Genomic DNA, 117619 nt, shown 5'->3' with positions numbered 1-117619 from the left:
GAATAACATATTTATTCAAAGATGAATTATTTGGTCACTTCACAGAGAAACCAAACACGTATTTAGTAACTCCAACAGGATCCAAACAAACTAAAGTGTGAGCTGAGAGTGTAACTACTACAATTGATCAGCCCCTCGACTGTCCCTGTTTCAGTTTTCACTTGATCTTTACAGTCATCAGATGATCTCTATGGATTCCTTCGCTCTTCTGTAGCTTCGGAGTCAGGTCTCAGCACCTGTGCATTCACAGCCAAGCTGATGCCATCAGTTGAGCCTCCTACTGCTATCCTGGTTCCACCGATGTTGTCCTTCTCTCAGTTTCCAGCAACTCCTCTGGGCTCCTGGGTCCTGTCAGAAAAGCTTTGCTTCACAGGGCCCCACAGGTGCCAGCCAATGATGGCATGGGAAGACAACACCACGTGGTGATGTTCAGCCAATGTCTGACACCCACAGTTGCACTCTTCCTGGAGGGAAAGTACATTCAGAGATCATAAATGTTTCTATTTTTAATCTCTCTGGCAGAAAAAGAGGAGCAAAGCCACCACTTTTGAAACAATGCCTTTAAATAACACACAACATGTGTGTGGTTGCACGAGCACAAAGCAAAAAAAGAGATTCATCATCGCTGGCTTTGAATGCTTAATGGCATAGACAGAAGATACAGATGTACACACGTATACAGCCCAACATATGTAATGTGCATATGTACTCAGGCATGCTGACATATGAACATGAGTACACTTGCACACAAATTATTCTCACATTCATATATATATATATATATATATGTACATATATTGCACACACAAAAATGTTGGTGCTTCTCTTTAATACCAGTCGTTCCTTCAGGCTTGAGCCTTTTCCACTCTGCTCTTATCACTCCATTTCCTTAAAACATTCTGCAGTCACCATGATGACATGGTGCTTGCCCTTCTATCAGAATGCTGTCTGTCACTCAAAGGTCCCACCCATTGACAGTGCATGATACAAAAGCATGGCATTTGTGATTGAATTATCAACAGAGCGCTCAGTCATTCAAATGCTCAGGACAGGATTTGGTGACCACCCTGTGAGTGCAGGTCTGGGTTGGGTTGAGATTATACATGCTAAAAAACAAAGTGGAAATCAAAGAGATGTCAAAGTATATTCATATCACATTGGTGCTATAGTTTATTGAGACAGCTGAAGCAAATAGTATTCAGTGAGCAATTTAAAGAAATATAAAGGTTTGAGTGAAGAGCTTTAGCTAAGCAGACAAAGTGGATGAAGAAAAACAACAAAGAGGGACGAAGATTCATAGAGGAGAGTGTGTGAGCAGGGGTTAAGGCTGAGCGTGTGTTGTGGGCTCAGCAGCGAATTTGACGATGCACTGGGAGAACAGCTGCGCTGCAGGGCTTTCAGGCTCCATCACTACTGCTCTCCTTCAAGCAGCTCCACCAACACACTCCCTCTCTTACACACAAATGTACACACAGCGCTCATAAACATCACAAAAGCACTGATTGTTGCATCAGTGCACATGAACGTGCTGTAGCAATCGTCAGGTTTTCAGACGTATGTGGTGAAATTTAAAATACTTTCAAAATTCCCAAATTTTCTTTTTACTGGGAATTTTTACTGCGGCCAGGATTAAACTGGAATAGAAAGAAAATACCAGTGAGGCAGCTTATGAGCACTAGCAAAGGCCACCTTAAGGTATATATGGTATAACTAATTTAACTAATTCAATGCGAGACATAAAAGACATAGAGTAAAAGCTAAGTGCATTAAAATTTAAATAGAAAAATAAGAGCTTTTACACCATGAATTGCAATTGAAAAACTACCTTCAGAGATCGCCCATACACTACATATTCAGTCCAGCAACAATGAGAACATGAGGCATGTTCTGCAGGTAATTTTATTTTGCTGCTTTTCCTGTACATGGATGAAACACTAAAGACAAAACATCTCAGCAGGGACCTGTTGAAAAAATATCAACAGGGAGATTAAAACGTAACTGTCCCTTTGTCTGGCAGTGTAATAAAAAATGGTTGAAGTTAAACTAATTTTCTCGTGTGACGCATGGAAAGTATTAAAGGCGTAAAATTTTTTAAAAGTTCATTTTGGTTGGGAAAGTTTGGTGGTGCAGAGGAGCAGATGAAATTAAGGGGGGGGGGGGGCAGATTGAGCCATATAGCAACTGTGGTCCATGGGGGCCACTGCACTGAGACAAATTTGAACACAGTCTCACTAAAAACATGGACGTGCTGTTATATGCTCAGTGCTTTTCCAGGTGAGTGAACCCTACAACATTTAACTATTATTTCCACTATCTTCACTACCATACGGTCGTCTCTGCAGGGATTTCATCAGTACAGCGAAGCCAGGTTCTGGACATGAGGCGAAAAAGAAGAAGAATGCTTTGTATGGGTAGAGTTTGGTTAGTACTAAATCATTACACAAGTAAAGTAAAATAAAGCCCCCACTGCCAGCTGTTAACATACAATATTGTAAACCACTGATTGTTATTTTTGTTAAAACATGGGAAGCAGTTAGTGTCATGATTCGGCTGTATGCAGGCAGGAATTGGACCCAAATGCAAACTCACTGGAAACAGGACTGAACTCAAAATGGCAGCTTTTATTGCTGAACACAAAACTCCACAAAACCTAAACTGGGAAGAATTTAACAAAACACACACAGCATGAGGGAGATCACGACACTGACACAGAGAAACACAGGGCTTAAATACACTGGGAAATAACGAGGGGACTGACAGAGCTGGGAGAAATCGGACATAACGAGATCCAAGGGAAGCGAAACTCAATACATTCACGTAGGACACAGAGCTTCAAAGTAAAACAGGAAATGTAACATAGACGCAGACTTGACTAGGGGAGACAGAGCAACTAAGAAACACAGAGAACAATAACAAGGAGACGCAGAGGGCAGCTACTAAATACTCAGAAAACTAAAGTGAATACAAGAAAGCCAAACTAAGACACTAGACTAAAGAATAAACTGGGGCAACAAAGAGAACTAAGATCATAATACAAAAACTTAGAGACACAAGAAACTCAAAACACTGGGTCAGCGACCCACGACCGTGACAGTTAGTCTGTGTGAGCTTTGCACACAGACTAATTTCTCACAAATGAAAAACTTAACTTGTGAGAAACAAATACAACCCCACTTTTTTAATCAGTACAAAAAAGCAGAATATAAATATGACACATTGTTTTACAGATTGCTATTTCTTGGCTGGATGCAGCGATTTCTTGAAGTCTTTTCACTATACTTCACAATGATACATGTATGTAATAAACAAACAAGATATAATGTTGATTAGTCAGCATTTCAAATAGAGGTTGGCTTCTATCCAAGCAATTCCCCTACCAGTCTCTGTTTTTTATGCTAAGGTAAGCTGTTCTTTCCAACTTCTTTTTTAAAGTATAGATAAGAGAAAGGTATAAATATTATTATCTAACTCACAGCAAGAAGAAAAAAAGGATAGTATTATTATATTTTCCAAATTTTCACATGCCTAAATAACAGTTAATGATCTTTTTGTCTATAAATTGGAGTAAACCAACTGTATCATCCCCTTTGTCCTTTCTATGGAACTTTTTTCCTTTAATGTGTCACATATTTGTCCATACTATGATTACATTATCAAGAATGTATGATGAATAAAGTGACTTTTAAACAAACATTTGTCCTCAGAACAGTTTTGGATTTAATTACCAACACACTCACTCACACACACACACACACACACACACACACACACACACACACACACACACACACACACACATACACACTACTCTTCTATATGTAAATAATTCAAGATGATTCTAGAAGGAACCATTATCCTTAGCAGACAGGTAAGCTGATACAGTACCCCGTCCCTGCCTCCTCACCCAGGTGTATTTTCCCCCTCACCAACTGCTGCTGCAGTTAACTCACTGACTACTCCAGCGGGGACGAAGAGGGGCTTTTTCTGCTCTTTGTTGTCCACTGGAACATGTAGGTGAGACGGAGGCCTCCCTCAGCTGTTAGCAGGTAGGACTTTGTAATACCATACTGAGCTGTTTGTGCAAATAACAACAAGGGAATGTAGGAATTATTTCAGACTCCATTTTCATGTTGTCTGTGGGATGTTACTGAAGGAAATTTGGTGAACAGTGAATGTGGTTGAACTGAGATACCTACACTTTTATATTACATTACCACTACCATGTCTCATTTTACTTATTCATAGCTACTGCAAAGGAACCTGTATATAGTCTCTGAAATTAAAATTAAGACAAAAGTTGTTCAATGGTCTTCTATGTATAACAGATACAAGTGTTTTGTGATACTGTTGTGTATGCCAGATGGAGTCTTTATTTAACGATTTTAATGATGATAGTACACCTGTATAGGAGGTATATATCTTTTTTTACAAAACAACAGAAGGTAGTGAATTGGACTCATAATGCATAATGGTAAGAATCTTGCTAATGTCAGTAACAATATTTTTAAGTAAAGCATTTGCTCAAATGTTTCTGATAACGATTTTTAATCTCACTCAGAGAAAAAAATCTGTAGCAAAGCAAAATAAGGTATGACTCATCCCCTTGTTACATAGCACACATGGCTGAAAGGAAAATGTTTTGTATGTTTGCATACATCTGGAACATTCGGTTATTTGCTCAACAGCTGCAATGGGAGAGAGGTAGGTGTTACAACTAGATCAGGCTAGGTGGTGTTGACTTACTTTCTCATCATGAAAACATGCAACATACTGTCAGTGAAAAGGAATCACACTCGCTGACTTCGGCAGGAGGTCTGTGAAAACAAATAACAGCAATAATTTATATTTGTATAGACGGTATACACAGAAAATATTTTTAAATCTCAAATAGTGAGCATCACTTTGAATGATTACCTTATATAAGTAGATGCAGTTCATTAAATTTAATTGGCACCCTCCATAACAAACCCCCTATGGTTGCCAGAGTAAACATTCCCTTTGAGATATTATATAGCAGCACGTTAACAGTGCAGTATGTATTTATATATGCAACTAAGGTACATTTGTTATAAGGCTATTCCGTGTGAACTATATCACATTCATCACATCTGTGAAGTGATAAATGCAAACCTTTTGGTTTTGAGAGATGAAGGGATCACAGATTTTATCAAAGAATGTAAATCATTGAGATCCTGCTTTATGTCCCACTGCTATGCTTTTAGTGCTGGATTGTTTTAGAAGCCACGATAGGGTGCTTTATGGTTACAAAGCAAGCAGGTTAATTAGTTCTGTGCTTAAATAACTATGGAAACAAATCACAGAGGATGGTTAAAGACCTGAATGTTTATGATAATGAATAGTTATTATAATTTAAGTGATGATGGAAAAAATGAATTATTGCAACATTATACAAAAAAGTTATTTTCCACTGTTTTACTTCACTTCTTCTTTTAATAAGATGCTATAAGCATCAGCTTCAGTCACCAGTAACTGTTATTTTTATATATATGTTTAATTTTTTTATTCTGAAACACACACACATAATTAAAACACCCAAAATCTGATGCCAGCAACTTGTTTCCCAAAAAAGGGGGGATGTTGTGTTGCATTAGCTGTTCTTTCACACTGTGAGCTGTTGGAACAGCTGCTTTAGTTTTAAAAGCAAAATGTTTTGCTGTTCTTGATTAATATAGGATTTTTGCTTCTTATCATTTCAGACCCCCCTTTGTCATATCTTAATGAACTGATGGACTAGAGATTTCACTCTCAACCTATGTATGGAATCACACTGTTCTAATACAGTGGCTTGCAAAAGTATTTGGCCCCCTTGAACTTTCCCACATTTTGTCACATTACAGCCACAAACATGAATCAATTTCATTGGAATTCCACGTGAAAGACCAATACAAAGTGGTGTACACGTGAGAAGTGGAACGAAAATCATACATGATTCCAAACATTTTTTTTTACAAATAAATAACTGCAAAGTAGGGTGTGCGTAATTATTCAGCCCCCTTTGGTCTGAGTGCAGCCAGTTGCCCATAGACATTGCCTGATGAGTGCTAATGACTAAACAGAGTGCACCTGTGTGTAATCTACTGTCAGTACAAATACAGCTGCTCTGTGACGGCCTCAGAGGTTGTCAAAGAGAATATTGGGAGCAACAACACCATGAAGTCCAAAGAACACACCAGACAGGTCAGGGATAAAGTTATTGAGAAATTTAAAGCAGGCTTAGGCTACAAAAAGATTTCCCAAGCCTTCAACATCCCACAGAGCACTGTTCAAGCGATCATTCAGAAATGGAAGGAGTATGGCACAACTGTAAACCTACCAAGACAAGGCCGTCCACCTAAACTCACAGGCCGAACAAGGAGAGCGCTGCTCAGAAATGTAGCCAAGAGGCCCATGGTGACTCTGGACGAGCTGCAGAGATCTACAGCTCAGGTGGGGGAATCTGTCCATAGGACAACTATAAATGGTAAATGGTAAATGGCCTGTATTTATATAGCGCTTTACTAGTCCCTAAGGACCCCAAAGCGCTTTACATGTCCAGTCATCCACCCATTCACACACACATTCACACACTGGTGATGGCAAGCTACATTGTAGCCACAGCCACCCTGGGGCGCACTGACATTGTGCACAACTATTAGTCGTGCACTGCACAAAGTTGGCCTTTATGGAAGAGTGGCAAGAAGAAAGCCATTGTTAACAGAAAACCATAAGAAGTCCCGTTTGCAGTTTGCCACAAGCCATGTGGGGGACACAGCAAACATGTGGAAGAAGGTGCTCTGGTCAGATGAGACCAAAATGGAACTTTTTGGCCAAAATGCAAAACGCTATGTGTGGTGGAAAACTAACACTGCACATCACTCTGAACACACCATCCCCACTGTCAAATATGGTGGTGGCAGCATCATGCTCTGGGGGTGCTTCTCTTCAGCAGGGACAGGGAAGCTGGTCAGGGAAGTTGATGGATGGAGCCAAATACAGGGCAATCTTGGAAGAAAACCTCTTGGAGTCTGCAAAAGACTTGAGACTGGGGCGGAGGTTCACCTTCCAGCAGGACAACGACCCTAAACATAAAGCCAGGGCAACAATGGAATGGTTTAAAACAAAACATACCCATGTGTTAGAATGGCCCAGTCAAAGTCCAGATCTAAATCCAATTGAGAATCTGTGGCAAGATCTGAAAACTGCTGTTCACAAACGCTGTCCATCTAATCTGACTGAGCTGGAGCTGTTTTGCAAAGAAGAATGGGCAAGAATTTCAGTCTCTAGATGTGCAAAGCTGGTAGAGACACACCCTAAAAGACTGGCAGCTGTAATTGCAGCAAAAGGTGGTTCTACAAAGTATTGACTCAGGGGGCTGAATAATTACGCACACCACACTTTTCAGTTATTTATTTGTAAAAAATGTTTGGAATCATGTATGATTTTCGTTCCACTTCTCACCTGTACACCACTTTGTATTGGTCTTTCACGTGGAGTTCCAATAAAATTGATTCATGTTTGTGGCTGTAATGTGACAAAATGTGGGAAAGTTCAAGGGGGCCGAATACTTTTGCAAGCCACTGTATGTGCAGAATCTAGTTCGGCATTGCTTTGCTGATATAGGCAAGACCTTTCCTGCTAAAAATGGCAGCATAAACTTGTATAAGTAGTTCAGCATTGATAGAGTCATTAAGCACATGCACGTTTTCTCTGCCATGTACACTAACACAGCCATGTATCTGCTTAAATTCTGGCTTATAGAAACTCCAGTGAGACTTGTTTTCAAAAAGGAATTTCACATTTTTGGTTTGTCAGCTCAGAGGAAAGTTTTCCCGCCTCGCCTCAGTCCATCTTAAATGTAAAGGTGGTAGAATTTATGGATCTTGTTTACATTTGCCACTTTTTTTTTTTTTTTTTTTTTTTTTTTTTTTTTTTTTTTTAGCATGGTAGAGTTTAAACTTCCATTGTTGATGGAACAGTAAGCTATGTTTCTGGCAGTGGTTTTCAAATTTCCTGAGCCCATGCACTGCTTTTCACTGCAGAATCTTGTCTATACAAAGCTGACTTTCCGATTTGATTATAATATATTTTAAGGACGGCATTTTAAAGTTTCAGGTTTAATATGCTTTTTTTTTTTTATATGAGCGTAGCGCTTAAATATTCGGAAGTCAAGTCATTTTTCAATTGGGTCTCAACTCTTGAAAGGGGAGTATACATACATGGGGTGGGAGTTTATTGAGCACCAGCAAGTTCTAATCGAGTAAATTATATGACTGACCCAGTTTATGAGTGATGTCCTGCTATTTATTTATTTATTTTAATTTTCGGGGTTTCAAATGGATTTCAGATATTTGGTGGTACATTCTCATAAGACAGCCTTCCGAGGGCGATAATAGGTTGTAATTAGTTTAAAGATAAGTTTATGTTCTGCAACAATATCCGGAAGGAAAACTGAAAGGTGTCGCTTTGTTATTTATTTATTAAAGAGGCGCTATCACTGGATAGCCCGCTTGACCCAGCAACGATCTGAAGTGTGCAGAACCATGAGTCGGAGGCAGGAGGAGGAGAGCTCGCTCTCAGCTGGACACTGGTTTCACTGTTGACTAGCTCCGTGACGATAAGCAGGCAGCAGACGAGGATGCTCTGTTGTCTGGTGCGCACTCTCCTGTCTCCAGCTCTCCACAATCACCATGGAAGAGCCTAATTAATGCACAGCCTCTCCGTGTCTCTCCCACTCCCGGAGCTGATGAATTTTAGAGCGCCGTTAGAGACGGGACCTGCGTTTTTCGCCCTCCGAAGCTCCGGACTCGGCTATCCATCGGAGAGGACCGCGACTGAATTATAAAGTCTTCAGAAAAGGTAGCTCACAGCGTGGTGCGGGTTCTGCTCCACAAACTGAAGTTAGCCTCTTAGCATAGCCGCGTTTTCCTGCATGCAGGCAACGATGTTTTTTTTTAATGTATATTTTATTATTGTCAGAGGACAGCAGATATTAAAGGCCACTTTCCTCTCGATGTTGTCCTGTTCTGTAGATTCATAGATCTGTCGCCTTGTCATAAACAATAGCCGCCACTGGTAAATTGACATGAATAGAGCTCTCCAGGGCTGATACCAGGCTGATACCTTTTCTGGTCATGTGGACCGTCCACTGTATTAGCCCCGAGTGTAAGAGCACCGCTGATTGAGGTTTGTTGTAATAACGTTGCCAGCTGTTTCTGATGGGCAGCGGGGACCATCTGACGGCTGAGCGCTGCTCAATTTTCACTATGAGTGCCCGGAGTCCAGCCTGTCATTTCACATCGCTGTGTTTCTTTTTTTTTTTGGGGGGGGGGTGACAATGTCTTACCTTGGTGGTGTCCAAGGAGAAACACGAGGACGCTCGATGATGGTTATTTTGTCACGAATTGCTCATGGAAATGTCAGTATCTGTTTCCATCACGGTCGCACGGTCGACGACGTCGATGCAGCAGTGAAATTAATATCTAGAAAAATTATGCATTTAATACGCATTGTTCTCATTTTGAGCTTGCACACTAGCCTTGGCTACATGAAGGCAGGAGCGTAGTGCAAAAAGAGATGTAAAGCAGCCAGTCTCGCTGCAGCGAGGTGTAGAGCCATGCATTACAATAATACACATATCACATTTTGTGTGTGTGTGTGCAATAAGAAGATTAGTTCTTCTTGGAGCATCACTGCAGTGTGACCTTTTTGTGTTTCTTCCTCTGCGGGCCTGCTCGCAGTTCAAGGACTTACACAGCTGATGTGACCAAGTGATGCCTGAGAGTGGCAGCTCTGAATTGTGGCATGTTGCTTTTATTTTTTCCCCCTTGTGAAATATGGTTATTTTTAGACAATTTGGGGCAATTTACTAATCCCAGACTTTGATCGTTACATCAAAGCCAATCAAAGCCTGCTATATTTGTGGTGATCAGGTAATTTCTCTGTTTGAGTTACTCACAGGACTGTGGAACCAGGATTGCTTATCAGAGAGGAAAATAAAAAATGGGTTAGAGTTTCACTGAGAATGTGCTTTGGTATCTCTGTTAGATTAATTACCATTCCTATCATAAATTATAAGACCTTATAATGTTGCAAACATTAATTATAGGCATGTATCGATATGGTTAATGCTCTTTTGTTTTTACATCATTAAACTCCAATTGTTTGCAATTCCATTGGGAGCCCCTCCTGTGTTGTATATAGGTTTAGTACACAGCAGATGACAGGGAAAAACTGTATGCTGATTTAGCACTATTATTAGTTGGAAAGATTAGAGGTTTTTCCTAACTGTCAGTACTGAATATAAACAAAGTTAAGGCATGGCAAAGCCAGCTTTATTTACACAGCAGGGAAAATTAGAGAAATGAAGACGAGAACAACATAAAAATAGTAGAATTAATGGAAATGCTATCGATCAATAATGTTTTAAAACAATAGCAACAAAAAAAATAATTCACAACATTCAGAAATAAATCATTCACTTTGTTCGGGGTGTATTCAAGCATCTAGGGTCCAATGTAATGGAGCTTTGAATGTATGTTGAACAGACTGTCAGAACTCCAGGTCCCAGGGTAACATGGATATGAGGAAAGCCATTCACAGTTTTGTATCCAGAAAAAGAACCTTAAAATCTTTACTTGTTCATACTGGATGCCTTTGCAGCAATTGAGGTAGGTTCAGTGTAATGAGCTTTGTGTTGTTACAAAAAACAAACTGTCTTTCTCACATTTTTTTCAGAGGCAAATTATGCCAGCAGTATCAGAGTCGGACACCCTGGTGACTTGCCACCTCATTGGTCAGACTACTCTGCCGTCCTATAGTCTCCCGGTCTACCCTGGCAGATCCATGCTGCTGGATGCTCCTCACAGAGCCACGCCCGCACCATGAGCGCCAACGGGCCTGCCCCAGACCCAGCCCCTACCGCCCCAGAAGCCCCTCCCACCTCAACGACCGCCCCTGCTCCGGGTCCAGCCCCGGCCTCAGCCCCAGCACCGGCTCCCACGGCACCACCTGCTCCACCTGCCCCAACATCCTCTACCATCCCGGTAGGTGCGTTGGCACAGAAGAAGCGGCAGCAGTATGCCAAAAGCAAGAAACAGGGCAGTAATGCCAACAGTAGGCCACCGAGGGCTCTGTTCTGTCTCAACCTCAACAACCCTATACGCAGGGCTTGCATCAGCCTGGTGGAGTGGAAGTATCCTTTAAAATGGTGCATGTGCATGCTTGTGTTTAGATTGGACAAAAGATCAAGGCTGATAAAAGAGTAGATATGGGCAAAGGAGGAAACTGTGAAATTTTGGTGTTTAGAGCTTTATGTAACACATGTAATTACGTATTACATCGAGTTATCTAATAGCCATTAATAATTGATTGTATCATCCAGAACTCTAAGTAATTTGATGATCATTGAAATTGTAAAATAACATCTCAGATAGAAGCAGTATGGCTGCAAAGTAGCAAAGTCTTTGTTTCTCTTCATATGAACGGGATAGTGCAGGATTTTGGGTCACTGTAACACAGAAACACAAAAATGTTTGAAAATATGTTTGTATGTGTGAGAAACTGCAACAGGCAGCTTTAAATTTTTTATGACCCTTGATAGGGAAACAAATTTCTGCTGATCTTTTTCCTGATCAATGAAAACAGTGATCATTTTTGGTGTCTACAACTCTTGGATCTTAGCTACGATAATTAAGTAATGATTATTGATGACTGCCACTAAATGTAGACTTAGGTTAACTAAATGGTAAACAGATTAAATTTCTTATGGTTTACATATTGTCTGCTTATTTTGGAGCATTTTTGTGTTTAGTAAAGCTTTGAATTCAGTTTTTCTAGTTTATTGATTCTGATGGAAAGTGAATACACTTAAAGTCACAGGAAAATAAGTTTTTATATTATCTTAAATGCTGATATATATATATATATATATATATATAATAGGCGCTACATTGCGCCTATTTTAGGTAGGCGCAATGTAGCTAATGTGCTACTTGAAGCATGTCTCTCCAATAAAGACAGAGTGAACATTACCATGTCATTACGGGTGAGCTTTGTAGACGAAGCAACTGAACCCTGGCACAGCACAGCTGTGGTGGTGTTTTTGCTGGAACAGATGCTTCTATCACAAAAGCCGTCAGATGTTATAAAGTAGATTGCTCAACATGAATCACAGAGATATATTCATAAGCCCTCTTTTCATGTTTGTTGAAAAAAAAGTCTCTGGGGATTGACTACCAGTACACTTTAGGAAATGCAGCTGTAGCCATATCAGGTGTTCCAAATTGCTCTGCATGGACTACGTGCAACAGCACGGCACAAGTGGCATTTCTTTCTCAAATGTTGTTGGAATAGGGTCGTTTTTTTTTCTTTTTTATTACATTTTTGAATGACAAAAAGCTTAAATTTAACCTTTCAGGATTTGAAAATGAAAATGGAAAGCTAGAGTAAAATATGTCAGTGCTTACTGTAATGGAGGACATAATGGAGGTGAATGCTTTTCCCACTGTTTTAAAAATTTTAGTCATAAAAATCTGCCACGGTTCAGCATTTCATTAAATCAGTGTAGCTTGTCATAAACCCTCTGTTGGGATGGCAGTTGTTTTTTAGATGCAAGCGTTTTTCTTTCTTTTCCATTATTTTCCATCATAGTTATTTTATTTCCAGTTTTTTTCAACTTTTTTTGCCTTTTTCAGTCACGTTATATGCATGTGTACACATGTGTGGCCTCATCAGTGCAAATTATATAAACTTGAAAAAGGGGGCAAAATTAGCATTATTATAAAAACCAAATAAAAACATTAAATGACAAATACATAAAAACAAATGAAAATAAATGACAGTTAAGATTCATGAAACAAAGCTCTGTATTCTACTGTATAAGTGAAGTATTTCATTAAGTATTTTGTTAGATACACGATTTAAAAAAAAATACAGAAGTTCAAATGTGCAGTTTTTATCCATATAATTTATTGCTTCATCTCTCTGTCATCATTTTCCTTAACTTCCTCTCTCAGGCCATTTGATATCTTTATATTAATTGCTATTTTTGCCAACTGTATGGCCTTAGCTGTTTATATCCCTTTCCCTGAAGACGATTCCAACTCCACTAACCATGACCTGGTGAGTAGTTTGTGTAACCAGTTTATGTGTTTGTATTTGGTGTCTGTTGGTGTCTGCTACATACACATTGCTCCACATAGTAACAATATCAACTAATAATGTCAACTTCTTACTGTCTTCTTAATGATTGGATAATTAGTAAGGAATATAAAAAATATGATTTTTGCTGTATTTGTGATGAAACTGAAGGAAAATTGTCGAGTGCAGTGTATGCTGTACTCTTCTTGTCTGGTTAGCTTTCATCAGATTATATTATCATTAAGCTGTTTCACGACACATTATCAAACGTGTTGTTGCTTTATAATCCTCTTTAAGTATATATATTGATAATATCATTCTTCTGAGATGAAGATACCAGAGGTTTTGCAGTAACAGCAGGACACTGCATACAGACAGTGTTTTCTGTGTGTACAGTAGCTTTATTATTTAGCATCTGCCGTGCTTAGGAGAGAAATACTTAGACACCCATTCTCACGGTGCTTTATCATGTCATCGTTTTCAGGTTTTATTCAGCGTTCTATTTTTAGAATTTTATCGTCATTGCACCACTCTTTGCACCTTGTGCATTTATGTCTGTATGATGAATTATGGGGGGCGTAGTTGTTGTAAGCATTGTTCCACAGCTGAGGATAAGTGGATTCTTCAAAGGCCAAACAGATGCATAGAATCTGCGATGCTCGCATGAACAGAGTTTGATAGTGTTTAGTGTGTTTTGAGTAGCGTGTCAAGTGAGTATGAAGACATGAAAGGATTTGAAAGCTCTATTTATGAGCAGAAACATGTGAGTGAAAGGTTATTGGCTTGCTCTAAATGACTGGCTAGAGTGTTCCTCTGACTGTTATGTTGCTGAACGTGCTGTGAAAGATAAGCTACAGCTCTGGTTAAAAGTGAGTTGGTCTACTTTAGAAAGGTGTGCTGCGTCCCAGTTTGACCTCCTGGAGGGTGACCTCGGGGTGTTTGTTTACACAGCACTGCTACATCAGAGAAAAGTGGGCCATCTGGGATGTTACAGTGCCTGATACAGTATTATCTACCATATGCTGTCAAGTTCAGCTTGGAGTGAAATCCAAAAGTGGTCTATTAGAATCGTAATGGTGACAACTAGAAGAAACTGTTGTAAAAGAAAATACAGAAAAAGAGTCTAGAAATAAGTAGCACTTAGTTCCTCTTCTCTGAATATGAAAACATATTTTATTTGAAAACTATTGTCATTCTTTTGCATTGTGAATAATGATACAAAAAGGCTTTTTGTGAGTTAATTTGTGTGTGTTTGTCTGCCTTTATATCATAGAATATCTGTAATAGGAAAATGCTTTAATGACAGACCATACATTTGAGTTTTATTTGAGCATTGAGATAAACTACATGCAAATGAATGAGAGCTTCATTGTGCATTAGATGGCTGTTGAACCAAACAGCTTTCAGGGACAGATGCCACTTACTAATATGTGTCTAGCTTCAAACTGTTAATGGACTGTGTGGCTGCTTGCTTATTTTGTACCAGTAACTTTGTATAGTGTCTATAGCTTAGATCTTTTTACAAATGCACCTTAATGCACTGTGAGCATCATGGTGGCATTTAAGTCAGTTGAAAGTGTCTGAATTTACATATATGTGTGTTCAGATATGAATTAGTTTGGCAGCAAAGTCTGGGAACCTTTTAAATGTTGAGTTAAATGGTTACCAAATACCTTCACTTATTAGGAGGGATACTGTTTGCCACATAGCAGTTATTGTATGTGTCTTACTTCTTTATGTTTGTTGTCTGAACCTGCTCACCGTCTTCTAGTGGTTTAGATAGGAGTGTCAAATTGGATTTATGAATGCACCCATTAAGAATTAACGAAAAACCTCAGTGCCTGTCAGGATCCAGGACTGAATAGTACATTTATGTGGCTCTCATGCTTCATGAACAAGGCCATTAAGCAGAGATGAGACGATGGGCTGATGAGTAGATATGAATAGATTTATCATGTATTGGTGTGCTTTCAGTAATTTTTACAGTTAGGGCTTTAACTTTTTAGACGTATAACTCTAACCTACTCTGTATTGAATTTATACAGAGGCTTTTTTAGTACACTATATAGTTTTTTTTTTTTTTTGCTTACAGTGGTTACACTGATTATTGCCCAGTGCTACACACAGCTTCCTCTTGCTTGCACAGGCTTTTGGTTTAATTCTGCAGAGGCAGCATATAATCAAATACTAGAGGGCAAATAATGCAATCTTTTCCTTTTCAGCATCGCTCGAACAATAGAAATCTTTATAGGGCAGGTGTGCCAGCTTGGCCTTGGTTGTTCTACAGAACTCACGCTGTAGTCACAGGAGGAGCACTAGAGAGAAAAACGCTGAGCTGGTTTTGTTGTAGCAGCCAGCAGGTAAGGCTGGAGTGAAGATTGCCATTTCACACTACTCTGCTCTGCAGCCTCACAGGTGGACTGATATGAAACCTGAGTTGCTGTGCTCAGAGGCTGATGTGTAAAGCACGGAACAAATGATATCCGAAAGCTGCGATAGCATGCAGGTTTTAATTCACTTACAAAGCACAGAGACACTAAAACCAGCATGCAATACGCTGCTGTGTAGATGTGTGGATGTGTAAACTATATTCAGGACAGTCCCTGCATGTTCTGTTGAAATCACAAGATAAAATACTCAGTCTGTGCATTTTACACTGTGTGCACAGTATGTAGGTGCTGCAGAGCTGCTTGACTTGGAACATTACATTGCTGCAAAGTCACAGAGGCCTTTATAGCCCGAGTCTGCCCATCTTGTTAGTAAGGCTTGGTTAAATGCAGCAGCTCATTATAAATAGAAAGCAATTTTCTCCTCAGGCGGAACAGAGGGCATAAGATTGGGGTCTAGCTACCACCAGGAGGCACAAGTGAGTAACAGGATGTAGCCAGCACACAAATACACACATGCACCGTGAGACCACAAACCCTTGTCAGGACCTTATAGTCATATTTTCATTAATCTCTTGCTTAGTTTGCTCTCTGACTGCTCTTCTTTGTTTAGTCATTTCACTTCAGTAATAAGAAATGTACACGTAACCCACCCTACACGTGACTGCGTCTCCTCGACACACACCTTGTCCAAGGGACAGACAAATAGTCTGTGACCCTCCTGCCTTTGCTTTAAGGTCATTTCTGACTTATCTATATGAGTCTCAACACCACAGGCAGCTCCTGCTGAAGGTAGCTGAGCAAAACAATGACCTTTTCACGGTGAATATGATTCATACATCTTATCCTTTGTCAGGCAACATGCAGTGAATTGCGTCTGGTATCAGGTAGTGTCTGTGCCCATATCCCTGTAATTGCGTAACTCTGGAGCTGCAGAGCTATTTATTTTACTGGGGACAAAAGGACACAAACATGTAAAGAGTCAGTCTTCAACCAACAACGAGGTCATTTGGATGCCAGCAGAGAATGATCAATTCGGACCAGTTTCCCTTTGGATGCTGTTACAATTTACTGTGCCACAATTTTTAAAATACAAATAAATGGTATAAGTTTGATATGGTGTAATGGTAATGGTATAAACTGATGCCACATATGGCTTCAAATATACTACAGAATAACTAATCACGCAAATCCACCACCATGTATCCCCCTAAGCTTACATTCAGTCAGCTACAACACAATGCAATGCCAACTCTACTAAAATCACATAGATATGTCACACAATGAGCAACATGTTTACAGGAACTAAAAGAAGAGAGGCTATTACATGTGAAGTTAACATGTCCTAGGCACAAAATGTGCCTATTGTGTACTAGAAAATGAGCAACTATCAGCGTCATCATCAGTTCTGATGTAAATACGTACCAACAACTATCAAGGTGCCAAACTTGTGACCCAAAGCCAAATGCCTGCTGACTGATCACAATCATCAAGTTTTTCTGAGTGACAACGAGCCACTGAGAGGCATTCAGTGCTTCCTGTCAAATCTGAGGCACAGTACAGCAAAGTTTTCACAACTAATTATAATTTGAACATGTCTGGATTATTGTCAGTCTCACTTTTAAAAATCTTTTTACACGGCTGGAGATTTTAGAGATAATGTTTTGAATATTTTACACCAACACTTTCATTAGTGTGTTGAACATAATCATTGCACTTAGGTTCAAACTCCACTCCACTCCAATAGTACTGGTGGTTTATGATGTATACAGCTTGCCTTTGTTATTATCAGCAAAAAGGCACTCTTAAAGACAGCCAATGATAGACAAACAAGGTAACTAAAATTATATTATCATCAAGCATGATAATAAAAACAACTAAATATGAATAATATACACTATTTCCGCTTTATATACGCAGTGGTCTTTATGGTATGTCTCAGCAAAAGAATGAAGTGGCCAATTTAAAAAAAGTTATGGTCACCATGTGTCTTTATAGACCATATGCTGTTCACAATTATAATTTAACACAAAAAGTGCCAACGTGGGCTTGGAGGTGTAAAAGGTCCCACTATCCCTAAGCTTTTGGAGGGAGCTGAGGGAGCAGATGACAAGTATTGTATAGGAAGTGCTGCCAAGGTTCACATGTCAGTGTTTTAGTGGCATGTTGTGTTATAGAAGAGTGTAAATGTAAATGAAGCAGTTGGCTCTCTCTCTTTGTGTGCCTATGTGTGTGTGTAATGGCTGGCACAAGCAGTAACGCCTGGACCGTGGACTCCCATAGAGATGATTGTAGAAGTATGTGTTTAGTCACTTAACGTAGCTGCTCATTTGTGGCTCACACTAGCTCTGTCCCTGCTTGTTATCTTGAATGTGTAGTTTTGCACATGTGCCTAAGTGCGAGAGTGTGTTTGTCTGTGTGTGTGTTTGTGTGTGTGTAATTGAGGTAGAGATGGAGAGAGGCAGAGCTATGCTAGCTTTGTGCAAATGCTGTGTGACTGTGCAGCCATGATAATGTACAACAGCCGAGCATGTGCAAAGGCTGTGCGTCAAACAGGCCTTCTTAAAGGGGAAAACTGTTTTAGGATGAAATTCTTTTTTTTTTTTCTATAGACGCGGAATCATTTCTTATAAAAATATTTTCATCAAGATTGCATGAGGAAAAAGAGAAGTTGCCATTTTTTGTTTGCTGTCCTAAGTGTTTGTTGATTTGCTGTTGATGATAGATGATGATTAGAAATATAATGTGATGTATTTAAATTTCTATTTGCATGTTACACTGACAAACTTTATACCAACCCTTCATAAGATTCATGAGATCCAAGAAAACCTTCATGACCTCTCTGTTGAAAATGAGTGTTTGTGGTTTTATTTCAGTTAAAACAACATTTTCATATAAAATATGTTGTCGTCCCTGGATTTTGTCGTAAAAATTTTACATGTATGTTTGTCAGTTTTGGACTCTTTATATTTGGTTGTTCTCATATATGAAGTTTAGATTTTGGTGATGATTTTTGTGAATGTTGGATTCCTGTTTTGGGGCCTTGTCTATAGTATAATGTAAGTCTTAGTTCTGGTTTCCATTTGCATTATCCTTTGTCTTATTTCCTTGTTCATGTCTTGGTTTCTCTGTGTTCACTTGCTATGTGTCAGTAGTTTATGTGCCATGTCTTTTGGCATTTTTTCTGTTTTATTTTGAAAGATAGTTTTCCTTCCTCTAATGTGTTAGTTTTGCTTCCTGTCTGACCTCTCCTGATTGTGTCCACCTGTTGTTGATTACTTTGACCTGGGTCTCATTCAGTGAGTGCTATAGTTCTGGCAGTGTATATACTGTATATGCATCTGTGTACCTCTTTGTCAAGTTTGCATCTCCCATGTTTTCCTAGGTTGTTTTGTGTTGTTTCCTGTCAGAAGCATTGTTGCTCTGTACAGGTCATGTGGTATTGTAGATAACTGCTGTAGTGTAAAAACTCAATCCTGTTTTTTTCCCTCCACTGAGCTGTAACTGTGGCGAGACAAACTACCTGATCTCTGACAACAGCAGCATTTTCAAATGAGGAAATGACAACAGTTTTATTCAGCAGCTACATCGCTGCTCAGCTGTGTGTCGACTGTGTAGCTTTAGGGAAAAGCTATCACTTATCTCTTATGCAACAAATATGTGTATATATTATTATGTTTCCTTTTTTTCTTTGTTGAGACATTCATTTTAGCAGTGTGGGTAAGATGACCTGTACAGTAGTGTTTTCCTTGGCTGAGTGACATCCACATCTCACACGCAACTCCTGCCCGCCCCCACAGTACTTCAGATACGCACACATAAGCTACACAAAAAGACACATTTATGTGCTGTACATACAAACACATGAACAAATACAAAAGAGAGCACAGGGCAGATGCGCAGTGCATTATGGTATTTCTTAGAGTAGTTGCCAGATTTAAATTTGTTGCATTCCTGCTTTTGTTATTCTTGTATTTGTAATCAGTAGTTAAGAATTACTGAAAACGCTACAATATCTGAGAAAAGTATATGAATACCATATTACAAATATTCCAGTTTACTAAACATATGACTAACCGGTAATCTGATTACTGTCTTATTAAAAGATGTACCTGATAAACACTTGAACAGCCATCCCAATATAGACTGCACACTCAAGCACAGATATTTACTGTGAAAACCTGCAGGAGTAGGCGGTGAAAAAGCACTAAATATTGGCTGCCCTCACCCCCCTGGCTTGGCTGGATGGCACTGACTGATCTATACAGACAGGGGAAGGAAAGAGAGATGTAGAGGGCGTGGGGGAGGGCGATAGCGGGAGAGTGAGAGTGTATGTCTACTCAGTGCAGAATCAGATCCGTAATGACACTGTAATGTTTCTTTAAGATTCGAGAGATATCTGCTCTCAAACTGTCCCATAGCTGGTAACTGTGGAGTTTATATTTGGACGGAGTGTGTATACCCTATATTGTTCTACATATGACATACACTCAAACATGGACTCAAACATGCATATTTATACTCTGATTTCCATCTGTGGGCTTGCTGTCTCATACTCAGATATTCCTACAGGTACGTATACAGTAGAGACAATCAGGTACTTATGAAAACAGAGCAAACAGCAAATTAAATGTGCACTGCACATGTTATGTCAGAGGAACCTGCACATATTTTCAGTCTAATTGTGACCATTTTCAACACATCTAGAGGTTTAAAGTTTAATGCAATAAAAAAGTTTAACCCTGGTTTATGTGATCATCTTTGTGGAGATTCCTGATTTATTTTTGATATATTTTTATTCCAGTCTTATGTTCCTGACTCCTAACTTATTAGCCTTCGTCTTGATGATGTGGTTTGTGTGTTCCTCCTCAGCGGTCTTGACTCTCCTGCCGAGCGCTGCAGTATGAAGCCAATGGGGTGGTGTTGGCAAACATTTTAGAAGAAAAGTAAAACTGTAACATTACAACAATATGAAGCAATTAAACACATAATACAGTCTAACACCAATGAGGTTGAAGAATATCAGTGCGTTAGAATAAAGGTATTAAAAGCTCTGTATAAATGTGTGAGCACTTTAAGTGCTTTGGTCAGTAAGACTGTAAAAGACTATATTAAAAAAGTCTAGTCTATTTAAAGTTGGGACAGAAAACTGGCAAAAATGCTGACTGTGTAAGTGGGCAGACTTCTTAGTATAACAGCTCTATGATTAAGACATAGGGGAATCTGATGAATTGCGATTCTTATTTTATTTAGTTAATATTTAGATGCGGGTAAAACATTTTCAGCTTTTATTTTTCAGCTTAAGAATTTGAATAACTGATCAGTTAGTAGGCTGAGATTTTGTGCCTGTTCATCTCTAACCTGCTCCAGAGTAGGTTAGGTCTGCACCAGAAGTTGCTGTGGTCATGTAGTGCATTAAGAAATTAACTGTCTTCTGGTCAAACCCAAGATTAACCATGAAGTTGCCTTGATAACCCCAAATCCTGCTTCGTAGTAAAGGTCTCAGGTTGTGACAATAGGTACTTAAGTATTTTCCATAATGTTTATAATGTCACCAGATAACAGGACAATAACTGTTTTCTGTGTTTCGGTCATCTCCGTAATTTTTCCTTTAATTGTTTTGATCTGTTGCTCATACCAAGGCTCATACTGAGGCTGCTGGCCCGTGCCTGGCTAGCTCTGAACTCTGGATCACTTTAGCTGCTTGTCCTTTGTTAGCTTCTATAAAATGTTCATGTTAAGCTAGGTAGGTGAAGTGTAACAGTCTGATCTGATTTGTTGTTATGAATATTTTTGTGGTGGTCTCTGTGTACTTTAGTGAAGTTTGTGTTGTTACTCACGGTGAAGGGTTCCAAGCTCAAAACATGTTACTGTGTGGCTGCGCGTGAGTCAGCGTGCAATTTTTTTTTTGTCTGTGCTGCTGCGCTGTGTTGTGTTGTGGACAGAGATGGGCAGTAACGCGTTTCGCGTTACTGTAATCTGATTACTTTTTTCAAGTAATGAGTAATGTAAGGGATTACTATTGCAAAAATGGTAATTAGATTACCGTTACTTTCACGCAAGCACACTACTGCGTTACTAAAACCGTGATTTTTTTGCGAGAATGTCTCATGACAGTGACGTAAGCGAGTGCGACGTTCGTGACAACAGCTGTGTGCAGATCAACAATGGATAATATATCGAGTGCGGAGAGAGTATGAGCGTGCAGCGTGGAAGTACTGACCTTACTTTGAGTTTGATTCCATAAAAAGTGACAAAAATATTAGTGTCCGTTGTGCGTGGGAAGAAAACTTCTTTTTACAGCAAAAAACCCCCCCCTAAACTTCCAAGCAAGCACTGAGTGCGCTACCACGTAACGGGAAATTCACAGAGAAACTCACGGATTCTTCAACTGACCGCTGCGGCACACCTGCACCAGGGTAAACCTCCGCCCACCCCACTCCTGCTTTATAGGTGAAAATAGAGCAACAGGACCGCTAGTCTTTGATTTTATTTATTTTCTGCTGTGTTTTACTTGCATCTATTTGAAAGAGTGTAAACACAAAAAAATATTTTATTTTATGTGCTGGAATGCGCAGAAAATAGGTTTAAATGTTAAACAAATTTCTTCCAGTCAGAGAATGTTGCATATAATTAAGTTTTTGCTTGATGCATAAAGTTAAAAGATTTAAAGTTTAAAGTTTTAAAAAGAGACTTTTCCATTTGATTACATTTTGTATGATGGATTATGTAGAAAAAGTAGAATTAGGCTGAAAGATCAATCGCTTTATCACCTATTCAGGCTGTAAATCGTGCTTTTAAAAAGTAACCATGTAACTAAGTAACTAATTACTTTTGAAAATAAGTAATCAGTAAAGTAACGGGATTACTTTTTGGGGGAAGTAATCAGTAATTAGTTACTGATTACTTTTTTCAAGTAACTTGACCAACACTGGTTGTGGATGCATGAAACGGACCAGCTCATAATGAGACTTATGTGAGATCGACCAGTTGAACGGACACGCTGAAAAAGGGCTGAGCGATTGGTGTATCTTTTAGCTTGACATTCTGTAATTACCTTTTTTGTGGTGGTTATACCTATTTTTGAAGGAACATCAGGAAACATCAACAACAGGAAAGATTTTGTGGACGAGACAGTTTATATTTTTAATGAGAGTAAGAGATTGGTACTTATCTGCATATTAGAGATAAATTAAAACATTTCTGAACTGCTCGCATGGCATGATATGTAAGTTGAAAATCGATAAGCTAACAAACTTGGCTTTTATTTATCACGCTATAGATTTGAAAATTTGCGATAACGATATAACTGACGATATAATTGACACTAGACAAAATACTCTACAACTCCACAATTTTATTAGTGCAAAAAAAAAAAAACCATCAATGTATTTTCACTTAAACAAGCAGCTGTTTTTTACATTAAAGTTGTATAAAAACGTAACAGTGCAAATGCAAATTCCTTGCTGACAGTTTAACCAAAAGGCATTTCCAGTGGAAATTGGCCGACATATCCTCAGCATAACCATGTATAATATCCACAAAACTTAAAAAGAGCTTATACACACACAGTATGGTAATATTACGTTGAAGCACCGTACGTATCACTCCGCGAGGCTCCTCCCTACGGTAGCCGTAATGCTCCGACAATCCATCAAGCGGTGCGGCTTCATAGCTTAGCAAAGTCATACTAAAACATTTGACAGATTTTTGAGCGCCGTGTACATAAAATCGTTTCGAGGTCAGTAAACACAACCAGAATCCAAACATAAGGCACACGGGATTATAAGGGGCACTGTCGATTTTCAGAAAAATCAAAGGTTTGATTTTAAGTGTGCCGTATTTACCAAAAAACACGGTAATAACGACGGTCCGCTGGCATGCTCTACCAAAAATAGTGCTTTGTTGTGTATCTGACGGACGAAAGCTAAACCAGTTCCACACCACTGAAGTTGCAGCATTTTTACAAACCAATTCTGGTTCATCCGTTTCATTCAACGATCCGCTTTCGCCCTTGTCATTCTCCGTCACCGCCGTGCCTTTTTCGCCATGTGCGTATGAAAACAAAGCCACTGGGCATGCGCGTTTTACCCATATTCTATCGCGATATTTCATTTTCTTGTCGTTGCCCAACATTATACCGGTATTACCGTGAACGGTATGATATGGCCCAGCCCTACTTTTAGGGGTAGTATGGCAGGTTTCTAGGGTATATAAAGATTACTGTTATTAATATTTCACCTTCTGTGCAGTCTCGAAACCAAGCTAATGGTCTATAAGCTCTGTCTGTTTAAACCAGAGACAGAAGTTAGAGGGGTGTTTCTATCTATCTTCTTGCAAATGTTCATGTTGATTGGTTGCTAGGCTGCTTTGTTAAAACTATGTATTCATTCAAGAGCAATTTCAGATTTAAATATTAAGCCACAGTGTTTTAACAGCATAGACAAAATTACACAAAAAGCTTTATGTCTTTAATTTTGTAAATCTAGATTTTTGTCATTTCTGTGTGAAGTCTAGAGAAAGCTAAATTGCAGCTCATGAGCATTGCGGACAGGCCAGTCTGAACTGTTAATAGGTTCACATTACTGCTGTCCGCCTGGCTCAGTCATATGGCGTGTTATGTAGAAGAATGCATGGTTCAGTGGGTTAGCATCATATGTCATATGGTGAAGTGAGCTCTGTGAGATGAAGTGAGCTGTGCCTGTAGACACGAACACTCACCCTGTGGCAGAGAAAGGCCAGTTGGGGTTGTTGCTGTGGGGCTTGAGGAGGAACTTGTGTTATATCGTGTAGTATCCTACTCTAAGTTTATTGCTTTTGCCGTTACGGTGCATTTTTGAGTCTAAATATGCAAAGTAAGCATGTGTAAGCACATGTGCTTTATGTGTCGTGATATACCTAAGAGGATGGCAGTGATGTAAACTATTAACTACATATATCGTTCATAAACTGTATTAGACGAGGAAACATGCTACAGTAAGTGTCTTTACAGCACAATAAGATGAGTCAGAGATATTTATGGTCATCCCCAAAGGCCTCTTTCCTTGCTCTCTTTCTCTTATTGTCTCTCTCCCTCTTTCTATTTCTGCCACCGTTGCTGATGAATGAATAAATTGCTGGTTAATTGAAAGGGAACGGTTATCATTTGCTATTATATTTAACATGCTTTCACAAACCAGGAAGTGGTAATTTTCACACACTTACTGTGGCCCTGAAAGCTTAAATTATTCTGATAATGTTAATAATGGGTGTTTTTAATATACAGTCATTGCTAAATTGCTAGTGATGACCACAGAGGAGAATCTATCTATCTATCTATAGATATATCTATATCTATATATATCTATATCTATCTCTATCTCTCTCTCTCTCTCTCTCTCTCTCTCTCTCTCTCTCTCTCTCTCTCTATATATATATATATATATATATATATATATATATATATATATATATATATATATATATATATACATACACACACACACACACACACACACACACATATATATATATATATATATATATCTATATATATATATATATATATATATATATATATATATATATATATATATATATATATATATATATATATATATATATATATATATCTATATATATATCTCTATATATATATCTCTATATATATATATATATCTCTATATATATATCTCTATATATATATCTCTATATATATATATATCTCTATATATATATATATCTCTATATATATATATATATATATATATATATATGTTTATATCTAAGTGTGTTGGCTGCTTTAAAGCATATGATTTGAGTTTTATTTATATGTTTTTGCTAACCAACAACAGAAAAATGCAAGAGACCGCCTCTCTGTTTGCTGCCTCTAAAATTGTTCAGTTGTCTCTCTGTCACTTTCCTTCCATCCTCACATGAATCGTTCTGTTCTCTCTGCTCCCTGTGGCCTCAGCGTGCTCTGTCATAGAGGCAGCGGCCGTAAGCTTAACTCAACCTTTTACTTCAGTAACAAAGACACCCATGTCTCTTATTCTGGGCTAAGTGCTTCTCACAATCTGCAGTAAACTGTTGGGAAAACGAGCCCTGCAGCCCACAGTACCCCTGCATTTATCGTGACCACAGAAAAGGGATTAAAGACTCCCTCAGGCAGACGAGGTTATTATGTATATTACAGTATGTGTGCATGCATGCATTTTTCTGCAGTGTGTTTAAAGTTAAATTCCTGCCTGTGATACATTTAGTGCAGTGCTGTACTGATTGGCAGATATTTTGAATGCCAGCCTTTGTGCAGTTTATGCTGACCTGCCAAGCTTAAAAAATGCAAAGAGCTTCTTTCTGATTTCACATCTTAGCAAAAGGTGCAAGGACTCTTTTAAATGGTGCTATGTCACCTTTTAGTGTGTTCACCCCCATTTTCACAAACATCTCACTGTCTTAAATGCACATACTACCTTTGCCCGCCTCTGTTGTCAGATCCACTCCCAGTTGACCTCAACCTGATGGCTTAATGTTCCTGTGTTCTCTCTGCCTTTGAAACAACCGGAGAAAGGCGCACTGCTGAGTTACATCACTCGTTCTAATCTGTATATACCCTCTAAAAACACAGATTTTGTTCAGAGTGTGTTTGTCCCTTTTTTTAACCTCTATAGCTCTCTGATACATTCATGCCTTTCATTCCAAACTAGTCAATTGGTTTTAACCATTTTAGCATGGCTCTTACTGGCTCTTTTGTAGATTTGCCCTTTTTTAGTGGCACACAGTGGTCACAATTTTATTTTAATTTTGCATATTCAAAAATACATTCCAGGCACTGAAATGTTTTCAGGATTATAGGTGAAGCTTACACAGGAGATGCCATTTCCATGGGATTTATGTTGATTCCACATACAAAAGTTGTCCAAGTTGTTACAAGAAAAGTTAATCACTGTGTTTGGTCACTGAATGGCTGTGAACAGGCAGCCACACAATGTCCACTTCATACACTGAATAGTATTACCAACACTTAGAAGCTGTGAAACTTGATGTCTGCATATCTATGTTGCAGGCAAATCAGGAGTTTCAGTTTCCCTTTGGAGGTCACTTTTTCTTAGCTTTCTGACTCTTCTCTCTCTGATATTTTTCTAATAGCTGTTGTTGTACACAGAGTTCCCTTTAATAGGAAGTCCATCAAAGACATTCAGGCAGTGTTGAGGAAGGTTGTCCTGCAGGCAATGACACACTCTGTCATCGAGCGTTGAAATGTTTGCAAACCAGTAATCAAAATTTAGAAGATACATCTAAAAAGAAAAAAGACAATTTACACTAACATTGATGTCCTTATCTTTCGTTTCTGTCTTTTCTTGTGCACTGTGTCAGTATTTCTGATCTTAGGGTGGAACATCATTGTTCAGTGCTTTGGAAGTACTCTATGAATGAGTGTTTACCTTTTTTGGCCTTTTGTTTTTTAAATGTCAGTAAAATCAATGTGGGGTGGTGACAAACTGCACAGCAATCTGGTCTGTTTGTATATTGTTTCCTATAGTGTAACTGTATTGTGTATTGTAATTTCTGCAAACCTGGGTTATTTTTGTGTCCTGACGTATCAGTTCAGTGCCTACTGATCAATGAAAGTTGACGAGAATATTGCTTTGGAGGCATATTGTTCTTGTAAATTATAGATTTACTGTATTTTTAAGTAGTTAAAACAACTAAATTTTTTACATTTAATTTTAAAATATTTATAAATATTTTTGCTTCGACAAAAAGTCATTTCCTTGTTGCTCACCAGTAAAATAGAGCTTAATTTATCCTTTCATAGGCACTGTGTCTTTTGCACCTATTCCTGTACCTGTGTGTGTTAAATATCCAAAACACTGTCTGTATTAATACCTTGCTCATGTTTTCGTTTTTTTTTTTTTTTTTTTTTTTTGCCTTTTTGTGTATCTGCAGGAAACAGTTGAGTATGCCTTCCTCATCATTTTCACAATTGAGACCTTTCTGAAGATTATCGCTTATGGCTTGGTGATGCACCAGAATGCGTATGTGAGAAACGGTTGGAACATGCTGGATTTCGTCATTGTGGTGATTGGGTAAGTTTTCAAGTTAAATGATAAATGCTCTGTATGTAAATGGTAAAAGGACAATGGTGGATTCTTTGCTAAACCTTGACAGAATGCTGGCACTACCATAATGAGATCCTCTGCAAGCGATGTAGTTGATGCAGTCCATCAGGATATCACGGCAAAGCGTGTAATAGGCATGCTGGTCCACCGTGTCCATGGGTGGACTGGGAGCCAGCTAGTTTAATCAGTTCCGGAAATTAAAAACCCTTGAATATACTTTATGTTTTTTACTCACTACCGACTTTTAACTTTAAATATATTATCTGCCCGTGCTGGTACTGCAATTTCTGCATGCAGTAATGCAGCTTCTGCATGTGTGTCTATTTCACGTTTGGTATGACTATTGGTTGTTATGAAAATATTTCAGTTTGTAAGCCATTGATTGAAAGGGAAATGATCATAACCAAAATTCACACCAGGAGAATTGGTTGGCTGACAGTTTTTAACAGAAATGTTACCACTTAGTTTTTGTTAACCACATACCAAAACTGTTATTTATGTTAGTTCTAGTTTACTATAATTATTATTTTGCAACCCACTACCTGAACTTTGGCCAGCTGGTGGGGTTTGAAATCTAAAATCTTAGGTTCAGTTTTTTTTTGTTATTTCATTTATTGACACAACTAGTTGTGATTGTTAAATTTGTTAATATTTATGTATTATATTTGCTCGTTCTATGTGCTGGTTTGCAGGCCAGGTCACAAGGTTTAGCTATTTTTAGTCTCCTTTTAGGATTTTTTTTGACTTGTGACATTTGCAGTTTACAGTGTTTGTAAGAGGAGAAGTCAGTATTAAAGCTAAAGTTGCTTAAGCCTCTGCTCCAAGTGGCTAACAGAGACCCTCATACACCCACAGTATATGACCCAGAAAAGACAGAGAGAATAAATCAGAGCTTTACCACCACTGGAGTGAGTCACCATCTCTCCATACTTCATCTCTTCTCCAACACTCCCTCCCATCTTTCCCTCTCCTCTCACTGACTGTCTTTCTCTCACGCTGCTCTCCTTTGTCTCTGCAGCTTGTTCTTATTACTGCCCCCTTCCATTTTCATATCTCAAATGGTTCATGCTTTACACCTCCCCACCTCTCTCTGCCCTCATTCTTATCTCTTGCACACTCTCCCCGTGTTATCTTCATCCTTATCTCAGCCTTATCTCTTTTTTTCCCCTCTCTCCTCCCTCTTTCTCTCCTCTAATACACACAGTCCAGTGGGTAGCTGGGTCAGATCGCTGTCTGTATGCTGCATGCAGGGTTGATCTGCCATCCACTCAAATGCAAAGACGGCTGTCCCAACTATTAAATGTGACTGCAGCTTCTAAAATTTGAAATGACACATTTGAAATAATTTTGCGAGGATCTGATGAAAATCGTCACAGTTCAGTCATCAGGATGTTTGTGTGTCCACTATTTATTCTATAGTAGTGTGTAGGGACTTCATGAAAGGCAAACACACTCCCCATAGAGAAAAAAATAATCCAAAAATAGTGTTTTGTTTTAACTTGAAGAACTATATTGTTGGGTTTAAACCTACATTTTAACATTTATTTTGCCAGGAAGTCAGACTTTTTTGCAAGAGTACTATGGTACACAAGCTTGAACCCAGGACTTGCTTGCTGAGGGAACAATGCAAACCACTGAGCCATTGTACTGTCTTGAAATCTACAAAATGGATTTCTAAAGATGCACTGATCAGAATTTTAGATTACATTGGATAAAGTCTTGGATGGGAAGGAATCATTAATGGTAACTAAGCTGTAGAAAATGATCACATGACAGTTTTTAATCGCTAATTAATGTCTTTCTTTTACTTTTCCATTTTGGTTTCATGTACCACAGCTTTTTTTTTACACATACTAAACCAAGGTTTGTCTTATGAACATACTGGCTCAGATAAGGTAAATATTTCTTACACTATATGCAGTTAATCTTAAATAATACGTTAATATAAATACATTTTTTGTGCAGTTTAAAAGCCAAAGAGAAAACTCAGAAAGTTGCATAAGCTACAGAAGTCCTTGTGATTTATTATGCATTAAAGCAAAGTTTTTACTATGTTGCAAAGAGTGAACACATTTTTGGCAACATATTTAATATACTACACTGATATTCCTGCTGTAAAATATCTACTGCAGTGTTGGGATGTGCATTATTAAACATTTTTATAGATATTTCTCTTCACTGGCTGTACTTGGATAAGGTTTTGAAAAGATTGTGGTCTGGTTTATTAAAAGGTCCGCCGTGCCTGAAGCTTTGAGCCAACTCTGACCGAGTTCATAAGTGTTTCAGTGAATTTGTTAAAAACATTTTTATAATCTAGCCAGTGATTGTGCTGGACTTAAACATAACTGGAAAACTATTTTGCAAAGGAACACGTTTCTAGGAGGAAGAGTTAAACTGTGATTTGGTGCAAATAGGCTTAAACCTGTAAACCTATTGGAGTGACCCTTTGAATAATGACTGAAGACACTGGGAAAACACCTGCTTCAAATAATCTGATGTTCAAAATCCTTCTGATTTACTTTATGAAATATGTTTAGCAAAAAGGTGTCAATATATGAAGGAGGGTTTTCTTTTAAGCATGACTGGATGACTAATAAAACCCCCAGTGGCAGGCGGTCAGTCTTACAGCTGTGACTCAGTATAACATAAGCCGGAGCAGACTGTGCTTAAAGGCCATCAGAACTCCTTCCAGCGCCTATCGGCAGCTCTATTCCCTGCTTTTAGTCCGCAGCTTTGATGTAATGTGTTGAGATGATTTTCCCTCTTGGCTAGGTGAGGAATGTCTATCTGAGTGTAATGAAGGGTCCTCTTTCTTGGGGAGGGATTTGTTCACTGCTGATTTTACTTTACGACCACGGAAGGAGGCACTTCCTATGGTACAGTTATCTCTTGTATACAGACCCACCGTGCACCAGATGTCAGTGGATGTTATATTCTGGGCTTAATCTGGCTGGCCAGACATGACCTTTAAAAAAAATGTCCCTTTATGCCTAAATTTGGGAAAAGTGAAAGTTCAGACATTAATATTTGATTGTGAAATGGAGTAGGGACCACAGCAACTTAGCCACAAGGTGTGAGACCACATAAAGCATGGTAGAGAGCATGTGAAGGCATATGTGTAAAGGTCACCAATGATCTGCTGACTCAGGAACTGCAGAGCTCCAAACCTCCTCTGGCATTAACATCAGCACAAAAACTGTGTACTGGGATCTTCATGCCATGGGTTTTGATGTCCCAGGAAGTGTCATATACAGATGGCCCAGTACTTTTGTCCATAAAGTGTATTTTCACAATATAAATATCCATCTTTCAATCTAGTGATATCTGATCTATTTAGTAAAACAAAATACCTCTGCATGTAAATAATATTGCACATTTTTCTATAAGTCTTAGTATTTGTGAAAGTTACAGAACTTTGTTCATATATTTATTTGGTTCTGTTGCACAACAAAGACAGAAAAACTTTTGTTTCTCTGAAAATCTGTAATTTGATCTTTGGTGGCGGGTAGATTAAAAAATAATACGTTAAATACATTTTTTTGTATGCTGGCTTTTTAGCTTGCAGGCGTTGTGGATATGTGTTTGTGTAATGTTTGCTGTTTGCAAGGTGCGAGCATTTCTGCCCAGACCACACATACAGTAAGGAGGGGCCAAATCTTTTGGAGATCCACATTTGTTCCATGGACCTTGACTGTGACACATGCTGGGAACATATGTAAATAGACGACTTTCACTTTTTAACAAAATCCAAATTAGTATGACGAAGTCGTCTTTTCACCAAATTTTTGCTGGGTGGGTAGGTTTTGTTGGTACACTCAAATTGGGCACTGACAAGTTACAATGCTGTCATATTATCCTGCTCTTTCAACATATCCACTGGCTTTTCTTTTTTTTTCTTTTGAAGCGCTGCATGTAGGGCAAGAAATATCTGGGATTTTTTTTTCTAGTCTTAAAATTTTTTTTGATTGGATCATTATCAGTACGGTGTTTACTAACCATTTAGATGCAGTCTAAAATGATATTTAGAGCGGATTGTGGTTAATAAAGGTTTCAGACTGCTTTTTATCAAATTGTATCCTGGAGATTTCAGTATGGCTTGTGGGTGGCTGTAAAGTAAACTGATGCCACTACATAATAGTTTCACAGCTAAATGATACTTTGAGGGAATAACGGCAAAGTGAAAAGCTTTCAGCCAGGCAAAATTTTTAATGTCAAAAGTGTTTGTTGGAGACCTTAAATTGACTTAGTGACATTACTGATGTGAATAGGAGCTTATGAACTATGAGAAAGTAAGACTTTTAATATATTCTCACATTTTGTCAGAATCTGAAGGTTTATTAACCCCATTTTAGCACCTCGTAGATTCAACAACATACTTGTTACATCTTAGTTTTACTCATGCTCATGAAGGTTTGTTTCTTAATTACAATAAATTATTGACGAGTGAAAATAGTAGAATTGAATGAAAACTAGCTACTCTGTGCTCAAGTAGAAAAATGCTGTATAAGAATCAGTACATCTAATGCTGCTTAATCTGTTCTTTATTTCCTACATTAATTATTGAACTGTCAAAGGTTTGCCATGCTTCTTCTCGAAAATGATCTTTAATCTTTATCTACTATTTGTTAAAGATTGTCAGCACTGTTCATTATGTACCTCAAAGGTGACTAATGTAAGGATTTTTCTTTGTTTTCCAACAGACTCTTTAGTGTTGCATTGGAGCTTTTGACCAAAGAAGAAAAGGGAGAAGTTGAAGGAGATAACCATGCATCAATGCATGGGCACGGGGGTAAGCCAGGTGGATTTGATGTTAAAGCCCTTCGAGCCTTCCGTGTGCTGCGCCCCCTGCGGCTGGTCTCAGGAGTACCCAGTAAGAGAACTTTTAAGCTCCACACGTTGGCAACCCATATTTATTAAATGTACATAATTTTTGCATCTGTCGTACAATAAAATTAGTCTTTTTTTTATAGAAAAATGCAGGGCTAAGGGTTAAACACGGCAAGTCCAGATGGTCCATGTGCAGTCCCTGAGGACTATTTTCTTTAAGCATCTACATCAGCAACCAAGGGCCATGTGCTCTCAGTTCCATAATAATAAACAAACTTACAGAAAAAAACACGACATGCTTATGAAATATACGAGGCAAAGATGTTCTGAAATATATACTGAAAGCAGTATCTACATTCTTTCTACATTGTTATTTATATTTATATACTTGAAAACCATAAATACTTCCGTTTGTTTATGTTAGCAGTCTGTGAAATGATTATACAGTTGTGATTACATTTTATGTATTTATGCAATTTAAAGGTAAGCTAAGTAAGATCAAGAGCAAACAGAATTAGCCACTTCACCATCTGGAGCCAGGAATCTAATTTTTGTGTTAAGAACAGGTACAAAGACTGGTAGAATTTGTAGTTTGTGTTTTCCATTTGGTACTACAAAGTACAGCCGGGCTTTGTGTAAAGTGTTTGTTTTTCTTTGCTTAGGTTTACAGGTGGTGTTGAACTCCATCATTAAAGCCATGGTCCCTCTCCTGCACATTGCCCTCCTGGTCTTGTTTGTCATTATCATCTATGCTATTATCGGCCTGGAGCTGTTCATTGGTAAAATGCATGCAACCTGCTATTTCCCCAGTACAGGTGAGCACTTTGACTTTTATATATAAAATCAAATTGTTTTTTTTTTTAAATAAAGTAACAAGGAGTTGAGGTTATTGTATGTCAGCTGTGATTTTCCATTAACGACAACAGATTAAAGGTATAATCAGGATAATGCTTAGTCTGGTGATTTGCTTACCCAGACAAATGAGTACAAGGGATTTTTATCAGGACAGGTAATAGCTTTATCAGATACAGTAATAGTTTCTGTGCTTTAATTACTTATTGGGTGTGGTCATAATCTTCTTTGCCTCTGTCAGTGACTATCAAAAACCATACCTGACCTCCCTTTCATGCTGAAGAGAGCAGGGTCTGTTGCTATGATGCAGACATCACGCAGCAGTTTTCAGTAAAACAGTCTACAGTGTCCAAGCCTCAAGGCGGCACATTGGTCAGGAACGTGTGCACCATTTTTTCGTCATTCACGGGGTTGTGCACTGTCAATTTGTCCCCCCTGGGCCAGACTGCCAACCCAGAGTTCTACTGTAGCATCCTGAGGTGTCTCAGAGCGAGGCAGCCGAAACGACCTGAACTGTGGTGCACGTCATTGTGTGCCAGCGCACAGCTTGTTAAAAGACTTTTTTAGTCACTTCAACAAAATCAGCAACTGTGCTTTCCACATTTAGCTCAGCGCTGCTTCATACTGTTCGAGTTTAAAGTTCAGGATTTTGACACACTGGAGAAAATTCAGCATTCATTGCAGACGCAAAGTACAAGTAGTTATAATGGATCTTAGGTAGCAATCGACCTATAGAAGCATTCCTCAAACAGTTCCTGCGCTGGTCAGGGAAGACTGGCCAAGATTAAAGGTGATATAGTAAGCTAGTTTGATTGTTTTTATGGGTATCGTTAGAGAAGTTTATGATTATGCCTCATATTTGACAAAATGAAGCAGACAAAGATGAGTCCCAGACAAGCTTTTTCCAGTTAGAACTCAAATTATATTATTTATTTCATATAACCTCTAATGGCAAACAAAACAATATGTAGTGCTCTATGAACACTGACACAGTTAGCTCTGAGAGGGATGATGAATTTTCATAAATTAATGTGGCAAGTCAAATCAAATCAGGCATGCCAAACTCAATCTCGACTGGCTTGTTTTCTCCTTAAACTGAAATATAACTCTTAACTTAGACAAAAACATAAAAGTATGTACTGCATGACTGATATATTGGATTACGTGACAGAAGTTATTCTCTAAGTAGTTTACTTCAAACATAGACGTCAGGAATTTCCCAAGGGGAACAAGTCCATGTGAGGGGTTGTGAGATGGAGCAATATTTCACAGAAATATAATCATTTTAATAGTTTGTGAACTAAATCTTCAGAGATGGAAATACCTCTTTGATGGAACTCACTGAAACATAAAACCTAACCACAAATGTTAGTTAATCGTTCCAATAATGTTTTGTATAATATGTTTGTATATTGTGAAACTGTAAATTGAAAAGTGGTTCGTCTCTAAGATATACAGATATGTTATTGTCAAAGTTATTTAAAAGTCTAAAGTAGACGTTTCTACTGCTGAACAACTGTAAATGAGAAGAATAAGATAGCTGCTAAAGAGATGGTATTTGGTATAAGATGCAGTGAATCAGAGTGCTCTTAGTCATAACATTTACACTGTTTATAGTAGGAAATCCTACAGTTAAGACTAGGCAGTCTAAAAAGCAACTTTATTTGCAGCACTTATGTTAAGTGTCAGATTATTTAAAACTCTCTTTCTGTAGATATGATAGCAGAAGAGGAGCCAGCTCCATGTGCGATCTCAGGGCATGGGCGCCAGTGCCCCATCAACGGCACGGAGTGCAGGGAAGGCTGGCAAGGTCCCAACGGTGGCATCACCAACTTTGACAACTTTCTGTTTGCCATGCTGACGGTGTTTCAGTGTATCACCATGGAGGGCTGGACTGACGTGCTGTACTGGGTGAGTCTCTCGCTCTGTGCACCCAGTTCAATAACCTGTGACTGTCACATTCTTTCAGCTTTAATGTCTACTCAAATCAAACACACAACACCAATGCGACTGACAGTCTGATGATGAAGCTGCTGATAATTTCCTGGGGCGGCTCTTACCACTCTGATATGATTGATTGGCTAAATGATTGAATTCAATCAACAACTCATCAAATAAAACGATACTGTCCTGACAGTCATCAGCACTCCTAAGACTCTCTTCCTCTTTTCTAACAGTTTAACACCCTTTTTCTGTCTGTGCATCCTTCCTTCCTTTTCCCCCTGCTCTCCTTTCTCTGCGGTGACTGATCCACTCCTGCAGATGAACGATGCCATGGGCTTTGAACTTCCATGGGTGTACTTTGTCAGTCTTGTGATCTTCGGCTCCTTTTTCGTTCTTAACCTGGTTTTGGGTGTGTTGAGCGGGTAAGCACCATCTTCTCTTTCAAAACAGAGACTTTCTGCTTCTTTGAGGCAGAAGGTTTCTGTCTTTGTATGTGTCCATGTTTGTTGACGGGCTACTTTTGGCTTCTGTAGGTCAATGACGCCATTGGATGGGAAACACCGTGGATTTATTTTGTCAGTCTGATTATACTGGGATCCTTTTTCGTGTTAAACCTTGTATTAGGTGTGCTAAGTGGGTAAGAGGCAACTTTTGCGGTGGGTTTGGTCTGTAGTGTGCAAAGTGCATGCACTTTGGGTTTGCTGTGCTCCTTGACACTCACAACATCATCCCCAGGTGATTGCAGCAGATGGCTGCTCCTCCCTGAGCCTGGAGGTTTCTTCCTGTTAAGTGGAAGTTTTTCTTTCCCACTGTCACCTAGTGCTTGCTCAAAGAGGGCCGTTGATTATTGGGGTTTTCACTCTATTACTCTTTACCTATAAACATATAAGGCACCTTGACGCAACTGGTGCTGTGATTTGGCGCTACGTAAATAAAATAGAGTTGACTTGAAATTGAATTAGTATGTGTGTTTGGGAAATTGTGCACCAGAAATGCAAAAATCATTACAAGTAATAAAGCAGTAAGTGGCCAGTCTACATTAGAGTCTATTTTGTTTCTTAAGCGCTCCTCTCTGACCTCTGTTGATGTCAAACTATAACATCCTTTCCACGGCAACTGCAAAGTGAGCGTTTCTTCCCCCACCCCCTCGACAGCCCACCCAACCTCCTGTGAAAGAAATTAATCTTATTCCTCGCCCTTCACTCCCTCTGCACGCCTAAGCTCTCTCAAACCCCAGTTTGCTTTCCCTGCTCTGTGGAGTGGGGGGTGGGGTATTACAGTACAACTAACTCTGGATGGTTGACCAGCGAAGAAAACCTGTGTTTTTTTTAAAGAAAACAAGATTAACATGACAATCGAGTCAAGCATTCCTACAGCGCATGTTGGCGTCTTTAGACTGGCATGACCTGTCAGCACCAATTACCTTGATACAGCTTTACCTGTGTTACATTGCTGGCTTCTTGACATTGGATGTCTTCACTTTTTTGTCACACATGTGACTTTTTCATTCATCTTAATTTTTTAGTATAGCAGCTTAAATACAGGTTATTCTAATAAGACTATCTCACAATGCACTGTGGGTGGATACAGTCGAATCTCGTTGTTTTCAAGTTCATTGTCTTATATAAACTATAAGTTTGGATACTGTGCAAATGCTGCAGTTCTCTTGAAACAATCTGTCTACCTGAATTGCCTTTTCTGTAAGATTAAGATGCCCGCCTGACGGATACACTACTGTACTGCCGGGCTCTAAATATAGCTCTGTGTCGTCTCTTAAAGGCGTACATCTCCCTCCAGTGGCTACATTACTGAAAAACACACAAGAAATTAAAAGGCTGTGACTAAAGAATGTAGAAAAGAGGATATACAGAAACTCATACACAGAATGTCTTTATTCTGTCGGGAAAAATGATCTAGAACAGAACGACATGTTTGTTGCTTTCCATTTTGTGTGAAACAATTTGTTTCTTGTTTGCTGTGAAACGTCCCATGTTTGTGTTTAATTCGTGCATTACTGTGTATTTGTTGGTGTTTCTGTTTGTTTGTTTTTTTTGTTTGTTTTGTTTTTTTTGTTTTGGGGGTTCTTTCTCCAAATACAGAGAGTTCTCCAAGGAGAGGGAAAAGGCCAAAGCTCGCGGAGACTTCCAGAAGCTGCGTGAAAAGCAACAGCTGGAGGAGGATCTGAAGGGTTACCTGGACTGGATCACTCAGGCTGAGGACATTGACCCTGACAATGAGGACGAGGCAGATGAGGAGAGCAAGCGTAACCGTAAGCGCCGTCTGACCCGCTTCCTTTTTCCGGCCGTTAACGCTACGCTGCCATCACAAGAGCGCTTCAATGCAAATAACTGGTTGAAGCTACTCTTGCCATGTCAAGGATAAATATCAAGTAGTGTACATCATTACTGGTTTGAGAGAGTTTCTTTTTTCTTGGTTAAAAGCAGTATCTTCAAACCAAAAATCACTCTGGAGAAAGAACGTGACATTGCTTAAATCAGAATTGGTGCTGTGTCCCGACTTATTGGGTCTAAAGTGCTCTATTTTTCATATTGCCCCAGATAACTGGTCAATTACGCTGAGACATATTGAGAACAGATAGAGGGGGTATTAATTAGAAAAAAATCTTAATAATCTAACACATCATTTAAGTCCTCTCTGCTTTTAGCCCAATGATTCTGCTTGAATCAAGCAGGAAGAAAGCCACCAGAGATTTGAAACCAGCATCATGGAAATCTTAATTAGGTCTGATTGAGCCCTGAAATATTCAGTTTTCTCATGCAAATTTGCAAAAATGGATGCTATAATGGAGCTAGACAAGGCAAGTTGATCAATTGTGCCAGCTGATCACCACAGTTAAAGAAAAAAAACAAAACAGGACTATAGTGATTTCAGAAGGACTCCTGGGATTTAGTGATGACCCACAGTAATGCCTGTGCCTCTACCTTTTGGTTATAGAGAAGCAGAGTACACATACTGACAAATGCGTAGATGCACAAATATCGACACAGAGGCCAGTGAGACATCCATATGTGGATATGTGGAAGGTGTTTGAAACTAAATGATCAGACTAGTTTTGTCTCCAGCCTCCATGTATGTCGGTGATGGAAGTGGAGCACTAGTGAAAGGAAGGAAAGGAAAGGGAAAAAAAAGAAACATGTTACTCAAGCAGTAGAAAAAAAGTAATCCAAATCCTCTTTATATAAGCGGCACACATGATACAGAAAAGAAAACCTGCAACTGCTTCATCCTAGAGTTTGAGCTTGGGTTTTCTATTTTTTGCCTTTTGTCAACTCATTATGATTTCCCCACGTCTGTTATGTACTCCTTGTGTATATTCCTGCCTCTTCCACCAGTCTATTGCTCCAATTTTTATGAACAGCGGTGCTCTGTAGAAAGCAGGAAAATCGCCGTTAATTGTGCCGTGTTAGAAGGAGGGAGTCCATACTGCTTTTCTAAAACATCCATGCTGGCTTTATAGTGTCTGTCCACGAAACATGAACCCCTACTAACATGTTCAAAGGTAAATGCTTTAATTTGCATGGTCACATGTTAGTACAGGGCGCTGCCACCTCCAGACGTTTCCTTTGACTAACAGCTCTCTGTGTCGTTCTTCTGCCCTCCTCAGTGTCTGCGGTGTGGCTCCTGCTGCTCTTGTCGTGGTTGAATATTGATATTTTGAAAACTGTTGTTGTCCTGTGGTGCTTGTCTGCTCTGACCCATTTTGATAGCAGCCCATTCTCGCCCCCCTCCCCTCCATGTCCCTCTGCTGTGCCGTTGTGTCTGAATGCATTGGCTTGCATGCATTACATATGAAGGGGTGACTCTGGCTGACCTTACTGAGAAGAAGAAAGGAAGGTTTGGGTGGTTCAGCCAGTCGTCCGACACTCATGGTAAATCCTGTGGTTTCCCTCCAGTGTTCTTTAGCTTTTATGTGTGTGTGTGTGTGTGTGTGTGTGTGTGTGTGTGTGTGTGTGTGTGTGTGTGTGTGTGTGTGTGTGTGTTAGTGTTTTAAGATCAAACTGATCTGATACAGAAAATTTAGCTCATATTTTCTCAGACTATTAAGACTAGACTGAAATGTACATTGTCATTATTGCAATATTACCAGTCAGTGTCATATTACTGACCAGGATAGATTAATAAGTCTGTTGCTTTGTGGGTGTGTGTGTGAAACCTGACAAAATATACCATCACATTGTGCTTTACAATTGTTTTTTACCTGTTGTGTCCAAACATCACAGCCTTCTTACGTTTCTCCTTATGTCCTCGTCCTGAATAAAAACCCCTTGTCTCTTACCTATTAAACTAGTCCGATATGGAAGAGCCGTACAGCTGTGCTTGATAGCAACCACACCCTGTTTCCCTCCCATGTTCCACTTCAAATGCAGGAGCTCTGTATGAATGTAGGAAACAGGGTTAAACCCAGATGACTACTCCAGCAGTCAGCACTATTTTCAGAGCTGAGAGCTGTCCGACCACTTAGGAATCAAAGCCGGCACGTCTGCGTAAGCTAAGCAGGAGAGCACACCACGCTCGCTCACATGAGTTAAAGCACCGAGACATTTCACACAGTTAATCATCATCAGTCTGCACACACACAGTCTTTCCAAAGTGCTGGCAGTAGTTTGAGTGTAGCATTTCAGAGACAGTTTAAAGAGCTCTGTCTTCCTCTCTCGGCTCCCATCTTCTCTCCGCTCCTCGTTGTCTGCATCAGTCAGCTCTCACGTAGCAGCTGTCCACTCGCCTGACCCACGTCAGCTCACTCTCAGCACTTGGTAAATGATACTGATGATGACAGTGATGCAGAGCTGTGGAACTTAGCACGTTCCTTTCATTGAGGTAGCTTTGTGATTGCGCTGTGGCTTTGGAGATTAAAATCACTGTCATACAGTTCTCGTTCACCTGAAAAGAGTTTCTGAATTCTCTTTGTTTCTATGTTTCTTGTGCATCTACGTTCTTGTTGATACAATGGGCACATTCTTTACACTTGCTCCTGATGGGAAGCATGCGTTGTGCCTTTCTGAAGAATCTTCTACCATTGCAAAGTGCATAGATTTTGTTTATATATATTTTTTAAATATGCTCCCTTATTTGATGCCACAGCAAGCGTTCCAGCCAGTGAAACAGAGTCTGTGAACACCGAGAATCAGAACGGGGAGGATGAAAAGACGCCATGCTGCGGACCTCTGTGGTGAGAACTTTGCACTATGAACCTGTACACAGGATTTTCTTTCGGTGTTCTTTTCAGTCAGCACAGCCATTTTGCCGTGTCAGTGCCTGCTTTATCTCGTCATATGTGTTTAGAAAAACTGGTAAACTTCATGCTGCAAACATTGCAGCTGCACTTTTTTGGGGTTGATGTCAGTTAACTACATGCTAACAACTCATTTCGGCTACAAGATGCATTCATCAACTTTCACTTGTTCTTCTTTTCAGTCAAAAGATTTCAAAGTCAAAGTTCAGGTCAGTATATTTGTAGGTAGGCGTGTCTACATAGTGCATGTAGCTGTTAATATATGGTTTTTGCCTGCATTCAATTATACTGATTTTTATTTTGCTTGGCTTCTTTTTTACTGTATTTTAATGAGATGTTACAGGGAATGATAAATCAACAACTTTCATATAGTCAGCATGTGCTATAAGGTATTTTTAGAGAATAGGCTTACACAGTACTTTTCAGCTCATTTACTGTACTGTATGACTTGCAGAAACGCATTGATGCAGTCCCCTGTGGGCATTCACCCATACTTCACTGCGTTCTTCTTATTACACACACTTTCGAGGCACACACTTTCGAGATTTTCTTAAAAACACTGCAGTGATGAGTTTGTTCCATTGTTTTGACTTCATAATCTGTGTGACTGCGTCTTGTGTTCTTTATGTGCAAACTGAGCCTCTATGTGCTGAAAGTGTCCTTTGCCATTGTAGTCGGCGCTGGCGCCGATGGAACAGATTCTGCCGCAGGAAGTGCCGTTTGGCTGTCAAGTCAGTGCCTTTCTATTGGCTGGTCATCATCCTTGTGTTCCTCAACACCCTGACCATATCATCAGAACATTACAACCAGCCTTTGTGGCTGACACAGGTGCAAGGTACGAATTACAAACGTCTCATTTTTAAATAAAATGAATGAATTTGTTTAAATGGGTTATCTTCTATTAATTAGTGTTTTTTAAAGGATTACTTAATGTAACATGTTGTCATGATGTTCTCATGAAATATCAGAATATTTTTACTAATTTGATTTTTTTCCCATCTTCTCTATTACTGTATGTATTTTGTGGATGACTAAGGCTAAATTGTTTTAAATGTCATGATTTTTATGCAAATAATGTGTTTAATTAATGTGAATTGTGTAGATTCATAGCAAGATTTTGTCTAACTGTGATAAAAAATAAAGAAATAGAAATAAAAAATAGAAATGAGGTTGAAGTAAAAAAAGAGTAATAATTAAATGAAGTGTACACAAAGAAAAAGCTCCAAGAAGCTCCAAGAAGGTGTAATATAAAATATTTGTGCAACCAGAGGTTTGATCTACTATATGTTACATTAAAAGACAGAAAAACCCTCCAATACATAATGCATCACTCTCTTTCACTATTTATTCATCTGATTTAATATCTTTTCCTCTGCTTTTCAGATGTGGCCAACAAGGTGCTGCTGGCCCTGTTCACATGTGAAATGTTGGTAAAGATGTACAGTCTTGGGCTGCAGGCTTATTTTGTGTCACTCTTCAACCGCTTTGACTGCTTTGTTGTGTGCGGAGGAATCACTGAAACCATTCTGGTGGAGCTGGAAATCATGTCTCCACTCGGTATCTCTGTGTTCCGCTGCGTGCGCCTGCTGAGGATTTTCAAGGTCACACGGTAAGACTGTCAACATGCTGTGCGTTCGTGCTCGTGTGTTCACAGTCTCGTGCCTGTGGAGTTCGATTAAAATCCCGTCCGTCCTCCTCTCTCTTGGTCGACCTTCTGTTTAGACACTGGCAGTCTCTGAGTAACCTGGTGGCATCGCTGCTCAACTCCATGAAGTCCATTGCTTCCTTGCTTCTGCTGCTCTTCCTCTTCATCATCATCTTCTCCCTGCTCGGCATGCAGGTGTTTGGTGGAAAATTCAACTTTGACGAAACCCAGACAAAAAGGAGCACCTTCGACAACTTTCCCCAGGCCCTCCTCACTGTGTTTCAGGTATTAACAGAGTTCAGATAATGTCATACAGTAAAATCTGACTGTTAAATACAAATATGCAGCAAGTAAAATAGGCTGAAAATGTAAATAAAATTGGTGAAGGGTGTGTTTCATACAGATGTAGAAGAATTTGTGGCAGACTAAACAGATTCTGTGAACAAGCCATTAAATGAGTCAGTATTTGCCCATTTTAGAGATTTTGGTGTATATGTCAGTTCATAAGTAACAAGAAGTTGTAGAACAGATTTATAAAAACAACTAAACATTTAAGGACCGTGAGTGTGCCTGAAGGCTGAACTCTATTGAAAACCCAAATGTGAATTGTTGAGAGAAGTTTTTCAAAAGAACATTTTGATCTCTTTATATGGCATGGTTTGTGAGCGGCAGGCTGAAAGGTTGTGGCAGATTGGGCACAGCAGACTAAAGTGAGACACTGTAGATGGGAGAATTGTACCACAGATGAATGAGCAGACAGGCACCACACATGAGGAGACACAGGTTAGCAAAAACACAGAATTGAAGTGCTGCTAGTAAACCTCTGGAGAGAGGTGATGTACAACCAGGGCATACATGCAGGAGGGGCTGGACTGGAGACTGGATTTTAGTCAGGAAAAGCACAGCCTGAAATATTACTACTATTACTACTTTTAGGTAGCCACTATTAGGAATACATGTTCAACTGCTGGTTAATACAAATATGTAATCATGTGGCAACAACTCAGGACATTAGGGTATGTAGGCGTGATCAAGACAACCTGCTGAAACTCAAACTGAACCATCAGAATGGAGAAGAAAGGTGATTTAAGTGACTTTGAATGTGGCATAGGGGTTGGTTCCAGATAGGATGCTCTGAGTATTTCAGAAAGTGCTGATCTGCTGGGATTTTACAACACAACCATCTTTATTATTTACAGAGAATGGTCTGAACAGAAGAAGTTATCCAGTCACCAGCAGTTCTCTGGCAAAAATGCCTTGTTGATATCAAAGGTCAAAGGAGAAGCAGATGAGCTACAGCAGCTAAGAATAGGAAACTGAGGCAGTTCACACTGGGTCACCAAAATTGGATAATAGAAGACTAGGAAAATGTTGCCTGGTCTGATGAGTCTTGAATTCTGCTGTGAAATTCAGATGATGGGGTCTGAATTTGGCATTTGGCAGATCTGAATCCAGTTTAACACCTGGGATGTGGTGGAATGGGAGATTTACATCATGCAGCCGATCAATCAGCAGCAACGCTGTGATGCTGTCATGTCAGTATGGCACCAAATCTCTGAGGACTATTTGTGGCACCGTGTTGAATCTGTGTCATGAAGAATTAAAGCAGTTCTGAAGGCTAAGGGAAATAGCAAGGAGTACCTAAAAAAGTGGCCGTGAGTGTCAATTCCTAAAACAATTTGGCATAAGACCACAGCGTCAAAATGCATGTGAATGCCAGTAAACTTGTTTCAACATCCACATCATACCCACAATCACTGCAAATTTACTGCAGCTCTAACATGTTCATTGTAGCCACCCTGCATCGTATAAAGAAGCTGGCACTTATTATGCTTGATGTTTTTCAGTTGTGTTTCTCACATAATAAATATTGTGAACTATTCAGATTCTGACTGGAGAAGACTGGAATGCTGTAATGTATGATGGGATCATGGCGTATGGTGGCCCGTCCTCCTCTGGAATGATTGTGTGCTTTTACTTCATCATCCTATTCATCTGTGGAAACTGTATCCTTGCTCACACTGACAAAGGTGTAGCTGTTACAAAAAAACAATAATTCTTTGTATCCACTGCAGACATGTGTTATTGATTAGTCACTAGAATTTTACTTTATTCGTAGTGGGAGAGTTGTTCTCGACTTAACACTTTACTCAGATATCCTCTTGAATGTCTTCTTGGCTATCGCTGTGGACAACTTGGCAGATGCAGAATCTCTCAACACAGATGAAGGAGACAAAAAAGGGTGACCGTCCAATATGTCTCTCTGTGACAACGAATTACTTCAAATATTTGCTTGGATAATTGCTCAAACTCCAGTCTGCATTTATAAAAATATCTGTGTTCATTACAGGGACAAAAAAGATGATGATAAAGATGACAAGGTATTCTTTTTTTAATTTTATTAAGTCATAAAACATGTTTACAGTTTGAAAAGTTACGCGTGTTACACATTACATATTTCCTGCTTTCGTTTAAGGAGGAGGAGGAGGACAATGACGACACTGCAGCGGAGGAGGAGGATCCTGAAGTCCCATCGGGGCCTCGGCCGGTCATCTCCGACCTGGTAAAGAAGGAGAAGATCACTCCTATCCCAGAGGGAAGTGCCTTCTTCATCTTCAGCAACACAAACCCGTAAGATGAAATTACGTTTGTGCAGACACAAACAGGTCGCTATTCATATCACACTGATGTCTGCTGTGTTTTTGTTGTTGTTTTTCTTCAGGGTTCGTGTGTTTTGCCACAGACTCATTAATCATCACATTTTCACCAACCTCATCCTGGTGTTCATCATGCTCAGCTCCGTCTCCCTCGCTGCTGAGGATCCAATCCGAAACTTCTCAGCTCGCAATATTGTAAGTTTATAAACCCTGTCATAAAATTTCTGAACTTCAAATGAACAGATTAGTAAAGTCACATAAATGAAGTAAAATAATTAAAAAATAACTTTTCTCATGTTTGCCTTTGCGTAACAATTTGTGATGCTTCTATAAATGACCGTGCTCTTGGTTTTGCATGTTTTAGCCCATTTATTGTAATTACTACACCCTTTAAATCAGGGATATCAGACTCTTTTTACATTGTGGGCCACATAGGAAGTCTGTCAGCACAACTCTTTGGGCTTAAATTAGTCAAAATTGACATGTACAGATAAAGTTCTGGGAGCTCATCGCCTGTTTTGCAATCATGAACAAAAGTTTTTGGTCATTCCCAGAAAATGTAATTTTTTCCAATTTGTTAAGACTGTTGAACCCACTATAAAAAATGCACAATTCTATAGTAGATAGTGAAAAACAAGAATTTTTCTGTTTATCTATTACTTAATTGACGTAAGTGCAGTATGAATGGCGGTAGGTGAGCTTTTTATCAGTAGAAAAAGCTGTAAAATCTTTGAAAATACAGTTAGAAATTCGAAATTTGTGTCCCCCAGTGAGCTGGATTGGAGTCTTTGTCACCTGAGCCTTATGTTTGGCATCCCTGCTATAGCTGATCTTTGTACTTTATATGGATGATTTTGCAAAGCATACTCTACACGAGTTTATACACTTTTGTAAAAACATAAAAAAGTAACAAAACAAAGGATGCATTTTACTTTTAATATAAATCACTTATTTTCCATAGTAATCAGTAATAGGATGACATTCAATACTCTTTTTACTGCAGTGAAAGTGGTATGTATTAAATTCATGTCTGTTATTTCTGCACTTCACAATTTCTTTATCTTGAGCCATGTGATTTATTCTCTCTTTAACCTAGACAAGAAAGCATTAGATACAGTTTATTTTCTAAAACATATATTCAGTGTAATTGTCCTGTCAGGACACCGGGATAAGTACTTGAAAATCTAGTGTCTATATTGAAAGCGGACATCTGATCGCTCTGTTCCTTCTGGTCCTTTCCAAGATATAGATATCAAGTCTTTAATGGCAGCCTTTTAAATCTAAGATACTTCAAGTTCACATTGTCCTTTTATAGTATTGTTTGTCTTTTTATTGTTTTGCATGTGATTGCAGTACATTTAGTAGAGCTTTTGATTAATTAGTTGGGCATGCATGTGCTTTACAAGAAAATAAGAAACACATCAGACTAGTTCCTGGTTTCTGTTCCGCGATTTGCACTTCCATTTAAAAGCAGATTGAAGCTCCTTGTCTGCTTCAAGGTGCAGACTCATATTTTATGAGCTAAAACAGGCAAAAACAGCTGTAAGGTCAGTAAGTAACTTTGCTGTGAGTTCTTCACTCTAACAAATCCTTTCCAGAAAATGCTTTCATTTTTTTTCCCTTTCATCTTGTTAACATGTAATGTATGACGCTGCACAATGAACTGTCTTTGTTAAACATCTACGTTGCTTCTTGCAGATACTTGGTTACTTTGACTATGCTTTCACGGCTATCTTTACTGTTGAGATCGTTTTGAAGGTAAATTCCCTGTGTCCCCTGTGCGTGCTGTAACTAACCACACCCCAATAACATTCCAAACGTCTCGTTGCCTTCCAGGTCCTAGGCTATGCAGATTATGTCTTCACTAGTATGTTTACATTTGAGATCGTATTGAAGGTAACCCCTTAAATGACAACGAGAGCCTTGCTGCATTCTCTCCTTGTGTGTCACCCGCCACTCAGTACAACCTGGCTTGTTTGTTTCCTTTCTCTTATTTACTTTTTTCTTCATGGCACCTCTTTTAAAAAGCAAAAAAAAACCAGCAAAAAAAAAAAAAGAAGAAGATGAAGCGAATTTTGGAATTGTTAGTTACTATTTTGCACACACGAACACAAACACAAGATTTGCTCAAATTGCACTGATGAAAGAACTGTTAGGGGAAGGAAACATCATGAACATTTACATTATACTCACATGGGTGTCACTTCATTCGGGCAGTCATTGCTGAAATGATTTTGATGATGCAGATATGCAATAAGTAATGCAACCCCCTCCCGTGCGATGCAACACAATTTTTTAACGGGCTGCTCAGACATATCAGAGCATTGGCTGAAGTTGAGTTTGAGGTCATCTTCAGAGTGGCGGTGATTGAAAGTCGAAAATCAACTCCAGTCAAAGCTAACTCCATGCCTCTCGTACTGACTGCTCCTCAGATTACCCATAAAAGAGGGGGCAAAATCAACCATGCTCCTGCCGAGCATGGTTCAGTCTGCTTTCCCCGACTGAGTGCATAGAAATGTGGAGTTTGCTCTGCAGCTTTTTTCTTTCTTTTTTCAGTGGGAGTGGGCAAACACTTGCCAACCCAGTGCTGTTTGACTCTAAATCGTCCACTGCTCTTAGTGAGCAACCTCATCCAGTCCTTGTCTGCAGGTCTCCACATTTACATGCACTCTTGGAAGGAATCCTTTACTTTTATTATTTGAAGAAGAGTTATTTTGGCTGGTTTTTCTTCTCTGCCTGCTGATCTCTGGAGTTTTAATTGGGAGCTGCTTCCCCTTACGCTGAACTATTAAAGAACATAATGGAATGTGCTTTAAGCTGACGGTCCACATGAATGTGACAGTAAGGCCATTTCTATTTTCCAATCTCTATAACTAGAGCTCTTGCAGGTAGTAAATATCCCCGACGTCATGGCAACAAAATGCATGTTTTATTGCCTCCCATAGTAGATTGCGAAATGAATGACTTACTACTACATTCATGTAGCTAAGGGCCGTGGGGGTGGCGATGGTAGATTTTAGCCTCCTGTTTCACTGCTCTGAACTCGCCACCCCGAATCAGAGTGATCTATAAGAGTGTGGAGACGTGTGCGGGCGTGTGTGTTTGACTGTGAGATAATGGGAATGAGTGCTGAGAATGAGTTTTTCCTATTTAAAATGTTAGCTCAGTGTGTTGGTTTGTTTCTGCTGGAGTGTGAGGAGTGCAACACTGTATTTGTTTCTGGATGCTACATGTTTTTTTTGTTTTTTTTGGTCATTTGCTCTTTTAACTTCCTCTGTCCTCTCCTTAGATGACGACATATGGAGCTTTTCTTCATAAAGGAGCATTCTGCAGGAATTACTTCAACCTTTTGGACCTGCTGGTGGTGGGAGTCTCCCTCGTTTCCTTTGGCATTCAGTGAGTACAGAAAAACCAGAACATATTTGCATTAAGCTTTTTGCACAAACAAAAAGGTTTCATTCATAAGAAAAATAGTTAAAGGAAGAAAGTTAGGAAATAAACTAAAATCCACTTTGAGAAATAATATAGAGGTGAAAAGAAGTTCAATCATCTGAGCACTTTATGTAATTTTTTATCTTTTGGTTGAAGCAGGCCATACAAGCAGAGTGCAGCAGTTACTCCACCTGAAGTGGTTCTTGACCCCTAAAAAAGCTCATATTTCTCTGATTCTTCTTTTTTATAAACTGTTATTATTATTTGTTTACACTCAGGTCTTCTGCCATCTCTGTGGTGAAGATTCTCAGGGTCCTTCGAGTACTTCGACCCCTGAGGGCCATCAATAGAGCCAAAGGCCTGAAGGTGGGTGCTACTCGAGACCTTTTCTAGCATGTCTACAATAGCCACTATCTGAAACCTTAGCTTTAAACATTTTTATCTGTGTCTTACAGCACGTTGTGCAGTGTGTGTTTGTGGCCATCAGAACTATCGGTAACATCATGATCGTCACCACGCTGCTTCAGTTCATGTTTGCCTGTATAGGCGTGCAGCTGTTCAAGGTGAGCATCTCTGAGTTTGAAAACATCAATAATACACATCAATCCAAAGAAGTTCAAAATGTGTAATAACAGCAAAAACGTTTCCTTTTCCTTTGTGCAGGGAAAATTCTATCGCTGCACAGATGAAGCTAAGTCCAGCCCAGAAGAGTGCAAGTGAGTTTCATCCCGTCTTGCTCCTGAACTGCAGATTTCCTGGTTTAACATCACAGGTTGGACTTAAACCTCCATGCAACATGTTTTGTCACAGGGGCACCTACATCCTGTACAAAGATGGAGACGTGAACCAGCCAACTGTCCACAAACGGGTGTGGCACAACAGTGACTTTAACTTTGACAACGTCCTCATGGCCATGATGGCTCTGTTCACTGTGTCCACCTTTGAAGGCTGGCCTGCGTAAGATTGAAAGATATCATCACTGAGCTGATTACGTTTTAGATAATGTATGGAGAAAGCCTGAATTTGTGAATCTGAATCACGTGTTGGCTTGTTCTCATCTTTCTTTAGGTTATTGTACAAGGCCATTGACTCCAACAGGGAAAACCTTGGTCCCATTTACAACTACCGCGTGGAGATTTCCATCTTCTTCATCATCTACATCATCATCATCGCCTTTTTCATGATGAACATCTTTGTAGGTTTTGTGATCGTCACATTTCAGGAACAGGGAGAGAAGGAGTATAAAAACTGTGAACTCGACAAGAACCAGGTCAGAGTCATTAGAAGCACAAAACATTATGTGTAAAGTATAACGATTAATTTTGAAGGCTTTTCTCTATTTTTTTTAGTGTATTACACTAAAAATCTGGGGTTCCTCTCACTTTGTGTCAAGAAAAACAAAACATCAACAAAGTAGCAAGACAGATGACGTTCTAATGCTGATTACCTCCTTTACATTTTTAATATTGTGTCTCATTTAAAAGGGAACGTTGAGATTGTTCTTAAATGATGATGTTAAATATTTTGTGTATTTGTGTGCAGCGTCAGTGCGTGGAATACGCTCTTAAAGCCCGTCCTCTGAGGAGATACATCCCAAAGAACCCATACCAGTACAAGTTCTGGTATGTGGTGAACTCCACTGGGTTTGAGTACATCATGTTTGTGCTCATCATGCTCAACACACTCTGCCTGGCTGTACAGGTAAGAAGTCAAGTATTTACCTGCCAGACAACCAGCCATCAAAGAGTCTTTGAAGTTATGGATTTTTCTACTTAGAGAAACTTTTGTTGAAGCATACACTTGTGCCACATGAGTGACCTCGGTTTGAATTTTCTGGGACGTCTGTTAAAGATTGTGGCATTGTGTTAACACACACCTGAATGCTTCAAACCGGCAAACTGCCAAAGCTTCTGTTATTTCATAGAGGTACTTGCTGATAATCAGTTAACCAACCCCAGAACATGGCTGCTCCTTACCCTCTGAATGCTAATGGAACCAATAAAGGTGTTTTTAGTTTTTTCCCAGTACTGCATGGAGTCCACGAGACTGTAAATATGCAGACTTAAATCATTAGAGTATCTCGTAAGTTGCTGTAAGTCTTTTCATTAGTATGGATGCGTCAGCCTGTAAAATGTCATTTTCAGTTGCTCAGGCTTTGCTATTTTTTCTTGGCACTGCCAGAATTATAAGAAGCAATGTGGTGAACATAAGTGCATGCAAAAGTACTAGAGTCACAGAAAAACATAAAAAATGCAAACAGACTAATGTTTGTTCAGACACATCGCATTACTTTCCCATTGTATATTGAATACATTGAATCTTTATGTTAACCGACCATCTCCATCTCTGTCTGCAGCACTACGGCCAGTCTGCACTCTTTAACTACGTAATGGATATTCTCAATATGGTCTTCACTGCTGTATTCACTGTGGAAATGGTTCTCAAACTCATCGCTTTCAAACCCAGGGTGAGCTGACATGAAGCATCAAATTAAGTCCAGCTATTAAACGGATGCATTTGCTGTGAAATGCTTTTGCTTATTAGAGTAACTTTTCAACATTATGAGAAGAGTTAGAAGGACAATACCGCTCAGATGTCTATACACTAACTAGTAGTCAGTTAGCTAATCATAAAAAATATGAACGGGGCAAAATGTGTCATACACAACTGGCAACTCCAAGAGCTGACTTTGAATGGTAGGTCAGTCCCCTTAGACACCTCAGTTCACATGTCCAGCCTTACAGCAGAAATAAACATGTTTGCAGCCTGCTATAGAAAGAGATTTGGTGGTAGCATCCAGAATACTAAACCACTACTTTACAGAACATCACAAACCCGTTCATAATGATGGTTATCCAGCTTTCATGTACAGTCTATGGTTATATTCAGTTTCTTTATACACTCAAAAAAATCTGTTGTTGGATGAACACAATTTAACCATGGCACCTTTTTCCACGTGATTTAACCAAGTACAATAACCCATTTTTGACCATGTCAAACCAACACATTTGGCATTTGGTGGTTTAATGTAATCTGATTACTCTGGATCAACGTAGTATACTTACATTGACTTGAAGTGATTCATTTAAGTATGTAAAGTGAAATTTGTTTTAATTCATTCTACACAAGTTAAAAACTTTAGGAAAACATAATGAAATCTTGTTGTTTAAACAACTACTTTGTTAATCAAGGCAATTACTGCTAGTCTTTCTTAATGAACCAATATGCAGGTTAATGATTTCATAGAGACAAACAACCATTTGCACTTACATTCATGGGTAATCTAGAATCACCAATTAACTTAACCCCAATTACACACTGCAAACCAGCCAGATTGTGGATTTGAACCCAGGCCCTTCTTGCTGTGAGGTAACAGCACTAACCATCACACTCTGCTGTCAATCCAGGCTTAACAAAACTAGGAAAGCTATGATTACAAGGCTTGATGCAGAATTTTCCATATGTTTTTGTCCTTGACAGGTTAAACCACAATAAATAGCTATAGCATACACGTGGTGTGGGTGTAGTTGTCTGCCTCCAGCGATTTCCCTGCAGTTTGACATCTAATGCGATCTTGTGAATTTCGTGAGTCCAGGCAACTAACCACTCTTACTAGATTGTATCATGTCATCTCAACAAGAACAAATTAAGTTGCTGAATTTCATGCAGATGCTACATGATTTAATTACGTTCACCATAGAAACATGAAATTATTTAGTGCAAATTGCAAGTTTGAATCTTGTACATGTAACAACCACCCAATTTCATTTTTTTGAGTGTACAAGCTTGCAGAAAATAACATTTCAGTATGTCTGTTAAGTAAAGCAACAAGTGGTATCCATCTCTTCAGCATATTTCTAAAACTGCGATTTGTAAAATGTTTACAATTATGTTTATTAAAGAAGCAGCATGTGGACATGTAAATATTTGTTTCCATTTCCCCTTTGGCGTGCCTGCCTGCTGACAGCTCTGTGTTGAGAAGAAGGACAGGATGCTAGTAAGAGAAACACGTGTGGGGTGCCGTGCTTCCATTTTTAAGCTAAAAATAATCTTTTTTTTTTTTTTTTTAACCAATTTTTTAGTCACAGAGTGTTCATGTGTAATTTTATTGTTAGCATGGAATTTGTGCAAATTTAGTGTTCTGCAATCAGTCACAGTCTGTATAATCACGAGCCCTTCAGGTGAAGTAGCTAGCAGGGGTTTCCGTGTGTCCTTAAATAAGCAGTTCGTTGATTTAAATTTCAGTGTGAGAGTAAAGCCTTCTTGTTTTTGTGCTGATATCACATTTGACTCGCCCCACCACACGCTCAACCTCACTCAGGGATATTTTGGGGATGCCTGGAATGTGTTCGACGCCCTGGTTGTGATTGGCAGCATAGTAGACATTGTTCTCAGTGAGATTGATGTAAGTAAGCTCAGCTTGAAGCACCCCGCTGCTCTTTGACTTCTTTCCTTTCAGACCACCTCCACAGCAGGTTTCAGGGGCAGGACTCTGATTTCTGCTGCTTTGTCTAACTTTTCCCTCCTTTCTTTCTCTCTCCAACCCTTCCATTTCATTACAACAACTTCCTTTAAATTTCCACTCTTGTCTGATTCTCTTCCCCTATCCCTTCCCCGTCTTCTTGGTCTCTCACTTTCATCCCCATCATTTCCCCTTACATGTACCTTCGTGCACTAACAGCACTATTTTGCTGATGCTTGGAACACATTTGATGCCTTAATTGTTGTCGGTAGTGTCGTCGATATCGCTATCACAGAAGTTAACGTAAGTACTTCTTCTTTTCTGATTTGTAAGTTGAACTGAAGCCTTATAAGAAAGCCACCTGGCAAGTTTTAGTGTTATTAGCTTAAATTTACTGTGAATCTTATCTAGCTTCCGCTATAAAATATAATAGAAATGTTGAAAATGCATCCCTAATAAAAGAATTTAAAAAGTATGATTTAAAGCTGGCTGTTGGCTTTGTATGTAAAACTTCAGTTTGATTTTCATGAAGCTTTTCTTTCATGCTAAATTGACCTAACTCAGATCTCTCCTGTTGGAGTTCTGCTTCTGTCTGTGCTGCTGTAACTTTTGTTGCAGTTTTTGACAGGACATCGCGACAAACTTGTTGATGAACGTGTTGATTATTCTGTTTATTCTTGGACATAGCAATGTCAAAACCTCACATTTCTTTGTGAACTGTGGCCAGAATTTGGTCCAGAGCAGGATGGTTTCTGATGTAGTTGTCTAACTCTTACTCTTGTTTATTTTGTTTCCATAGAAACTTGTAGAGGCAAGTATGGCAATGAAAAAATGTTGTTTGTGTGTAACTTTTTGTTGATGACAACTTTATCTTTGGGACCCCTTTGCTATGGACTAACAACAAAGACAAAGAGATTTTTGTAATTTCGCAGTACTTTAAAAAATTAATATCGAAGCTCATTAAAATAGTAGATGATTGCTTCTCTTTATAGCTTTCCTTTGCTAAAAGAAACGTCTAAAAACAAAGACTGGACGTCTGCTTTTGTGCTTTTTTTGCTTTGAGCTTAGCTAGGACAAAAATAGTAAAAGAAAGTTCCAACAAACACCCAAATGTTGCATTTCCAGATAATAACTATGGTGAATATGGTGCTTACTATAGGGGTAGCATACCAAAGGCTTATCACCCAAACTGACCCTCCTCCCCCCTCCTGAGTGCTCTCATGTCTGAGCTGCAGTGCTGTTTTTCTGGAGTAATTTTTCATGTCTTCTTAGTTTGTGTTCCAAAATGTGTGTCTGCATGAGTGCACAACAAAACATTAACTTTGTTTGAAGCATAAGACACAGTGGTGTGTTTTCAGGTTTTTTATTGTTATGCATGTGTGTTTAATGTGTGTTCAGCGTGTGCTTTAGGTTGTATGTGCGAGTGTATGCAGAGGAGTGTGTTAGTGTGTGTGTGTTGGAGACATGATGTTTATTTCACATTGTGGTTCTATGACATGCTTTTTCATGGCATTTCTTTCTTATTTGCACTGCATGTAAATGTTCAGATATTCTAGTTTTGCATTTATTCATAACAGGAGATCTGTTATGAGGATGTGTTTTGAGTCAGTAATATTCTTTTTTCTACTTGCTTGCTGTGTCAGTCATGACTCGTGTCATTGCTCAGATTCTTACCAGACTACCGTGACCTCTCCAAATGCATGCTGGTGTGTCAGACACTCACCTCATCCCCCTAACATCCTTTCCATGTCCCGCCTCTCGCAGATGGCGCTTGGCCACCCGCTCCATTCCCCTCCGGTCAGTTTTTTCCATAGAGCCTTGTGCAGTTTGTCCTTGTTCGCTTGCTGCACTCCTCTTTACTTCCAGACAGAATGGCCCTGGTGCTCAGAGCTTGGAAATTCTACACAACATTAAGGGCAATAATGTTGGGAATTAAACCGATGAACCTATGAAGCTCAGTGTGTTTGGGAATTCCTAACAAAGGTTTACTTGTGTTTCCTAATGTCACCATTTAATGTCCTTAAAGTTGTGTAGAGGCCACTGTGGCTTCACGTGTAGCTGGTGTAATGCATCAATCAGGGAACAGATCAAGTCACAGAGTGACCTAAAAGGAAACGATACTAAAAGTTAGGCCTCAGTTGTAGTGTTCACATCAAAGTAAAAATTCAGGTAAGGTCTGAAAATTTTCCAGGAGTTCAGTAGGCACGAATTTAGTGTGATTTTGTACACTTACAATGATGGTGGTTTAATGCAGCTGAGTCTGAGGTTCTTTGATGATCTTGTGTTTGTGTCTCTGTGAGTGATTGTCTCTGTGTTTTGTTCTGTCTTCCTGTAGTGAGCTCTTAAAGCTCAGAATGGAGCTCATATGTAGCGCAGGTGTGTAGACTCCAGTCAGGTGCATGAACACTCCCACAGCAACTCTCTACTTTTTCCTTCTTTCTACCTTTCTGCCTTTCTTCTTCTTCTCCCTGTTTCAGTATGGCTCAGTCTCTCTGGTTTTCTTTTCTGTCCCAGTCTTGGTCTCTATTGCTGTTTCCCTCCTCCTCCTGCCTCTTTGTCTGCCTCTCTCTCTCTCTCTCTTTACCCTCTCTGATGTTTATTCATATCCTTCTGCACCGGACTGTGAGAGCGCCCTGCTATGGCAGTTTTGTTGCAGGGCACTACTGACATGCATGAGTTGCTGCATTGCTATGAGTTCACATCATTCAAAGGTCTTGCGTGTGCGTGCAGTGCTTCCCCAGCAACGTGGCAATGCTGAACGCATGCTCCATCGGCGCTGTGGCCAGGATTACCTAAAGAACCTCCTCAGGCTAATTCTATTTTTTTTAATCATTTCTGCTCATGCTGCACCTCATAACGACAGTTTGCAAAATATTGACTCAAGCCATATCTGTCTGATTATCTTATGTTGTCAGTGCTGAGCCTTTCTGATATTTTCCACATGGAGCTAAATGCTTTTTTTTGCTGTAAAATCACATTATCATGATACAGGCTCAGCCTAACCACCATCACTATGACTGATGTTTCTTTTCTTTTTTAAAAAGTTTTGCATCTGGATTTTGTTTGGGGATAAATGCTCGCTGATTACAGCTGATGATATCGAATGATTTATTTGTCAATTGACATGAATTGCAAACAAAAGTTGTGTATGGGTATGAATCTGTGCGAGCGACTGTGTACATAATTGATCATACTCGAGCTCTTTTGGTCAGCAAATTTTCAGTCACTTAAAATGACAAACTATTGGATTGTGAACATCCTACTTGTACTCTCTTGTGTCTATTTGTGCCATAGATAATGCTTCAAGCACACAATATATGATTTTTGTGCAGTCATATGTTGATGTGTACCTGTCTGAATCTGAAGCCTGCAGGGTATATGTCGAGATACAGCAGGACTCTGTAAGAACAGCACATGATGCTTTTATAGCAACATCGATTCATTGCATTTGTCAGTTAGACGTAACAACTCATTAACATCGTCTAAGAGGATCTCATCATCATTTAGTCCCATCAATAAAAACCATTACACCGGGGGAGTGATAAAGTTGTGTGTCAGTCTTAAATGTTGATTCGTATTTAAGTAATTTTATGTTGTATGTCAGTCAACCCCACATAGAAATGTTAAGTAATGTGAACTTGTTGTTTGGCAGTCTTTTAAAGTGTTAAGATAAGATTTAATGGTAAATACATGTGTGTCTTTGTCACAGTGAAACTATAAGACAGTTTGTCCTGTCAGTGAGAAGAGTAGTGACTGTGTTCTGTCTGCGTCTTTGCTGACGTGTGCTGGTGTCGTGTGATTTTAAAAACAAAACAAAACAAAAACTATCAAATGTGTTGTTCCACGTTTTTGGCCCACTGTGTGTTAGACCTGCGGCCTCTGTACAAGTCATTAATACAGGTCTTTGATTTTAAAGCCAACGGAGACTCCTCAGTTGGATGAGATGGGGGTAAGATGCTCCACCCTCCACCCCTTTAACTCTGTCAGGGCCATGCCATGTTTGGATTTGCATTTCTCTGTTTGGTCTTCTGTTGTCAGTTACACTTTCTATGATCTGTTGCTTATTTCAAGTCCATGTTATGTACTATTACGTTTTCACGTTCAGGTTTCCTTTCTCGTTATATTTCTTTTCTTTTTTTCCTCATGTTGCTTTTGTTAGCTCCTTCGCATAAATCCTCAAAACATTTGCTTTTAATTTTTCCTTTTGTTTGGAGTTATTTCGAAGGAGAGTGTGTCTCTCAAACGTGACGTTTGTATCCTGTTAGGTGGGAGCGGTTTTTAAGCCGCTCTTCACGTTTGTATTGTTGACACTGCTACATGGTCTCTGCCACCATTCTTGGGTGGGGTAGTGACCCATGGATGACCCCTGGGATCAGGTCACCCAGCTCTGACCTGTGAACCTCCTGGCCGACCCGTTCGGGTTGGTCCCACTGTGACTCCGCATGCAGTGACTCTGGACTGAGGGTGCCATGCTTGTGCAGATGTGTCCTGTCAAGTATGGCAAGGTTTTCTCCAGCATGCTTGCCTCCTTGCTTCCTTCCCTGTAGGTCTTTACAGTGACAGGGAACCTGACAGTGCTTTATACACAAGCAGAAACAGACACATATCAGCTGCCGCAGACTGCCTAACAGACTTCTCTAGATTGTGTTTTTTGAAGTCTTTACATTTGTTTTTGAGAGCTGCAATCATATCTGAAAGGCATAGCGGTCAAACCAGAAAATCTCTGCTCAAATAAAAGCAAAACTCAGCTTTGATTTAAAGATAGTTTCAGTTTTTCACTATGAAAAGATTCAGTGCTGCTTTCTCAGCCCATATGTAGCTGGTACAGACGTCTTGGATAAGACTTCATCATCCCATAAAGCACAGCCGGGTGCTCTGTGTTCACTATAAACGTGCTCTGTTGCTCTTCTGCTGCATAACACTGAACGTTTCCTCCACAGAACACAGAGGACAGCGCTCGAATCTCCATCACTTTTTTTCGTCTGTTTCGAGTCATGCGGCTGGTCAAACTTCTCAGCAGAGGAGAGGGTATTCGCACCCTGCTTTGGACTTTTATTAAATCCTTTCAGGTGAGATGCAGCACAAATGTTTAATCAATGTCTAAGGGAAAAATGGAAGTTGCTCATATTAATCTTTTTCTACTTTTCCCCTGTTTTTTTCCTTAAGGCTCTGCCATATGTTGCTCTTCTGATAGCCATGCTGTTCTTCATCTACGCTGTCATTGGCATGCAGGTTGGTAAATAAACTGGACAGAAAATACTTTTTCCACTGATTTTTAACCACAACAGTAAGAGTGCAGTTGTATTCATTTGGCAATGTTTCTCTAACAGGTGTTTGGAAAGATTGCAATGGTTGATGGCACTCACATTAACAGAAACAACAACTTCCAGACCTTCCCACAGGCCGTGCTGCTTCTCTTCAGGTCTGTGGATAACTGATGTCAGGCCATCAGGAAAATCAAATTTGTTTTCTAGGTGATTAATTTGTGTGCGCCATGCCTGCGTTTTCTCCAGGTGTGCCACAGGTGAAGCATGGCAAGAGATCATGTTGGCCTGTATGCCAGGGAAACTGTGCGACCCAGAGTCTGACTACAACCCCGGGGAGGAGATGACGTGTGGCAGTGGATTTGCAATAGTTTACTTCATCACTTTCTACATGCTCTGTGCTTTCTTGGTACACAAAAATGAAACTGTGTTTATCTTAGGATTAATTTCTTATCAGTTATACTTGCGTGGTGTGTATTGCACTACCTTATCATTTGCAGTATCGGAGTTCTGTTTCCTAAAGATATCAGTTTTCACATCGCAGGTTTAATATGTGTAACATATTACTATACATATAACATTTGATCATTCTTACACCTAGAGCTAATATGAAATGGGGCAAAAATGAATCATCTTTAAAATCATCATAACATAAAACAACAGGTCCAAGTTATGTGCATCATAGCACAATAGTGTCATAATAAAAATGTCCTTTCTATAAAATACCATGTGTTCCTAGAACCCTATGTATACTGTATGTCTGTTATTTTGAAAAAATACTTTACTACTTTACTATACTGTAAATATATTAAGACCTTTTTCTTTTATTTTCGAAGATTATTAATTTGTTTGTGGCCGTCATTATGGACAACTTTGACTATCTGACACGTGATTGGTCCATTCTTGGTCCTCACCACCTTGATGAATTCAAAAGAATTTGGTCAGAGTATGACCCTGAGGCAAAGTATGTGCTTTATTCCTCATCTGAATATTCATGTTCATGTTCATTTTTTGACTATGTCCATTAATTTCTATGTATTTTTCTCATATAGAGGCAGAATTAAACATCTAGATGTTGTAACCCTCCTTCGTCGCATCCAGCCTCCTCTGGGTTTCGGCAAGCTGTGTCCTCACAGAGTGGCTTGCAAGGTCTCCTCTCCTCTCCTCTCCTCTCCTCTCCTCTCCTCTCCTCTCCTCTCCTCTCCTCTCCTGTCATTTTGATTAATAATTTCAGGTAGAAATGATGATTATTTTACAACAATATTAAAGGCTTGTTCTCTTCTTTCAGAGGCTGGTAGCCATGAACATGCCTCTGAACAGTGATGGTACTGTTATGTTTAATGCCACTTTGTTTGCACTGGTGCGGACAGCCCTAAAGATAAAAACAGAAGGTATAAATCAAACATGAATGACATTTCATTAAATTGCTGCTAAGAGAACAAAGAAAAATATTCCCCCAAAATTCAGCTCATGCACACACTGCGTTAATTGTTCTCAACTTCAGTTTAAATGGCTGTAAAGTGGAGGGCTGGGTTCTCATGGATGCTTGTTTCCCTGTGGTGCAGGTAATCTAGAGCAGGCCAACGAAGAGCTGCGAGCTGTCATCAAGAAAATTTGGAAGAGAACCAGCATGAAGCTGCTGGATCAAGTGGTGCCTCCTGCTGGTGGTTAGTGGAATTAACATCACAGACACCTTCATGTCCTTCTGTTTGACACACAAATCAGCCTAAAGTAGCCTGCAGAAAACACACACACACAAACCATATGCTTCCATGCTGTTCACATATAATTACTCCAAACAGGTATTTTGTAACCAAGTCCTTAAATAAAACCTAACACTCACGCTCACACTGAGACAGTGTCACATATAAATAAGGCTATATTGTGCTGTTTCTGCTTTGTTCATCTTCTCCCTGTTGTCCCCTCAGCAGTATGTCTTTTTTAGTCTGTGTGTATTCAGTACACACTGCTCCCTCCCGCCTGCCCTGGATGCTGATGGAGGCCACTGACTATCTGCTGGGCTTTGGGCTTGCATGGCCTTATAGACCACTGTGCAAGAGCATGCTTCGTCTTTCTCTCTAACATCTCTGTCCTTCCTTCTTTATCTGTTTCTTCTCTCTACTCTCTCCCTTCTGTCTTTTTTTTTTACTGCCTGAGCTTTTTTCTTCTCATACTTTTGTATCTCTGTGTCCAAAACTTTGAAAACACTTCAGAATATTCTGAAGCAGTTCTGTTTTAGGGTGGTGGCATGGAACTAGTGTTGCCTCTCTCTCTGATCTCTGTCCCCAGCGTGCTTGTTCAAAGTGATTCAGACCCCTGCTTCAGAATGATTCTCACACACTCGTACATGCTTTTTAAATTCAAAAAATGGCAGAATATACATGCAAGAACACAAGCTTTGAGTACAGTATTTAGAAAAAAAAAAGCATACATAATATTATGTAGGGGCATACATGAGCACAAGCATATGAAATTACACACCGACATGTATGATGCATACTGTAGTTTTGCTTGTTTGCATGTGCTAAAGCAGTTAAAAACATTCAGTAGCATCCTTTGACATTTAAGAAAGATTTAGAAAAAAAAATTAAAGAAAAATTTGAACAAATTAATCAAGTGGCCTAAATGGAAAAATAGTTTTTGATACACATTTAAAAATTGAAAAGCCTTTCTGTTTTCCTGTCATGATTAACTGAACAGAATTAAAATTGTTCATTAATTTCCAATGAGCTCTGTCACACCTCCATCTGCTCAGATGCTCTTGTTGATCTTCTCTTGAAGACGAAAAGACTTTCTGCAGAGCAATAGTAATCATTTAAAGTTTTATGAGTCCTTTTAATGTTGCAGGTGTTTGAACACGAATTCCTCCAATTGAATCATCCACAAGTCAGACATACTTACATACATGTAATCTCACAGAAATACACACATGAAGACGTGTTGGGATATGTTCATTCTCTGTCCTTTCTGATACACAGCAAATGATCCTATTTGGTACATAATGAGGTAAAGTATATACACCATCAAAATGGATTTATAACATTTGGTTAGAAATCATTTGGTTGGTGGAGGTTAAAAAGTGCCTCGCTATTCTTAAGTTCTAAGGTGGTGAACCCCCGCCACCCATAGACGAGGGAAGAGAAGAGTCTTTCCCTCTCTCTCCCAGGGTACTGTGTGTTGCTGACATAGGAAGCATTTGTGTGGTCTGTTCACTCAGATGATGAGGTAACCGTGGGGAAGTTCTATGCCACCTTCCTGATACAGGACTACTTTAGGAAATTCAAGAAACGTAAAGAGGAAGGCCTGGTGGGTGCACACCCTTCCCAGAACAACACAGCCATTGCTTTACAGGTGAGTCTTACGACACTCAAGTGTGTTTCTGACAACGTGAGACAGGCTGTCGAGACCTTTGTTAAAATGGATGAATGAATGAACTTTGTTAAATCTGATATACATCTCTGTGCATTTCATTCAAAACTCATCAAGAGTGCTGATGTTATGGTTTGTGATCCAGCAGGACGTTCATGATCTTGGTGTACAGTATGATTCTGTGATTTATGTTTCTCTTGTGTGAATTTAGTACTTGTGTCTTCTGTGTCTTAAAAAATAGCTAGATGTTGATGTTAAGTGCACATCACTGTCTTCAGCCACCATTGCATGTATTTTCTGTGCATCACAGTCCACGACTCATGAATTTCACATGCAAAGCTTGTTGCAGTTTCTGTTACCTTATATCGTATGATATATGGCGTCAGTATAGTCCCATATATCACTGTCAGACAAAAACATGACCAACTAGTTTCTTTATATTTAACTTTTTCTATGTATTCTGCTATTATATAGATCTACAAAGAAAAGAGTGAGAAGAAAATTATATTTTTACATTATTTACATTTTGTTATTTTTTTCATCCAAGTACTTTCCAACTAGTGGAAAATATTTCAGAGGGAAAAAAAGGGACTGAAAGGGCTACAAAACAACATCAGCAAAAGTAAAAGCGAAATATACGAATAAATACTTTTTTTGGAGTAATATTAAGTAATTTGAAAGTGTAAAAGTAAAGTAGCGCAGTAATGAGTACATACAAAAATGATTTAATTTAAAGAAAAAACTTAAAAATGGGAAGGTAAGTTAATAGCAGAATAAATATGAAGATAAATAAATATTAAAGTAAAACGAATCAATTATATAATTACATGCAATGCTTTCACCTGAAATGTAAATTGCTCTCTTTTTCCAAATTAATAAGATGTTTAAGAAATTGGAATCCAGTCATTTTAGGCACCACACAGTCAACATAATCTCCCGTTCTTGGTGATAGGAAGGCAACTGCAGCAATCAAATTCTTTGAGTTGTTGATTTCTCTTTCTGTCAAGTTTTATTTGACAAATTGCAATCATTGCAATGAAAATTGAATACTAAACACAACATATGGGTGATTGAACATACATTTTTCTATAATTAACTCAAGAAATAGCCATGAATCACATTTTTTTTATTCATATTAAATTACTTTCTGCAGTACTCAAAGTATTCCCAGTATGTGACAGAAGCATATCTGGAATCTACCGAAGGCTACATTCAGGAGAGCACATCTGCCTGTCTCTGTGTTCTCATCTCTCACAGTCTGAAAGTACTGTAAGTGTCAGGTGTTGTACAGCACAGGTGCGTGTATGTTCAGTATGTGTGGTGGTTGTGCCTGTATGATGTCAGAGTTCGCACTGTGAGTTTTAAGATGAAGGTCACAACCATAGCTCTTAGCCTTGTTGTTGTCATGGTTCCAGGCTGGCCTTCGTACGCTGCATGATATTGGGCCTGAAATTCGCCGGGCGATATCATGTGATCTGCAGGATGACGAACTAATAGACTTTATTCCAGAGGAAGACGAGGAAATTTATAGGGTAACTGATTCAAATTTACACAAAGGGAAATGTTTGTGCTTGTAAATATTAATTCTTGTTCATGGAAAAGTACATATGAAAAAGCTAGCTGTAGATGGAAATGGAGTAGGAAGCATTTAGCAGCTAAATCTGTAGCAGAAGCATTAGCTTCAGATTTTATATCTGCAATATGTAAGTTTTTTTTTTCTTCTAATGAGTTCATTTTGCTTTATTATGTTTCTTCTCCATTTCAGTTCCAACAATCTAAACAGTGTTTTGTTTTGCTCGCACATCATGCCATGTACCAGCTTCCTAACTTACTTTTGCACATATATTTTTCTTAAACAATATCAGCCCTCAGACTTAACATCAATAGCATTTGTCTTGTAAGAAGGAGAAATGCTGGTGGTTTTACTGTGAGTGTTCCTTCACAGCGTAATGGTGGACTCTTTGGTAACCATCTCATGAATGGTGGTCATCGGCGATCCAATGGGCATCAAACCAATGCCACTCAGCGCCCTCTGCAAGTGCAGCCTCCACCTCACTATGCCCACATGGAGCAGCCAGTAGGACGCCTGTCTAGAGCCAATGCAATGTCCCATCCCAACCACCATCATCACCACCACCACCATCATCACCACCGCCACCACAACTCCTACGGAAAGTCTCCCAAATCTACCAACATAAACCTCAACAATGCCAACGTGTCCAGTCTGCCCAACGGAGGACACCATCGCTACTACGAACACGCACCCCCAAATGGCTATCCAGGTCTACGCAGCTCCTATTATGATTACGACAAGCCACGGACACCCCAGGGTCAAAGGTATCCACACAGTGATCATTATGTCATGTTGCAGAATTAGATCAAACAATATAGAGTGAAAGTGGATTTATATAAATTTATATAAACCTGAAGCTCCATTCACACCCTGTTGTTGTACCCTCTGTCTCTGGCACATTTTATTTGGTGGTGTGTACTTACTCCCATTACGCGTCAAATGTTGCAATTACATGTGGACTAAACATGTAAAATATTACGTCACATCAAGACGTGCTCAACATGGACTGTTGCAGCAGGAATTTCAATACTGTCTGAACTATTCTCATCTGTAAGAAAATCTTTGCAGAAAAGTCAGATACCACCTTTGTATGAATGTAATTATAAGTGTATGTTACAATGAATTTGATAATTATGGAAGAACATATAGCACTAACACATATTAAGAGGTGCCCTTGTCTTCATTTCTGCCCAGTGATAGTCACGAAGAGACTTCTTATGGTGTATAACAACACATAAGAGGATTTATTTTTAAAAACATCACTGTGGTTATTCACTGTGTGAGTGCTTGCTGTTGTCAGACATCGGTGGACAATACTGCTACAAAAGTGTTTTTCCACAGGCAGATTCTTATCAGACTTTTCCATTACATTAGCCTCTACTGGAAAATTCATTCCACCATGCATCATAAGCCTACTCTTGTACTGACACTTAATTTGTGACCAGTAGCACATTTTTCTTCTGATTTCCCATCTTCTGTTTAAACTACATTCTCCAGTATTGGGCCTGTTTTTCCTTGGTGCCCAAGAAGTTTGGGGGACAATTTCATTGCTTCCTCTTTATGAAAAAGAAATGATTCTCAGATTGTTTCTTATCTTAAAGATAGATAATGGAATTGTCAACCGACAGTGGAGTCATCGCCGTCACTCTCTGTTCTCCTCGTACATATATATGAGAATGCTGTATATGCTTCATATACTGTATGATATATATGTCACACTTTCTTCACCCAGTTTCCTGTGTTCTCTCCTTCTCCCTTTCTCCTTCCTAACTAAATTCTTTCTCTTGACCATCCCTGTGCTTTCTTGGACAGAAGGCGCTACTATGAGACCTATGTTAGGTATGTTGTTTTTCTAGGTTTGGTTCCAGCAATGTGTCTCAACAGCAAAAGAAGGACTTTTGTTTCATTTTGACTTGGTTTTGGAAATTGTTGCATCCTTGCTAAGTCAGTGTTTCACATTACATGCTGGCCAGTCATTTTGCTTTCCTAGTTGTTATGGCACAGTTGTGTTTATGCATTGTTGGATAAATAATAGAGAAATGAATGTGAGTGGCCAGCATTGTGCTGAGAGCAGCCCTGCTTAATGCATGTGTAAAAGTGATGCGCTTGCTTTAAAGGACTACCCAGATGCTTGAAGACAGGGGAGTGTATGAGAATGTTTGAAATGAAGTGATTGAAAATCACTACTTGTGTCCACTTCTTCTGTTTAGTGCACATTTCCCGCAACACTGCACATAGTTAACGTCATGACTTACTAGAAAGAGATGTTTTAATTAAAGTTGTGAATGTCAAAGTGGATGGGGTGTTTACATGGCAGAGATAACCCACGACTTCTGTTTGTCTTGGTTTGGCTGTAAAAGGGTGGTCTCTTGAATTGCTGCCCCCTGTAGGCTTGTGTCTGCATGGCAGTGCATGGCAGTATACCAGTAACACCCATAACGACAGTAACAGTGTGCACGCTCTAACCCCTCTGCCCTGGCTCTTTCACAGGTCCCACAGAGGGGATGGTCGCCATCCCACCATCCGAAGGGAGGAGGAGTTTGATGAAGACCATTTCTCCGGGGAGTATTACAGCGGGGAGGAGTTTTATGAAGATGACAGTATGCTGTCAGGGGACAGGTAACAGTCTTTTCACAGTTTTGCAGTTTGCAGTTGCAATTTCATTCTGACTTGGCTAGAAATTTATTCCAAAGGTGTTTTGGATAATGGATCCCATAATGTAATGTTCACCAGGTATCAGAACAGCGACACGGAGTATGAGACTCCCAAAGGCTACCATCATCCTGACAATTACTACGATGATGATGAGCAGCCTCTCTACCGCGACTCACGGAGGTCACCAAAGAGAAGATTGCTTCCTGCAACACCTCAAGGTATATTATGACCATCATTTATATATAAAAGATAGACGTGGCTTTCTTCTCTGAAAGTGGAGGCTGATATTTGAATGCATTCTTTCTAATGGCCAGTAGGGGGCAAAAATGAGTCAATTAGAAAAATAAGCATTATGCTCAAAAAAATCTTTCTCAATCAGTCTACACTCTCAGTAATGACTTTATTTAACACAGCCTGATGTTCATTTAGTCAGTTATGGTTTGATATAGAGTAAGCAGACAGGAAAGAAGGGTATGCTTTAGGGTATTTTTATTGTGTGATTGTCGCTACAGTAATAGTGTCCTTGATTTTTGGTCAGATCCTTCCCTTTCATGTGGGCTCTGGTTCCAAAAAAGTAAGGTGGCTAAAATATTAAAATTGTTCATCCTATAAAAACAGCCTGTGATTGTCGTCCTCCTTGACCTGGTGCCATGTGTCAATGTTAAATATTGTAGAAAGCTTTTACGTGTGGCACACCCCTCTTTGCTTTTCATTTCTTCATAGCTTGTTATTACATTGTACATTAGTACATTGATCAGAGCACAGATTTTCTGAATATCTGAAATTATTAAAGTGGCAAATGTTAATCATCTATCCAGTTAAGGTGATTTTAATAGATGAGCAACATAAAATAGCTGTGTGGGGTTTTTTTTGTGTGCTTGTGGACAAACCTCACAAAGCTATAGTTTTCTTTTAAAGGTTGTACATGTACACAAACTTTGCTTTTTGTTTGTTTTATTGTATTGTATTGCTCGTATGTTTGAATTTCTCTCATTGTTTCTAAGTTAATGCTCACTGCTCTACTCGGGATTAATTCAGGTAATAGAAGGCCATCCTTCAACTTTGAGTGTCTGCGCAGACAAAGTAGCCATGATGAGCTTCCACATCAGCGTACTGCTCTACCACTGCACCTTATGCAGCACCAGGTAACACAGACATTCTTTAAGTTACATTTTTGGCCTTGGGTGGAGTGACATTTGTTAGTAAGTTGCAGATTGCATCAGCTTTCTTAAATTAATTGCTAAATATCACAGAAAACTGTTGAATCGAGATACTACACAGCTATGAAATAGCAGCAAACAGAACTGCTTCCCAAGTGGGTGGCACAGTTTAATTATACTTCAAGTCACTTTTGTGTTCCACCGTCAAAATCCTCCTTCTTCACCCATCAGGTTATGGCCGTAGCAGGGCTGGACTCTAGCAGAGCCCATCGCCTATCCCCAACCCGCTCCACCCGTTCTTGGGCCACACCCCCTGCCACACCGGCCAGTAAAGACCAGTCACCATACTACACCCCTCTCATACGTGTGGAACACCCACACAGGGAGAGTGTTGTTGGTAGCCAAGTGTCTGTGCGCAAGAGCTCCTGGTACACAGACGATCCCGAGTTCTCCCAGAGAACGTACTCACCTGTGCACCTGCAGGTTCCTCCGGAGTACCATAACCAGTACCACCAGAAAAGAGGCAGCGCAACAAGCCTTGTGGAAGCGGTGAGTTTAAGGCTGTTTGGTGGAATAGTTACTGGAAATTTTGCATGACCTGGGCTTTGATCTCACAAGCACATTTTCAGATTTATTGTGGCATCTGAACAAAACACAAAACACAGTCCTAAAAAAATCCACACTGAGATATTTTTCTTCAAATTCTTCCGAACAGGTTTTGATATCAGAAGGACTTGGGAGATATGCCAAGGATCCCAAGTTTGTCGCTGCCACAAAGCACGAGATAGCAGATGCATGTGAGATGACGATAGATGAGATGGAGAGTGCAGCCAGCCACCTGCTGAATGGAGGAATGTCCCCGGGTATCAATGGGGTAAATGTGTTTCCCCTTCTGACTCCAAGGGATTATGAACTGCCGGACACTGCAGCCAGCTACAGCGATGAAGAGCCAGAGACAGAACCCAGAGGTCCTTACGAGGAGGACCTGGCAGACGAGATGATCTGCATCACAACTTTATAGCAGAGGCTGGAGGATTCTGCACATTAGGACCCTTATAGATTTGCGAAAATTTAAAAGAAATGCATCTGTTGGCTCTGACCCAAAGAAGTGCCTTTAACATGAAGAGAAAAGGCATAGGGATGAGAGACACACAAGTCTTGTTCGTTTAATTGTTCTCCACCTGCCAGCCGTGGAGGTCACAGCACAGAGCCAGTTACCATTCCTGTTGAGCACAGAGGGACAGACTGGATCTTCCTTCCAAAGGCTTTGACCTGATGGTAATATACAGGTTCTGCCTGCAGCCAGTCAAAGACAATAACGCTGATGCCAGTGAAAGAGATGGACCAACTGGCAAAGGTGTGAGATGCTCTAGAGGGTGGGTCTCTAAGGGTGATGACAATCAGATGTTCGATGTCATTACCTCAGTCACTTTTTTAAGGTTTGGCATATCATGCAAGTTTTCAATGCAAGCATAGAAAGGCATATCTCCTCACATAGTTTTTAGAATAACTCGACCCCTTCGTCGTTAGCGCAGATCGTTTAAAGATTGCTAGAGCTGAGTGAAATAGTGAGATAGAGAGCTGAGTTGCACCAGATTATGCAGGAACTAACAGTCCTACTTATAGCATCATTCAACTTGAGATATGTACTTTTCAAGCAACTAAAGCATTTGTGATAAATGCACTAGCAGGCAGGTTATTTTAACACTTTAGAATAGCCTGATTAATATTTCATAGTTGATATGCTGTAAATTGTATTATATAACAAAAGAAACTTTGTAAAGAGATATTCTATATTTTGTAATTATGTATCATTTAAAAGATCAGCAATATGGACCCTTGTGACTCATGTTAAACTATAAAAGCAGACTTGCATTATTTTATTAGGTAAACTGTTCGGATATTTATTTGCTTCTTCTTTTTTTTTTTTTTTGCCAATATGCACCTTTTATTTTGCCTATAACGACAGCATTCTTTAGAGGTTCTGCTTATGTGGCGACACTACCGCACAAGATATGCTTTGTTTTCTTAGCATAGGAGTACACTTGTTACTTCATCAAACCGACAATGGAGCATTTTTAGAAGGCAAGCCTCAAGGATCCAGTGCTGAAATTTCTCACAGATGTGACGAACACATTTGTTTGCATATTTTGTGCACAGTATTTTAAAATGCATAGTGCATTAACAATGCTGCTTCTTTTAGTTGGCTTCGGAGTCAAACCTAGGTTTTTGTCAGCCCCTACTGAAATGCCTTTTTGCTGCTGAAAGAACGAAAACTGATAGATGGTAATAACAGGGATAAATTAACACTTTCAAAGCTCATGCTGGGAATTTCACTCTTTGTTGGTCATGGCAGGGTTTCGTTAGACCTTTGTACCGAATCTTAGCTATCACATCTTAGCCTTCATGCTGTATGTGGAGAGGGCTTAGGTGGCAGAAGACACATGCACACATCCAAGGGCCGGAAACAGCCCCAACATGTGTTCTAGGTGAAAGTACTGAGGGTGTCCTGGTGTCAGGATGCTGCAGAGAGGCAAAGCAATACTAACCCCCACACCCCCAACCTTTCTTTCTCAGCCTCCCTGGTTCCTGCGTATAGTATACCTCGTTAGGCATTGGTGAAGACATATCATTGTCACAGCTTATCTGTTTGTCCCAGTATCCCACAGTGGATTCATTGAGATTAACTAGGGCTGAACGTGGATTTTAGTGTGACTGTATGAAAATGAATGGCAAACCCCACGCTGGGTATGTTAAAATAAAGGAGTAGCTGGAGCCCACAAGTTTAAAAACACAAGGCAACAAAATATCTTTTAATCATTCATCATCCGTTTTTCTCTCGCATAAAGATACTGGACTAAATAAATTGAGGTGGGCTATTTCAGGCGTTACCATAGAGCGTTTAAGGGTTAATGTGACCTGTTGTTGTAGGCGAGTGCATACTGTACTCTAATTCAACCGAATACTGTCATGAAAATGTAGGTTTTCCATTTTGTGTGCACATTGAAAGGGCTCTTTGAATTGTTTGTGAGTAAAAAAAAAAAAATGTGTTGTAGTCCTTTTGTTGATAACTGTCATAAAAAGGACCAATGCACATAAAAGGCACATTGTACTATTCGTAGCAATTACAGTACTGATGAACTGAAGATATGCATTATTTTGTAAACACTTTTAAAAGTTGTGTTAAACTAAAGATTAAAAGAACTTACTTTTACCTCATGTCAGGGATTCCTGAAAAAAGAAAAAAAGAATATAATGATTTGGTTCAGTCTACCAATGGTATTTAAATATTAGCACATAGCTGTTTGTCTTTGCACAAGTAACTGTATAGTGCTTTTTGTTTCTCCTTTTTCTAAACAGATTTGTGTATTAAGGTGAGACAATTTTGTACTTTTTGTGACTGTGTGTATGGTTTAGTGGAATCTATATTTGTCATTTACACCTCACCTCATAATGCTGGGAATGAAAGAGTATTAAAAACATTTTTCAAGGTGCACTGTTCCTCTGTTTTGCAGGTAGGAGAAAAAATAAAATAAAATGATCAAGTACCAGTTTACAGAGAAACACATGTTGATTTGAACGTTTCTATTAGTTTTCTTCATCTTGTTATGATTATAATTACTATTACTACTATTAATGTTCAGAAAGCTGTATTAAAATAGAAGATAATGTAATATATGTACAATATGGAAAGACCCATGGTAATGTTCTCTACTTGAAAGTCTTGATATCTGCTCCTTAATGTTTTTATTGAGTAAACATCTTTTCTCTTAGTAGCAAATGCTTTACTATAACCCTCTAGGTTTTGTATCAATACATTTTTTGTATTTTTTTTTTTATTTTATTTTGGCCTTGATTTTCTTTGAATCGATACTGATATTTTATTTTCTATTGATCATCATTGAATAAACTTATGCTGAAATGCTGTTCTAATCTCTTTGCATTCTACACTTTTTAGCAGACAGACAGTTGCTGTGAGTGTCGCCTCGCAAATAAAAACAAATAATTCAAACGCATAACTTCGCTGACGTTTGTGTAATGTGACAGAAGACGTCTGCAAAATGAATTTTTACAAGCATGTTTCAGGGTAGCTGTTGCATTTGCACATTTCAGGAAGGAGACACTTTGTTTATCTCCACAGTTGTTGTCGCCTCCGATGCATCATCATCCTCCCGTGGCTCTTTCCCGCACATCAGGAAGGGTACAGCGTATTTACGGAACTAAAGGAAACATATATCACAGTCTATTATTGTAAGTCAATGATAACATTTCTGATTTATCAGCATATACAGCAGAAACTACGTACATTAAATAAGCTTCTAGATTATAGGTTATATCATATACAACAAAACAAACGCTCTAACAGTGATATTCAAGTGTGACCAAATAAAAATAACTTTCAAAATGTAACTCATTGCCAACCCTACACATATGCTTTGAAAAGAGAGTATAAACATGTCATAAGGCTTTTGTAAGCAGATAAATATGCATTTAAGAAAAACATACATGTCTGTAACCACAACCCCTCCTGTGTGTCTATTAACTAAAATATATTTTACTGGCTTTATGGGAGAATTGATCATATGTGAAGGTAACTATAAAATTAAAAACAAACAAAATAGACTCTAAACCCTTTGCTCGTTTTAAACTGAGATGAAATGGTTTATTTACTGTAGACAAATTTAAAATTTTCTCATTAAAACTGGAATATTCAAGTAAAATATATCTAATCTGTAAGTTATATAATACCAACAGAAACAGTGTATTTATTCCTGTATTTCCTGAATAGCTGTGTAATACATTTTATCCCCACTGGGTGGTGCTGATGTGACGAAAAAAGGAGTTGATTCACTAGTTCCCCTCAATGTGTTTACCATATTTGGCTGAATACAATTATTACCTGCTTATTGAGGTAGATATAGATGATGGGATTGTACACAGTGCTGCTCTTGGCCAGATAAACAGGCACTGTGCCCACCAGAGGATGAATCTTCACATCTGGGTTGTACACCACAAGCATGGCCAGGGTGGCATACGGCATCCAGCTGATCAGAAATGTCAGGACCATCAGGATCACCATAGACGCCACCTTCATCTCCCCTTTAGCCACTGCGCCACCTTCCACACAAGCCATCTTTGATACCTGTAAAATGGTGTGTTACTGATAGAGAGGAAACATCTCTGCAGTAAGATTCAAGACTGAACTGGAAAGTGACAAGAAGCCCCAGTTGGACACTAAACACTTTACTGAACAGGATTAGAATTTTAAAAAAGCTGGTAAGAACTGATTTAACCTTTAAAAAGCAGAAAAATAAAACACTGTATCATAAAGTTTACACACTTCTTATAGTATATTGTCTTTATTGTGAATAGTATGTGTAGCCTAAAGCTGTCAGTTAAATATGATAAATTTAAAAATAAGAGATTTTACTAGTGATCAGAGCTATAATGTAAATTCAAACACATACTTCCATTTCGCTACAAATCCCGCAGATGACTTTAACACCATAACTTAAAAGTATGCGTGTTATTTTTTCAACGCTGATCTATAATAGCTCACCTGGTGTAATGTCCACATTAGCTTGGTGTAGGATACCAGGATGATGGCAAAAGGAACAGCAAAGCACACCGCAAAGTAAGCCACGATGTAGGAGACATTTTGAGGGTCTCTGTTGTGCCAGTCTGGCGCACAGGATGTCCCAACACCCTCCAACTCATACCTTCCCCATCCAAACAACGGAGGCAGGTTCCATGTCAGGGACCACAGCCAAGATAATATAATACCTCCAACTGCATGCTTCTTTTGGAAGGTAATTTGTCCCAGTGGCTTACACACCACAAACATCCTCTCCACTGCGATCAGAGCAACGGTGCACAGAGATGTGATACCTAAAATAAATGAATAAGTAAATAAAATAAAATTTGAATTTTCACAGACACTAGTGGAGGTGAAAGTACTTTTAATGACACTGTACTCCATGTGGTATTCTTTGAACTTACCAAACAAGGACACAGCAAAACCTTCCATCACACAGCCTGTTCTGCCCAGGGAAAAGTACCCTTGGGCGTTGTTGACCACAGAAAGCACTCCTCCGGTCATGGCTGTGCCCAGATCAGCCACAGCCATGTTCATTAGAGCATAGTTGAGCGGCTGCCTCAGCTGCTTGTACATGAGGGACACAATAATCACTGTAGTGTTGAGGATGATGGCTGGACCAGTAAAAATGGCCATAATGATGGACAGAATGATGAAGCCAGCCCGTGGAAGAGAGGGTTCCCCCTGCGGACCCAGGTAAAAAGAAGCATTTTGCAAAGATCCAGAGTGCTGCATGGATGCAAAACTATATTTAAAAAAGTGGTATGGTCGTCTTTTCTTCCCTGGAGGTGCTCAGAGTTCAATATCTCACTACTCGAGTGTGACAGTGGAGATTAGACGACTCGAGTCTAAGAATAAATCCTCCAGATCTGGACTTACCAAAGAGTAATACCTCCAAAATGATGGTCCTTGATCCCCCACCCTTTTCTTAATTGTAAAAGGATTTAAACAGGCAGTGCTTGTTGCTGGGCTCAACCCACTGAGCAAGTACAGAAGAAAAACAAGACAATACAACAAAAATAACAATAATTTTTATGATATATAAAATTATTTGTGACTGCTCCCTCTCACAGAGGACAACTAAATCAGACTGCTGATTTAGTTGTCTGTGAAATGCTTAGAGAGAGGTGTTTCACAACATGTGCTAACTACTGTAATTAAGACTGCGTGCCCCAAAAAGTTGATTCTGTTCATCTAGACATTGCGTTTTCTGTGGGAGAAACATTTTCTCACTCATCCTAGTGACTTCTTTTGTCTCAGCTGACTGCAGGTTTCCCCACCCTCATAAACAGAACATTTGCTGAGTTTAAACTGCAAGTGAGACATTGATTAGTGATTGACATAAATCCAGAATTATGATCATTATGACACAATGAGATGAGGACATATATTAAAAAAAAAATCAAACTGTAACTTTTTCAAATATGCATCTTTTAGTGGTACTGCTCTGTATAGAAAAAGCATAGGCATAATTAAACTCTCTAAGTTGCTAATTTTGAATACAGCAGCGTAAGAAACATGATCATCTTTCTTGGAAATTATTTTTCAGATCAATAAAATGACAATAATAGTGTAACAAATTAGTTCAAATGTGATTCAATTATCCTTTTTTTCTTCAGGAGTAGTTTTACCTTTAGGATTTGAGTGAGTTGGGGAAGGAAGGGTTATACAAAATGGTCCGAGGATTTAAAATATTTTTCTCTTGAATGTGGGCATACAAATGTCTTCAACAAACTTAATTTTGAAACTATATTACTAATAACAGATTTCTGTCAGAAAGCAAAACATATATATTGAGTATTTTTATAGTCTATATGAATAAAATATTTACTTCAGGGTGACAAAGCCATGAAGTGCTTGTTGTGTAGGATAATGACAATGGTAAATATATCATTGCATTAATTATATTATGTGGAATTAGTTTGATGTGAACAATTTTGTCTCTCTGTGTGCAACAAAGTTTATTCTGAAGGCTGGCTTAAGACTAGTTCTTAAAGAGAGATTCGATTAAACAAGCGATGAAGTAACCGGTTACGTTTTAGCTACAAACTCATGTAACGGGCTGTTTGGACTCAGGATTACAGTGATGTGCTATTAATAACTCTGTATTAAAGTTCCACCTAAAACCAGAACTCAGACAAACAACAACAAGATGAAAACACTTTAACAGGTGCAAAGGTTCGGATTGAACCTAATCATCAAGTAAAAATAAATATTTTTATTTGATCTATATTTATTTATAACAACATGTTACAAGTGTAATATTACCATTATATTACTATTTCACTGCTAGCTGGATTACTAATTAATGTGTTACACAAATTCACAGCAGTGATTAAAAAGTAAAGAAAAAACATAACCGATTCTTGATGATAAAATGTGATCCGTATTTATATATTAGACTTAATAACATATGGCACAGCCAGCCAGAACAGTTCACTCAGTCATGGCCTTTACTGAATACATAAGACTGAATGACCATTGGAAGTGGCCTGAATTAAGTTATCTGCAGCTGCTGGGGTTGCAAGGTAAGGTTAATCCTCAAGATTATCAAGAGAACATGCTAAGAGGTGTCCGATGTTTAACCTTTTAAGAGGCTTATTTTCAATCAAGTCAAGACACAGATTACAACTGTTTGGGTCGTGGGTTCCAGAGCACTGATGAAAAGATTTTTTTTTCTTTTTTTAATTCAGATGATAGACTTCTCTTTCATTTTGAAACAAAATCTTACCTAAATGGTAAAAAAAGAAGTCCATCCCACTATCAGAGGCCTTACTGTCGTCGGTTAACATTTACTTGAATTCTTGGAAATTGTCTCATCCAGGAAGACTTTACTTTTCATACCTTTATGAGAATGTTAAAACTGTTTTCAGATCACTGAAAGCACTTTGATATTGAAATGTTGTTGTTCCAAATTACTTCCCCAAAATATTTTTGACAGATTTGAACACATCCAGAACATCTCCTGGGTAAAACGATCTGCTCATAAAGACTGTGACGTTGTTGACAGCTCTTAGGAAAGCTATTGTACTAATCTTACTTATGTAACTAGAGAGCACTTTGTGCAACTGTGTGTTACTGTGTCACTACTCCTCACTCCATGTTCCTTCAGTGCCCTTGTTTGACTTTTCTGACTTTTCTGTTTTTACCTTGATGCTATTGTTACCCTGCTAATAAAGTATGCACACAGTAAAATTAACAGCTGTTATTTAGCTTGCATGTAATATTGTATTTATGCATGGTATAACATGACTTTGGTGGGTAGATCTGTGTTTAACAAAACAATGTACAATATATAATATATATCATAAATTCTGCGAAATAAATTTGGAAATATTTACTTTTAGTTGAGGACAGTAAATACAGATACTCACACTGCTTTCAGTTAACCATTTACTGTATGTTCATTTTCAGAGGCACAACGGTAATTTGATGATCTAACTTAATTTCAAAGATAATATTTGTAATATTTGATTTTAATACTTTGATGTCAGTTGCTGTGTTTCCTCTCTTGAGATGCTTTGCCAGATCTTTACTGCAGCCACGTTTAGTTGCTGCTTGTTATCTGAGATAACAAGCAGCTGAGATCAGGTGACTTACTTTGCTAATAAAGAACATCCCATTTTTTTGTCTTAAGAAACACACTATCCAAGTGCTGTCTGGTCTGTTTAACATTATTTGGCTGAATCTAAACAGAGTATAGGCCTGTACACTTCAGCCTCTGTACTTGTATCTCAAGTCACATCATCAACAAACACTAATAGCTTGGTTCCACTGGTAGCCGTACATGCCTGTGTGATAACATGGTCTCCATCATGTTCATCAGATATTTGGCATGCTTTAGATAGCTGATTCTCTCCTTCTCCTTAATTTTCTCTTCCCATCTTTCTGGTGCCAGTCAATCATGGTATCATATCTCCAAACAGAATTGTGGACTTGAGGATTATTTTAGATGTTTTTTTTTATTTATTTTTTTTACAGAGTCTAACCTGGCCTTTTTGTTCTTGAGTGTATTCAGTGTTTGCAGCCCTCTGTTTTTCCCATTCATGATGGTGTCTCAACCATTACTTTCTTAATGGTTATCATTCAGCCCAGTTCAACATTTACACACCTACCTAAAGTAATGCATATAAACACCAACTGCCCTAACAAGCATGTAGTCTCAGGCATACCTTTAGGTCAAGGCTGGACAGTAAATGAACAGACTTCAGAAGAGCCCAGACAGTAATCCAAGAGGTCAACAAAGCACAAATACTTCAGGGTCTTTTCAACTACAGAAGAATCAAGTTCAAGCCATTCTAAACTAAACTAAACTAAACTAAACTAAACTAAACTAAGTCTGTTTTGAAAAAAACAACAACAACAAAACAAGCCTGCATTTAGGCAACTTGTTCAGATATCAGGCAACATAGATCCATAGCATGACAACAGAGGTCAAAGGGCATGGACCAAATCCATCCCACTCACAATATTATTATGACTACACCTTGACTACTTTTTACTGCTTGGAAGTCTGTCTTTTGGGGAACGTTTTCTGGGGTGGGACCAAAGGGTCCATGAGGACCAATGGAGGCTGGAAGTAAAAGAAATCAAGCTGGAGTTCAGGAGGAACTCAGGGATCAGAGAATGATCAAGGAAATAGATTGCTTTCCCCTAGAATCACGTTTTTTTCTGATACACTATAAACCAGAGTTGCTTAGACAAACCTCAATTGATCATATTTTATCTCATGCTGCTGTAAATCAAACTCAGCACCTGATTAGCTGAATTATGACTTAAGCTAATCAGACTCTACTTTCAGCTGATAGGGGCAGTAAAATTTACAGATCAGTAAATAAATTTTACCTGAAAACACAGATTTATTCTTAAAAAGAGACCCTGGAATAACTCGGGTTCTCTATAGGCTGCTTTACATAAAACACTGCAGCAACGAGAACAAGATATATTGAAATATACCCAAGCTGCATTCTGTGGGTGGAGATCATAAGAAATGTAGTCAATGAACTCTGTATCCTAATACATGAAAACCTCAAACCATGCCACTGCTTGCACAAGGACAGCACACCTTGAGCTACAGTAAGCGTCTTGAACTAGCTCGATAAAAGCAAAGGACCTTAAGGATAATAAGAGCGAGTTGCTTTTATTTACTTAATTAAAGCTTTCTGGGAGCCGCTGAACAGAGCGGGCGGTCAGAGAGAAGACATTGGATGATACTGTCCGTCATCCAACATGCGGGCGCCTTATCGACACGTCGCAGGCAGCAGAGGCTCCTCACAACTTTGATGTATGATGCAATTACTAAACTAATAAAAGCTTCAAGTCGAAACAGGATTCCCGGTGAGGTGATGGTGGCACCGGAGGGGGGGGGGGGATGGTGGAGGGGAGGCGTGCTGCATCAACCCGCCTGCTGCCTTGACATCATTATCGCCTCCTAATCAGCCTTTAAGGTGCAGGACGATGGGGACATCTTTCGGCCTGACTGAATACCAGAGAGTGAAAACTGCGCACAATCCAACACTTTTATTGCAAGCCATTTAGTTGCACCTTCACTGTTTCCACAAGAGAGGAGCTTATTCACAACTCCCCAAATAATTCGCGGGATTGACGTTTTTAAAATAAAGTTGCCACTGAGTGACCATGATTGATTCATTCGGCAGGATTTCATCCAATCATAGACGAGCTTCTTTTCCCCCCTCCACGGTTACCCATTAGTGTTTCTTCTCTTTCATTCTGGTTGACTACCCGCATCTTCGCTAAACCAAATAACTGAATGTTTTCTTCTTCCTTTGTTGTGCTGCCAGTGCGGAAGCTTTCATCACATCTGCAGTCTCATTATTACCCGCAGAGCCACAATTTATGTGAACAATGCCCCCTTCAAACGCCAAGCAGAATTCATATTTAACCATTTATATGTGTTTAAAAAGAGAAAGTACGTTTTGCACCACCTGATTACCTTTATACCGGCAAAAGATTGGACACTGGAGGCAGCACGGTGTACAGTTATACTGCTGCGTCAGCGTTAATGCTACAACTTTAGGACAATTCAGTGCCAGTTTCCTTCGACCTGACAGAAGACAAGTACAGAAGTACAGCACTGTGCTTTTCCCCCCTCCTGCAGCTCAGAGTCTCATACACCTGTGTGCTGCTCTGCTGAGATGGAAATGAAAACGCATGAAGTCTTGCTAGATATAAGTGATCTCCTGCCTCTCCGAGCTTTTCAGGCTTTCTCACACACAGAAATCGCGATTCCTGCACCGGAGAGCCGAGTAAGGGCTTTCCCCCCATTTTCAGATAAGGCAATGGAGCAGAGAGGTTGGAGAGACAAGCTGGAGTGTAATACTCTCTCTCTCTCTCTCTCTCTCTCTCTCTCTCTCGCTCTCTCTCTCGTCCACACAGCAGTGTACAGTAGGATACGTGCTGGCAGAAGCGCGGGTTTGAGAAGGTGCACCGGGGTCGAGCGGTCCAGCACGGTGCCGGGACTGGATTTTACTGTACCCACATTTTATAAAGAGAGTTGGAGATGGAGGGAAACTGGAGGATCCTGTTCTCCCACGTGTGCAGCACCAGCTTTCTTCTGCTCTGGATCTTCGTCGGCTTGAATGTGGTAGAGGTGGTAGGGTCCCAGCAAGGGATCCCTCTGTCAGTGTGAGTGAGAAACTGCTGTGCAACTTTGATTCGCATTGAACGTGTCGATTTGTGACTTACAGATAATTAAACTACCACAACGTCCGCGTTTCAAATCATGCATTATGTTCTAGATTTAAATGAATGTATCTAGTAACAAACGTATTTTGCATCTCATAAAATGCCGCTTGTCTCTTGGATGTATGTCAAAAAATGTTGTAAAAATTAAAATAAGGTTGAGGAATTTAGATATATCTGGAAACTAAATTGCAGAAGTAGACCTAAACGTTCTTTGCAGTGAATGCTACCTATTTATATACACTTATACCTGCATTTGCTGTTATTACATTTATATACTATATAAATGTAAGCATGAAGCTCCTATTCATTTTTCATAAAACAAGACATTTTAATATGATGGACTACAGCATCTTTTTCTTACAGGGAAATTTTTATCATTTTATTTTTTAAGAGTTGCAATAAAGAAGACACAGTCTTCATTATAATAACACACATAAGTGTGAAGTGTTATAGCTGGAATCCCCACCCAGTCCTATACAAGTGTAATCTAGTAATTTAATGCCCACATAACTGTTTAGCTGCAAGTGATTTACATTTTCTTTGTTATAACTATTTGTAGGCCTATTTGTAGCAGATTGTAGACACCTATTTCAATGCTGTATAATTTAATTAAATAAGTTTTTACCAAGCTTCATTTGTTCTGAAAATGTCTAAATCAAAGACTGTAAAATCTAAAATAAAGTGTAAGATGTAAATAAATCTAGTTTCCACTGCAGTTAACGCTCACTTATATGGAAGTTAGTGCTGTGTATGTATCTGTAAAATATTTAAAAAATACTTTTTTTTCTCCTAGCAAGTTCATTTAAGGTGCAATTTAATGTGAAATGGACAGATTTTGAAAACAAATAAAAACTGTGCAAAGGAAAAAAAAATCTCCCCCTTTGGATATTTGAGAAACCATTTGGGAAGCGCTAGAAGGATGATCTTTTTACCAAAGTTTGTTTTGCACATGGAGACAGTTGACCCACAACACATTATTTTTGAAACATGTATTCAGTGTTTCATGGGCTTTTTAAAATTAGCATATCATTAAATAAATCTACTTCCCATTTAGGAATAAATAGGCAAGTTAGTCAGCTGAAATGATGTTAATTTAATATTCACAGTGCAAAATTTTGATGCCACGTAGACGTTATTTACAGTTTAATATAAGAAGGTTCAATAACTGTAGTTTAGATCATTAGATTATAAACTTTTATCAGGAAATTGAAGGTTTATGATAATCTGCTGCAATAATCTCACTGATTATTTCATAAAGGAAGCTTAAAAATGATAGATCAAAAGGATTTCACATTTTAAATACTCAAAATACTCTCTACTCTATTGTCTTTTCTTGTTAAATTTTGCTTCTTCTCTTTTATGTAGAGAACTGTTGGATAAATTGCCATGTCGTTTTCTGTCTTTTTTCTTAGCGTAAAGCTTTGGGCCTCTGCATTTGGGGGAGAAATTAAATCAATATCTGCTAAATATTCTGGTTCCCAGCTACTGCAAAAGGTAGATTTCCTTTATGTTCTTTTTTAACATGGATGGAGTTTTCCTTTGTCTGAATGCCATGCAGTTACATCCATTGTATGCTGTAGTGCTATCTAATGACTGCAGAGACATTTCCGTGTCTCAGCTGAATGCTGATGCGTTATTCTGGAGGAGACTCAGGTGTGCTTGGTAGAGCACTCTGTGTATATGTGTGTGCATGTGTTTTTGTGTGCATGCACACATTTGTGTGTGTGTGTGTGTGTGTGTGTGTGTATTTGTTCATGATACGGCCCATTAACCATGGCTCTGATTCCTCTCTCATCTCATGTCTCCAGTTAACTCTCTGGAGTCAAGAGTTTCAACCTTTGGATATGATTGTGACAAGGGGACAAATTAAATAAGTGTGGTGGAGTTTGATAGAGGGTGTAGGGGAGTGACAAGATGAACAAGTGAAACCTCAGGAGAATGAGCGACGGTCCAATGCAGTAGATTTAACTTTCTGACCACATGATGGCAGAGGTGTGCGCTGTAGTCACAGGCCTGAGGTGTAAAAAGGTGGTCAGTGTTCATTCGGGATGAATGGTAAACTGCAGGTTTCCCTTAAAAGTGACCAAACCAGGGACTGCAAAGCAAACAGCTGTAGGAGCTGTGCATGAATAGAGAATAGCTGTGCGGGCTTATAGCACTGTGTGCAAAGACTTCGAATTATTTTTTTTTTTTACAGGGTTCAGGTAAAAAGATTTAAAAGAAAAAAACACCAAATTATTTGCAGTAACCCAAGTGAGGGTTTTTCAATTGTATTTACAAAGCACCAAATTACAACAGTCACCAAGTGCTTTATGATGTAAGGTAAAGACCCTGCATGAATGTTAGGGTGACGGTTATGAATCCCAACGTTTGGGAAAATAACATGCAGTCACTTCGTCAGCTTTAATATGTGTTTCATCAGGTTAAATGTTTTATTGCTGCTAACAAGTCAAAGTGGACATTCTGTGTTTTAATGGCTGTGTCTCTGGAAATCTTATAGATTCTCCCACGTATTTAGTCTAACTTCAAACTGCTGAATCATCTAATTTTGAAGTGAAAAAAGTTAAAAAAAAACGTTGTATGTTGAAAGGTTGTACAAGCAATTTCAGCTTAGCTTGAATAGATGAATGCTGTAAGCATGCTGCGTGTCTCTAAACTGAAAAGCAACTTTTACTGAGTAAGTTTTTGAGTGTGCATACTCCTTCTCCTGACCTTCTCACTTAAGTGTGATGTAATGCGGTGCAGTGCAGAAGGTCGCCAGTGCTGTATAGCTACAGTTAAATATTCAGGTTCTTTTTCACTGTATCGTGGAGCTGTTCTTTGTGGTGGTGTCATATTCGAGTTATCCTTTCATATGTGTGGCAATAAAAATAGGGAAATCTTTAAATTTATATGAGGCTTTAATTACAAAACTGGCATAGAGGACTGTATTACAGTGTTTCCATTTTTGTTGTTAGAACACTGTCATCTTCCCGGTCTGCTGTTTATAACCTTTACTTTCCTCTTGTTAAGTACATGAATCTGTGCATGACTCTTGCTAATACTAATGCATTTATCCACATTGCTATTTTAGGAGCTGTGGGCAATCACAGCGCCACGTCCAGGTGTCAACTCCAGCTCTGAGGGCACCACCTCAGTCAAGGGCAGCAGCAGGATTAAGAATCCCGCCTGTCTTGGAGGGTGGGAAGAAGGCGGACTTCCCAGAGGAAGTCCACGCAAACATGGAGAGAGTGTTCAAACTGCAATTAGAAGACGTCTTCAGGGTCCCAGCCTAGGATCTTCTTGTTCTGAGGTGACTTCTTTTGAATTTAAGCTCAGATGTGTAGTTGAAAGTGAAACACAGCCATATATAAAGCTCCCCTTCTATTTTTTTTTTTTTTATCAAATTGGAACAAAAAAGACTTTTTCATGATGCCCTGCAAATATACTTTTTTTCTTTGTCTGTATGTAAGCACTTTGCTTATGTTGCGGTTCATGGAGGCATATCTGGAGAGAGCTGTGCTGAACCAGTCAGCACAAAGCAGTGAGCTGTGAGGGAACTGACGGGTCGTTAGGGGCTGGTCATTAAGGCTGATCATTAGATGCTTTTTATGGTGATTTACCCGATTTCACAAAGAAGGGGGAAAAGACTGGCTCTTCCGGCTCCCAGCACTCAAGCATTGGTCATTACTCTAATCAATAATAGTGATGAGTGTTTTTGATGGATGGGGCTTAACCTCCACTTGATGACTTGGAGGGGTGGGAGGTAGGAAGGTGGGGGTCTGGGGTGGGACTGGGGACTCAGGGTGCTGGGGCGAGGAGGACAGGCGTGAAATGAACTGTTCTGCTCCACTGCAAGTCCACACTCTTCCTTTCAGTAGGTAATTTGTCGCCTCATGTACTGGTTTGTGTGTGTTTTTTGTATATCCTGTCCCCGTAACATGTAATGTTGGACGTGCTACGAGCCTTTAGTGGCTTGTGTTTATTTTTAGATAAGATTGCTGGATGTGTGCATGAAGTGGCTGACTGGAGAGTGTGGGAGGATCAAGCTTTTTGTTTTTACTTGGCATGTGTGTGTGTATGTGTGTGTGTGTGTGTGGCAGGCAGGTGTGGGATTATGTAATGCTATATTCCTTCAAGCTGTGACGGGCTTTGTTCTGTATCACTGGAGGTCCTGTGCATCCAGCAGAATCAGCATTATGTGAGGTGTAGTTCATTACCCAGAGTCGCCCAAGCTTGACACGTTATTATCTTTCTTCTGTGCTTTGACTCCATTTCAATTACCCTCTTACCATGCATAGCCTTCAGATCCAGCTCCACCCCCTCCCCGGCCACCCAACATGGCCTTCTCCAGCCAATCAGCGAGGAAGATGCGGCATGTGCAGCCAGTAACTGAGACCAGATAAAGACCATCAGTCATTCTGTGTCCCAGCATGGATTTTATGTTCACCTGAGACTAGCTGCATGCAGCCCGTCAGCCAACCTGTGAAAGCTTTTAAACCTTGTTTAACAATTTACTCATTTCTATAGTGGATACAGTGAAACAATAAGGCTTAAATATGCACACAAATATACACACAGAAGATGTTAATTATCTGTTTCTTTCCCTGTCATGCTGAGTAAGATCTAAGGAATGGGTTAATCAGTCTTGAGATCTCATTACGTTTAAACTATGCTCTCCATGTTACAGGACACACAGCTGTTGCCCCTGTCAGCGCCACACTTTATGATTCTTCTGGTTATTTTCAGAAATATAAAGAATTTGAAAAGTCAGTCAGAGTGGAAGAGATTGATGGTATGAAAGTGGTCAAGAACTTGGCTGTGAAGATGGAGGAAATGTTCCGGAGAAAAGCCGAAGCAACAAGGGTAGGCCGTGTTACTGAATTTTTATTTATCAGAAAAATACATTTACGGTACAATATATTCATTTCAATTTGTCAGGGTAAGGGCATGTATGGGTTAGGGGTGAAATCAGTCTTTTTCCTTTCCTTTTTTTTTTTTTTTTTTTTTGCTGAAATAAGTTTTTTTTTTCTTTTTCAAATTCTTCCCTTCTCATTTACTTAACTTGAGCTTCAATGTTTAATGTTTTCTGACGCACCTGACAACTAAAAGCAGCTCTAACTGTGTCAGTGAGAGTTTAGCTTTGAAAGACAGTCTGGAGTCTGATCAAGTCAACAATTTATGCTTATTTTGTTTCTCATAAAGGGAGTATGAAAATTTGCAGGAGTTATCCTCAGTAACAGTGACCACAATGACTTTTGCTGGCTTTCCTTTTTTTATGTGCATTATTTTTTTTTTTTTGGTAACAATAATACGTAAGTTCGTGAATACCAGGAAGAAAATACAAAGAGTAGTCACCGATCTGAGAAACTTTGAGAGATTACGTGGATCTGAAGTGTAGTCGTGAATGTAGTCTGTTACAGTCTGGGCCTGAGGTGAAGTCAAGCCTCACAGCAGCAGCCTGTCTGCGACCTCAGCGCACAGGAGCTTGTAACCATTTTAATGCTACGCCTCGCACGAACTGCTGGGAAATGATAACGTTTATCTCCCTGCGCCTTGTCCCATGTGCGCGATAATTCATGGCAACTCGGGCCACAAATGACACCGGATACACAGATTTAATTTAATAAAAAAAAAACCCGGCTGGAATCAGTTTGAAGTGCGGCTGAATAATACACATTAAATATATAAATAAACGGACATGTGCAAAAACAAAATCAGTCTCAGGTTTATCTCAGTCTGACTGCGTCGTCGATTTGCTCCAAATTGAAAATCGACGCTGTTCTCAAGTGTTAAGGGTGAAAAAAAGACATTCATACACAAGCCTACCACAAAAAAAAAAAAAAAAAAAAAAAAAAAAATAGATTTAACCTATTTCCTGCTGCTTTTATTCGACAACTGCTGACACCACTAAAACTCGCTTTGGGGTCAATTGAATTTATCCTCAGGAGTCGGCGGAAAAAGCCGCAGTTGTGTTTATATAGCAGTTTGTTTTGACACGCGTGACAGATGTTAATTACCTGCTTACCTGCGGTTTCCCGGGAAACCCGGAGTCAAGCATATTTCTCTGAATCAATCTATTCCAGAAGTTAGCTCTGCTTTGGTGAAAGGCATCAAAATCCCGTTCCAACCTGCCTCCATCAATCATTCCGCTCCTGCTCTCTGCAGCAGTTGCCTATATTTTATGTACATTTTCCCCTTTAAAATGCTGCGAGGACAGTCAAGAATTAATCGACTGAATTTTGAGAACATATCATTTTCGTAAGTTCTGGAGAGCGCTGACAGAAATCTTCACATGCTGCCGATTTCATTCTAAGATTTAATTTAAAGCAGTGCTACGGTCCTCGATCACGTTCCTCTTTGGTGAAATGTCATTCGTTGCGCTTTGGAAATTATTGAGGAGCAGAGCAATGTCCAAACAGCAAGTCTGAGAAACAGAAAAAAAAAAAAAGCAGCAAAGTGTTAACGCCTCGGGGGAAATTTGTGGAAGTCTCGAAGCTACGCCAAGTTTTACGCAGTGTCTTAACAGTTTCTGTACAGTCACCATGTATGAACGGAAGAGTTTGTATATTTTAAACATGCATTTTTTTTAAGTTTTGCTCTTATTAAGCAACACTTCTCTCCTCTCAGCGACTCGTGGAGGCGGCCGAAGAAGCGCATCATCAGCATGAGGAAAATCCCGACCTGCAGGTGAGGCTGCAAAAGAAAAGGAAAGAAAAGATGTGATTTTTTTAAAGTGGCGTGTCACTGTCATAGATCACGATGAATCATCTTTTAGTTGGTGAGGGGAGGAGCGGCTGCAAGGTGAGAGAAGGGTAATAGGCCCTAAAAGTCTTTAATTGCGTTGGCAGCGCCCTTCACTCTGACGTCCTGCCAGCGGTTTGATACATAATGTTTCTTTGATAAGTCAAGCCTCACACAGTGAAGGCTGCGGCGCCAATACTGCCATAACTCATAACCATGTTTTTTTTTTTTTTTTTTAATGTAGGCTGCAGAGCCTTTAAGCTTTTACATACTGTAATTAACACTAACTAGAACACAGTGGAGATTAAGATCTATCTCACCCTCTGCGAGCACAATTATGGGCTTCGGGTTGTTGTGCATGGTATTATATTTTGTAGTACCACCAATTTTCCCCCTCAGGTAAGGTAGTCTATTAGAGGGCGGTCTGTAGGTTAACCAGAAAGAAAAGGGAAGGGAGACAAGTCATTCTAAATTTAATTATACTTCACAGGATCTGCTCATGCGCCCGGGCTTTGTTGGGGACATTATTTAGCGGCTCTCATTGCGGATTTCCAGTGCGCGCTGAGAGCTTCCCTGGTCTCTGCAGAGGGAATGCAGTATTTCTGGCGTTTGTTACCGCTCTCCCTCGCTCTCTCTCCGTCCACTGGACAGAGATAAATGAAACTCTTTTGCGTGGCGCATTGTTTCACTTCCATGGCTGTAGATTGGAAAACCACTCGAGCAACAAAACACTGAAATAACTGGAGCACTTTACAGTTAATAGAAGCATTTACATCATATGAATACATTCTGTCACCTTGTTCTCCTGTCCATTTCTTTGCTGTTCACATCCACAGAACAAGAGGGACAAGAGGGAGAGATGCTACCTTAAAAGAAATATATGACCGTGAAATAAAGAAGAAGTATTTTTGTCTTTAATCTATTTGAAACGGTTTGGCTTATACTTAAACACCCCCAACCTCCTCTATTTTATATTTAAGAAATAAGATCTGTAGGAAATGTGAAGATTTATCAGACTCAAAGCAATAATCCACAAACCAAACTATATATTTTATGCATTTATGTATTTATGAGTTCCTTCAAAGAAACACAAATATTACATTCTTTATATTTTTGTCAAAAACATTATTTCCTGAAATATCTAAAGATCTTATTTAATTTTTTTGTTTTTTATTTTTCAGTTTTTCGTGATCCTCCCATGGCTGCATTGGTACACATAAATTGTTGCACACTCTTAGATAACAACAGTTCTCATCCAAGCCCTTGACAGTTATCACACAGGCCTATCACACAGCCATTTCAGCTTAAAGGCCATAAAAAATAATAAGGAAAATTCAATATCCACCTGCGGTAATGATGTGATGTCATTATAGTACTCCTCTTGGCATCATTCAGCCAACCTCGCCTCCTCTGACACCACACATTTTTCACGCACCATTTCACTGACCACAGTGAGATAAGCTGGCTGCTCTTATCTCAGCTGCTTTGTCTCAGGACACTCGGATGTTTTGTGCTGACCTGAGTGCAATTCAAGGGTGTGTGGATCCAGTCTGATGGTGTAAACGAAACATTTGCACAGTAGAGCTTTATTTAGTTTCTTTTTTGGGGGGGTGTCAGTGTTCCTTTCAGTAGGCCTAAAAGAAAGTATTAAATATTAAAATATGAGCAATATAAAGTTGTTGTTCATAAGATCATTCCTTTAGAATTATTTCGTCTCCTAATACAAATGCATAACAAGACACAGCAATAAAATTGTTTCATACAGGCTCTAAATTTCTTTAACATTGAAACAACATAAAGTCTGACTTTGTGCATGTTTTTAAAAATACTTTTAAGGCTTTGTGAAAATTCCTTTATTTCTACTTCAGATGTTTTAACATTGGTTTAAAAAACTATGTTTGAATCTGAATCACTTCATTTAAACAACAACAAGAACAAAGGTCTTTATAGACACCACAAAGATTTAAGTTTGTATAATCACACTCATATACAATTATGCTAGTAATACTTTTGTTTTTCTGTTCTGGTATTTCATTGTGAACCATTTTGTGATGTTTATCTTTAAAGATGCTATACTATAAATACTTACTATAAATTAATTTATCACAGTGTTTCACTGTTTAACGTCATGTTGTAAGCAGCACTTCCCCCATGAACAATCTGACTCATCACATCACACAAAGCAAAAGCTTTGAAACTAACAAGTTTTAACTTCGATATGATAAGAGTAGTGTGAACATTAAGGGCTGTTAAATCCAGCAACGTTTAGTGAGACCTGATAGCTGCAGCTGTCGAGCCTGCTTATACAGTAAGGCCTAGCTGTTTGTAATGGAGGGCAGATCTCTGCAGTAAGGCCTACAGCTAACTGCAGTGGTGTAAGAGTCAGCGGGCCGTCTCGGAGAGCTGCAGTGTCCCATGGCCTGCTCTACAGTAATAACCCTGGTGGTTAACGTGCCTCTCTACAGCACTCAATTCTGCTGAGGGTGCACGTTTCTCTCCTCTTCCACAGCCGTCCCGCCTCTTCCCGCCCCACCACCACCACAGCTCGTCAGAGAGCTGCTCAGGCGTGGTATGAGCTGTCAGAGGCTGCTTGATGGCGATGCCCGCTTGCTCCCCCTCTTCCTAGGAGGGATGGTTGAGAGTCCATCACCCATCTCACCTCCCTCCCTGCCTCCCCCATCTCTCACGCTCTCTTTCTTAGTGCAGACAATGAGGACTAGAGGCCACAGAGAGGCTGCTCACACGGGATGAGGTAGTCTTTCTGTTGCAGCAGCAGGAAGTGAAGGACAGGACAGAAAAATTGTTGGGTTTTACTTTCTACTCATAGTCCTTGTTTGCACATCCAGTGCCATTTTTTTTTGACAAACTGAGAAATATATATAAAGAAAAAAACAACAACTGTGCTAACTGTAATCTGCTTTAGAAAGGTCTGTTTTTGATGCCATTTGTGTCCATTGTTTAATTTTTCTTTTGGTTTCATGGTTTGGAACCTGCAGATTTGAAAAGGTCATTTTGGTTGGGGTTTAGGGTCTAAGATGCCTAATTTTTCTGGATAAGATGCTAGAAGACCCATCTGTGATTCAGTGTTTTGGCTAAAAGAAGGAGGTTCTCATTCAAGATATTATCCGTTGGTCCGTCAGTTTGGTACCCTTAGCAGAAAATAGATCCAAAGCATTTCTCTTTCCTCCAAACATGGCAGGTTGAGTTGATGCCAAAGAGCTAGATTTGGATTTCATCAGATTCTTACTCTGGATGGCATAACACTGGCCTCCAGTAACACTGTGAGGAATCTTGGAGTCGTTCTTGACCAGGATATATCCTTCAATGTACATATGAAACAAATATGTAGGACTGCTTTCTTCCATTTGCGCAACATCTCTAAAATTAGAAACATCCTGTCTCAGAGTGATGCTAAAAAAACTACTTTGTGCATCTATTATGTCTAGGTTGGACTACTGTAATTCATTATTATCAGGATGTCCTAAATACCCCTGGAAAAGCCTTCAATTAATCCAAAATGCTGCAGCAAGAGTGCTGACAGGGACTAGAAAGAGAGAACAGATTTCTCCTGTATTGGCTTCCCTTCATTGGCTCCCTGTTAAATCCAGAATTCAAAATCCTGCTCCTCACATACAAGGTCTTAAATAATCAGCCCCCATCTTATCTTAATGACCTTATGGTACCATATTCTCCCATTAGAGCACTTCGCTCTCACACTGCAGGCCTACTTGTTCCTCCTAGAATCTTTAAAAGTAGAATGGGAGGGAGAGCCTTCAGTTTTCAGGCCCCTCTTCTATAGAATCATCTTTCAGTTTGGATTCAGGACACAGACACCCTCTCTAATTTTAAGATTAGGCTTAAAACTTTCCTTTTTGCTAAAGCATATAGTTAGGGCTGGATCAGGTGACCCTGAATCCTGTGTATATACACCTTTCTGCGTTTTGTCAGTAGTTATTATTAAACTCTGGTTCTCTTCCACAGCATGTCTTTTGTCTGCCTCCCCTCACCCCCAACTGGTCACAGCAGATGGCCCCGCCCCTCCCCGAGCCTGGTTCTGCTGGAGGTTTCTTCCTGTTAAAAGGGAGTTTTTCCTTCCTACTGTCACCAAAGCACTTGCTCATAGGGTGTTATATGATTGTTGGGATTTTCTGTTTTCTATTGCAGCATTTTGACCTTACATTATAAAGTGTCTTGAGGTGACTGTTGTTGTGATTAGGCGCTGTATAAATAAAACTAAACTGAATTAAGCTGAATCTGATCATAGCTTTTTCTCCCAAGTCTTCTCTGAACAAATTAAGTGTCCACTGGTAAACTTAATATGGGCCTGAACATTTTTTTTTTTTTTGAGCAGGAAAACCTTACAGGTGATGCAAGATTTTGATCCATTACTTCCTAGTGTGCTAGCAATTGTGTTCTTGGTAAATGCGGTCTCATTTACCTTCAGGTCATTAACGAGCTCCTTGTAGTTTGGGCTGATCCACCATCTTTCTCACGATCATCCTCACCCCATGAGGCAAAATCTTACATGGAGCACAAGACAGAAGGCGATTTATGGTCATTTTAGATCTTTTCCATTTCTAAATAATCACACCAGCCGCTGTCACCTTCTCACCAAGTTTTTTGCTGATAGTCTTGTAGCTAGTTTGTAGAGGTCTACAAGCTTGACATCCTTTGACAGCTCTTTGGTCTTGCCCATAGTGGTCGAGAGGTTGAAATTCTGTGGATAAGTTTGCTTTATATACATAATGAGTTGAGATCAGGTGTATCTGTAATTGGTTGATTGTAATCTGTGTGCCACATGGGCAAATAGCTAATCTGTGTCAGCCAAATTTCTGATTGGCTCGACGGGGATCAGGTACGTATTTAACTAAATGACATGCAAATCAAATTCTAACTTTTATACAATGTATTTTTTCTGGATTTGTGGTTGATTTTCTGTCTCCCTTGATTAAAATGAGACTACCATAAAACTTCTAGACTCTTCATTACTTTGTGAACAAACTTACAAATTTAGCAGTGGATAAAATAATTATTTCCCCCACTACATATTTTAAATATGAACATAAATATTGTTATTATTGTCTTGTGTGTGCAGTAACTGTTCTGTCTTTGTTTTTGCGGGCTTTGGTTAACATATCTGTATGTCTAATATCTGTTGTGTCTGCTCTTTTTGCAGTATGAATACTTCAATGCTGTGCTGATCAATGAAGTGGATGAGGAGGGCAATAATGTGGAGCTAGGAGGAGAGTTCATCCTGGAGCCCAATTACCATTTCAATAACCTCTCAGTCAACCTCAGCCTCAGTGTTGTCCAGGTGCCCACCAACATGTACAACAAAGGTGTGTATTCCTGTTGCCTGCGGCTGCCTTAAATTCAGGATTATGTGAGTGATATTCACCTACAGGAAGCTGATGAATGGGGAGGAGAGAGGGAGGGAGGAAAGTAAGTGGTGAAAGTGAGGAATGGTAGCTGAAGCTGTATCAGTGTGACAGGCTGGGCGAAGTGGAGATAGGTGATCAATATGAGCCCAGACATAACAAGAAAGCAGCAGCAGTCTGCTCTGGAAAGATGCTGCCCATATGGTAGCTGCTCTGTCACTTCTTGTTCTCACCTCTTCCCGTGTATTGCCTGTGTGGCTTTTGTTCAGCATTAATGGACTCCCCATAACTCTCTGTTTACAGCACAAAAGGGGAGTCACCCAGCAGGAGGAAGGGAGGGATGATTTAGTCACAGGCATTGTATCTCTTTCAGGGGGGTCAATAAGGGACAAAGGTCAACCATGCACTCGGTAATGGTGACCAGAATGGTTACCATTATCACCATTTAATTTACTTTTCTCTCTTTTTCTCCTTTCTTTCACCATGCCTGTGTGTGTGTCCCTGTGGCCGCCATTTACAGATCCTGATATAGTGAACGGGGTTTACTGGTCTGAGGCCCTGAATAAAGTGTTTGTAGATAATTTTGAAAGAGATCCAACGCTTATCTGGCAGTACTTTGGGAGTGCCAAAGGTTTCTTCAGACAGTACCCTGGTGAGTGCTGCCAATCTGTCTGTCAGTCTGCATGTGTGTGTGTGTGTGTGTGTGAGAGAGAGAGAGAGAGCATCCCATGGGAGCTCTCAACTGTCAGTGAAAAAAAAACTGATCAGAACAAATGATTTTGAATTACTAAAGGGGTAATTTGGCTAATGTTGTAATTTTACAGACCATCAGAGAGGATGCATATATACAGACTGCAATTAATCTGAATTTGCCAGTGCTGGTCTGCAGCCACACTCAGTAACATCTCTTAGATCCAGACGATGTTATTCAGACGGTTACGCTGATGTAAAACAGGCAGCCTGTTCACTGTAGAGAAGCTGCAGTGATGAGAAATGGCTTTTGAGATTGTTAACAGATGTAGGCTTTATGTGATTAATGTATAACGGGAAATCTATAAAGGCCAAATGTTTCTCATCAGTTTTTTGCTAATATATGTATTCATGTTTTTGTTACTCACTCCACAATACTGCTCTTTGTTTTGGGAACACGTTGCATTAAATGAGGAAAGAAATTTACATAAACAGATATTAACTTTTAATATTTTCAGCCTGATTGTTCATTTTTTTCTGGATCTTCTTAAATATGAAAAGACAAGCAAATTGTTGTGTTTTTGGTTTCTGTTAAAGAAACTAACTGAGAAGACAAATATATTTGTGTGTGGCTGTTGTTCATGGCCAAACATCTGTGTGTTTTTCATGTCTTTTCATATCTTCACAAATATCAAATTAAAATGTAATTAATTCACACCCAGATATCCTTCTAGAGCTTTCAGTTTTTGCAGAGATGTCCAGTCTTTTAGTGTCATTGGTTTTTCAAGCGCTGCAGCTTTTAAACTTTAAATAAATAGGTCTCAACAGCTATTTTGTGGTGAGTGTTTTTATCCTTAGATTAAACCAGATTTGATGAGCCTCGTGAGTCTACTGCATCAGGATGGTTAATGTGGGACTGAATCGAGATAAGCCACACTGAGTGTGTTCATCATAACGAGGGAACATGTTGCCCACTGCAACAATGCGGCTTGTAATGTCTTTTTAATAGTTTTTTGGCAACAGTAGCACTCAGTGGCTCAGAGAAATTCACCCACAGGCTAAATTTGATAGTGGGAGAGCTTTGTTTTTTTCCCCTCACAAATCTGGTGGCTTTAAAAATATAGTGCATTATCAGTCTTTTATGTAGATTCATGCAAGGTGAACACCGTATTTAACAAACCTCCCAATATGTAGCTTATTAGCCAGCGCACTAAAGTGTGACTCTTTATGATCTGTAACTGGAACAATGTAGTATGCTGTGTCTTACTGAAGGGCTTGACAGATGAAGAACTTATATTTTGATTACTGTTACACGTTAATATATCTTGTCAGTGTGCTTGTGTTTGCTCTCTGTGAAGCAATGTTATTTTATTACTTTAAAATTCTGCCAATTCTGATTTGTCTGAATCTGCCCCCCAGGAGTTAAGTGGCATCCAGATGAGCATGGTGTCATTGGCTTCGACTGCAGAAATCGGAAGTGGTATGTACCTGAGAAGTTTTGTACATCACACAGCTTCTAGATTCTAGAAGTTATTAGTCTATTTGTCCAAGGAAGTGTGTAAGTCATCTTATATATATTCCTACTATCCCTGGTGTGAGGAGGTCAAACTAGATGTGGGAAATCGAAGACACTAATTGCATTCAATTTTTAAAGACACTCACACTCACAACTGACACTTTTCCAAAATGTATCTTTACTTTTTTTTGCACTAAAAAGAAAAAAAAGACACTGTTTATAATAGATGGTTTTTCCTAGTCCCTTTGGATTAAATTGAACTAGACAAGGTCCATAAATTAAAATATTTGACACCCCTGCTTTAAGTGAACTCTGTCTCACAGGTACATTCAGGCCGCTACGTCTCCCAAGGATGTTGTGATCTTAGTTGATGTTAGTGGAAGTATGAAGGGGCTGAGGCTTACCATCGCCAGACAGACTGTTTCCTCCATATTAGACACACTGGGAGATGATGACTTCTTCAACATAATTGCTGTAAGTTAAAGTCGAAACAAACTATTTACTTCTTTAAATTAATGATTCTCATATTCCTGTGTAATCTCAGGCCCTCTCTGTTACTTTAATGAACACATTTTTAGATGTTTCTGCAATGTTCTTGTATTCGGCATAACTGGAGCACAGTCATCCATGAAATACAAAGATTGGTTATTTAAATCTCTTCTGTTTAAATGGTTGTTATACTATCACAGTATAATCAGGAGATCCACTATGTGGAGCCTTGTTTGAATGGTACGCTGGTCCGCGCCGACAGAACCAATAAAGACGTGAGTCCCTATTAAAACTAATGAATATATGTCTCGCAGCAGGTCGAATTCACGCAGCTAAAGTTGAAAAACTTCTTCTTCCACTTTTGTGGTTATGTGTCAGCATTTCCGTGAACATCTGGACAAGCTGTTTGCCAAAGGGATCGGACTGCTTGGTGAAGCTCTGACTGAAGCTTTCATGATCCTGAGTGATGTAAGTTCCAGTAAAAAAAAACTGCGACTGACATTTAATGACAAATCTTTCAAACATCCTCTCAGTCTATACTCAAATAAATTAACTTATTACAAAGGAGGTGAAACAGCTTCTGATTTTCTGATTGCATTTTAATGTTGGATTTTTAGTATTTGTAATTTTATTATAAAAAGTTTAATTCATTTATTGATTAATTTGACATAAAAGTAATGAATTTTTGCACGTGCTCACACAAGACAAATGCTTCTTCGTTCTCATTTAATTCAAGTGCTCCATTTGACCCGAACACAAGGGAAACTTTCATTTTACAAGCCACATTTGTTTTCACTGTCAGAATGTGCTCCAAGTACAACATCGAGCTAATCATAAAAAGTAGCACACTCTAGTCAAATATATTCGAGCATTTGGGAGGTGTGCCGCCCATCGAAATGCTCCATTGCAATCCCCGTTCCACCCTCCAAACACAGACACATCTATTCTGAACTGTGATTAATGGCTCTAATTAACGTCAATGATTAATAACGTGTGATTGGAACACAAAGAAGATAAGGCCAGGAGCCACGCCGCACTGCTTTTATCTCCCTGTTTTCAGGCAAGCTTTGGCAGTGCTGCTGAAGCTGAGGGAGCGCAGCTTTTACCTCTGCATTTGTCAGATTAATTAAAGCTCTGCAATGAATATGGTAATCAGGTAGCCCGTAGCTTACCATCGAAATTCACTGTTACACCGCTGCACAGTGAATAAAGTCACAATGCATCCTATCATAGACCGAATCACAGAGAAACTCTTTGCACTTGACAAGCTCTGCAGCATTTATACTGAGGCCTGGTGAGATGGATGAGAGTAAAGCTGAGAAGCACACACACAAAATTCAACTGCTTTACAAAGCTAGTGATATAAAAGTACAGTAAAACAGCAAACACAAAAAACATTCTGCCAATACTAATGTATAATATATTTTCTGAAAAAATAATATGGATTTAACTCTTTAACAGCAAGAGTTTAGAATTTATAAGAAAGAATGGATGCTTGGCAGAAAACAAGAGCAAGTCAACAGCCTGAAAAGAGGAACAACCACAGCTGGAAAGGCATCCCGCAACATCTCAGCTGAGCTTTCTGCTGGCATTTGTCAGAAAAGGCACAACTAATCAAAGTAAAAAATTGGTGTTCCTGATAATGTTTATACTGGTTCACTGTCGCCACTCTCATGTTTTACTTTTGACAGTTTAAAAGATCTCCTGTCAGCAAAACACACGATGAACTAAAACCATTTTTTAACATTCAGATGTGGTGGATGATCACATTAGTCACTGCTTTCATTCTTTCCGTTTTCTAATATTAGATGAAACCTTACCCAAAGTTACCCAATCAGAAGAGTTTGCTGTATGCTGTATGTTTCTAACTAATTTTTAATACCTGCACCTGCCAAAGGTTTCATCCTTTTCCTTGTTTTTCCTGACACAGAGTCATGCTGACCTCACACATACAGCCACAGTCTCTGTTCGTTGTCCTCCAATGACAACAGAAATAAAAAGATGCATATTATATGTTAAGAACAGGTGTGCTCAGCAGGATTTGTCCTGTGATCTTGTCTCTTCACACTCTTGTGGTTCTTCACATTTACACTGCTACAAGTCAATAAGCCACTTAATTACTGCACTGCATCTTCTTGCATCTGAGTCAAGTGTGCCACATTTTTCAGGTTTATTTACTTCAACATAATGCTAGTTTTATTTATTTCATGTGTAAATAACATCATAGATATTGTTTGATTTTTCTGTTATGCTATGTTACTCTCATGCATTTCCCCCCTTGTACTTTAGTTCAATCAGACTGGTCGTGGCAGCGTGTGCAGTCAGGCCATAATGCTCGTCACTGATGGGGCAACTGAGATGTATGACGATGTTTTTGAAAAACACAACTGGCCAGAAAGAAAAGTGAGTCTTAACCGCTGTCTCTCTCTCCTTCTATTCGTCTCCATCACACTGTCTTTTCTGTCTAATTTTAAATTGTAAGCATCACAGTTTTTTGCTTGCACTGCAGTTTTCTTGCATCAAATGTACATTTTACATTATCCCAGCTGGAGCTCCGGTCTGATGTTTTGAGGAATCGGTTTCTTAATTCATTATCACTCGTGTAAAAATCGTTGTCAATATGATGTTTTTCAGTGTGTTGATGAATTACAGCTCAGGAAATAAAGCATGGGAAATTAATTATTTTCAAGGGCACTGCATGTACAAGCAGCTCAGGCTCAAAGGACTCTTACCCCTCTGCTGTGCTCTCTCCACACTTCTTCGTGGATTCAATACTGGGTTTAAAATCTTTTGTTGGTCTTTCTCAGTAAGACCTAAATGCAGTTAAAATGAAATGAACTGCTGTGCAGCTCACAGAGCCATAAAAACAACAGCTAAAGGGCTTTTGTTCAGTCCTGTGAAGCATATGTGTGGGGCTTTTGGCAGAGCACCGGGCAGTGTTTGGCAGGGCACCCCCCCTTCATCCTACACACCCACCCCGCAAATACACCCTGAGGGCTGCTATATGGCAGCCTTTCAGTGTTTTCTATATGCTTTCTGCTTAGCAAAGCATCTGGAGCCAATGAGCCGTACAGGTCTGGCAAAGTGTCACGCAGCGTTCTTCAGAAGGACAGTTGTACATGCCCCCATGCCCAATAACAAAGGAAAATTAATTTAATTTGAATACATAAACTCAAAAAAAGATGAAAAAATAAAAATAAACTAAAAAGGATTGGCTAAAAAAAGAAAATTGCAAAGACACACTTTCCTCCTGAGAATTTAAAAGAACATATAGCTTCCTCCTTCTCCAGAACCAGATAGAATCAGGACAGGAAGATGAAGCACTGAGGAGATACATCACTTTGCATGTTTTTTTAATCCTTCTATCTCAAAAACTCTTGTCATCTATGTGTCCTTTAAACAGGTCCGGTTATTCCCTTACCTGATTGGACGAGAGTCTGCGTTTGCTGATAACCTTAAATGGATGGCTTGTGCCAACAAAGGTTGGAGACATTTTGATAAACACTTTCCAAGACAGCTTCGTATTAGAGTGTCAAACAGGGTCTGATGCTGCGCTTGTGTGCAATAATATGATAGATTAAGGATTTGTGGGATCTGTGCAGTTTGGACATGTATGTGTAGCTTTGTGTGTTTTGTGTATGTGTGCACGCATATGCATGTGCTTGCTCAGACTCTTTCTGCCAAGAGGCAATGAAGTGGCACTTGGGAGGGTCAGAGGTCAATCTGCTCTAATCCCTCTTCCTGTCAGTGTCTTCCTCTTGGCTGCTCACTGCTGATGGCTCCCTCGCGTCAACGCTCCAGATGAGTGCCCTCTGGAAGGGAAAGTCACAGCCAGGAAAACAGATCACAGAGGGATTGTGGAATGACAAGCCACAAACCTCCTTCCCATACAGGCCACCGCTGCGTTATAACCCAACATGTCTGATATAAAACATTGTCAGCAACAGCAGGAGGTGACACTCAGTTTAAACAGAAACACTGGCTCTGTGCAATCCAGCAGAGACATCAGCAGGAGGGCAGTAGTGTACTTTAACACAGTTTTGAGGTACTTTCTTTTGGTTTGGAACCATATTTGAATTAAAAGCTATTTTAGACTTAATTTTAATATAATCAGTAGAAGTTTTAAAACACACCAATAATAGTCAAATAACATGGAATATATACACAAAATATTTGAGAGATACTGTTTTGTGCAATCTTATATTTTGCTGACATTTCTGTTGACATCAGTGAAGACAGTGAGTTCAAAGCCGGGTCATTTTTCCTGGAAATGTTGAAATGTGACAGCTGGGTTCAGCCTCCCCATGACCCTGAATTTTATAAGTAGCTATTGAAATAATGGATGGATTGATGGATATATGTTGGGTTGTTAAGTCACTGGTCAGAAAGTCCATTAAAAACTACACACAGTGGGTATTATTAGCTGATTTAAATGTGCAGCATGTTGAAATTGTATTAGCTTTAGGATTCAGAATTCTTTGTTTTAGTGCACCACATCACCTTAATAAATCTAATAGAATTTATTAATTGTGAGAATAAAAACATGCAAAAACATATAATAGTTTAAAAAGTTTTAATATAAAGTTTAAATTTAAAATATTATTTTTTGCATTCATAAATGGACTTAGACTGAAGACCATCCCCAGTGGTGTCCTTACATTTGATTTGTCTAAGGATGCTGAGGAGTTTACACACCAGCGATCTGTAATATCTTTTAAACTTATCTCTCCTCTTACCTAGATCATGTTAGCAAAGGTTGGATTTAGCCTCACACCAAAAGAGTAGGGCTAAATTGTTAGAAATTAAACGAATGGTAAAGGGTTGACAAACAAAGCCAAACACGCTGTGTGGGAGGAATGTGTTGCTGCTGCAGTGAACGAAGTGGGGCAGAGGGAAAAACTGCTAATAAAAAAGTTTATCTCAGGCTTGGACGCACATATAACTCAAACACTCCCACATAACCATCAGGAAACTCGGTACCACTTTCTATCACAGCTCGGTAATAAAGGGGAAATAGTAGGGTAACAAAGGGGAAACAAGAGCGTAATAATATGGTAATTTCTAAGTTATTACTATGCAATTACTAAAGTAATAACTACATAATATCCAAGTACCAGCACGGTAGCAACAGTGGTTAGAGTTGAGTAATAGTACTCTGAAATTTATGTAACAGGATAATAAGGGCCCCAAAACTGGGGTAACAATGTGGACATATAGCTCTGTGATAAAGTGGTAATTGTAGGGTAACAAGAAAGAAATAATGTGGTCATTTCTATGTTATAACCACTCAGTTAGCCAGGGTAGTTTCTGTGTTATAAGCAGTAAACAGAGCTGCAAAATGCAAAACTGCCTGTTTCTATTTAATAACATACGAATATCCCATTAAAGCAAACTTGTGTGTTTGTGAGGCTATTACCTGGAAATATCTTGGGTAGTTTCTGTATAATAAGCAGAAAACATAGCTATAAAATGCAAACCAGCTTGTTTCTACTTAATAACATATTAATAGCCAGGTAATAAACTTTTAAAACACACTTAAAGAATAGTAATGACTACCAGGAAACACCTGTGGTGGTTTCTGTGTAATAAGCAGGAATTTAATACTATGGTCATGATAGTCGATTAAAAAAAGTATCAGGAAGTCTCTAATGCACTTATGCAAAATGTTAATAATTAAGTGTAAAAGAATAACACATATGAATACATTAGATACGGGAGTGTGAAGGACCCTCCCTAACGGCATAGTTTATACATAGATGCTCTGCTTAGTAAGCTGTGATTTTCTACATCATCTGTACTTAAGATGAAAATTCCCGTAGATCCATTTTATGAATGATTGTTCATTGATGTGTTTGGCGAACTTGGAGTTTTCACTTGTATTTGTTTTTGTTTTTTTACTTTACCTCAGTAAAGGAACTGTTGTTCCAACCACTAGATGTAAATTTTGCGTTTGATGTGTTAAATACTCCATATGTTGGGCTGTTCTTTAATGAGTTTATGGATCACATCCTTCCTCTTGCAGAAGTGTGTTTGCTGTGATTGTGGGTTAATGTGTGTGTGTGTGTGTGTGTGTGTGTGTGTGTGTGTGTGTGTGTGTGTGTGTGTCATTGCAGGATATTTTAGTCAGATCTCAACCTTAGCTGATGTTCAGGAGAACGTCATGAGATATCTTCATGTCATGAGCCGCCCAAAGGTTATCGATCATGAGCACGACACAGTGTGGACTGAGGCTTACGTGGACAGTGCTGTAAGTATATCTTAAGTATTGTACAATAATTAATATTACTGGTTCATTATTCAAGTATACAATAGTTTTCTGGTGTGAAAGCGTTCTTCATAAAATACCTGAGCATCAGAAATAAAGCAACAGATTTGTCGAACTGTCTGTTTCAGAGACATTTAAATGCTGTATCCTGTTGCTGTTCTACATGATATGAGGTTTTCATGCTGTGTTGTCCATCTCTTGTACTGTACAATGAGTATTCACATGTGTGGGTCTGCTCTCTCATCATTACTCCTCATGCTGCTGGAATGATTCCTCATTATGAGCTTCATTAATCTGCATGGATTTTTCCCCCCAGTGTGCATCTGTGTCCACAAAGTCGATGCAGAATATGCAGATTTTATTTCACTGATGATTCAATCCTTGTGTATCTCTTCTTCCCCATCAGCTTTCCCTGGCCCACAAGGTACGTCAGCAAAGTTTTCGTTTTCTTGTGCAAGAACTGGCCTTGTGCTGTGGATCTGGTTCTGAAGTAGGACCAGAAAAGGCATCATGGGCAGGATATAAAAAAGGTTTTATTCAGTATCAGCCAGTACAAGTCACATTATATGAAGCAGAAGTGACTTGAGAGGTTAAATACCTGCCCATTGTTTCTCGCCTTTCGACGTCATGCTTCAGTCGGGGGGTTGCTCTGAGGGGCACAAACAGCAGAGGAGCATTTATTGTCTTTCTTTCCAATATGGAGGCAATAAGCATGCACACACTAAAACACACACACTCTCCCTCTCACACGCACATATACATTTACACACACACATACAGAAAGGGTTGGGAGATTGTCCTCTGCAGTGTGTGCTCTTGTATCTCAGCCTCAGACACACCATTCATCATTCTGTGGATCATTGCACTTTATCTCCTAAAGCCCATAATAAAACTGACACTGGAGGAGAGACCAAGAAAGAAGGAAAGAAGGAAAGAAGGTAGAGAGCGAGAGCGATGGAGGTGTCCATTGCTGTACCTGTGTGCGTATGGTTGTAAGGACTAAAGCAGGCCAGTTTTCTCTTCCATTGTGTGCTGTGATGAATTTAAGGAGCCTCCATTCTTCATTTTGTCAAGCCAGCTTGTACACACAGCAGTTCACAGCTCGTTGGCTTCATATATACATGCAGACACACACACACACACACACACACACACACACACACACAAACTGAACATCAACCACGCTCATGCACAAACACGGACACAGGCATGCTCAGCTGTACCATTTCACAAGGTGAGGGAAAGGCAGACCTATTTTAATGGTGCTCATGCGCTGATGTCAGCCTTCATCCTCCTGAGCACATGAGCCGCACATGGTTCAGGTCTGACAAGTTAAAGGCTTTAACCAGCCTCAGTTCATTTTACATGTAATTCTTCAGGACCGTTTGGATGCTACAGTTATGTATTATGTGAAGGAAATAAATTCCGCCCCCTGCCTTTCACATCAGTCTTGTGTTATGGGATCAATTTTTACACATTTAATAAATACATTAATAACACACTTATATGTAACTTAGGCTGTATCGTTATTACCAATTAACTACTTTATTGGGTGGTTCAGATTTATTGTTTTTACATAATCTATGTCATTAATATAATTTTGCAGGACTTTAGGTACTGCTGATAAACAAAATGTGCCAACATAAACATAGGCAGCATGCTTTGTATGTAACTTGTCTTAAAATGTATCAAATGTGATGGTGAAGAAAGTTTAATGAAAGTTTTATGTTCTGTGGATGAATGCATTGTTGGTTCCTGTCAGTTTCAGAGCTTTTAATTAAATTACTAAATGTTATTTTAATTATGTTTGATTATCAGAGCCTATCTAGGGGAGAGAGTGTTTTTTTCAATACAATTTTTCTTCCCTTGCTTTATTATTACAAATAATAAAGTCCTCTTTTGCTTTTTTCTGTGTCTTTTTTTTCAGTTGAACGACAAATCAGGCCCAACTTTGACAACTACAGTGGCCATGCCTGTCTTCAGCACAAAGAATGAAACTGTGAGTCAATTATAGCATTTATTAGCAAGTTACTGGGTGTTTTGATGATTAAATTTCACATAACGGCTGTGTGTCGTGTCTCTGTGGGTGAGATCAATCACTATATGTGGCTGTGGGCACAAAAACTCCCCTGATGTTCAAATCTTCTTTTTTAAAGAGCAGCCAGTCAGAAGAAAGTTGTTTTAAAAATGATCAACGGGTGCTCAAACTGCTTGTTTTAGGGTCATGGATAAACTTATAGGCTTTGTAAAGCTCTGGTATTGATAAATAAAGATTATTTTTAATATGGAAATTGTGAAAAAGCTATTCTAATTGGTTTCAGGCATATAAATGTAGGGCTGATGAACATAATAGATCCACTTTAAATCTATATGAATACAAGAAATTTGTCAAACTATGGCTTCTTTGGTGTAAAAATTCTGACAAAAAGACATTTTTGTTTCTAAACTTTTGAAAAAAAATGAACAATAAAGAGAAATTGAAATCAGAGTGCGAGCACCAGACCTTAGTATTTTTCTTTCTGACTTTATCTTCTGCATATACCTTAAAAACACCCCTGGTGGACTAAATTACCAAACTGACAAGCAACGGTGAAATGCCCCTTCTCTTTCATTTAAATTATGCAAAGCAAAGACTAAACTTACTTTTTCATACTTTAAACACCTTTTACTAGAGCAATGATATCCTCCCACTGCTGGGTGACTGAATATTAAATGCCGTTTTTATCTAAAGTTGTGTATGTGTTTTGAATCTTTTCATGCAGAAGAACCAGGGTATTCTGTTGGGGGTCGTAGGAACAGACATCCCTCTGCAGGAGCTGATGAAGCTCATCCCCAAACATATGGTACAATCAGCTGTCTTGGGCTAGATTAATGTATTCATATGCATATTTTCATTCTGCCTTAAGTATCTCATTTTCTGTCTCTAGTTAGGGATCCATGGATATGCATTTGCCATCACAAACAATGGCTACATCCTGATACATCCGGACCTCAGGCCTTTGGTAACTCACTTTCTTAGCATTACTTTTACACCTGAACATTCTCACAGCATTCCCTGACTTGACCCTATTTTTCCTTTTTTTCTTTTGTCCATGCTATTGTATGCATAACCAAAAATATGAACCTCCCATGAGGGTACGCAGAGACAAATGTGTTATCTGGTTAGGAGGCTACATGGGCTCGTATAGTCTGTAATCCCCACCTTTTCCTTTGATGTATGCATGCAGGGATAAAGGCCATTCATAGGGCTGGCTGGCCTGAGATTTCCCAGAGGTAACTTAACACTCGCTGGCAGAGATCACAGCCGCTCGCCCTGGCACCGTTGGTTCCTCGGGAGCTATGGCTGTGCTAGTGGATCTGTGTGTGCCAGTGTTAGTGCTATTCCTCTCTGTGCAACTGTGTGTGCGTGTGTGTGTTGGTCTGTGTTGGTTCTTTGTGTCTCTTTGTGGCTAAAACTGTGCTGTGGTCGTAGAACATTAGCCTTGTTGTTTCATGTGGATCGGGACTACATTCAGTAGCAAAGTTTGACATGTTAAAGTTTAATGCATCGATGTAGAGTTGTTTGAGCGTGGATTTTCTATCAATCATATTAATTATTTTTAATTTACCTGACAGTGTTCATTTCACAGTCGATTTGTTAAATAATTACTCAGCAAAACCTCAATAAGTGCACTTGATAAATAAGAGTAGGTCTTAATTCTGAAAGTGCAACATGAAAGACAGATTACAGTGAAAAATAATGATTTCTAAATTGATCTATTTCCTTAATATCTGGCTCATGCATTTGAAAATTATGTCTTATGTGTATGTTTAACAGATGAATAAGGCTAGATAAGATGACATGTTTCAACCTAAGTTAAGCTATTAGTTCAAATAAAATAATATTACACTAAAAAGGTCACTAAGTTGTGCACGTTGTGTTCCTCTATGCAGTATCAGGAGGGTCAGAAGAGGAGGAAGCCCAACTACAGCAGTGTGGATCTCTCGGAGGTGGAATGGGAAGACAAAGATGGCATAGTGTGTGCCAAAATTCATATCGTTTTAAGCCTTTATGTTTAGTAGAATATGAACCACTAAATGTGTTTGGATCTGCAATATTAAGCAAAGCAGTGACTTCACTACACACTGTAATTACACATTTATTACTTTGTTCAGTAATGGCAAAGGTTTCTATTAGATCAAATTAGCATACGAATTGCCATGGTGGGATTGCTCAGTTTTCTGCAACACAGTGCAATTGCATTGAAATCCAGCACCGGCTGGTAGTATGATCAGTGACCCAGCCTTGCCCTCTCTGCTTTATCTTCTAGCTACGCAATGCTATGGTGAACAGGAGGACAGGGACCTTCTCTATGGAGGTGAAGAAGACTGTGGATAGAGGGGTGAGGCTGCAGATAAAGACGCTTAGTGTCTCCATAACAAATGAGAATGTTCTCTTTGTTGTCTCTGAACTGAGGGAAGGAATCTGTTATTCTTTCAGAGGCGTGTGCTAAAGATGCACAATGACTATTACTACACTGACATCAAAGGAACTCCATTCAGGTGGAAGAAAAGTTTTATTACATTCATAAATGACTTTCTGTCAGTTTATGTCTCACTTCTACTCAAACGTTGACTGACTCAGGCTAATGTTCTTCTCGGTGCGTGCCTCTAGTGTCGGAGTAGCTCTCTCAAGAGGTCACGGAAAGTACTTCTTCAGAGGAAATGTGTCGCTCGAAGCAGGTACTCCACTCTTTGAGTTACACTTTTAAGTCTCAATACTTCACAAATACATGAAGAAATGGCTTGTGAGGAAGATCTTACTTGGTTAGTATCCTGTAGTGAGTATCCTGAGAATGTGGCATTTACAGGAAATATATAAAACCTGGTTATTTATATCCATTTATACATGGGTTTTTGTACCAACACAACAAAGTAAAATAAATAAAATAAAAATCCTTGCACATGTAAATTTACTCTGTGTTTCAGTCATTGCAGACCGGCATTGCTGAAGCGTTACTGACTTGTGTTTTTCAGGGCTCCGTGATCTGGAACAGCCAGATGTCGCCCTGGCAGACGAATGGTAACACAGGGGTTATGGGAGTGGGCATTCATGCGTTATGTAGGTTACCCCTTTGTGATCACCAGGGATCCTGAGGCCTGTGGTCTGACAGTGTGGCTCTTTTGGATGCAGGACCTACTGCAACATAGAGGAGGAGCATGAACATCGTCACCTGACCCAGATTCAAGCTATTAAACTCTTCATGACGGGCCGCAGACCGCACCTCAAATGTAAGACATAAAGTGACACATAAGCAAGTCATAGTACAAGCAGCCTATAATTTCTGAAATGTAATTATCCTATCAAGTGTGATCAAGACAAAAACATGTTGAATGAGATGGATATACAGTTAATCAGACCCATGTTATCCTCTGATGTTACAGGTGACAGAGAGCTGATCCAGGAGGTTTTATTTGATGCTGTGGTCACTGCTCCACTCGAGGCCTATTGGACTGGATTGGCTCTCAACAAGTCAGAGTAAGAAATGTTAGGTACCTATTCCTGAGATGTAGTTGTGAATAAAGCATTAATAATATGATTATCATTATATACCAAACTATCACAAGATTGCTTGTAATTCATCTGCACTCTTAAATGTCACTGTAAATGAAGGGTGAAGGGTTCCTACAGAAGCCCAGCAGGTTTGCTGGGTAAATACTGACATCTTTTGTTTTGTTTATTTATTAGGAAGGCACAGATTGTCTTCCTGGGGTCTGCTTTTAAAAACATAGATAAAAAAAACCCATTGCATTCCACATAATTGAATACATTTAAACACATAAAGATTATGCTCAACACACATGTTGAATAAAAGAACATTAAAATAAGATTAGATTGTAGAAGTTAATAAAAGCCCCCCCAAAACTCAAAATTATGATATGTAAGATGTTTCTTTATTTTAATTATAAAACAATATGATTTATTTGATTTTAGTGTTCATTTAATCAGTCACAGAGGTATATATTACTGTGCATTTAAGAAAATTTGTGGTTGCCTCAGGGAGTTAAAAACAGCCATCTGGTGGCATGTGTACACGACGCTAAATTAAGTTTTAATTGACTGTGCTGATATGATGGATTGCAAAACTTTCCATGTTGCAAGTAGGAGTGCAGCAATTATCCAGTCGCCATCTTTTACCAGCAAAGTCAGAAGTGCTGTTTGTGTTAGTGCCATATGCACAGAGGTGCTTTGATGTAGCTGAGGTTTGATCACTTTAATACTTTAGAAGCATTTACGTAAATATGAAGTTAATTATTAGTAGTATTTATAAATCTCTGACACATTATGAAATTATTTAATTCTAAATAACATCTTTTGTTCAAATTATACATACCTTAAAAAGATATGCCTTGTAAGACTCAAATTAATACATCTGTATAATTCAGTTTTTGGCTGATATAGCTGAAGCTAATTTACTTCTTCATCAACTATTACACTGTTACAGGATATCATGCAACACTTTGAATTCTAGAATAATGTGTAAGATGTGTATGCATGTTTGCAACTGATGATAATTTCCTTTTGATAAAGCTGCTGAATATTTTTTTGTCACAAATTAATAATTTTGCAGATAAAATATCAAACTAAATGCACCAGAAGTCATATGTGAATAATTACATGGATAACTAAAAAGCAATCAAGTATGAACTTAATAAGAACATCCGTGTTAAGTTAACTTTTATGTAAAAATACCCAGTTTGTCAAATACTGTATTCAAAGAGAAATTTAAATTACATGCATTAAATCAGTCACAAATGTTCAGGGAAAGTGTGTAAAATCAAAGCGCAGGTATGTTTTTGTGGCATGCACTCACTGCTTTAAAATCGATCAACAGAAACTCAGACAAAGGAGTGGAGATTGCTTTTCTGGGAACACGTACGGGTCTTTCGAGAACCAACCTGTTTGTACCCGTCGATCAGCTCTCCAACAGGTGAGTGCCACCGCTCAACATTTCTCTAACCATTCAGCGTGAGGTGAGGCTGTGATTGTACTTGATGAATCTAATCCTTTGCTCTTCACCTCAGTTTCACTCTGTATGCTTCCTCAGAGATTTCCTGACAGCAGAGGACAAGGAGGGTGTGTTTAATGCTGATCACTTCCCTCTGTGGTACAAGAGAGCAGCAGAGCAGGTTCCCGGCACATTTGTCTACTCCATCCCTTTCAGCACAGGTATGCAGAACATTATGGAGTGTGAAATATCAGCTCTATGAGCCTGTACAAAAATGTACAAAACATGAATTTATCTCCACAGTGCTGGTAAATTTTCCTGTATCTTCTAATATACAAGTTCATCTCAATGCAGCATTGCACACTGTACATTTTGCAAATTCATTTGGTTGCTGTAGGCATTAACTTGTCTTTCTACGTCTCTCTCTCTGTTATGGACTGTGATTTTTACTGGTGGGATGCTCATCTCCCTCACAGCTTTCCTGCCGTTAATGTGGCTCACGTGCTGTCTACTATCTGGAGGGTAGAGATCTCAGTTTCCTTCTCCGGGACATTTGCCCCCCTTTACCCTGTTAATAATGACTGCATCCAGCCAGGCTTTGCCATCATAACCTGAAATGTTCTGTCACAGAACCCATTTCCGAATTATTATAGTCATCTGGCTGCAAAAAAGACCAGACTGAACTCCATTACTAGGTTTATTGTGCGGTTGCCGGGTAAAGGGTGCCATCTAGTGAGCAGAAACTATAACTTGAGCTGTATTTATCTCCTTTTCTCCTCCAGCTTTAGAAAATAAAAGTGTGGTTTTGGCCAGCACAGCAATTCAGCTCCTCGATGACAGGAAATCTCCAATTGTTGCTGGTAATGACTTCGAAAGTTCTGTCATATCATTAGTTTCTAGCTGCACTTATGTCCAAGCTCACTTTTACTTGGTCTTGCTCTCAGCTGTAGGGATCCAAATGAAGCTTGAATACTTTCAGAAGAAGTTCTGGACTGCCTGCAGACAGGTAACAACAGAACAAGTGTCACAACAGTTTTTCATACAAAAGTGAGCCTCATGATTATGCATGAAACTAACCTGTCCTTTATATGCTCAGTGTACAGCTCTGGATGGAAAATGTAGCATTAGCTGCGATAATGAGGTAAGAAAGCTTCTTTATTCTGACTTGAGGAGTACTGAAAGGTATTAGAAGAAAATATGACTATGATCTTTATATCCACATTTCAAACAGGACATCAACTGTTATCTCATTGACAACAATGGATTTATTCTTGTTACAGAAGAACAGTCTCAGGTACTGTGTGCAACTAAACTACATCAAAGGACCAGTTTTGCCTTGAAGAATGTGTTTCTTTTTAATAAAATACTCATCTTTTTAGATTTTGACCTTCCTTTGTCCAGTGTTAACATTTCTGTGGAAAGCACAAATTTAGATATAAATTTAAAATCTAGCAAAATTTCTATTACATATTTGGGCATATAAATTTTCTTTATGATATTTATTCATTCAGTTCTTCCTTTAAAGGCTTTCCATTGAGTCTTGAAATGCATTAGTGTAAAAAGGAAATATCAAAGTGGAAGAGTGAACTATGCATTTACCACTTTAGAAAATCCCAAAGACATTAAGTAACATCTGGTAATATAAGTGCTCTACATTGTGTGCATCAGAGCATTCACATAACCTTCAGCTGCAGACCAAGAACAAATAGCTCCGGCTTCCTGTACTGAAATAACTACACAACATTTAGCTGACCAGGTCTCAGTGGTTACCACCTCACTGTGGTAGACGCTATTTACATGCTGATGCCCTAAAAAGCCAGCTTGCATCTCATGTTTCTTTGTGAATGCTTAATGCTGCTTAAATAAAACACAATTAAACAAATTAAAATCCTTTTTTTATGCTTTCTGGTGTGCTTTGACATCATTTCTCTCTCAGACAGGGCTTTTCTTTGGAGAGGTGGAAGGTGCTGTTATGAACAAACTGCTACAAATGGGATCCTTCAAAAGGTTTGAGACACAGTTAAACAACTGGTTGAGCTTTAACCTAATAAATTAAACTCAAAGGCTAAAAAGCATGTTGTTATATATGACAATAAGGCACATCTTGACTTTAAGCAGCTATCCCCTTCAACACGCCACACCAGTTTTGAACTCTGTTTGTGCGAACTGGGCTACTCTCCTTCACTGTTGTGAACGTCTATCAGAGAGCAGTAAAGGCTGCCAAGCACTCCTATTTTTCTCAACTTATTGCTGCCAGCTCGCATAACCTTCGTGTATTCTATAACACTATAAATTATGTACTTAATACAGAAGGCTATGTTCTTTAGCACTCTTCTCAGGTTATGTGCAATAAGTTTCTTAATTATTCTGTGGACAAGGTTGCCAGGTTGAGACCTCTGCTGATCTGGCATGCATGGTTCTTGCTTCTCTACCAATTGTTTTACCTGTTTTAGTGAAACTGTGTTGAAATCTAAGCCGTGTGGCTCTCCAAATGATGTTGTTCCTCCCCGCTTTCTCAAAAAGGTATTTCCTACCATCGGACCACACATTCTGAACATTATTAATACTAGTATTTTGTCTGGTTAAGTACCTAACGAATTTAAGCATGCAGTCATACATCCTTTACTTAAGAAACCAGGGTTAGACAGCTCAGTCATGTCAAATTTTAGACCCATCTCTAAGCTTCCCTTTCTGAGTAAGATCCTGGAAAGGATTGTTTATACTCAGTTGATGGACTATTTGAATGACTCTCAATTGTGTGAAATCTTTCAGTCCGGCTGTAAGCCCTTTTACAGTATGGAGACAGCCCTCGTAAAAGTTATGAATGACATTCTGATAGCGACAGACCGTGGTAAATATGCAGTGCTTGTCTTGTTGGACAAGACCGCTGCATTCGACACAGTGGATCACGATTTGCTGATCTCCCGCTTACAGCACTGTGCGGGAATTTCTGGTTCGGCACTTTTGTGGTTAAAATCTTATCTCTCAAACTGGACTTTTTGTGTTGTCTGTTTTGTTGAAGCCCCATGTCCCCATTCGTTCGCTTCAGTCAGCTGAGCAGCTGTTGCTTTCAGTCCCTAAGTCACGGCTGAAACTTAGAGGAGCCTGAGCGTTCTCTATTTCGGCTTCGATGCTTTGAAATACTCTTACTCTTACTATTTTTACTCCCAGGCGTTTAACTCTGTGGGTAACTGACATTTTTATTAATTTTATTGCTATGTTTGGTTTTTGCTATTTTATTACTATATTTATATTTTTATTGTACAGCACTTTGGTCTACCAGGTGTGTTTTCGAAGTGCTATATAAATAAATGATGATGATGATGAGATCGGATGTTTATTAAGACCTTCACTGTGCTGTGTGTGTTTCAGGATCACTCTTTATGACTACCAGGCCCTTTGCAGAGAGTATGCTGGGAGCAGTGACAGTGCACGCACTTTGTCAGATGTAAGTGTGCAACAGACAGCGTTTAGAGGAAGAGAAGTCAAAGGATATTTATAATCTGTGGTTCACAACATCTACAGCTGCATATGTCCTCAAACTAGCCATCGAACATATTTCAGTTTGTGGTTATCATTTGCATGCGGCTGATGCATGTTGAACAAGTGGAAAATGAACTACAGCATTTACAACAATCAATACAAAACAAAGCAAATAAAAAAGCTGACCTTATCTTTTCTTTGTCTTTTAGCCATTTTCTGTAGTTAAATGGCTTCTGACTGAACTTGTCATGTAAGAATTTTTGATAAAATATTTGTTTAGTATGGTTTACTGTGTTCTCATAACTTTCATCACAAACACTGATTATGTTTTATGTTTCTGCTTTTCTCTTAGTTTCCTGCTAGAATTTAACCTGTACAGCTGGTGGAATATTGATCTCTCAGTTAAAGGTAACCGTAACTTTGTGATGATTTATAGGCATTTGAGATCTGAGAGAGGGAGAATATTTGGAAAGTATGAGCGGCAGAAAGAAAACCTCTTCTGCTTAATGCTGATTTTGTAAAGCCTCTGTGTTTCAGTTAAACCTGCTCTGTTTCACGTTCAGCTCAGAGATCTCGGGGTAAAACCATGATGGTACCATGTGATACAGAATACCCTGCATTTGTGTCTGAACGCACCATCAAAGAAACAACTGGAAACATTGAGTGCGACGGCTGCATCAGGTGCTGCAAAGTGAACTGTCTATTAATCATGAAATAATAATCTAATAGTATCATTTGATTATATTTAACCAACATTAAACGTTTTTTTAAAATTAGACTGTGTTTGTGCTGCAGATCTTTTGTCATACAGCAGATTCCCAGCAGCAACCTGTTCATGGTTGTTGTGGATAATAAGTGTGACTGCAGCAGTGCTCCTCCAGTGACAATGGATCCCATTGAGATCATATATATCCTTTCTGTATGAAGCAGAGATATTTCATGAACTGAAACAAAATAGTTGAAAGTTTTTAAAAAAAAATTTTGTTTCCTAAATATGTTTAGCTGGCTGTGAGAAAAAGTGATCATTATGAATTTCATCTTGAGGGGTTTACTATTGAGATGATTACACTTAGGGTTAAATTTGAAGTTGTGGTTTAGGGTAAGTGAGGTTTAATGCATGTTAGTCGGGTTTCAAACTTAGAACCATATCTTGTTGATTTATTCTTACACCCTTGACTCCTTTGAACACAATGAGTCACTAAAATGTGAGAGACTGAAGTATCAGAAGGACAGAAAAAAGCCTGAATCGTGTCATCCTTTCCACCCTGAGGTATGTGAAAGTGCTGATCTGCACACACTATCTGTATGTATGCGGGTCAACATCGATACAGTGAAAGCTGACAGTAAAGGAAACACAAATAAGGTTATGTGCTACTCTATGAAAATGTGATAATGGTAATATAATTCCATATAACATCACTGAAACTGTTTTCTTTCTGTAAGAATAACATAATAATGTTATAATAATATAATAGTAAGTTAGCTTTAGAGATAGTAGTTAAAGTGGTAGTAGTAATAGGGAGCTGGTACTTGATTTTTAACCCACTGGCTTGCTTCTTTTAAGATGTGGGTTACAGTAGTATATGAAAGGCCAGTCCAAACACAATGTGGAGTGATGGTGGCATATCCTCTTCTAGCATTAAATGTCTAAAAACTAATCTGTTAATAAAAATGTACATATTTAAAATCTTATATTTAAAATTTTCAGCTATGAATTGTTAACTCATCCCACAATTTTAGAGGGTTGGTTTCTTTGGTTTTTGAAATCCTGATTGTCCACATCTGTATTTTTCACTTGTACATTGCAATTCCAAGGGGGATCGTTCTCATCCATGTCACTGAATAGTTATTTCACTTTGTTTTTATATAAATAAGATTATATGGGTCAAGTTAACATTATTAAAAAAGTTATCTAAAGTTATATTCAGTACTGTCATAGCCAAATACAGCTAAGTTTACTAAAAAGCATGTGTACTGCAATATGACAATTGATTGTGTACCTTACAGGAAAATGCCATGGAGTGTGGTTCAGCAACACGCTTCTCCGGTCCCCTAGCAGCAGCTCTGCTGCCTCTGATAACAGCGACCATCAGCAGGTGACCAATAGCAGCTGCAGTGGAAATCAGTAAGGACTAATTCAATGAGAAGAAGCTTATAGACACATAGAAACATGAATTTGCTCATACCTCTAATACAGGCAGCACTCTACAAAGACAAAATCAGTAGCACTGAGACACATCCATTAATGCAGAGAACAAAAGAAAATGAGAATAACAGGAGTGCTTGGTGACTTTGATCAGCGCACAGCAGAGCATACCAAATAGAGTTTGCAAAATTGCTCTACATGTGTGCTGAATTTATTAGAAGAAAGAAACGTAGAATGCCTCTCAACAAGTAAGAGTGCTTTGCTCAAAGTCTAAGACAAGCCTTTGTGCACAGGAAGACATTAAATGTTTGATTATTTGTTGTGTCAGGAAAAATATGAAAGCTATTGTCTGCAGAATGTAAAATGCACTTTTGTGAAATGAGAAAAGAATACAGAGTGGTCTTTGTTTTAGGCAGTAAATCATTACAAACAGTAATGATTTGTTAAAACAATTTATTTAGTAAAATTTATTTGTTTTACTAAATTTGCTTTGATGTCTGTAATGGATCATGTAAAATAGTAGTGAGACATTGGAAAATATTAAATGGCTTTATTCTGTTTATTCTGTTTTTTTAAGCAAATTATATTTAAGAAAAGTACAAGATGCATGAATAAGAGCAGTGTGTTTGAAGAATGTGGCATTGATGTGTTCAGCCATTTGTCAAGGTGACCACATACTCGTAACTACATGTTTAGGAAAGCTGATGAATAAATGCAAATAAATATTTTCCATCATTTACACATTAAGCTACTTTTTTGTGTGGGTGAGTTTGTGTAGCTGTATTGCAGACATTGAATATAAATGTGATGCTATTTACTGTATATACAGTCCTGGAGGAAAAACAAAATATATCAAAAAATAAAACATTACAAAAAATGTGTTAAGCATAAAACATACACATTAGAAAACAACACTTTTTAAAACATTTTAATTTAATCAGGATTTTAACATTTATGCTATCAAACTGTCTTAAGGCAGTCAAGTTAAAACAATTTTCATTTGCAGAGCTTACACGGAGTTCACAGAGGTGTACATAGGGTTCACAGTGCTATACGCCATACTCTTCAGGGCTGATGTAGCTGGCTCCTTGGGGATGGTTGAGTACAAATGGTATATGTCAGACTGGGGGGGCGGGGGGGGGGGTGGTGGAAGAGAAAATAAACTGTATTTTACTTAAGCATTTATTTTTCTGACATCTTTTCACTTTTACTCCTTACATTTTAACACAACTAACACTTTCTGCTTCTTACATTTTCAAAACAGGCTTGTTACTTTTGTTTTAGGACATTTGAGGGGAGTTATTATTTCACATTACTGCATTTACTGTATTTTTGCATTATTTATAGGCCCACTTATTTTTAAGTGGGCCAGTGCTTTTTATGGCAAAACACCGGGACAAGTGCAGATGGGCACAAATTGTGATCATGGTACTTCATTATCTAGCTAGCTATAGAAGAGGAGTGAGGATAAGGGTATAATATTTTTTATGAGGCAGATAATTTCAAATGTACAGAGCCTTGCAAGGGACATGGGAGAAAAAAACAAAAAGATGTACTTTTGCAAGATCCTGCAAAAGTTTTGCGAGAGATTGAGAAATGCTTTTTCCCCCTGCATTTATTGTACTTGATATTGGAGCTTCAAAGTACTTCAGGTGGTAGTTAATGAATTCAACCAAAACTGCCAGGTCAGAGTACTCCTTGTGACGACTCTGCCTGCTTACACTAAGAACTGTCTTTAGAAATCTTTAATTATAAAAACCCTGTGTACTGCCAAGCACTGATTTAATGTTGTCACATTTCGGCGAAGCCGCAAGTGTTTGTCTTCCATCGCTATGGTTGATTCCAAGGTCTCAGTACTGACCTGGAAGTGCATGGACTTGTGGGACCTCACACGAGATCTCACAAATATTTTGCAAATGTACATCTTGTTTTGTCTGTGAAGGTTCTCAGTCATCCAGGTCATCGTAGTCAAAGGAGCTTGCAAAGAAAAGCGTCTGGACTTCTTTAAGTTACTTGAAGACGTTTCACCTCTCATCCGAGAAGCTTCTTCAGTTCTAAGGTCAAATGGTGGAGAGTCCCAGATATAAACCTAGTGGGAGTATCCCCCCACAGAGGGACAAAAGGACCCCCTGATGATCCTCTAATCGCCTGAGCCAAGGTGTGAAACTGGGTGTGGGTCCCAATCAGCCAGAGTTTCGGGTGATTGGGACCCAAACTCTGGCAAAACACTGCTGACAACACAAAACCCAGCACAAAGAGACAAAGAGCAGTGATTCTCCTTTAGAAACATGAACAGGTGGTAGAAAGCCTGTTGAAGTTCAGGGTCTCACTGCTGCTGCAGTTGGCATCCACTCAGATTTAATGTCACTATGGATTCTTGGCTAGCTTATCATTAGCATACTTGCAAAGAGCCGAAGTTCTCTTTCAACTATAATGCAGTTGTTTCTATTCTTGATGGAGTATGCATTTTACCATCGCACTCTTGTCCATTTGTTCAGCAAAAATAAAAGTAAGGTCCAAATCTGAATTGTAGACTGTGTCACTATCATCCACCTCTGACACATGGACTGAAATCAGCTGATTATAGTATAAGTGGCACCTTTAATCAAATTTACAGGCAAGCAGAGTAACAATTCAAAGGTACAACCAGTTCTCTGCAAGAAGTGATTCCCATCCCTACTCATAAATGTTATCTGAAAATACATGTGACTGCTCACAGTTTAAAATTTCTCTAGCCACAAAGCCTATTAATACTGCAAACATGTCATTCCATTGACACTACGTGAATTTCAGTATTTTGAAAGGGGTTAAAGGATTTTTTTTTTAATTACTTCAAAAAGTACCCATCTGCCACAGCTTGAAGTGTCCAGATACTTTTCAGAGCCACTAACTAAGAATGTTATATTAAGAGCTTTTGTTTTTAATTACCACTTCTCCAAGATGTGTTGTGTTCATTAAGCCATCTACAATTGAAAGTAAAAAAAAAAATAGTATAAACATAAACATAGTATATACTATAGGTAAGGTCTTGATGCATTCTCAATCATCCAGGAAAATAAATCTCCAAAAGTTGATTCTGTTCATCTGGACGTAGCGTTTTCTGGGAGAAACGTTTCGTCACTCATCCAAGTGACGAAACGTTTCTCCCAGAAAACGCTACGTCCAGATGAACAGAATCAACTTTTGGAGTACTATAGGTAAGAATTGCAAAAAGCTCAAAGTCACTTAGCGTTTACATTACCAGTGCAGTGGGCTTGTGAGCTACAAGAAAAAACAACCAGACAGTTATTTTCATGGACATAATACAGAAACCATTGGAAACAGTTGCAGAAAAGGTTAAAGCATGTCTTACCTGCTGGTAGCAGAATTTACTGGAACTATTAAAAAAAAAGAAAACATAAAAGTAATTGCTGATCAAACAACTTTCATGATCCATAAGGAAATATTGGAGAAAAGAAATACTAAAGTAAAACTAAACAAACCAGTTCTGATCAGTAGACACAGAAGCTTAAGTTTTAAGTCATATGACATGAAATGTAATTTAGGCTTGAGATATTTACTTTGGAATTATAATGCTACAACACGCAAAACTATGAGCTTCCATGCCCAATCCAATTTTCCATCTGACTCGACTGCACATGATATCATAGCTATATTAAATTGAGATAAATAAATAAAGCAGAAGCTCACGTATATTTATTTATTTATTATTTCTATGCAAATGTCTATGCAAATCCTGAAAATGAACTAGAATTTTTTTTTGTAAAAATAAAAGTGGAAAAACCTTGATACAATTTGCATTTAAAATAATTTTTTCTAATTCTCAATTTTGTGTAAGAAAAGCAGCATCAATATTTAAATAAAAAATGTATTTGAAGATCATTAAAAGATAAATAAAAGTAAACAGCATTTCTCACCAGTTCTTTTCAGATTCCTCACAAGTACACATCCCAGTAAGACAACACCCACAGCAACTCCACAACCAGTTGAAACCACCAGTTTCCATATCAGTACATCTGTTTTGCAGCACAAGAAGTCATAAACAAGAAAATCTTACTTTTTCAGTTGCACAAAACTAAGACTGAGACAAAGCTGAGATGGCGACTGAGACAGTGAAACCAACCATTAACAAATTGTTTACCATAGATAATGGAGTAACCATTTCTAAGATGATAATTTGAAATGTTGGTTACATTTTGAGATTTTTTTTTCAAAATAACATACCATCACATAGAGATTTATTTTTATTTGTAAATTTGGAGTTTGAAAACAAAAATAGGTTTAAACCTGTTATTTTTATGAGATTATATAACATGTATCCTATGCAGTGTTGGGCAAGTTACTTTGAAAAGTAATTAATTATAGTTACTAGTTACTTCTTCAAAAAAGTAACTGAGTTAGTAACTGAGTTACAATATTCTAAAAGTAATTAATTACTTGAAAAGTAACTGATGCCACACAAATTATTTATGCCACTCCAAAACAATAATTTCTGTCCACTATAAAGGAGAACATCACAGCCTGATACCTGCAGGTCTGACAGCAGCAGGTGTATCACTCCTTTTTCTACCTGGAGACAGCACTCACCTCATTGTTCTGACACACAACACAAAACTATCCACAACACTACACACTCACTACACAAGACAACACATTAACTACACACTCCAAACACGCTAAACGTCACAAATCTCTCACATCTCAAAACGCGCTCTCTCTTTTTCTGCTCTTTCTCGCTCTCTCTCTCTCTCTCTCACCGTCACTCCTAAAACGTCCTCTGTTTTTTTGTGGGGTCATAAGCAGAGAGTGCTTGCTAGCGCTGTCCTTAGACAGTAAGCGTGGCGAAAGTATTGAAGAAAAACGCCACGTATATATTGTTTATCATGACTCTGGTTTTACGTGGCCTATCAACACAATTTA

General features: G+C 38.9%; 3 protein-coding genes across 11 annotated transcripts; 2 read left to right on the top strand and 1 right to left on the bottom strand.

Moving 5' to 3' along the window:
* Positions 1-8514: 8514 nt before the first annotated feature.
* Positions 8515-70652, top strand: cacna1da (calcium channel, voltage-dependent, L type, alpha 1D subunit, a). Of its 9 annotated transcripts, none has more exons than XM_084928547.1 (49): positions 8515-8856; positions 10735-11191; positions 13014-13119; positions 27453-27592; positions 32326-32495; positions 33115-33267; positions 35019-35215; positions 35567-35670; positions 37348-37517; positions 39064-39138; positions 40352-40439; positions 40685-40711; positions 41177-41337; positions 41886-42111; positions 42225-42432; positions 44033-44153; positions 44302-44389; positions 44498-44528; positions 44624-44778; positions 44870-44999; positions 46503-46562; positions 46641-46700; positions 48094-48200; positions 48515-48602; positions 48692-48799; positions 48900-48952; positions 49047-49193; positions 49305-49506; positions 49779-49937; positions 50593-50703; positions 52918-53001; positions 56615-56647; positions 57639-57767; positions 57865-57930; positions 58029-58120; positions 58212-58371; positions 58799-58926; positions 59015-59111; positions 59251-59353; positions 59528-59629; positions 61180-61313; positions 62747-62863; positions 63277-63668; positions 64720-64743; positions 65395-65523; positions 65638-65777; positions 66598-66704; positions 66951-67268; positions 67435-70652. In XM_084928547.1, exons 2-49 carry the CDS (start codon positions 10881-10883, stop codon positions 67738-67740), a joined length of 6417 nt encoding a protein of 2138 aa, XP_084784673.1. In that variant the 5' UTR covers positions 8515-8856; positions 10735-10880; the 3' UTR covers positions 67741-70652. The 9 variants fall into 9 exon arrangements, with proteins under 9 accessions (XP_084784673.1, XP_084784672.1, XP_084784675.1 ...); XM_084928546.1 differs by having other exon boundaries at positions 8516-8856; positions 64717-64743; XM_084928549.1 differs by lacking the exon at positions 46503-46562 and having other exon boundaries at positions 8516-8856; positions 64717-64743.
* A 79-nt stretch (positions 70653-70731) lies between these two features.
* LOC146387162 (parapinopsin-like) lies at positions 70732-73128 on the bottom strand. The gene is made up of 4 exons (XM_084928558.1): positions 72720-73128; positions 72280-72608; positions 71620-71862; positions 70732-70939 (listed from the first exon to the last, which is right to left on the bottom strand). Exons 1-4 carry the CDS (start codon positions 73048-73050, stop codon positions 70829-70831), a joined length of 1014 nt encoding a protein of 337 aa, XP_084784684.1. The 5' UTR covers positions 73051-73128; the 3' UTR covers positions 70732-70828.
* A 5577-nt stretch (positions 73129-78705) lies between these two features.
* On the top strand, positions 78706-113450 carry LOC146387161 (voltage-dependent calcium channel subunit alpha-2/delta-3-like). Its single transcript, XM_084928545.1, has 39 exons — positions 78706-78960; positions 80433-80514; positions 82094-82312; positions 83749-83865; positions 85630-85689; positions 90920-91082; positions 91642-91773; positions 93231-93291; positions 93651-93801; positions 94017-94091; positions 94195-94284; positions 96106-96219; positions 97220-97298; positions 99930-100063; positions 100488-100505; positions 102009-102080; positions 102844-102924; positions 103009-103083; positions 104015-104098; positions 104392-104463; positions 104562-104623; positions 104736-104803; positions 105098-105143; positions 105255-105352; positions 105506-105599; positions 106957-107052; positions 107170-107291; positions 107853-107930; positions 108015-108076; positions 108167-108211; positions 108302-108364; positions 109007-109077; positions 110443-110518; positions 110763-110803; positions 110906-110961; positions 111117-111234; positions 111349-111462; positions 111742-111823; positions 112561-113450. The coding sequence occupies exons 1-39, from the start codon at positions 78836-78838 to the stop codon at positions 112651-112653; spliced, it is 3489 nt and encodes a 1162-aa protein (XP_084784671.1). The 5' UTR covers positions 78706-78835; the 3' UTR covers positions 112654-113450.
* The last annotated feature ends 4169 nt before the right edge of the window (positions 113451-117619 follow it).

This window comes from Perissodus microlepis, chromosome 5 (assembly GCF_051167445.1).
Source record: "Perissodus microlepis isolate ML-2025 ecotype Zambia chromosome 5, ASM5116744v1, whole genome shotgun sequence".
NCBI classification, from domain to species: Eukaryota; Metazoa; Chordata; class Actinopteri; order Cichliformes; family Cichlidae; genus Perissodus; species Perissodus microlepis.
Note: the sequence above shows the minus strand (reverse complement) of the source record. Positions and strands in the feature narration are given on the sequence as shown.

Excerpts from the sequence above, each read along its gene's own strand:
- cacna1da (XM_084928546.1), top strand. The coding sequence starts at position 10,881 with ATGAGCGCCAACGGGCCTGCCCCAGACCCAGCCCCTACCGCCCCAGAA. Across the intron at positions 49,938-50,592 it reads CACTCTGCCTGGCTGTACAG|CACTACGGCCAGTCTGCACT; the intron begins GTAAGAAGTCAA and ends CTCTGTCTGCAG. Across the intron at positions 53,002-56,614 it reads TCGCTATCACAGAAGTTAAC|CCAACGGAGACTCCTCAGTT; the intron begins GTAAGTACTTCT and ends TTGATTTTAAAG.
- LOC146387162 (XM_084928558.1), bottom strand. The coding sequence starts at position 73,050 with ATGCAGCACTCTGGATCTTTGCAAAATGCTTCTTTTTACCTGGGTCCG. Across the intron at positions 71,863-72,279 it reads TAATGTGGACATTACACCAG|GTATCAAAGATGGCTTGTGT; the intron begins GTGAGCTATTAT and ends ACCATTTTACAG. Across the intron at positions 70,940-71,619 it reads ATATCTACCTCAATAAGCAG|TTCCGTAAATACGCTGTACC; the intron begins GTAATAATTGTA and ends TGTTTCCTTTAG.
- LOC146387161 (XM_084928545.1), top strand. The coding sequence starts at position 78,836 with ATGGAGGGAAACTGGAGGATCCTGTTCTCCCACGTGTGCAGCACCAGC. Across the intron at positions 102,081-102,843 it reads TCAGCACAAAGAATGAAACT|AAGAACCAGGGTATTCTGTT; the intron begins GTGAGTCAATTA and ends CTTTTCATGCAG. Across the intron at positions 109,078-110,442 it reads CAAATGGGATCCTTCAAAAG|GATCACTCTTTATGACTACC; the intron begins GTTTGAGACACA and ends TGTGTGTTTCAG.